We start from the raw sequence: 144,179 nt of genomic DNA, 5'->3' as shown, positions 1-144,179 counted from the left end.
ATTCAAGAATGTGATCTTTTCCTCAGTACCCTACAATGCAAAATCAGTTTTGGTCATAAACATTGCCATCCTCTTGTATGGAAGCTTTACTGATTAATGGGCTTTATTATTGTTTTTATGCCTCCACCGCGAGGCATACTGTTTTTGCACTGTCCGTCCTTTCGTGCTTCCGTCCTTCCGTCCGTCCGGATGCTGTATCTCGGGCATTGATGGGCGGATTGACTTCAGATTTTCAGGATAGGTGGGTCATGGTCAAAAACTCTGGATACTTTTTTTTGGGTGAGGTTCAAGGTCATATACTGAGGTCAAAGGTCATTTGAGGTCAAACAAGGTAAACTTGTAAATTAGGTCTCATATGAACAGTTCAAATCCTATTGCAACCAAACTTGAGTCATAGATGCACTTTGTGAACCCTCATATATTGGTGGTGATATAAGGTCATATACTTAGGTCAAAGGTCATTTGAGGTCAACTTGTAAAATAACTTTTGGTTAAAATTTGGGCTCATATGAATAGTTTAAATCCTAATGCAACTAATCTTGGGTCATAGCTACACTATGGAAACCCTCATTTATTTATCGGGGGACCTTTTTTATACTTTGTTGCATGTAGTCCTACAGGGGGGCCCATTTTCCTTATTTGCCTCTTTTCTCAGAGACTAGGTGTTGCATGTTCCTCAAACTTGGTGGGTGGGTTCATCTTGACCCCAGGCAGAACAAGTTTGTATTGGTTAGTGGGTTAAGGTCATATGAGGTCATCCAGGGGTCATCTGAGGTCAAATTAGCAAAAACTTTCATATGGGCATGAAACTTGGTAGGTACAGTCAACGTTTAGAACCAAATTTTTGGAAGGTAATTTTGGGGTCATCTGGGGTCACCCAGGGGTCATCTGAGGTCAAATTAGTAATAACTGCGGTATGGGCATGAAACTTGGTGGGTATGATCAACATTTAGAGACAAATTTTTGGAAGGTCATTTTGGGGTCACCCAGGGGTCAACTGAGGTTAAATTAGTAATAACTGTGGTATGGGCATTACACTTGGTGGATACAGTCAACATATAGAGCCAAATTTTTTGAAGGTCATTTTGGGGTCATCCAGAGGTCATCTGAGGTCAAATTAGTAACAACTGTTGAATGGGCATAAACTTTGTGGGTACAGTCACCATCAGCCAAGTCATCCAGGTGTCATTCTGATGTCAAATTCAGTCTGCCCTTGATGCTTGAAACTTTTGAGTGCCACATTGCTCCCTTTGGTGGAGGCATCACGGTCGATGCTGTGCGTCGAAAACCGCGACATCCGAGAACCGCGGTCCATCTAGTTTTTTTCATTTTGTATTCTACAGAAGAAAGTGTTTTAGACTCGAAGATGATGCTGACAATGATCCTGATTGGATTGCAGAAACCATGTCCAGTCGTTTGGCCTCAGAGGATGAAGATGACAAAAAGCAGCAATTGATAAGCATGGTGCTTCCATAAAAGGTGAACAAAAGTAAGATGAGGAAGAAGGGAAAGAAAATGACAAAGAAGCATGATTAGGAATTGAAAACTACTGTATGTTAGAAAAAGTCACAGTAATACATAAAAGACTTGTGATAAATGCATGAAGGTTGTCAGCAAGGTAATGTTTGAAAGGCATCAAAATGGAAATGCAGATGGAAGAAGTCAAACTGCAAATGTTTTTTATTCAATCATCTTTATTCAAACAATTCAAACATACAAATTCAAAGGAATAAAGAAATCATCTAAAGTTCTGTTCTAACATCTAAAGGTCTGTTCATACTACGCCGCAATTGCTTTGCGGTACGGTGCATTGCCAATATATCGATTACCTTTTGCCGCAACTTAATTTGCAGCCCTGTTTTAGGGGGCTCTTTATCATGTTTTTTTAGCCCATAACAGTGAGAAAACCAACCCTTCAAAAACGAAGTCCTGACCTAACCCAAACTCCAGCCTTCATCTTAGGGATGGGAACGTTAAACCAGTGGTGTAGCCAGCACTTTTTCAGAGGGTGGGCAAAGGGGGGGAGGAAGACAACTTAATAGGGGAAAACTATGACGAAAATGGGCTAAAAAGTACAAAATAGGGATAAAAATCTTACATATCAGGGCGGCCAGCATCCCAGGGGGGGCAAGACTTCTCACAGGGGGCAGCTTCTCCCCTTTACCCCACTTGGCTACGTCACTGCGTTAAACGCATATGTTATACTGTTAAATGCAAGACGCATGCATGATCCATTAAACGTTTTGCAATGTCGGTAGACGTGTACATGCAAGTCATTTTCAACCTTCAATTTGTCATTCTTCAATGCTAAACAAGTGATGTTACCTATGTAACAAAACATCCAAAACAATGCAACCTCTCTCAATTTGATTTATTTTTGCCAAAGGAACAATTTGAGACCAGTTGGATTAAAATTGGAGCATTTTTCAATCCTTATGGGTTTTTTTTTTTGGTATAGTTTTTAAAAAGATTTGACCAACTTTGGAATTTCACCCCTGAATAAGCAGCTATTTTGTATTTATGCAAATTAAGCACTGTTCCACTTCTTGGAATTTCAGGGACATTTGATGTGTTCTTAGATATGTTTGTCTGAATTGAATGGTTATAAAATTGGTTCTGTTGCAATTAGTGGTGAGTTAACTGCTTACTTTTCTTAATTTGACTAGCCGATTTGGCTGAATCCTGGTTTGGATCGTTTTTCTTGTTGGCAGGCGATAGGAAATTGATTAGTTTTACTAATCCTTTATTCTCGACCGTTTTTAATTGATTATTGGGACCTCATATTCAGGAATCATCAATATGATGAGCTTTGTGATTTCTTCCGCTACTGCAGGCTTGCAGTAAGATAGAAATGATGATGTTACTTTGGACTGTGCTTCTTCAACACCATATGTAGTGTTGTGCGCTGTCTGGTGTACTTTCTTGAGTTATCTCATCAGTCTTTCAGCGATGCCATTAGCTTGTGGCCATCTAGGCATTATCTTGCGGTGTTGAAATCCCAGATGTTGCGCAAACTAGGCAAAGTCATCACTGTTAAAAGGTGGGCCATTGTCAGTGCGCAAAACCTCAGGGATGCCAAACATTGCGAAAATCTTATCTACTTAAGGGATCACCGCCTTTGCTGATGTTGAGCTCTCTGGTTTCACTACGGGAAAACGACTGTAATCATCAATGACTACAAGCAGGTAGCCTTTGTTCTGTCCTATTTCTTTAAAGTCTGCACTTTGGTGTGTCCATGGAGCAGCTGATAATTCAGACATTGTACTTCTTCATGACTGTTGTATACATGTGTTGCTTGACACGGTATGCATTTTGCAATGGTTTCCACGACTTTCTTGTCTATCCCCGGAAACCATACTAACTTTCTGTCGAAGAAGCTGCTTTGTTTTGACCACTCCCAAATGGCCTTTGTGTGCTAGGTCGATGACCTTTTGGCGCAGCGATTGAGGTACTATGAGCCTATCATTGCGAAGTAAGACATCAGATGAGGTTTCTGTGATCTCATCTTTTACATGATTTAGAAGTGTTGTAGGCGATTAACCAGTCACATACCAGTAGTTAAACACAGCTTGTATGAAATCATAACCTTTGACCTAAATGAGCACTTGATATAAACACCATATATTAGAAATGTATTACCGAGTCATTTGACCATCATTATATCTGGTGTTTCATCTTATTATGAGGTCCCCAACGATCTTTCACCATATCATATTTGTATTTGATGTGCGACTTGGCTACATGCAGGAGGCAGTTAAGGCAAGTCTTATTCGATTTTGTAATAAGACCTCTTGAACCAACCTCAAAAGGAATATATTATAACTGTAGTTGTAGCCAACGTCAGTAATGTCACCTACCAGGGAAGCATATCTGTCGATCTTAAGTTTGTGGGACTTCTCAATGTTTGTTTCAAAAGGCACCTTTGAATGGTGGGGATTACATCGGGGTTTTTGAATGGTGGGAATGTCCCCCCTGCAGTAAGGTGATGAGAATGCAATGTTCGCCGTGATGAGAATGCATTTGTTGAGAACAAGTTGGTTGTGCTCCAGAGCACCTCTGGTCCACCCAGTTCGTTAATAAATTCATCTTCATTCATTATGCTATCCCCTGACCCTGTATCCAATTCCAAGACTACACTTGTATCATTTAGTGACACAGACACAACAATGGGGTCTACCCTTTTAGGACTACTACCAGTATCTTGACCTTTGTACATACCATAACTAGTGTCATATGCATAATTATCAGTATTGCTACCTGAACAAGTGCAAAGATTATGAACACTGCCCTCATTAGGATTACTACCAGTAACATTATTATTGTCTGTGACATGGTTGGTTGAGCTACCTTTTCTAGCGAATTTTCTACATGCTGCTTTTATGTGACCTTTATTCTTACAAAAATGACACTCGGCCTGCTTTGCCCAGCAAGTTGACGGTGAATGTCCATCAGATTTGTTACAACGGAAGCAGTGCTTATTTACCTCGCCTGATTGAGGTTGCGATTTGTTGCCAGTGCTGGTGCTAGGTTTGCGTGGATCGCGAGACTGACGTCGCTGACCTTGACCTAGTTTGTTGACTGACTGTGATGACTCCTGATGGCCACCTGTGCTCTGCATGAAGGTTTGTGCATTGGCCTTAGCTTGCACCCAAGTATTGGCAAGCTGTACCGCTTTCTTGAAAGTTAGTTTTTCTCCTTGGTTTAGTAACGACTGCATGAGTCGCTGTTCTTGTAATCCAGAAACGAACCTGTCCCTGAAATTGGCTTCAAGAACATCGCCATTATATTCACACTTCTCAGCCAATCCCTTTAGTTCGGCGGCAAATGTGGATACTGATTCATTTGGTTGACGAAGTCTGTTAAAGAATTTGCACCGCTCGACAATTACACTCAGAATTGCCTCAGTTATTTCTGTGAATGAACATTCTGTGGGCTTCTTAGGAAAGAGGATCTTGCAGAAAGTTGCGTACGTCGAAGCACCCACTACGCTATTTAATATAGCCCTCTTGCGATCATTGTCAGTGATTGCATTTGCCTCAAAATATTGGGACAGTCTGTCGATGTATCTTTCCCAAGTCTCTTCTTTACTATCGAACTCACCAGTCGAGCCGAAAGTAGCCATAGTCCTCGTCGTCAATGTGGTAAACCTAAATACGAAGTGGCCAATGAGGATGAAAGAAGAATGCGGTGACACTCATGTATTTAGTTCAGCAGTGTTATTATCGTCTCACTCTTCATAGAGATACCTTGATGTGATGCTACATATATAGTTGCTATCTTATGAAATGCAAGTTGTTATTATGTTATGATGTTGGGTGTTGTCCACCTGCACTCTTGAATGAAATGAAACTCCACTATTAGTGTTAGTATTAAGGTTGGCATCCCTGCACTAAATGTTATGCATGTAACGTCTATTAGCTAGAGATTCAAGTGTACATTTTGTACATTGTTTCAAATACTTCTCATCAAAAAACAGGAATATAGGGATCATAGCACTGTGTTGATGCATTTATGGTTGTGCCCCTGCCATTCACACCCTCGTAGTGTTGAACAACGTAGCTAGCACACTTCTTTGCAATTCGTATGTTGGTCTCTTCTTCATACTGCTTGAACTCATCTTGTGTCATTTGCAAAACTCCTTCCTCACATAACTCATAATTTTCTCCATTGAGTGCATCTTAGAGTCTCTAGGTGCAAAGTGCATTCTACTCTGTAAATCCAAATCATTTATGAGAAAATACTCTGCGTTTTAAAGTCTTGCGATCATTTCACTAGTCCCAACCCCCGGTCCAAGATCCGAAGACTGTACATCAACAAGTCTGTGGCACCGTAGTTTCATTTCCTCTAAGCATACTCTCAATTCCTGTACTTTTGCACTGAATGTTCCAAATGCATCAATGATTTGGTCATGTGGGCTTTCTTGAGCCAGATGTGGTAGATCTTTCAGGAACTCACTGATGGCAGCAGATCAGGTGATCATCATTTTGATTGGCTGTGCATATTCGTGCATACTCTTGATTTCATCTATAACTTTATTAAACTCGATGGAGTAATACAGTGTGCCTGAAAACGTCCCTCTCTAAGAACCCTATTCCTTCTGATAAGTCCATGAGTTTATATTGAGTAAGGCTATCCTTTAAATACACTAGACTACATAATGTCCGTCTTGCTACTGTCACCATTGAACTAACCCACTTTGTTGGTTCTGTTTGTTTTGATATTACGCCTAAGTCTTTCATACATTTTAATTCTTTCCGTACCAGAGGTCTGAGAGCAATCGGTACTCTTCTGGGAGCATGAATTACTGGGGATACATCTTCATTTATAGTGAAATGTTGTTTTTCTTCTAAACATCCTATTCCCTCCAAAACATCCTTGTACTTGCTCAACAGATCTAGATCTTTTGAATTTTGCTGTCGCTTTGGTTGGTCTTGGATTTCATCAACTATTGTTACAAGCCCTAGTTTCTTGCAGTCTGGTAGCCCTAACACTAGCGGTACATTTTTGTTCACTACTTGAAATTGTATATCATAAAATTTCCCTTTTCTCTCAGTTAACAAAGTACACTTGCCTATGGGCTTTATCTTATGACCAGAATAGGAAACAAGCTTGTTTTTGGATCTTTGCATTTTTGGCTTTCCTAATTTTTTGTACGCTGCATACATTAGAACGTTACATTGTGAGCCAGTATCTACTTTGAGCTTCGCATTTGCTTTCTGATGTGAATTTGTTAAAGGTAGTTTTATGTACCATTCATTGTGCTCTTCAATGATCTTCTCGTCTGTATCCAGAAAGAAATCATTTGCATCCACGAACAAGTCAATATCATCTTCATCAACTTGAGGTTCAGGATGTTCCTCTATCAAATCCAGAGCATCTACGAAAAACTCCTCATCATTATCAGTCGGACTGGATACATCATCACTGGATAGCTGTATGTTGTATACTTTCGGTGAGCCAATATGATGCTTTTTTTTCTTGTGTTTGCATTTTCCGTCATGTGTCGTTTTGGGTTTTGAGTCCACAGCACATCGATCTGTTTCTGTATTGGTACTACTACTGGTACACTGTCTTTCGAAGTGGTTCTTTTTGTTGCATTTTCTGCAATTTTGGCCATAGGCGAGACAACTCTGTGGTATATGTCTTGTTCCACAGCGAGTACACTTTCTGGTATTTTCTCGTTGCAAGTCATTGATATTGTAACAGGAAAACTGGGAGGGGATTATGAGAATATTTGTGAGGGCGGTAGACCATGTTTACGGACGGGCCGGACCCGTGCTGGGGTCACAATGACATGTAAATGAACGGCCTAATTATATAGTAAAGCAGACGAAACACAAGATGTAGAATGTTCACAGTTCTTCTATTAATATTTCTCTTCATCACTGGATTTCATCAACAGCAAAAGCTGTCTACACAAAGTCGTAGTCAATGCCGTAAGTTAATACAATGTTTTAGTGTGGATTTACGTGCTGTAATGAGGGATAGAAATGACAAGGCATTTATACATAAGCTTACAAAAGACAAATGCCTACCTGTTATTTAGGCCTAACGTTTAGTGCAACCTAGCAAGACACAGAAAGGGAGTCTTTACAAGAGAGGGTGTTATTTTTTAACACCAAATTACGAGCACCAGGCCAGCCGACCTCAATCATTAAATACCTATACGAAAACACGCATTAGGCCCTAATCATCACGCGACTTATACCTTAAACATGCGTGCATACAATATTGAATTAATGGTAATTTGGCAAGACTCCATTTGCGTTCATGCGGGTTGTTTATTATTTTAGATGTTCAAATGTTGACACAGGAAGATTTTGATTTATAATAATGAGGGGGGTTTTATTTAGCTTAAAAGTACATGGCTCAGTTCTATGACAGAGATATGGTTCACTACAATGGCTGAGGTTAAAGCTTAACCGATGCACGCACACTGCATAGGCCAAACAGTCTATGCTAAGCTTAAACCAAATATTAAAAACCCTGGTTAACCTTTGCTTCATCCGGCAGTATCAGTCATCTTAAATGTGCATTGACACCTTGGAGCAAAGAAGCTCTCATAAATGGGTCGCACGGCTGAAGATACCAGATATTATACAGCAAAGAATCAACCTTTTGCACAGCCATTGCAGTAACCACATCTCCATCACGAACCCCAGGGGCCCATCAGCCTCCATATCATCAGCGAGCCGGTTTACAATACATAAAAAGTTACATGTCCAGATTTGATTTAGTTGATTTAGTCATTAATTAGGCCTAAAATTTAGAACCAAATACCGGATTTGGCAGGGGCCACTGCCGGCATGGCAGTGGCTTTTCTAACACTTCTTACATGTCTCACCTGCAGATCTTCTGTCTGTTGAAATTGAAACCAAACTGTAAATCTAAATTGAGCTAAAATAAAACTATGTCTCACACGAATCAAGTCTGCAAACCGAATGGCATTTCTTGTCTTAAAAACGACGCCAAAAGTCTGTCTAATTGCTCATGCGCAATTCCTCAGAATTAGCTGATTGGTTTAGCGCTGCGCTTGGGGCAAACTGAAACGCTTGATGGGCGTGATCATGCTCCGCCCACAATAATATAGAGGGCGTATGATCGCGCCAGGGCAGTGCGGACATCATTGTAGTTGATCATGCTGAAATTTAAGGCCTACATTTATATTAAAGAATTATTATCTGATCATGCTGAATTTTAAGGTCTACATTTATATTAAAGAATTATTTAGTTAACCAGTACATTTATACCACACATTATATAGTAATATAATAAGCCTATGATATATTTAAAATAAGGGGGTAAAAGCAGCTTCATTACAATATGCTTGTTTTCACCATTTATTTGACCAAGCTGTCTTTTTGTCAACTCTGCCACTTTGCAAATGTCTGTTGCACCTTGCAGAGTAAGACCATTTGTTTGTAACAATTTGGCTCTTGTTTTCTCTGATCTGATGCCTATAACTATCTTGTCCTTTATTAGGCTGTCGTGTAGATCTCCAAATTCACATGTTTTGGCTTTATTAAGCCCGTAATATACTGTTCGGCGATTTCACCAATCTCTTGGTTTCATCATTGGAAGGTGTATCGTTCAACCGTAACATTTGCTTTTGGTGTGAAATGTTCGTCGAACTTTTTGATGAGCAATTCAACATCTTCTTTATCCTCTCCATTAGCAAATACGAATGTCTGATATACCGGGTGTCCCCAAAAAAGGTTACATGTAGATTTTTGAAAACAATCTAAGTTAATGTTAACAAATATAAATGCCCTTTTCATGACATAATGTATATACCCTCTACTAGTACCCCTGTGAATCTCAAGTTCACAACGTGCGCATTTAGCTCGCATTCCACGCATTCCTGAGCAAGCTGTTTATCATGTTTACGTGACATAATGCAACACGAGGTTCGCTGCCCGCAGTTCGGCACACAGTGCATATGGTGGGTCATTTGAGTAGGTCCAGCCATAGCATGGCAGCCGCAGTATATTATTTTGTTGAACAGATAATTAAACTTGTTCAGTTTTACTTCGAGAGTTCGGTCAGAAAATGGACAATATTCTTACAGTATCAGCAGCGATTTCAACTAAACAAAACCCAAACAAAGCCTAAATGCAAATTGTTATTAATGTTGATGGCAGGAGATGCAGCGTACAGAAATGCCTTCACCAAAAAGTTTCACCATCTTTATTTTTACTAACAAGAGTCAATCTGTATAAGATATTTGCAATATTAAATCAATGTGATTCTTTAGTGCAAAAAGTTTTTCAACCATGAAAAAAAAGAGAGAAATAAAAATAATTAGAACACAAGCACATCTTTGGGCTCTATTTTTTGAAGAAAAAAAATAGAACACAAAGATGTGCTTATGTTTAACTTTCGTTGTGCGATATTTTGATGATTAGTCACTCTTGACACCCCTGTAATCTTGCACTCATAAGTTAAGTTGCTTTAAAGATACGGAGTTGAAACTTAGCAGACAATTACAAGAAGGATGAATAAATAATACGTGAAAAAATGACATTGTTTTGGTGTACCATCGCAAAATGCGATTCATTTTCTACATGTAACCTTTTTATGGGACACCTTGTATATCACCACTTTGTTCTTTTTTTCAGTTCTATCGCTTTTTGATAGATATCGAAGTCTTGGCACCATTTTTTCTAGAGTGCCGGATTTCCAACGTCGTATGCATCTGGTATTCTTAACTGCGTTTCTTGTAGCATCTGTGGTTGTGCTTGAGCCATATTCGAATCCCTGTTCAAGACATCATGTTATAAACTTCAATACTAAATCTTAATTGAGTTTATACACCAAACCATATTGTGCAGTGGTCATAGCTAGAATGTGTCTTTATTATAGAAGTGCTTACTCCAACAAAATATAAGACATATTGGTCAGTGACACGTGGGTGTTGATCTAGTTCAAGTGTGATAGATTATGACAAGTGCTGAGTTGCAAGTTTGAGGTATTTGATACAATCACAACAATATACTTCCTCCTTAGCTGCATCCAATCGTGATTGTGTCTCGTCAAGCTCCTGGTTCAACAGCGTAATTTGCTTGTCCTTCTGAATTAGCAGGTAATCATGTTGTAACTGTTGATTATCACAGGTGTTCAGCTGCTTGGTAAGTATAGTGACAGTAGCTTGCCACTTCATATGTCGTTCTTTCATCTGCTTCTCTATGTCCATCCGGAGTTTGTGAATGTGGCTTACAGTATCCTTTGCAGGAAGCTCTTTGCGAAGTGAGTCAACCTCATTGCGTAACTTAGAGTTATCAGCTTGCTGCTGAGACAAGCGTAAATCATAGCATTTCTTTTCTGCAGTAAGCAACCTATCAACTAACGATACCTCCAGTATTGCTATATGGATGGTTTCACCTTCCTCAAGGCTCTTGGCTATGTCATCTATTGTTAGAATCAGTTGTGTCTCGGTGGAGTCCTTTGACCTAAATCCATGTTGATTGTCAACCAGAACTTCATGATGCTCTAGATGTTTCATCACATGAGAGTGGACTATGTGCTCAAGCACCTTACATATCACACTGGGCAGAGATACCGGTCGGTAGTTGCTCGCCTCAGTCTTCGGGCCTTTTTTATAAATCCCACACACATTGGCCTCTCTCCACTGCCTTGGTACGAAGCCTATGTTGATTGAGGTCTTAAATACATCAGTCAGCATCGGTGTTAACTCTACTGCTACCATCTTCAGAAACCAGGGGCATAAGCTGTCTGGGCCCAGTGCTTTGTTGGCTTTCAGCTCCTGCAGTTGCTTGAGTACTCCATTTTCAGGGATGATCAACTGTGCGATGGAGGGTGTTGGTTCGCCATCAAGTCTAGGAATGTTGGTTTTGTCTTCTTGGGTAAAGACTCCGGTGAACTGTTTATTCAGAACTCCCCCCTTTTCCCTGTGATCTGTTATGATCTTATTACCATCTTTCAGATCGCCAATTCCCACAGACTCTTTCTTGAGTTTGTTTATGAAGGACCAAAATGCTTTTGGGTCATCCGTCATGTCACTGGTGAGTTTGTCTCTGATAAAATCACGTCTAGCCTTATTTGAGGCTCTCCTTGTCACATGACAACACCTACTGTAAGCCTTCCAGTCACTGTCTTTTTTGGGTGTCTTCGCCTTATTATAAAGCCTCTGCTTTTTCCTTGTAAGTCTTCTCATGGTTCTGTTGAACCAAGGTAATTACCTCCTGTTTTTACTCCTCTTGGTAGGAATGTGATCTTGCATTATTCTTTTAAGTTCACTCTCCAGGTAATCCCACTTATCCTGAACTGAATTTGTGCCTTTTCATTATACGTTTGTTGAAGGTCTATGGGCTCTTTCTTGATTTTATCTTGGTCAGCTTTGTTCCTCTGATATACCAATCGAGATGGTGCTCCTTTTCTCTTGATTATCAGGTTAAGTTGAATGTCAACTCTATGATGGTCAGCAAACCAACTTCCACTGATACATCATTGATGATACTTGTATTGTTGTTTAGCACCAGGTCCAGAATGTTGTCTCCTCTGGTTGGTTTATCTACAAACTGTTCCAGACCATTATCTTGTATAATGCCAAGAAGCTTTTCTGCGGTTGTCTTTGAATAAGTGTGGTTTGTGAAGCTTACAATCATGTAAGCTTCTAAAAGTTTCATCAATAGGGAGTTGCAATGCATTCTGAATAGTGGATTGGGTGAATCCTCCTTTCATTAATCATTACACTACCCCCTCCTTAAAACCTTATTTTGTCCTCAAAATTTATTCTGAATTGCCTAAACCTTAGTTAATGGTCTTAGTTAAGTGCAGTGAAAATGAGGGTGAATATGGTCTTATCACCAGAACATCACGCATTCAATATCAGATATAAAATATTGATATTAATTATTATAGAGCTCATAGGCTTCTAAAATAATGCAGACCCTGTATCGACACTTCGAGAGAGAAGTAGATCGTATTCCCGGGTCAACATTATTTCAAGTTAGGTGATGATCCGTTGTAGCTTATATTCTACATAATTAATCTGCTTTGCTTGGGTTTTTTTAGGTAATTAATTATCATATACCCTTTTATTATTATTATTATTTTTTTTAAAAACATAAATCTTGTTTGGGGAATACAATTTTTTTTAGTTCGCCTTTACTCTGGCAACTTATTGGCAACTTATTTCTATTCAATCATTCTTTACTTGCCTTCACTCTGGCATCTTATTGGCAACAACTTTCTATTCAATCATTCTATTTCAATTTAACCCTCCTTTAGTTTGCCTTTTACTCCTCCCCAGTTTTACAACTTTCTTTTGAGTCTCCCTCTTCAACAATGATATATCCCTCTGTGATCTGGATACTTAATTTGATTCCTCCTTGGCCAAAATGGGTTTGGGTACCAGATACTTCCTTGGTGGGTCCTGTCTCCGCTGTTTGTGTCTCCTTGGTGTCTACTTTTACATCAGGAGCTTTGGGATTCTCAGTGAGGTTGATTACGGACTTTGGTGTTTGGGTTTGGCTGCCTTCCTCATCCGTCGAGCTAAGGTGGGCCTCACTACCGAAGAGCAATAGTGAATCTGTTTTTGCAGTCGCTGGTGTTGACTGGCTGTAGTGGGTAGCTTCTTTTCAGTTGGTTGTGGTACCCGTTCCTTTATAATGACTGGAGTACTTGGGCCTCTCCTTGGGGTTTGGTTCACGTTTATGATGTGTGGTGCTTTGGAAACTTAAACCGCGCTTGGACACGGCTATAAACGGGCAAGATTGGCACGGAAAGCTTTCCACTTCCTGGTTGGCTAGCTCATTGGTACTAATAGGCATAGCTGGTTTTATGGGTTTTTTTGGGTTTCAGTGCTCGTGGTTCCTGGTTCAGATGTCATGACAGTGGATGAGGTGTGTGGTGGTGCCACCGGTGATCCAGTGTTGGTGATTGTTGGCGGGTGTGTTACTGGATCTTCCGCAGTTTGTTTGTTCAGGTTGAGGTGTTTAACCCTGATATGTTCTTGCACTTGTATACTGCGACAATGTTGATAGGAACAATATGGGCAAAGGAACATGGCACTTGTAGCTTTACTCAATGGTGGTCTGCCCGGGCCAGGACAGGGATGTTGGTATTCCATGACTCTGTATGCAATTGTTTGACTGCTTTGTTCACTGCTGTTCCCTGCTGCTTGTGTCTTAGGGTCTAGTAACTGAGCAGAGCGAATTGTTGGAAAATGAAGCATCATCTACCTGTCTTACAGTATCTGCATGAACAGCAACTGAAGCCACATACCCTAACTGGTCATTCTCAGCAATTCAAACTCCATCTGTCAGTGCTCTGAAGGTAGTTGAATTTATTTCTTCTGTACACTGTCGCATGTATTCTTCCATGTCACAGGGCAATCTTGAGAGAGTATCAGCTACCACATTGATTTTACCAGGTAAGTATTTCAGTGTAAAGGTGTAATCACACAATTCATTCACCCAGCGCTGACCAGTAGCATTCAACCGGGCTGAGGACATGACGTATGTCAACGGATTGTTATCCATAATGAGGTTGCATAATACAGGTACTTGCGAAAATGGTCTGTCACTACCCATTTCAAGGCCAGGAATATCCAGCTTCCCGGAATGTAGGTGATAGTTCTTCTCTGCATCAGAGATCCATATCCAAAGGGCAAATTATAGACCACTTTACATTATTGTTTATCAACAAAGGCGAGGGATTGGTCTGTCGATATGCCCGAACGAACCGCTTCACTGTTCAATGGCTTTCTTATGCGTGATGAAATGTGGTGGGAGATTTAAAATACACATGCCCTGAGCAGACTACGATGCGCCGCGCACACTGCAGGGCAAAGAACAATGGAAAGTACCATAATGCGTGCGCATACTGCCGGGCAATGATGTCACATGTCAAGTGGTCTATAGTTTTAAAGTTACGAATCTTCAACTTTTCAATATTGTTTGTGCACTGTAGTAAATACTTCTTGGCTGCTCTCACTCTTGAAGCCTTTCCAGGTGGTGTTAAATTCTCAAAATCCAACAGGCCTTCCGGTGTTTTTTTCAGCTTGTTTAGTTCATTCCTCAGTCGCAGATTCTTTCGTTCTAATTGACGATTTCTTGCCACTATCGGATTGGGCCTATTATTGATGTAAGCCCCAGCCCCCAACATCTTTATTTGATGTAATCCATAATGAGGTTGCATAATACAGGTACTTGCGAAAATGGTCTGTCACTACCCATTTCAAGGCAAGGAATATCCAGCTTCCCGGAATGTAGGTGATAGTTCTTCTCTGCATCAGAGATCCATATCCAAAGGGCAAATTATAGACCACTTTGCATTATTGTTTATCAACAAAGGCGAGGGATTGGTCTGTCGATATGCCCGAACGAACCGATTCACTGTTCAATGGCTTTCTTGTACGTATGAAATGTGGTGGGAGATTTAAAATACACATGCCGTGAGCAGACTACGATGCGCACGCACACTGCAGGGCAAAGAACAATGGAAAGTACCATAATGCGTGCGCATACTGCCGGGCAATGATGTCACATGTCAAGTGGTCTATAGTTTTAAAGTTACGAATCTTCAACTTTTCAATATTGTTTGTGCACTGTAGTAAATACTTCTTGGCTGCTCTCACTCTTGAAGCCTTTCCAGGTGGTGTTAAATTCTCAAAATCCAACAGGCCTTCCGGTGTTTTTTTCAGCTTGTTTAGTTCATTCCTCAGTCGCAGATTCTTTCGTTCTAATTGACGATTTCTTGCCACTATCGGATTGGGCCTATTATTGATGTAAGCCCCAGCCCCCAACATCTTTATTTGATATGATAAATTTCGTAATATTGCAGGTAGACCTAATGCAGTTCGCTAATTTTGCCGCAAATGAATTAAATACTCCCGCTGTTTTGAGACTCAATTGTTGAAAAATATTGTTCAATTGTGGGAAATGATAGAAGATACAATAAAATGAATTATGTTTCTCCTATAGAAAAATGGCCGTCATCATTACCTTTAATTCTATAACAGAGGCCTATAAAAATAAGCCTATAATGATGTGTTGTAAACGGTCTCATTGACACGATCAGAATTATCTGATATCACTAAAGATTTTATACTTTCAGGAAAATAAAAGATTTATGTAAATAAACAAAATAAAAAAGTATAAGGGATATATAAAATAAGGTTCTTAGGCTGAGTAACAGAAGTTATTTCTTAGGGTGCCGAATATGCCCTAGGACTATTATTAACTTTTGGGTGGATAAAGCATTTATATTGTTTTTAAACTCATTTTAAGGTACAAGTTCTTTTACATAGAAATAGAATACATTAGACCTATAATAGTATTGTGAAAACCTCCTGCTCAGTTACCACTTACCAGCCTGGTTCTTGATCAATATCCAAAGTTCAAAGGGCAAATTATAGTTTTAAAGTTACGAATCTTCAACTTTTCAATATTGTTTGTGCACTGTAGTAAATACTTCTTGGCTGTTCTCACCCTTGAAGCCTTTCCAGGTGGTGTTAAATTATCAAAATCCAACAAGCCTTCCGGTGTTTTTTTCAGCATGTTTAGCTCTTTCCTCAGGTGCAGATTCTCTCGTTCTAATTGACAGTTTCTTGCCATTATAGGATGGAAGCCAAGTGGACAAAACTTGAGAGACGGTACTTTGTCCAATACCAAAGCGAAATGCTAGGTCCTCTTCATGAAGATTCAGTCAAAGCTTCATGAGTGTCATGAGAAGTTGTAGAGATTGAGATCGCTTAACCCCAGGTTTTGTATTGGTCTTTATTTGCCTGCCAGGTCTTGTCATCCCTTGATAATTTCCCCTTAAAATAATGAAGATTCTGTGCATGAGGGCATACCTCTGCCAATAACCACTTGAAGATGTCATAACTAAGCAAACCGGTATAAAATTTCACAAGTTCATCACAGTTTGCTATGTCCGGCACAGTGAGCTTCTTGTTACATGCTGCAAGAGCGGCCTCCAATTTCGCGACAGTGTCCTTGGCTTGTTTATACTGGCTCTTGAGCTGATCACAGTTCACAGTCAACTTGTTGATTTCGTCCTCTAGGTGTGCAACCCATTCCACACTAAATGTCTTGTTTCGAAATGCAGGGTGACAGTAATTATGGTCATCGGCAACGCTAGCTTCAGTCTGAGATTGATCAACTTGAACACCGATAGACCTACATATGTATGAGTTGCAGTTTTTGCCTTTGGCCTTGCTCTTGGAGTAGATGTACTAGACCGATGAGGTGGTGGTCGTCTGGGCATCTTTGGACTTCAATGTAGCCCTTCAGGTAGAGAGTCGGATGGGGTTCATCAGTAAATGGGTGGCCATGAGGAAAACGGTTGCTGCACACTTTAGTTCCTGTCGTTACTTTGAAGCCATCCTTATTCAACAGACGTGACCATGTGGCACAATACTGCTTGCACGAATGAAAACGTAGCGTATTGACATGGTCTTTGAGAATATTCCTGCAGGAAAATATAAATTGCATTAGTAATTAATAAAATGCAAAATGTCAAACATAACAAACTTCATTACAATCAACATTTTGGCACCACAACACTGAACACAGTATATTAAACAAAAGAATCTGAGGTTAGATTAATCAATATATGCTCAGAATAGCATTTTAAACATGTGACACCACAGGAAATTAAAGCAGGAAGTGGAAGCTGGTTACCAGGACACAACTCATTCAAGAAGTAAACATGTAGAGATGTAAGATATATCTCTGTTTAGAACCAATAAATGGCTCAATAAAAACACAACAACGCAATAATTATGCTTGTTTCGTTCCTGTTGACATCGGGTCAAGGGTTATTCATAAGGCTAACATGCATTCATGGATTTACTACAAGGTTGACATACTGAAGAACACAAATTTGGTGTTTCAACTTCCTTTTGTCTTTTAACCTCCATAACCCAAATCCAACCTCACATAGCTTCTCGGCACGGCATTGGCGGTTGTACCGGGCGGTTGTGTTATACGCCACCTTTCCATTCTCTTTTGATGAAGTAAAGAGTCAGAATTGCACAGCTACACTGGGAAATATTTCTGCCTTCAGCCCCTTTAAGTACCTTCAATCTCAAGTGTTTTCTTGATTTTACTGGACTCAGCTCATCAAGTAAGAATTTGTAATGGGGATCATCTGCCTCATCTTGTTGTAGGAGTGGTGTGTTGATTTTTCAACTCAGTAAGCATGAGGCAGAGCTTTTGCTTAATTAAGTAATTCATGGATTGCACAGCTGCACTGGGAGATATTTTTCCCTTCAGCCCCTTTGTACAAACTTCAGCTTTTTCTTGATTTTACTGGACTCATCAAGTAAGAATTTGTGATAGGGATCATCTCCTGAGGCATGAGGCAGAACCTTTGCTCTATTAAAGTAATTCATGATTAAGACTGCTTTTCTGCATGTGGTTTCATTGATCTCAAGATCCCAACATTTCACATCCAAGGGCAGAGGAAGCACTGCAACTCCAAATCCTTGCTCAAATGCAAACAACAGGCACGCATATGGGCAAGCTGCCCAACTGCCTTTTGAATGTCATTGGTGATGTCTTCTTTCCACTAGAGGTATTCATCATACTGTGATGTAGAAATGCCAAGGAAAGGATAACATAATTATTATATTTATTTTGGTAGATGTTTATTTAAACACACTCGGGGAAGAAATCCCTTGACAGAGAGACAACTCGTCTCCCAGCTGTAACTGTTGTCACTCCTTTTTGCAGATCTGCACAGTGGGGAATTATGGTCCATGCATCCACCGGTTTAACATTTTCTTTTAATCACAGAGCATTCACAGTCGAGATGTGGGTTTTCCCCATCACAGGATAAATGTTTCCTTATGTTGTTATGATTACATGGTTTCTGTCCTGCACAGACTCCTGCTCGGTTCCTGTCATTTTAGCCAGCTGCGATGTTGTAATTTCCTCAGCACATATTTTAGATACGGCTTTGTTTCAAGTTAAATTGTAAACATGAAGTAAACGTTGGCGTAGTCCTTAATTGCGGACACCTACAAATGTAGCACCAATTCTGTCCAGCATGAGACTATCCTGTTGGGTACGAAAGTCACAACTATCAGTTGGGTAACATAGTTGTCTATACTTTCCTCTGCCACTTGGTCGCAGCTGTTAAAAATATATCATTCATAAGTTCTTTTTCCCTACAGAATTTGAATGTGGTTATGACCATATCATATTTCTTGTCATCACCATCAGTGTCCCAAATAAAGGTGTTAGAGACTTGTACTGCTGGATCGCCGATCTCGTTGCCAATAACACTCATGGGGTTGTGTTTAATGTGCAGTCACTCTGGTCATAATTTTGACGTTGGTGTATGATGGACATTTTTCCATGCGTTAGCAAGATTTCCAGTAGTCGATCAGGTCAAGTGCAAGAGGTGACAGTGTCTGAAAAGCAGCGATGATGGTATAGTCAAGAGTGGAGAAACAAGTTAAACCAGTGGTCATTGTGCTCACTCATGGGCATGTGCATTTTTGGCTAATGGCAGACCCAGCTTTTGACAAGGTCAAATTCGGGTCATGGTCATATGACAAAAATGGGAGGGTCAATAACTATGTGTGGTCAATATCTTACGTTGAAATCCATACAAACATGTCAAAGCTGATCATTACAGTACTATTCTGCAGATACAGTTGTAAACATTCTCTTGGTTTAAGACATTCTGATTGTTTCAGGAGAACTGCAGTTTTCTGTTGTCTTTCTTGCTGGTGATGGCAATGTTAGGATTGCTTTGACAAGGGGGTACTGGTATGGACTTTTCAGTCTCTAAGTAGAGACCTGATGTTCTACTTTAATTATTCTAGTATTTTTGGCAAGTGGATGGTCTGATAAGTGTATCTACGTAGTACAATGTAGATATACATGACTACAGTTTGTCCACTCTGAAGTACAAAATGACAACGCGCGTTTACATTGCGTTAACAGTGCGCAGTGCTGCGTCTCTGCTGCAGGTATGCGTGCCTTCAAAGTGGGCACAATGTGTGCGTCCGCGTGGGTACTTTGTACTTCAGAGTAGACTGACTGTATGTGTGTGAAGATAGTAAACATTTGCTTTTTTACTCAGTGTAGCTATTGTGAGTCACAAATCATGTTTATAAAAGTTAAAACAAATTTAATATGTTGACACCTTGTCAACGAACATTAATTTTAACTCATGGAAATATTAACACAACAATTCACCAGTGTGAGTTCAACAATAAAAACCTATTTTCATACCATCCTCATAGTTTTAGTCTTTTTTCTGTGTGCATCTCAGAAGATGTGTTTCTGCGCTGTTAATACCAAAACTGAGCCGCTTGAAGCTGAATAATCCTACATGCGTAGAGAACACGATTTGATGTGATTCTTCCGCTTACTCAATTTGATGATAGCCAGCATTTAGATCCAGTTTGGAGAACACTGTTGGTCCATTGAGGCTTGCCAAGATATCATCTATTGTAGGTGTAAGGTGTCTTTCACGGGCAATGGCCTTGTTTGCCATTCTCATGTCAACACACATCCTGATCTGATCTGGGTTCTTGGGCTTGTTGACTACATGGATGGGAGAAATGCATGGTGTTGGATCACCTTTGACAGGTTCTATGATGTCTAGATCTTGAAGCTTCTTTACCTCTGCTTCCACTTGGAAATGTAAATTTGAAATGGAATTCTACGATGAGGTTGAGCAACCGGCATGACTGAATCATCGATGTGAAGTTTAGCTTGAGTACCTTTCAACTTGCCTATTCCTTCAAATCTATCCTGAAATTTTGACACAATATGATCAACATGTTCAGATGAAGAACCGACACCATAAGTAATTTGTATCAGACCTAGTTGCGTTGCCGTTTCATAACTCAAAAGTGTGTCACCAAATTCACTGACATATACCTCTTTATTTTCCAGTCGTTATATGAGACTGCAGGGGTAAACATTCCACGAAACTTTAGAGGGACTTTACTTCCATATGGGAACACAGACTTTTTTGGTTTCTGCAAATCTGGTTTATCAACCAATCTATCATAGTCAGTTAGACTCATCACATTAACACCTGCACAGGAGTCAATATAGGCTGTAAGTTGTTGACTACCAAACATGACTTCTACACTGAGAATGTCTTTGTTATCAACTTCATCAGGAATGTTTATGTTCATACCTGGGATTCTGAAACTTTCTCTCCTTGAGTATTGTTCGAGTTTATCCGCTTCGTAGTGAGCTAAAAGGGCCGACTTCTGTACAGCTTCCTTAACTCCATCCATTTTTATGTTCACCTGTTTCACTATATCCTCAAAGAACAGTTCTAATGCCTTGTTTACTGCTTTTATTAGTTCCCCCTTCATTTGCTTTAGAACTGCTTCAGCAACTTTCTTGTTTTTGTTACTCATCTCACTAGCTTCTATGTTATCTACTGCACCATTGATTGAGTCACTGACGAATTCATTCCAGATGACACTATTGACTCATCCAGAGACACATCCAGAGACACATGATAGCCACTGATAAAGTTGATGAACAAATCGAGGTCATGTCGAGGTCCAGTGAAGATACCAAGAATATCGTCTATGTATCGCTTAAAGAAAACTGAGCCTCGGCCATTTTACTCACTTAAACATGGTCTGTTCAATGTATCCCATGGTGAGACATGCGACCCCTGAACCGATGCGAGATCACATCGCAATGCCCTTGCACTGTCTGAAAAACTGGCCATTAAATTGGAAGTTTGTTGTTGGTGAGGAGTTCACAAAGGCGAAGGAGGGTTTCAGTAGAGACTGATTTGTCATGGTGTTGGATTAAAGTAGTGTTTCAAGGCAGTCATACATAAATCATGAGCAGGGACAGGCGATTTGGGCGGAACTTTTTTTCCGCGCAATTGGCTATTTTTTTTCCTATGGGCAGGGATACATGATTTGCACTGAAAAAAGAGTTCCGCGCATTCCGCGCAATTGGCTATTTTTTTTCCTATGGGCAGGGATACATGATTTGCACTGAAAAAAGAGTTCCGCGCAATTGGCTATTTTTTTTCCGCGCAAATCGCCTGTCCCTGATCATGAGGAAGAGATGTGTATAGTGAGGAAATATCCATGGTGAACAGGAAGCTGGGCCCAGGATCGCTGCACTCAAAATTGTAGAGAATACAAAGAGCATGAACGTGGGTAGTGTGGCTACAATTGAAGTTATATAAATGCTGTCAAGGTTGCTATGTAAAGAATGAGATGAGACGATAGAACGACCAGGTGTGTTGGCCTTGTGGATCTAGGGGAGCATATAAAAGTATGCTGCTTGGGGGCAAGGGTGAATCAGGTTCTTGGCTGAAAGAGGGCGGAGGTGTTGGTTCTTTATCAAGTTTTTGATGGTGTTGCTCAAATGTTCTTGAGTGGTACTGGTTGGGTCCTGGTCAAGTTTGGTGTAGGTGGTATCATTGGCCAATTGTCTTCCTTATCTTAGAGTTCCTTGTCCCAGACAACAATTGCACCACCTTTGTCAGCGCTTTTGATAACAATGTTACGGTCGGCTTTGAGTTTCTGCATGACCTTGATTTCATTTCTGGCTATGTTAGGTTTATGGATGGTACCAGATTTGTAATATGGTTCAAGTTTGTTGTGACATTTTTCAAAGAATTTGTCCAAGGCTCTGTTTTCTCCCTTAGGAGGTGTCCAGGTTGAGGTCTTTGGTTGAAGATTGTCAAACAGATCAGGGTCTTGGACCTCAGAGGTATTTTCGTTCTGGAAATGGTATTTCAGGCGGAGCTTCGAAAAAGATATTACAGCAAGTACTTCCTCTTGCGCGAATTGGAGTCTCCTTTTAACTGTATCTGCTTAAATTTTGACGAAAAAGCTGTTGTGACACTTAAGCAACATATCACAAACTGGTAACAGCAACAATGAGACTGTACAGGATTACTACAAATTCCAGCTCATTTTGCAGGTGTGACACAAAAATGTCGCACAAAGTATTGAATAGTTTTAGTGCAGCTTTTTTCCAACAGTGTACTGTCAGGATCTAAATGGCAGATTGATAGAGCTTTTGAACATCGTTCTCAACAATCCAATGGGTAATGTATCACATCCGCATATCTGGCTCTTTACAACTTTGATTGTGTAGCTTTGAAGGAGAGGTTGGATTCCGTCTTCACAGCGAACTTCCATATAGAATTTTGTCAAGATGTCGGCAAGATGTTTCTTAGGGAAATCCTCAAAATTTGTTGGCATATTCTTGGCAGTCAAATATGCTCTGAATACATTGACAGCTTTGTGTGTACTCTGAGTGTTTGCACTGTCCTTCTGATGAATTGTCTCTTTTAATTCAACTTCTTCTACGCTAGCAAAATGGTTTGTTCCATCTTGACTGTTTGGAGAAAATGCATAGTCCAACATATTAAAACAATGAATCAATGAACAATGATAAAGTCTTTTAATAATTAACCTTTTGAATCAATAACTTACGATTTGGGTAATTTTCTAAAACTTCAAAACACAGCTTGATGAATGCTTTTTCTTTTTCACCACTTAAAAATGTGCAACAAATATGCTCAGTGATATATATACTCAAAATTACCCTGTTAAGAAATACTTTGGAAGGGATTCTTTTTGTCCCTGTACAGTCAAATCACCTAAATGTGACACTATTACAAATTGAGTTTGTCAGGTGCACCGTGTTTCCTGCTTGGATAACGTCTGTCACTTGTAACTTGAGTCTCTGCTGGTTTCACTGCACTCTCTGCACTCTTGCTGGTTGTTGGTACGGTACACTGGAGCTTGCAGATAGTGCTGGTGGAACTGGTTGAGTTGTATCAGTTGTTCTGGTCTGAATACTTGGAAACAACACAGGTTCAGGTGTTTGCTGGAAAATCACTGGCTGAGAAGTGTCTGCATCAAGTAGCTGATCAACATGGCGTTGTCATATGCTACCTGGGCCAACTTTAACTTGGTATGACAATGGTCTAGTCTTTGCCACTATCACACCAGGGATCCATTTCTGAGAACCCTTGTAGTCTCTGACAGAGACTGTCTGTGCAACTTGAATGTCACGTTGTGGGCATGACTTCTTGAATGCAGCTTGATCTGCTTGTTTGTTCTTTACAGAGTCTCTCAGCTATGGTTTCATTAAGTCCAGTTGAGACCTTAAGGCGTGGCCTCAAAATAACACTGCTGGTGCAACACCAGTTGTGGAATGTGGCATATTCCGATATGCCACCAGGAAGTTCATTAGCTTTGTATGATTGCTTCCTTTCTCCCCTTTGCAGCTTTGAGTCCATTCTTAAATGTCTGATCAAACTGCTTGGCAATACCATTTGTTGCAGGATGGTACGGGGCACTGGTTATGTGGGAGGTTTTTGGGAGGGAAGAGAATTTTCACCTAAGGCAAGCCCAAGGCTCGAACCCTCGTCGATTGTATCTCCCGGCCGGCAGCGCAACGCCTTAACCACTCGGCCATCTCGCCCTCTTTCACATGTAATCTGTAAAGTCAAAGGTCAAAAGATAACACAAAAATCATTTACAAGTCCCTGGCACTGAATTTACACACTAATTTACCCACAGATTTTGTGTTAAAGTAGTTCCATCGCATTATTCAACATTTCCACTGCTTACCTGTTACTTTTGAAGTTTTTTTACGAGCTGACTGGCACTGCTGCCTCTTCCTTTTAGCAGTTACATGGGATTGTTTGATCACCATCTTCTTCAGCTTTGATGCGGTTTCTTGAGCTGAAGTCTTTTTGAAGAGGATCGGGGCGACTGATGGAATAGTTACCTGATGATCCATAATTGATTTGCTTGAAATTGCATATGGTGCACACGTCCTTGACCTTTCTTATATAATCAGAAAAATCACAGTCCACATCTTCCGACTCGATCCACGACCATTTCCACTTGTTTTTTTATATCCCCATCAACCTTCCTCGCCTCTTAACTTTATCTGGTTAAACTTTTGAAAAAAAAATCCTGACATAATGAAACTTTTAACAACATCTCACAAACTGGTCAACAATGAGACTGTATGCTGTCACCAAGGAATTACCATTTAAAAGCAGTGTTACTTCAAATCACACATAATAGTGCACAAAGGTGTCTTCTTTGATCCTCCTACTGCAATGGTAGAAATTGCCATGGTTGAGTTGGCCTTCTTTATGGTAACATCGACATGTTCATTGAAGGAGAGCTTGGAGTCGATGATCAAGCCTAAGTATTGTTGGTGATGCTTACAACTCTGCACTTAACAACTTTGCACTTTGTCCTTCCATTTCTCTAGATCCCTCCTTTTCACCTCCTCCCACTCCTCATCCTACACCTCATATCAGCCAGCCAAACCTTCTCACTGTTCCTTAATTCATCCCTTATCCTATTCAACTGTCTCCTTGCCACATACTCTCCGCCTCCTACTCCAGTCTTGCCTCTCTCTCTGCCCATCGCTCCATCTTTACATGTACCTCCTCCCTTACATCTGCTACTGCACTCACTGTTACTTGCATTTCTCTATACCATAGGCTCTAGCGGTTGGGCTAGCCCCTGGCCAAGGCTCCCGCTATCCTTCAAAAAGTGTGTGTCCGCTCGGACACACACATGTTAAGTTAGGTTGGAATTTCTGCATCCAGGATTTTTTTCCTGCGTCCGTAGTACATGCTGAAATGTCGGGAAACTGGGGACGTTTTAATCTGTGAACCCAAAACACGGACGTCGTGACCGCACTTCTCCCCATTTGGCAATGGCCAATCCAAAGTCAAAGTGAGAGATGTCAACCTTGGCTGAAGTTATTCTGATCAGGTTGTCCAGGTGACGCAGGTGCATTGACGCCCTGTACTTCGTCTTGATTTGATTCTGTGTAGAAAAGATTTGCTCACAGGTGACGCTGCTCATGGGAATGGTGACTGGAATCTCCAGCAACATAGTAGTGATGGGAAATTCATCACTGTATGTGGATGCTAAATCATAAGCAAACTCCTCCAGGGCTTCTGTTGTGGAAGCATATTTGCCATATTTGTCATCAGCGACAAGGTACTTGACTGATGCCCACTTTTGTTGCAGTGCGGTCAATGATGTTACTGGCGGTTCTGGAAAGGAAAAACAAATCGCATTCCAGCAATTTACTAAATTTATTTGAAAATCAATCAGATTCAAAATTATCTACGTTCGTTCTATGATCAAGCCTAAGTATTTTGAAGATGGAACAACCTCTAGGATCTCACCATGGAATGGAGTGTTGCCACAGGTTGGCTTGCCCTTGTTGGTGATGCTTACAACTTTGCACTTAGCAGAGTGAAATTCCATGAGCCAGGTTGTTTCCCACCTCTGCAGGGCATCATGGTCTTCTTGAAGGAGAGTGGCATCTCTGGCAGACTTCACTTGTTTGTAGAAAGCCCAGTTGTCTGCGAAGCGAAGAGGCAGGTGTGGAAATGGGATGCCATTAATATAGATTGTGGATGCAGAGTATTGTGCCACCACAAATTCCATAGTCGTTGGCCTTGTGGATAAGTAGGCGGTGTGTTACATTGTCAAAGTCCTTTGCATACATGTAGTCCAGCAGGATGAGTTCAGTTTGGGTTTTCTCCTCCAATCCCTTGGCTAGATCTTGGAAGGTGACAATTAGTTGCGAGTCACATGATTTTCACTTACGGAAGCCATACTGTGAATCAGTTAAGATGTTGTTGATAGTACCAAGATGCTTTATCACAACACAGTGAACCATGTGTTCACACAATTTGCTTAAATATAACACAGGTTTCATTTATCTGTATTTTGGATCAAACTCCCATGCAAATAGCCACAATACTCAATAGTTAATACAAAATAAATTCACTCGAAAAGCATATTGCTTGAGCATGAACTTCAACTGTCCTGGATATTGTGAAAGAGCATATGTCAGATTTATAAGTACTTTCTCTTGCGCAGATTGGAGTCTACTTTCAATCTGGTTATCTGGGGAAGTGTTTGGGGCTCCATGACAAGTACATGTACATGTAGCGGAAGGCAGGGGGAGAATCAGTGGGGCTGGTTAGTGAAGAATCTGATGCTGTGACCAGGGACACAGAAGCTACTCCATAGGTTTCTGTTGTAGCTGAAGGCAAGAGGGTACTTGATGGCGGCTAATTCTTTGGTATTGGTGGGAATCTGATACTGTACAGAACAATTTGGTCTTTCTACTTCCTGTTTGTCAACCTCCATATGCCCAAATCCTACCTGGCATGGAATTGGCGGTTGTGTTATTCACCTTTCCCTTCTTTTTGTTGGAGTAAAGAGTCTTGATTGCACAGCTGCACTGGGAGATATTTTTACTTTCAGCCCCTTTGTACCTTCAAACTTGAAGTGTTTTCTTGATTTTACTGGACTGGTAAAGCATACATTTGTATTGGGGATCATGTGCCTCTGCCTCATCATCTTGTTATAGGAGTGGTGTGTCGGCGTAAGGCATAACTTTTGCTCAATTCAAGATTCAAGATTAACACTGCCTTAGCATGTTGATTTATACACTGCCTTAGCATGTTGATTCATTGTTCTCAAAATTACAAATTTTCACATCCAATTCTTCATTGTCATCAGCAACTCCAAATGCTTGCTCCATGCAAACAACATGCCACATTTATGGGCAAGCTGTCCAACTGCTTTAGAAAGCACACCACGTCTTTGATCGTCATGGATGATGTATCCTTTCCACTAGAAGTGTTCATCGTGCTGTGATGCAAAATGTTGAGAGCTTCTGGGCTGAACTTGTATACAGGAGGTGGTAGCTTATTGGAACCTTCATTGTTGCAGTCATGTATTTCATAAACGTGATGAAATAATAATAATAATAATAATAATAATACAAGACATTTATAAAGCGCTAGTGTGCAAAAAAGAACGGTATATCATCACAAACAGGCACCTTCAGTTGATTTAAATTTTAGTTCCTGTAAATTTAACATAGAGTATAAAAAGGGATAAATATAAAAAAAAGGATAAATAAAAAAGGTTAAATATAAATATGATGCCAAATGAGTTTTAATATTTTGGCAGTTGTATTGTAATACTTTGCAAAAAGTGTTTTTCTTATATAGTGTCCTGAAGTAAATCTCTGTCTTGTCTTGAATCACTGCTAGGAAGTGTTTTACTTAAAGATGGTGCAAGAGAATCATGATCCTCTTCAATATGTGTAAGCTGCTACTTAATAACCCACCAACATGTTCTTTATCAGAGGATTCTGGTGAGAGGGATGCATTGTTTGGGCTGGAATCACTGTGTCTGCCACATTTTGCTGTTGCTTGATTTTCATATTGCTTGATTTTCATCTTGCTTGGTTATTATTTTTTGATGGTGTGCATGATCCCTGTATTATGTACTTGGGTTTTGCAGATGTGTCACCATAAACTGGTGTGAATGGACAAAACACAGCCAATCTTGTAAATTTCAGGGAGCAGCACAGCATGAGTTTTTCATTCCTATCCAAAGTAATGTAGCCTCCCTTGCAACCACATGTACCACACATTACATCCACACATTACATTGTGTATAATCCATTTATTTACCTGATATAAAAGATACATTAGCTTTTTTTCCTGAAGTCGCAATATAGATTTGTAGATTTCAGCAAATGATGATGTTTGTAAAATTGAACTGATGACAGTATGAACCATACCACTTGTTTGCACTCTTCATAGAGATACCCTGTCGTATGATGCTACATAGTTGCTATCTTGTGAAAGGCAAGTTGTTATTTTGTCAGGGTTTTGGGTGTTGTCCACCTGCGCTCTTGACTGAAATGAAACCCCACTAGTAACATCTTTTACCTATGTTATCTGAAGATATTGTTCTTCAAAATATAGAAATCACTGTTGGCTTTTTCTCCTATATGTCATTATGTGATGTTAAATTTACGCATAATGAAGTTGCCTGTCTGCTTTTCTGTCTTCAATTACTTGGCTCGAAGAAGAGTTCGCCATTTTCATTGGTATTATATTTCATTTCTTGAGCTACATTTGCTGGGTTTGGTTTTATACCACCTTCTACACCACTATTGAATGTCGATGTAAGGAATTCCTTAAATATAGGGGTCATTTTTGTGTTCTTCTTTGTATTATTTAGGCCCCATCCTTCATCCACAGATTTGGTGGAGGTGGTACCTTTCATCAATGTGTTTTGGCCTACACTTATCTCAACGCTGTTTGTAGATGCTGCAGGGGTGATGGTCAATACAGTTTACAGATTTCTACTTTTGTTACCATACCCACGGTTATGTTTCTTTTACCCCACATAATGTGCACAGGTATTGGCAGACTGACTAATTAACACGCTGCGTACCCTGCGTACTTTGCTAAGCACACTCTGCAGCAAGTGCATGTCCATGCCTTGAAAGATGAGGTCTTGCACTGTGAGTAATTTCTTCTGGGTTGCAATATCGCAAAGGCCACACACAAACCGGGCACGCAAGGCTTGCAGCAAGAAATCACTGAATTCACATGTATAACTCAATCGACACAGTTCAGTTGCGAAGTCTGCCACATTTTCTCCTGCTTTCTAAGCATGACACCAGAATATAAATCTTTCAATGATATTTGGTGGTTTAGGCGAATAATGATTTGTAAGCACTGTTTTCAGTTCTATATACGTTTTATTCTCCACTTTAGCTGGGGAAATTTGTATTTTCAGTAACTTGTAAGTAGTATGGTCTAAGTGAGTCACAAGATGAGAGCCTCCGTTATTTTGTTAGCCTTGAACATATGATATTATGTTCTAAGCATTCAGCATATATCACCAATAACACACATTTTATCAAATTATAACATGGACCAAATTTCCCCACTATTTTCTGTAACACATCAGCAGTGATGGGTTCCTTCTGCACCAATGGCTTGGCTACTAGCCTTTTTAGCCAATCTTTGAGTAACTTCAAGAACTTCATGTCACTCAGAGACTCAGAGTACTAACTACCACCAGTGTACCACCGGTGAGCAATCCGAGTGCCACTGATGGCACAATGCAATGGTTGTAAACTAAAAGTACAAAAAGTCCTATATTAATTTTAGCATGAAAGTACATGTATCTAAGCAACATATTCACAAGTGAAAAGCTGTTCTCAACAAGTTCCTTAACATTTATAATGGAGATGGAAGCTACTAGTATTTAGAATATAAGCACAGGTATGGCCCTAATCAACTTGGTTGAGAAACATATATTATAGTAATATATACATGTAGTAATTTTAATGTCAGTGTTCAAAAATGAAAATGGCCCATGTCAGTGTGTTAAGATGAATATCTGATATAAATGACTCTTCATATTAAAGACATCTTGACCAGCAAGTTCCACAAAAAATGATGTGAAAATGCATAAATGAAGCTTGATGTGAAAATGCATCTAACAGAAGCCCCCGTCAGTTTTATGGTATTCTATTATACACTGTAAAGTTTATTTTGAAGTTGCAGTGAATTTTCATAATGTCACTTCTGAAATTAAAAAATGACGAACACCATTTTTATATTTTAAATCTATTTCCAGGTGGCGTCAAGAGGGGTCATTTAGTGAGAGCATTTATTTTTGAAAATGGAGGTCATTCAGTGAGAACATTTTGTAAATGGGGGTCATTAGGTGAGAGCAAATAAGGGGTTCAGTGACAGGTTTGAAAATGGGGGTCACCTATTTTTAGCTCATTTGCTCGCAAATGTAGCTATAGGTGTAGTCCATATTTCTGTATGTTTTTTACTTTCTCTTACTACATCGTTTGACCAATGGAGCTGCTAATTTGAGGGAGCAATCGTTGCATGATCGTTCATGATTGTTACTTAATTAGCTAGGAAAATTCGGACGGAAAGTGTGATTTTTGGAGCATTTTCTTACGAAAATTCTTACCAAATTTCATAGAATAGTCTCCTTTACAGACTGTTTGTGGTGCTGATCATATTACAAACACTGTTCAAACTCCTTGATCTGGCGATTTTGTAAAAGAGATGTTGAATTTTAATTGCTTCAATGCGGCTTCAATGTTTGCTTTTCAGTGTTGCTTGCCATACATTTTGCAAGTCCATAGATATTGCACCAAGGCTAACTAATAACTCAATGGTGCTGCTATGTGCTAATAATGTGTAATTTTTCCAATTGGGAGGTTTTTGGGGACCAGTAAACAACTATAAAGGCTTAGCAGTCATAAAATACTGAGCAAATAAACTGAGAGCTAATTAAATACACTTAATTAGATCAGGCAAACATGTTGTGAAAGTAATTATATCAAGAAGGTCGTATCTGCAATAGCTACCCTATACATAATCTTAAAAATAAAGCACTTGACAGCTATTGCATAAACCCTACCTAGATGTGTTTTTACAATTTTGTATATAAGAGATAAAGTACACATTAGGGGTTTAGGGCAAGAAAACCCTATCTGCAATAGCTGCCAGGTGTAAAATGTGTACAATATAGAATGCAGAAATTACCCAAATGTCTATGGAGCAGCTATCACTGCAAGTCTAAATTCAGCAAAACTTCTAGTATTGGAGATTAGATATGAATCTAGAGTATTAGCCTTTGTTAAACTGATACTGGACAAAATTACTTATGGAAACAATTATTATAGACACATTCATGGTCTGCTAGCTCCCTCCCAATTGGTTTGATATACACTTTTTCTGAAGATCACTAACTATTATTCAATGTTGATTGTTGTACAACTATATGTAAAATTACTGCTCAAATAATACTATTAATAACATCACCATTGAAATCCATGCTTATTGTTTGCTAGCAATTCACTGAACTGGAAACTGCTCCTTTGCAATGATTTATAAGAGCCCATAATGTTACCCATGTTTGCTTCTTATTCCAGAACCACCCATGTGTAAAATGCACCCTATGCTGTTTTGGGCTTATAGTGTCTAATTTTGAGTCTATTTATCAGACTACATTTGAGGTCTGATCTTCTGGATTGTATACTCCCCAAATAGTGGTTTAAATTTGTGCCTATATTTAGTAATTAATCCCTCATTTACTGCCAAACCAATTTTAGAGGATCTGCTGAAATATAGGCACTTTGGGTTTGCAGTGTATGGTCCTAAACCCTCAATATAATTGTTTCTTGTTTTTCTTCTCACCCAGTTGTTTGTCTCCAAGATAAGTACTTAGTGGTCCAATTAACATTATTGTTATCTTATTGACTATGCAGCTCGTAAAAATTTGGCCCTGCTTTATATTAAGGTGAGACAGGTGTAATCGGTTTTTGTGTGAAGATCATAGAAATTTAAAAGTTGGTACAAAGTAATTGATATAAACAAAAAATACTCAAATGTTAAGCATATTAATTAACTAATTTGCATATTTAATTAGGGAAAATGAGCTACAGCGCCATTGGTGCTCTTGTTAGGGAGTGCCACCAGGTTTCCCAATGCTTTTCTCTTCCACTTCAACGCTGCCCTTGCCTGCGCACTTCATATTCTTTTTTCATTGTCAATTTGTCACTGTCTGATGCTAACCTTTCTTCAACATACTCTTCAATTACCCTACAACCTTTGTTGGACTTGAGCCGAACGGATGAGTTTGTTCCTTTCCTTGACTTCTCCCATGGCCTTCTTTACCAACTCCTGCACCTCCTGTCCTTCAGAAATATACCCCTGCAGTTTGAGAAGATTGTCTAATAAATCAAGAGTTAAAATTCAAATTGGATATGGTTCCCTTTGAACTTGAACTGAACCTGGGCAGTCTTCTTAAGCTGCTGTACCTGCTCAGTATAGCACTCTTGTTGGCCTTTTCGCTTTCTTTCTTCTGTTCCTTGAGTTTCTTGTCAATGTAGCTCAATACGCTACCCACCACCTCATTTATTATTGCCAAGATATCCCTAGCAGTTGTAGCTTGTTTGTTGTTTGGCATTCTTGAATCTTCTTGAGGTTGGTAAAACCATTGTAATCCATTACATCTTCAATGTTAAAAGATGCTGGTCTGCTTATACACTGGGATGCAAAGCACTTAACCCAGGTCCATCATGATGCAAACTCCAAGCTGCCCTGCAAACCTGCAATGCTCCCTTTCTATCAGTGAAATATCATGACTGAAGTACATACTTCCTGGTTGCCCTTCAAAGACTCCCATTTGGGGGAGCTGGTTCACAGGAAGTCTAAAGAAAGCTCTTTTTGGACCCCCTAGGTCTACTGCCTCTTTGCTAGAGAATATGATGTTAGGATCTGTGTAAAAAGAAAAGGCATCCCTCTTCATGGCCCATGTTGTCGTATCTAGAAGTCTCTTTCTTCGAATAGTGATAGTACAACAACCTGGTACTTTACTTTCCTTGTATGCTCCCAAATGTTGTTGGAGAAGTCCAATGTTGATAGTGTGCAGTTTGTTCCTTCAGGCCATAATCTATGGCCATCTTTATGTCATCTGCATCAAAATACACCCCCCCCCCTTGTCGTCATCATCACTAAATATATCAGCAAAATAACTTTCACAAAGGGGTTACATGAAATGACCTTTCACAAGTTGTTTGTGTTGAAGCTGCTGGAGCAAATATTGAATGAGCTGACCTAAAGAGGGGGAGATTTGTGTCAATTCCATTCAGTCATCTAGATATGATATTAAGAGGTTACACCATAGATGTTGGAACACATGGATAGAGACCTCAATTCTACTAAGAGGTCCTGCCTATGACGTATCATACTGTCCTACTAAAGTTCTTTAAAATAAAAAAAAAATTGGGTGTGTTTATAAGTCTTACAATTATCTGAATTGCTATGATGATGAATACCTGATAGCTTGTCATATAAGATGTGTAGCTCTGTCCGCTCAATATGGAAGCTATTATAGATAAAGAATATTAAAAATAAACGGTCTACTGAAGATAGATTAATTTATTTTGATCTAAACTTGAGTGTGAAAAGGTTTATAAAGCATTTTGTTGTATGGAATGTATGTATGTGTAAATGTGACACGATTGGTCCATGGGGGTCAAAGGCGGCAAATTTGAAACTGAGATAAAGGTAAAAACATAGAGTAAAAGACAATAAAATGCATAAGAAAATAGACATCAAAAAACTTCATAACTTTAGAACCAAGTATGCTAGACCTTTGGTGTTTTCAGTAAATGATAGCCTATTGTATGTGTAATGTAATAATCAGTGTTCTAAATTTTGGTTGTCCGTTCGCCCGGTACAACCGAAAATAATGCTCTAGTTGTCCGGCGGACAACCAAAGATCTACAGCCAAAAGTCACTTTTTCAGCATGTTAGTTTGCTCAAACCTGACACAACTGATGAATTGTTAAATATTTAAGAGTAATTGTTCATAAATTGACTACGCTCACTCCACTTTATTGGTCACATGTAGTTGTTTCAGGTTGTGGCAGCTTACAGACTACCACAAAATTTGGTGGACAACCAGAAATTACAACCTGCTTGTCCATGGGACAACCCCTTTTATTTTCTTAATTCGGACACTGGTAATAATTGCAGTAACTCAATTATCAAAAATGCCTCCTTTGGCCCCATGGACCAGATTGTGTCACAAATGTTTGATGGGTCTGTGGATTAATAGTGGGGCAAGATCAAGCCTTTAAATAAGTGGACTGGAACCAGGAGCAATTAGGTCTTGAACTTTGCTCCTGTTTCACCTGGATTTTACAAGAACAAGAGAGCAATTTCTAAAGAAACAGGAGCAATTTTCAAATAGCAAATCCTTTTCTGAATAATACAATACAGCACTGCATTAATTGCAAGACTGAAACCAGGAGTAATTTGTTTTAGAACATTGCTCCTGGTTCATGTGAATTTGTCAAGCACCAGGATTGGTGGCCTTACAAGGGTAAATTTGCTCCCCGTGCCCACTTATTTCAAGGCTTGGGCAAGATCCTTGTAAAGCTAAAACAGTTAAGTGGGTAAGTGCAATATCTGCCATGTGTAGCTGCCATGTGTAGATGAGTGCAATATACTGTGTGTAAATTCCCAAATGTTCACAAGGCAGCTATTGCACTTACCCACTTCTGACAACGAGCAGTCAAATTGTACACAATTAATGTATATTAGTTTGTTGCCACTTTCAATCTTGGATTCAGATTAGAATTGTTAACACAATCCATTTTCACAAATTTTCATATCTGAATAGCATATAATTTCCAAGAATCAAATTATTCTGTGCAAAATTCCATGGCAAGATATTGATTTTTGCAGTGTGACAAAATCTAGCTCTGATGAATGATTTAATTTATCTAAGAGAGAGTTGTTTGTGGAATTCTCGATGAATACAAAGGCAATAAAATGTGTTATTTTGTTATTATTTGAATATTATTGTTCTTTATGCTTTATGCAAATTACCTACTCTCTAAATGTGAAAGAGTGAAAAATCCCTCAATAAGAGTGAAATCTCACTCTTTCAAAGAGCCATCTGAGTGACAACTCTTTTAGAGTGAAGCTCACTCTCAAGAAAGAGTGAAAAAATTCACTCCGGAAAAGAGTGAATCAGAAAAGAGCATTTATTTATTGATTTATTTATTCATTTAGGCCTATTTTATATACAAGAATATCACAGCAGTTCATAACAGCTACTATGTGCTTTAAATTGTTGTGAGGCTATGCCCCAGGTTAGGGTAGGGCCCGGTCTAGGAATATTGAACTGGTCTAAAGCTTAAGCACATACACAATGTGTCTAACTTCAGTGTGGGATGAATGATGAAAAACTATGGATTTAGTGAAGCTAATAGTCAAACTGTTCAATGGCGAGTACACTTAGGTGTAGGACATAACACTTGGCAAATACCATGTTTACGGTCACAGTCTGGAGAAGCGTGATGCGGCGTAACCTACATAAGCTTACATATGCGTACATGTAAACCGGCACTGGGCCGGTAACAAACTGCTCACATATGACTTAAGCTTACTGCCGCCGTTGTCTCCAGAACAAGTGTATACTTGCTACGAGTTATGACCTACACATAAATGTAATCACTATTGAGTATGCTGTCTATTTCTTCATCAAATCCGCTTTCTTTTCCCCATTCATTCACACACTGTTCGCCATTTTGTTACACAAGTTCAACAAACATCGGCCGATTTTCGGTGCTTCTGATTGGCTGACAGTTCACTCCAAGAAAGAGTGAGATTTTGCGCCACTTTTGAGCGAGTGAGGCTCACTCGAAATCGCGAGTGAAATTATGTGTACTGTTTTCACTCTTTTAGAGCTAAAACCCACTCTTTGAGAGCTAACTTAAATTCACTCTGAAATTCAGAGTGGTATTTCACTCTTTTACAATTAGAGAGTAGCTGTCTAGTAAGCAGTGGCATGTCTGACGGGCAGGGGGGGCTTTGCAAGAAATGAACCCAAATTTTATAAACTTTTACTTCAAATATATAAAACTGAAAATTTTTACATGCTGTGTACAGATATCCCAGTCAAAATGTGACCCAAATAATGCTCACTGGGCAACATTTTTGCCCCCCTCTCAACAAAAAGTCTAGACATGCCACTGCTGCTTGGTAAAATTACAATACAATTATTATAATTTTAGATCATTTAGAAGTCTGAATGTCAGCCTTAATTGTGATAATTCTCTGAATATGTTAGTCATGAACACATTGTATATTAGTCTATATTGTGTTATAAGGCAATATTGTGTTTATTAAAGGGACATTTTGTGATCCACAGCTTCGTTCCCCACTTTTCTCAAAAAATAAAATTGAGATTTTTATACCACTGGAAATCTCTGGCTACTGAAGTTTATGTACAAGAAAAGATTATTTCGTTTTAGCAAAGATATTTCCAAATTTGAATTATGTTATGGATGTATACCAGACTGTAATTCAACACAACACAAAATCGGAATCAACTGAAATTTTGGAATAAGTTTTATCTGCTGAAAAAATGACATAAAAAGAGGATGCTAGGATCACAAAATACTCCTTTAAGCTGATTTATGAATGTTCATTTGTATTTTGTTACAAACGTTGCTACCTGATTTATAAATAAATTATTTTGTCATCAATTCATGCAACAGTCCTGACAAAACTATCATTGTTTTTGTTACATTGAGTTTTAATGAAATTTGTATATGCACTATAATTTCACACTATTCATTTTTCTTAATAGAATTCCTACTCATTTATTTTTGATCCCGAACTATTCGTTTTCATGAGATATATAAATCATATATTGTTCATTTTGAACTGACAATCTTATCAAAATGAATATTTTCCATTTTCCAAGTAGCTTTATTAATTGAATGGATCTCAAACTCATTATTTGACAAGATTATCCATTTTAATTTGAAAATGTCCTGTTATATCTCCCTCGAAGAAGACAAACTCATTTTTTTAAATGACAAGGCAATCTTATCAAATTTGATGAGTTTCTTGTCATTTTGATAAGAAAATCTGATTCATTTTTAAGGGAAATCTGTTAATTTTGAATAGAAATATGTTATATCTGGTCCCCCTCCCAATAGTCATATTTGTCAAATTTGAATAGATTATATTCCTTTGTGAGGAGTTAATTTTTAGAGTCTAGCTAAGGGGCAGTGCAATAATTAGGAGCCCTGAGGAAGGGTAAGATTGTTTTGGCACAGGCACAGCAGCGTAGCTAGTTGTTGTAATGCCCAGGGCTAAGGAGCCATGTGCCCCCCCTTCATGAAACAATTGCGCGCGGAGCACACGAAAACTTGCTTAAATATGGACTACCAATGCCACTAATTGTGGTTATAACGAAGTTGAAGTTGAATGTCGGCCTTAAATCCCCCTCCCCGCACAGCTTCTAGATGTAAGAAGTGTAAAATAGGCTTTGTATACCAAAACTTCTTACCTGCTTTTGATTTTCGTATACCGATAATTTCAGTAGCGGTATCGTCAGAATTTGTTGGGTCAAACCTTTGCATTATGACCCCCCCGTGAAAGTTTCTCAGATTTTGGGTATTTGAAAAAGAAGCTGCTACTGGACATTTTGTTTAGAGGAGTGTAATGTTGTCCAAGATAGAGTGGGAATGGGTGTTGTCCGGAGCGGAGGAACTCAACTGTATGAGCCTATCACTATGCCCCTTTTTTGAAGTCCAATATAAGGACTACCCTTTTTGTTAGGTTCGGATTCCCATGACCCCCTCTTTTCTTGATCATCAAAATGCCATATATAACATAGCTTTTATATCGGTAATGCGGAAGCTTTCAAATTCCTTTATTTCGGCAAATGTGTATTGTTAATGCACTCATTTTTATACCCAATGATTACACCCGATGACTCCTTTTTTTTTGGTCCAAAATGTTTACCCAATGACCACTTTTTTCATTTTGTTACGGAAAGCGAGAGCGGACCCCCGACCCGCCAAAAAATTAACGTGTAATTTCAATGCAAATTGCGGCTTTCGGTTTCCAATATCGGTAACTTAGCGACATGCAGAAAATAAGCCGATATGTCACTTATTGCGGCCGCCTCCGCTGATTTTATACCCGAGAAAAGTAAACAGTGTCTCAAAAAAGCGGGTTTTCTTTCCACCCGACAAACTCTTAACCGCTCCCGCATCTGAAATGCCGACCCCGCTAAAAAACACCGCTTTGCGGTCGCTGCGCTGCACTGCATGCGCCAACCGCCTAAAATGCGCCCGCCTAAATCGCGCCACCGCCTAACTTTATCCACCCGCCTAAAATGCACCACCTGCTTAAACTGATAAATTGCGCCAATGGCAATGTCGCTATCCTATCCCGCTATCCCGAAATCCCGCCAACGCGGCCGACATCCAGCAATCCCGCAAAAGCGACCGACGTCCAGCAATCTCGCAAAAGCGGCCGACATCCAGCAATCTCGCAAAAGCGGCCGACATCCAGCAATCTCGCAAAAGCGGCCAACATCCACTGCAATCTCGCAAAAGCGGCCGACATCCAGCAATCTCGCAAAAGCGGCCGACATCCAGCAATCTCGCAAAAGCGGCCGACATCCAGCAATCGCGACATCCAGCAATGAAACATGAGACGATACTGTGCATGTGCTGGATGCAACCTGAACCTTGGAAAGTTAGGCAGAAATAATATGGTGCCGTGTTAATATAATAGTAATCGCGATCATATAGTTAGTCAGATTAAATGTTATGCCATAAATGTAGTGATGACCTTGTGACAACTTTTGGTAATGTTTATACATGTCCCAACTTACACCTAAAGGAATCGGCCAAATTGGTTGTGCTAGTAGCTCAATACACAGAGCGATTTTGACATATAATTATGACTTTATGTCCGCCATAGATAGAACTCAATGTTAAATGACCAAAATAGCCAGTGGGGTTTCTTTCACTTTTCCTGGTTGGACAGAATGTCTTCCCAGCAGTTATTACTAACATCATTTCAGCATTTTGGGTAAGGAATAACAAAATTAAAATTTGACGGAATTAATAAATGGTCTCAAAAACCCAGCAACTATAGCAAGAACCTTGCATGAGAAAAACTCGAACTTTCCAGTGCGTCCCTGGCCTTAATTAGAAGGGCAGTCCTTGCTTAGGCCGTATACAATTATTTCCTGGCTCTCGTACTTCCTCAACTTCTCCGCTCCTAAAACTTATAGGATTCGGTAATTGGATTCGGTATTCAAAAAATAAAAAAGAAAGAAAAAAGAAAGAAAAACAGATTAAAATCAATTCAATACCTTCGAATGTTTTGGTAAAATTTAATACAGAATAGGCTTAATAATAATAAACGGTATAGAGCACACTGGGGGCTCGGATTACATTAGCACAGGGGTGTGCCGCTGGAACTCCGATATCTATACCCATGTTTGGGGATTTTTTTACCTAAAACGGCTGATTTGACAGTTTTTGACATTTTTTTTCCATATCGAAAGGTTTGGCTACAAAACCATTCGCCTATAAACGAATATATCGTTTCAATCTCGATACACCTGAATACACAAATGTGTCCAAGCGGCGGCAAGTTAGCCTTGTCTATACACACCCCGTGTTTACACTACGGGATTGAGTACATGGCATCATAAGAGCTGTGTGAGCTTCTAGCTGGTGGAAAATACGGCATCTATGATTGTGTTTTTTGTCAAAACAACGAATGTTCCCTTCATCCAAGCAGAAAAGTTTTTATATCGAACGAAAGCTAACACTTCCCGTTAAAAAAACACTTTTTTATTACGTCAACAGATGACACAATTCAATGCGAATGTGGTAAATCTGTTGAAAACGAACTATTCACGCATATATATTTTTTTTATTCCCTGTGCCTGGAACTGGTGGAGGGAGAAAAAAAGTTCAAAAAACATACACAAAGAACCACCAGTTCCCAACGATCATTTAAATTTTATATATATTTACAATCACATTAATTTTTATACTTTTAATATTATAATCAATACTTTTTATAAAGCAACAGGTACAAAGAGAGACAACATAGACAAAGACCGAGGACAAAGACAACATTCATGGTGGTATTCTTGAATACATGTACTACTATCTGTATAAATGGGCATAAATGGGCACATAAACATGGAACATGGCGAAGAGTACAGTCAACATTATGCAAGCTGATTACATGAATATGTGTAGCATGAAAAATAAATGGGAGTAGTAAATCCAGGAAAAACAAAAGTAAAAAAGCAAAATGAATAAAACTAAATTGATATTCACTCTCCTGAGATATCAAATGAAAATTTTTTAAAGTGTTTTCCCAATTTACCATTTTTTTCTGCAATCTTATATTCAGTTTTAAACTTAGTTTTGACCAAATACGAGGGGCAGTCAGTATGTTTTAAGAGTTGACTCGTGACGTCATATGTGGATTGTTTTAATGGCATTTCTCAATGATTACATAACACTGTACCTTTGTCTTTCAAACAACACATGTAAAAATTATATCATACACATGATTACGTAACAGCATTAGCATAAAATCAATATACTAGGGACACTGCCAAATCAACACTAGGTCCTCCGTTTGCATTTGGTAAAATATGAGACTTGCCATTAAACTTTGGTGGAAATGGGACGTCTAGAAACTTCAACAACTTTATGGCTTGAATGGAAGCAAAATTATTCTGCAAAAATGGCGAAAATGAAAAAGCAGTTATTACAAATGACATTAATTATCTCCCAAATGAAACAGACTAAAATATAATGACTGGTCACGTGTGAGAGCTGGTACTCAGTGCGATGATAACTGGTGCAAATGAAACAACAATCTGCGCATGCGCAGGTGGGATGACCGATACAACATGGTGGAAATGCACGAAAATTGCTAAATTCCATGTAAATAGGGCCTAAAATATTACAAAATGCTATGAAAATTGTAATTTAAATATTCATATGAATTTTTATGGATGATCTCAACCTGAAATGAACAGAAAAGTTTTAAAAATAAATTTCTCATTCAAACGATGGTCTCTCTCTTTGTACCACTACTTTTTGCATAAATGTAACAATGGTACAATAACAGTTATATTTTAATCACGGATTCAAATATTTTCTATGGAGACTCCCGTTTAAATGTTTGGAGATTAGTCAACAGAACTGGTAAAAAAATTTAAATTTCCACGTTTGTTATTTTTGGCAATATCAAGATTTTTAAAGAAAGAAAAGCCTTGTTTTTGTCAAAAATAAGACATATTTGACCACGCATTTTAAATAAATTAAAACCTTTACAGCCCAACAAACATGATTTAATGAACTGGTAGTTTGTGTTCTATTACTGTTCCAAAAGGCAGCATTCTCCATTCTTTAATTCCCGAGAAAATATAGAAAATACAACAATACCTCATTTCAGCCTCTTATTTCCCTTAACAAAAACGCCTCAATTTCACCAGGTGACTCTAGACCATTGATTTTATGCTAATGCTGTTACGTAATCATGTGTGTGATAGAATTTTTACATGTGGAAAGACAAAGGTACAGTGTTTATGTAATCATTGAGAAATGCCATGAAAACGATCCACAAATGACGTCACGAGTCAACTCTTAAAACATACTGACTGCCCCTCGTATAAAAAGGCTTGAAAATTTGGAATAATTTGTTGAAACTTACACCTGTAAACATAAAACTTGAGACAGAGAATACAAAAGTTCAAGCATGTGTAATGCTTTGTACAAGTGGTATCGGTCCCAAACATTTTTCAAAATTAGAAAAATAAAATTTTCACCAGTTTTATTATAAAATAGAGTTTTAAGTTTGTTCCACAAAGGAGACACACAATCGCACTCACAGAAAATGTGAGCTAAAGATTCATTTGATTTCTTACAAAAGAAACACAAAGGCGAATCAGTTCTACCAATTTTATAAAGGAAATTATTTGTGCAGATAGTTCTATGAAAAACTTTAAAGTAAAAAGCCCTGAGGTGTGTTTCGATGGTACATTTAAAATTATTTTCATGAATGGATGTCCAATCAATTTCCTCTTCAACTCCCAAAGTGTTAATCCAATAAACCTCTGCATTTTCTGGTCTATCCTGAGTCTTTAAAATGTTGTATGCAACTTTTGTCATTTTATTTGTTTCAAACAAAGTTTCCACAATTTTATCAAAAATGTTCAACTCAACATTCATGGGATTTTCAAACCATTCAATCATAGTTCCATTCATGAGGGAATTGTATTTCCGTCTATCTCTAATTGGAATTTCATACTCAATGACAAGATCCTCAAAAGTCTTAACTAAATTGTAACCTCTATTAAGATCAGAAAGAGTAGAAATACCAAGATTACTCCACTCGGGATAAAAGAAAAACTATTTTTGACCAAGGTAGGTGTAGGTTTTAAAAGTCAAAACCCCGAGTAATCTTTACAATATTTTTCAAATTTTATGTCATTAAGGGTTGGGGTATGAACGTTTGGACAGTATTTATTTCGGGACATTAGATCACCTCAGACATATCGAATTGCATTCTGAATACGAAGAATGTCCTTCTGATAGCAAATAATTTAGATTTTTGAAATTCGCAATGTAGGCCCTAATACACATTTTATGACAAATGATTAAAAATTGATATTTTTGATATTTAACAGTACTCGAAGTAAACTTTATAAATCTGATGATTTATACTTAAAGTGTATGTAGGTGGGATGAAAAGCCAACGATCAATTGAAAATTTTGACCTTTCGTATTGAAGATATGAATTTTTTTCCCAAAACACACAAAAAAATTAGGTCTTTTTGGGAAAAAAATCCATATCTTCAATATGAAAGGTCAAAATTTTCAATTAATCGTCGGCTTTTCCTCCCAGCTACATACGCTTTAAGAATATATCATTAGATTTATAAAATTTACTTCGAGGACTGTTATACGGTATATCAAAATTTGAAAAATATCAAATTTTAATAATTTGTCATAAAATTTGTATTATATCGTGAATTTCAAAAATGAAAATTATATGATATCAGAAAGACATTCTTCGTATTCAGAATGCAATTCGACATGTCTGATGTGCTCTCTTGTCCCACAAAAAATACTGTCGAAACGTTCAAAACACTCATTTCAGATCCCTTAAATGAAAGAGCACACTTATATTGTCCATATACGAGATTCATTTCAAGGAGCAATGGCCAAATCTCTTTGAATCGCAAATCTCGTGCGAATTCGCCTAGTCAGTTGTCAATTCAATGAACAATGAGTTTGCTAAAGAGCGCTTAGAAATTGATATCAAATCGGGACCAATGTTAAGGCATTTTTAGATTTTTAAAATCATTTCTTGCATAAAAGCGAACGTCGAACCTCTAGAGCGACCGACACATCCCGGCCCCGTATAGGTCTACCGTATATATGTTTTTATCTCGATGCGTAGGCCTTAATTATGGGTGCCTCTCCTCCCCACGGGGGGGTCGGCCTCCACGTTTCTTCGAGCACTGTTATATCTATTTAGATGTAAACTGTTGGAAAACACCGAAAACTATAATGTACCGATACTGCCTTTACATTGAAAAAAAAATCCCTCCCATTAATTCAAAATCCTCCGGACGAGAACAAAAATTAATTTTATGTGGCCTTTAATCACAGCAGGTACATAGATGTTTCGGATCATCGTGATCCAATCTAAGCTTGGAACAGGAGAGTCTGAGTTTCAGGGGAGTGCTCAATATTCAAGGCCAAAAAATCTACAAGTACAAAATGTGGTCAGGTCTACCATGATATGACATATGAACATGATGAAGGTGCTATGCAGGGAAGTGAGTGCAGTAGCGGATATTTAGGGAGTGTTCATTAATACTTTGGTAGGGGGCTGGTTTTCCTCAAATTGTTCCCAAGAAAACTTTTTGACCCCCATTGCATGGACGGCTAATAAACTTTTTGACCCCCTCTTTTGACAGACAAAACTTTGTTGACCCCCACCCCTTTATTAATATCGTATAACAAACATTATTTTTTCATTTTATAAATGAATAAATGAAAGGATTTATTAAGGGCATTTCGTGATCCACAGCCTCATCATGAGATTTTTATACCACTAGAAACCTCTGGCTACATAATGTTATGTACCCAAAATGTCTTGCAGATTAATTCGTTTAGCAAAAATATCGTCAGATTTGAATTTCATTCTGGTATACCAGGACGAAATTAAATCAGTAACTAAATCATGCATAACTCGCAAACGCAAAATCGGAATAAACTCAAATTTTTGGAATAAGCTTTTTTCGTGGAGATCTACTGAAAAATGTCATAATAAAATTCCCTTTAAAAGGAAAAGCCAGCCTCAATGTAGAAGAGGTCTTGTAATTAGTTTTGGTCAATGTGAAAGGCATTTTAGGATCACGCTTACATCTACATGACAGTCCACCAAACCATCAACGATGAGAACATGCACACTGAAACAGCAGAAAACATTAATTCCTAATCTCAGGTTCATAAGCACAGTAGCATAATTTGCATCCGTGGCTATTATGATCCAGGGATTATGATAGTACAAATGCACGCGAACCGCGCAAAAAAATTGGTCAAAATCACACACACATACACAGGCATGGGTATCCAGTTTTGGCCCCTTAAGCATGTTAAGACCGTGTCACCTGGGCCTGGGGCCACTCTGCTCTATAGTAAATCTGCCCATGGGCCTAAGTAGGCCCCATGTCACATGGGGGAAAATGGGAAATCACATTAAAACAGCAAACTATTTTAACATGTCGGAACATTTTGACAAAATTAGTAAAATTTTGTAAAGTATTGGTAAGAAGTCGTACAAATTATAAAATTCAGTAAAATCACTCAAAATCGCATAAAATATTGGCAAAAAAACTAAAATCACAAGAAAAAATATAAAATCACATGAAAAAATATAAAATCACATGAAAAATATAAAATTACATAAAAAAATATAAAACCACATGAAAAAATATAAAATCACATGAAAAAATATAAAATCACATGAAAAAATATAAAATCACATGAAAAAATATAAAATCACATGAAAAAATATAAAATCACATGAAAAAATATAAAATCACAAGAAAAAATATGTAGTTGCAGGAAATGTGAAATAACAGTAAAAATCATTTATACATTATGAAATTTTTTTGGAAAATTATTGTAAAAATTAGCCAAAATTTCAAAATCACTGAAAAATATATAAAATCGCATGACATAATGTAAAATCGCATTGAATAATGTAAAATCGCAAGAAATAATCCCTAGGGATACTCAACATTGATTGATGGAAAGGGGAGGGCTGCAGTAGTAGGAAATGATTCAGACTTAATACACCAAAGAAAGCTAAAATTCAGTTGGCCTATGTCAAGTATAATCATATGGGCAATTCCAGAAATTAATGGCACCCCCTTAAAGAAGACATGTGATTTTTTCGGGAATTCTCAGACCAAAATTTTATCCAAAAAAATTGTGAATTCCCATTTTGAAAAAAAAATATGCTTAAAAAATTGGGAATTCCCAGTGACCCTTAAAAGAAGACAGTCAAATTTTCACCAAAGTTTTTGGGAATTCCCAGACCAAGTTTGTATCCACAAAAATTGTGAATTCCCATTTAAAAAAAAATGCTTTAAAAGATTGGTAATTCCCATTGTCCCTAAAGAAGACCGGCAAATTTTCTCCCAAATGTTTGGGAATTCCCAATAAAAAAGGGACGTTTTCTTGGAAATGTCTTCTTCATCTTTCTTCTGCTTTGAGTTACGGCTCAACACTCCATGGAGAAAGGCGAGTTGGAAATTGTGCGTGCGCTAGTGCTTTGATGCATTCTACATAATTATTTAAAAGTTGCTCAATGCTGCGCAAAGTTGCCCAAAGTTTTGTAAACTGTTCATAAAATTACGGCAAGTTGCATAAACGTTTTTCAAACTTGCGCAAAGTTGCTTAAACTTATTACAAAGTTGCATAAAATTGTGTTAAGTTGTTCAAATCTTTCACAAAGTTAATAGGTATGCATGTGACTGACCCGGGGTGCGGCCGGGACTTCAATATGAAATGGATATAGGTGTATTGGCACTTTCGCAGGAAGTGGCATTCAGTGAGAGCAAAATGTAAAAAATATGCATGGGGTCATTGGGTATGAGTGAGAGCTTGATTTTTGGCATTCAGTGAGAGCAAAATGTAAAAAAATATGGGGTCATTGGGTGAGAACATGACTTTTGTTTTTAAATGGAACCTTTGGGTGAGAGCCGAAACAGCACCACAGAAACCTCGAACATCAAATTTAGTTCTAAGTGGCTTCAAATTTCTTGTTTTTTCAAAATAAATAACAAAATCAGTGATAATGAACGTTGCTGTTCAAATTGAAAAATAAGGGTCTTTGGGTGACAGATCAAATGGAAAAATGGAGTCTTCGGGTGACAGAGCATGTGTTCATAAAAAATATGAAATGGATATAGGTGTAGGGCTGGCACTTAAGGGGCATTCGGTGAGAGCAAAATATGAAAAACATGGGGTCATTGGGTGAGAGCATGTTTTTTGGCATTCGGTGAGAGCAAAATATACAAAATATGGGGTCAATGGACCACTGGGATCTAAATTAGGGAGGCATGGGTGAGAATATGACCTGTTTTGGGTGGGAGCCAAAAGAAACTTCGAAAATTGAATTTTTAGTTCTAAAATGGCTTCAAATGGCTTGTTATTTCCAAAGAAGTAACAAAATCAGTGATGACTCGTTGCTGTTCAAATGGAAATAAAAGGGTCTTTGGGTGACAGATCGAAAGGAAAAATATGGGGTCTTTGGGTGAGAGAGCATATGCCCAAAAAAGTATGGGGGCACTCAACTTTAGAAGTATATTGGGTATGTGCCTACCGGCGTCGCGAAGTAGGGGCATATCGGGTGCAAAACGTTGTTTTAAAAAAAGGGGGGCCATTGGGTACAAACAAAATGAAAAAGGGGGTCATTGGGTATACTATTTTGAAAATGGGGGTCATTGGGTATAAGATTTCAAAAAAGGTGGTCATCGGGTAGAAAATTTTGAAAAATTGGAGCACATTTTTATTTCTTGTTCCAAATTTGTCAAATTCCCAAAGCTGAAATAATTAAGAGAATTTGAAAGTTTCTGTATTTGCATTTTGATGATACCATTCTGGAAAAAAAGGGTCATTGGGTAGCCGCATCTAAAAAGGGGGGTCATCGGGTATGAATTTTTTTTTTTTTAAGGGGGGGGGGGGGTCAGCGGGTATAGTCGACTTCAAAGGAGGGTGCCTATTGACAGGCACATTGCCACATACCGTCATTTTGAGTGCCCCCGGGGTCTTTGGGTGACAGCGATGGGGTCGACGCTGAAAAAGGGGTTCTGTTAAGAGCCATAAATATCCAAAGTTGAGTGTCCCCCCCCCCCGGGCCTTTCATTTTGAGTTATAGAAAACACATCCTGGATTTCTTGCCGGAATTTGGGTGTTTCAATTATCAATATAGACATATCCAAAATTATATGGGTGACATGTATTCAGCCCAGAGGATGATTTAAGGAAGCCCCATCATGTACTGCAAACGTGTTATCACTAGAGTTTCAACTGCCACTTTACTTTTCAAATCCCATTGAATTCTGTGCAAAAGATGTTGTTTAAGAATTGTGCGTGTGTCATTATTACTTGGTCAATTTCAGAACAAAAGTGATGTATATGCATAAAGGATAATTCACACCTTCTGTAGGTAACATAAAATGTGAAATCGACTAGCATTTTGAATGCGTTTTTATTGTAAATATATCAGTCACACTGCTGTGCTAGCCGCAAGTCAACACAGTGGCGTGGTGGGAAGTGCTTAAGGGATGGGTTTATATGTGTGTAAATGGAGGAGAAATGGGAGGATTTTGGCATGTTTGCTGTGATTGTTTGCCTAGCAATATTGATCACAAGTACACAATTGATGGTGCATATCAAGGACCAAACTCTATAGTTTTATATTTGAGCACGATCACTTCTGTAAGGTCATGGGAAATTATGTAAATCGGCTTTTATATTTGATGTTGCATATCGGCTCACGCACTTTTTTTTTGTACCCAGTATTTCACAAAGTCCCTGTACTCTGATGACTCTATGACTTTTTGCTGGTATGTTGAGCACTTTAAACAATTAATTATAGTACTTACCTCCTACTTTAGGAACATGCGTATGCCTTAATGTATGTCGACCATGTCAACAACCCAGTGTAGTTTTACATGGTTGGAAAAGTCTATTTCCTTTCGCTATTTTGCCAATCATAATTCATAAATTGTCCAACTTTTTTGACAAAAAAGAGTTTTGCAACTATTCCGCCAGCAAGGAAACACAAATTTATGTGTATCCAGTGCGTCCTTTATGTTTAAATAGTTCAGTTTATTGTCAAGTTGTGCCTCTATACGCCATATTTACGGAATTGATGATACGAGCTGATACGGAATTTTTGAACCCAAATTTCTTGAAATATACATTACCTTTTTAACTTCTCGCCACGAAATTGGATTCATAAGAAGGTCAAATACAAGCCTTCCATTATGGCTGGTATCATCATCTCGATTGGTGTCTTGTGTTAGTATTATTCCATATTTTGCTGGTAGAAGTTCAATGAAACCCTCCATAATTCACGACTACTGTCACTTGTGTTATAAACTCGATGTGTTTACTATATTGTCGCTCGGGTCCGCGACTAATCGCAGTGACCGGTCTATCATTAGCTATTCTATACACTTTTCAATAGCCTTATTGTGATGTGTGGGAGTTTTAAAAGCCGAGCCATGAACAAAATATAATGCGAGCACCCGGGGGCATCAACTTTAGAGGTGACGGTATGTGCCTGTCAATATATGCCCCTCTTTTGAAGCCGACTATACCCGATGACCAGGCACCTTCAGTTTTCAAAATATTATACCCAATGACCCCTTTTTCATTTTGATTGTACATAATGACCCTTTTTTTTTAAATAAAAAAAACCCCAACGTTTTGTACTGATATGCGCCTACTTCGCGACGCTTGTAGGCACATATACCCATCAATTCTAAAGTTGAGTGCCCAGGGGCGAGCGCATACTGCGGGCCAATGAACAATGAGATAGTGGCTTTTCTGATATCGCTTTGAGGAACTGTTGAAGTATAAATCAGCCAACGAGTAGGTGTGTCCAAATTGCACATCTTGAATTGAGACCAAGACATGCTGTTATTTCAATTGTTATACCGTTCTGGTTGGTTTATTACCTACCATTGCCTACGAGATGCAGTTCTAAGGTGACAGAGGGACAGGTCTGCAATTCGATTCCACAACCATTCATACCTTTCATCTGTTTTATTGTATTATCGTGCGAATTGCTCCGTGGTACCTTACGGGTACCTGAATTTTATTTGAATGAAGATGACTCTGTCATGCTCGACGTCATATTGCATAATTTCTATACAGTATATGCAATAAACCAACCAGAACAGTATAACAATTGAAATAATAGGCAGTTCTAAGATAGGTTAAGAAGAATATAACGTCACAATTCTGTATTATTATTCAAGGTTGTAACGTGTGTCTATGCTGTCATGTAGGCCTACCTGGCAACAGACACGCCCCCGGTACAAACAGATGAAATTTGTAGAAAAGCGTGATTATGACAAAAACATTAAAAAATGATACTTTGAGGTATTGTTTTTTTAATTTTTGTATAGCAGATCATACATACACATGTGCTGAGGTCAAAAAGGTAAACATTTTGTTTTTGACCCCTGACTCACCTGTCATTCCAAACAACCCCTTAAATCATCCTCTGTATTCAGCCCTCGGCCAAAGTATTAAAAAACCTCTTTTTGGAAGCCACCCGGGGAAGACACAGCCGGAATTTATACAATGATTTTATTATTTATCTTTTTGGTGCTTCTAGACGCATCAAATGGACACCCGGAATTCATACACACAAAACCCCCTTTGGAAGACAATAGGCCTAGCCAGAAATTGATAGAATTTAGGCCTACTCGCTGGAATTTCTCACTCAGGGTTGAACATGGTTGAAATGGGCGAATTACTATATGGCCTTTATGGCAGCTGACAAAATGAGATACTATAAGTACCCAGTCATAATTAATAAATAATTAGTTAATTAATATTAATTAATTAATTAATTAATTAATTAATTAAAATAAACACAAAACATAATTTTTTCCCCGTTTTCACCAAACTTTTAATTAGTTTTAATTAAATTATGATGTATAAGTGTTAATAGTTGTTGAGATGATTTATTAAAATATCAAATATGATTGTGACTTCAATCACATTTAATATTTGATAAAAATTCCTTTAAAAAGGAATGGGCGCCCAATGTGAGCTTGGACGTGATGGTGAATTCCATGGTGTGTAGATTTGGTATTATAATGATTTTTCTAGGGAAGAGTAGAAGATGATCACATGCAAGAGAAATGTGTTTGATTGGGGAAGGTGTATGACAGGACCGTTTTGGATGAAATAAATGGAAATGAAGCTTTCGTGTCAATTTGCGATTATGTGGGGTGGGGATTTCTGTTTTGGGACCTATTGTAGTGAGGATATTGCTTTGGATATTGAATATTGTTGAATTTCGTTATGCAGGGGTATATGATGAATAGTGCTTGGACGTGATATGGTGAATTCCATGGTGTGTAGATTTGGTATTATAACGATTTTTCTAGGGAAGAGTAGGAAATGATCTAATGCAAGAGAAATGTGTTTGATTGGGGAAGATGTATGACAGGACCGTTTTGGATGAAATAAATGGGAATGAAGCTTTCGTGTCAATTTGCGATTATGTGGGGTGGGGAAAAATTCTGTTTTGGGACCTATTATAGTGAGGATATTGCTTTGGATATTGAATATTGTTGAATTTCGTTATGCAGGGGTATATGATGAATAGTATAGAAGACACAAATAAGTAAGCTCCCCTGGTAAAATATAGGGGGGGGGGGGGGGGGGTTATCCCCACCCGGGATCTACGCCTATGTTGACCAATAGAAAACGTTAAGTTTTTATAAATGTATAACGTCTGTGATACATATACATCATCTACTTGCTAATACACTGAAAATCAAATAGAGATGAAGGATAAACAGGAAGAGTCTTTCAAAAAGACACAGTTCACGAATCAGGTGTATAGGGGTTGGTACAATTTGTGACCCTACTTCTCATACCCGACTTTTCATACCCCACTTGGGCCGACTTTTTTTCGTTACAATAAATCTGTTAAAATATTTCAATGGATACTCAATAAAGTGTAAATGAAATCTACCGAATTGACAAGGCTAAATCAGTGTGATTAGCGAAAAATCATATTTTCGAAAATATAATTTATAAAACTCGCTCTTCCTCGTTCGCTGCCATAATCTCCAAACCAGTCGTTTATCTGTCTGTCGCATTAAGGTGGTATTTGAGGCATTGTGGACGTGCTCTATGCATGTTTAAAATATAGACTAATTGAGTAGGGCAAAGAACCGTGCTGATCAATACGTCTTATGTTTTGAGCTAATCGGGCATACGGTTTTTATAATTCACACATTTTAAATTTCTTTGTATTGTATTATTTTTATCAATAATCAATGAACCAATATGACTCGAAAGTGCTCATTTATGTAATAACATTGTTATTTAATAGAATACTGGTTTTAAACTTGTTCCTAACATTGACTTCTAGATAATTAATTAGTTAGCTGCCCTACTTTGCATAATTAATTAGCTAATTCTGCAAATTAGCTCATTAATTATGCAAATCAGAGGGCGGCTAGACGATATAATACATATAGACACACTTTGAAGGCAAAAGTCTGCAAAATAAAAGTACCATAAATTACATATTCATGAGGCTTTTCACTATTATATTAAATTTTAGCTCATTAACTATTTTGACTGACCCGCGCTGAGTGAAGGGGCGATAAACGGGTGTAATGAACGGGTGTTCAGCCTCAGCATGCATGAGCTGGCAAATAGAAAATTGCATAAATGTCTTCAGGTGTTGAAGAGTTTTTTTCTATTTAAAAGCTGTCAGGGTATAACATTTGCACTTAAACATGTTAAATTGAGAACATTTCATTAGTTTCCGCTGAATGCCAATAATGCGCATTATTTTTATGCCCCCATAATCATGATAATGTCTACATGATAGGCCTACATCTGTTTTACATCTGTTTTACATCTCAATGTTACTCCGGTTATTCGTTAAAACAAAACCATTTGCACCTAGGCCTAGATAAAAACATTCCTTCTTTATCGGTTAATGAAGAAATGGAAAAAAATGTCGAAGAAAAGAAGAAAAACAAACAAACAAACAATCTTACTAGATATGTGAGGGCCATATTATGAGTTCAAAAGTTTTTAAAAAAAATGACAGAATAAAATGTTCCGAAAGTCATAACAGAAGAAGATCAAAAGAAGGTTGATTAATGCGGTTGTGGTTATGCCAATTAGTTCATTCTGTTGAATGTCAATAATGAGTCTCCCCCTTAAATGTTTCTACTTTTCATGTTACTCCGGTTATTCGTTAACGAAAATATTTACACCTAAATGATAAAACTCCTTTATTTTGAATGCCAATATAAATGTACCTCACCATGCATTGTGTTTCTACTTTTAATGTCGCTCTGGTTATTTAAGACCTTTATTTTCCGTATTAGAGATGTGGCGACCATACTATTAACTCAAAATCAAAATGAAAGAAAAAAATTCGAAAGTAACAAAATATTATTCTATACTATAAAAAGTATATTAAAAAGTTAGGCCTAAAACGAATTAGGTCTAGTCAAACAAATCAAACTCAAATGATTTATTTTCAAATTACACACCTTAAAATCTTCTGAAAGTCACAAACGGTTTTGTCTCAGCTATTTATTAATTTCTAGAGTATGCCTCAAATAGCACCTTAAGATCTACGCATGACAAACTTTTTTTATAGTCATTGCATGTACATGTAGTCCATACAGGACCAACGCAATATTTAGCACCATAATCAACGCCGTCAGGCGTTGGTCCTTACAAATCCGTTCGCTACCCCCAGCAGTGCACCCTCATTATAATAAACAGTGACCAAAACCAAACCAGTCGATAAGTTACGTCATGAATCCAAATATGGGAAATAGTCCCGCCCATCATTCGGGCCATCATTTAACCGCATCTATTACATAACTGGGACTCTCAAGTCATCTCAAGTACTTGGTATCCCAATCGATTGATTTTGATAATGCAATCAAAGCAATACACACTTTTGAGGTCGCTTACCAGTGCATGGAAATAGTAGATATCTACTATTTTCCATGACCAGTGTAAATCGGGCTGGTATGAATTAAATGAAAGTTTTTTGTTGCTATATCAGTGCAGAGATAATGTAGGCCTAATCAGTGTTAACAAAAAGTCATTTGTATGATTCTAGGTTTGTTTTCTTTTTTTTTTAATTTAATATTGTCACATTTGTCGATAGGCCTAACCGTGATACCATTAAAAAAAGCTAAAAGAACATCAATTCTACACACCGTTTATTTGGAACTGAACTTTGATTTATTAAAGTCATAATGTACGATCTTATAATATGAATTTGGTTAATTTTTTTCAAACCTGATTTTATGGCATATTTGTAATGTATACACATGTCACAACTTGCATTTAAATGGAATCAGCCAAATTTGTTGTGTTTGTAGGTAAACAGAGCAAAGTTCGATATAAAGTCATAATTCAAGAATTATGACTTTATAGAACTGCGTGTTAAACGGCCAAAATAACAAACAGTGTTTACCTCGTTATTTCAGTTCAAAATGGACAGAAGCCATTCCCGATAATTAGGGCCTATTACTGGTATTATTTCAACATTTTGAATATATAATGACAAATTAAAAATGTGAAGAAATCGTACATTAACCCTTTAACACCAAACTGGAAATAACAGAGTGAGTAAAATAAAATAAAAGGCGATACCACTCGCAAGTAGGCCTACTGTTGAATGTGTTGATATTTCAAATGCATGTGAAAAAAAGGAACGAAAAAAAATCACAGTATATTTCTTTAATCCCGAAGGCATGAAAGGGCCTGTGATTACTATTTAGGGTTTTGATTTAAACTATTTTAATATCAAATCTTTAAAAAAAACCATGGTCTTCTCGTTTTAACCGAGGGGCATGGGATTCATCACTTTTAACTACTATACGTCATTCACGGACGGAGCTGAGGCAACGGCTCTCCGCTCCGTTGATAGTAATACTTTCCTGGTCTTTGTTTCATTTCAAAGTTACAAACAACTAAAGACAAGACAAGACAAAATTTTAAAAAGTGCACTGCTTTCATCGTTTTTCAATTTTTGGCAGCCGTCTGTTTGTATGAGGCGAGGTCCAAAAAGGAACACTGCAAAATCTAAATGTTTATAGGCCTAATTTGCCATATTTGGAAGAGATACAGTACTTAAAAAGCTAAGGAACGTTCATAAATACTTGGGGGCTGGAAAATTTTGATATCGGTATGTCAAAACTTTTTGACCCCTACACATGTTAAACTTTTAGAACCACTTTTTTGGATCCTTTTTTGTATACACCAAAATATTTTGTACCCCCACACCAAAATCACTAAAAACACCCGTTTTAGGCCTACTTATGAATTCCAAGGGGTCATAGGTCAAAAACCATAGGTCGCAGAAAAATGTTATGATTGACGTTTTTGATCCAAACATCCATCTTAGTAAACTGATACACTTTGCAAGATGTATATGTCAATTTTCAAAAAAATTCCCATATAAAAACTTGTTCTTTTGGTCAAAACTGAACAAAAATCACCAAAAATGCCATTTTACCCATAAATTAAATGTATTGAATAAAGCGATGGTCTTTTTTTGCCTTATTCCAGGGTCCTAAAATAATGGAGAAAATTTGAACATCATTAAATGAAGAGTTTGGTTCCAAAGGGCATTAAGTCCAAAGACTGTTTTGTGGGATTTTTTATTTGAAAATATTGAGTAGCAGTAACCTTGCCACTCTAATAACATTGGCGTAGTAGAATATATAGTTATAACAATAATATGTTGGCAAATAATTGCAAATCCCTTTAACTTCCCACGTGCGAAGAAGAAAAGGGCATCAAGTGCAATGGCAGCCATTTTAAAACCTTGGATTTGACAATTTTAGGGGACAAATCTATTATTGAAAGAGAATAAGCCAGATGTGCAAACATATCCATTCCAATCATTAAATGTCATTTAAACTTTAGAATGTAAAAATATTCCAGCAAAATGTTACACAAGGCAGCTATTGAACTAATGCCTTTTGGAAACAAACTCTTGAAATATTGTGTTAGTAAAGAAAGTGAATAGACCTACCTCACTTTAATAGGAATTGGACTAAACTACAAATCAAGTAAATGACTACATTTTATGGCGATGTCGACATTTTAAAGAAAATTAACACAAATTGGCGCTGACTGGAAAATAAAAGCTCTTCCCATATCCTGTCGGAAAACCATGTCCATGTAAAATTTAGTTTATTCGAAGCATGCAAAATAGGGGCGTCATCCATTTTTATAGTATTGTAAAACAAATAATAATAACTGAGGCCTAATGATAAAATGAAACGATGGTCACCCCCCCCCCCAGCCCCCCAAAAACCTGTATAATGTGCGCAACCTACAAAGTGAAGAACTTGAAAAAGAACATTTCAGCCCGAGTCACGGGTCAAATAATCGCCAAGTATCTTCTTAACCATTGATTTATATGGGACAGGAATAGAGGTTATCCATGTTCTATAAGCCGCATGTCCTATCAACGACTGCTATACCTTGTTTAGGACATTCTAAAGAAGTACCTGCTGCATGTGCAACCATGACTGTTTCAAAATAGCCCGCCAAAGTCATGCAGGTAACTCCGAGGTCGTGCATTGAATTAGTTTGAATGACGAATACTACGGGAACCAGTGCCTTTTGTTAGAAGTCACACATGAGTGAAGTGGATAACCTCTATTATCAAAAGTCCCGGGGAAAATCTTCAATAGTTTCCCAATTGAAGAGGACATAGATAAATTGAATGAATGAATGAATGGACATGATTATCGATATTGTTACGCAATAGTGGTGTTAGATCCAAAGCTGGAAGCTAGTAGTTGGCAGGTGGAAGGCAAGTCTAATCTGATTGGCTAAATATCGTCAGTAGCTGTCAGTAGGCGTGGTTAGTCAGTTTGACATTTCCCTTGACTTTCCAAGGGAGGATATGTCGGATCTATAAGGACCAACGCCTGACGGCGTTGATTATAGTACTAAAATTGCGTTGGTCCTGTATGGACTATGTACATGTAGTAGGCCTGTTTAGCTCTTTTAGTGCTAGCAACATTTGGCATTTATTTGAACATTGACTTCAACGTACCACCCACCAGGTTCAACCAAATTAGCAGATAAAGGTATAACCAGTTATTGACTTTTCTCCTGCTAATTGGTCAATAAGCAAACACTTTTTGCTTGGCTTGAGCAAATTAATCCGGGCGATGTGTATTGCACAGGGCTCAAAACTCATCAATGGTAATTGTATCTGAATATCATTGAACGAGGCTTTGAAATTTGCGATAAAAAATGCTTGAAAATGCTGTTATTTTAATCGATAATAAAGGAAAATTGTGTATGGCATTTATTCAATATTTAATTACCTACTGAATACGCTGCGAATATCTCACAAAACTTAAAAAATAAGTCGGGTCAAGTGGGGTATGAAAAGTCGGGTATGAGAAGTAGGGTCACAAATTGTACCAACCCGGTGTATAGTCATTTGTTGTAACTTTCCATTTTCATATCTAACCTACTCTGCACTAATCTTACAATAATTCGTGATTTGAGGCATAATGATACCTACATCCTGACTCTGACATCTCCCCAGCAAACAAACGTTCCAAGTCAATTTTACCATGCAAATAATAACCTTTGGCCTACTAGAGCTCTAATTAAGATAACATCTAATTAAGCAAACATTACTGGGTACTATGGACCACAAGAGTCTCATCCCAATGGCATAGTCCAATAACCTCAATTACATAATCATAGTGCAAAATTTGACCTCAAGTTGCAGAGTAGAGTTTGTGTACCCAAATCTTCCAAGGATGAATGTACAAATGTATTAGGGTTTAAGAACGGTTCCCATGATAGATGAGCATGTTGTGGATCCTAGTGTATGGTCAAATGTCACCGTCTATCGGGTTCTAAGACACACGGTAAACTGGTTGAAGGCATACAAAGGTCAAAGGTCTGGATTTATTAGGTGTTTTTATAAGTCCATTAATTTTGTATTTTAAACAAAGAATATACGCTCAACATTTTATCCCGTGCATATCAGAAAACAATAATAAAATAAAATCCAAACAAATTGTGGTTTTATTTCTGAGTTGGGCATATGGGCATAATTTTAGCAAAACAATTGCGAAGTAAATCTAGCAAGAGTGAAATTAGAAACTTTTCACCGTCAAAGTCATGCCTTAAGGCGGGCGCCCCAAAAAAGATAAATCTGTGCTTTAGTACATAGGCACTGATAAAGCAATATCACATAATAACGGCCTTGACCCAGCTATGCAAGACATTGCAAGTGGTCTGATGCCTACCCTGCAGCACATTCACAGTTTCATTCAAAGTGTTCTTGTGCATTGGAGTTTTTCTGACAGTCCACAGTTCTGACTTGAAGTTTTATATCTACTATTAAAATTTGGGTAGTTGTAAATTTAGTAACGCATATCGAAACGTATGGAAATGGATGGAAAAGGATGGAAATGGCCCGGGGAAATGGATGGGAAAAGGATAGGAATGGATCGAAAAGGATGAAAATGGGTCAGAATGAATCAAAATATGACTCAAATATCTCAAAATGAGTACAATAAGAGCTAAAATTCGTCAAAATGTGTTTCACCCGTCGGTCAAAATGCTCAAATCACATGAAACCACAGATACTATAAACATTCCAATATCTGTGATGACACATTGGCAGATCTCAATAGGTCAAGGCCATAATGTAATATTACCACATAATATACATTTTCAACATAATTTGTGTAATTAAATGTTCATGGCATCATACATACACCAGTTGCAAACTTTTCAAGATAATTATTGAAATATAAATCTTTTAAAATCCTTTTTGAAGTAGTTCATCAGCTATTATAAAGTACTATAAATAGAAAGTAACAATCCTGGAGAAGAACTGCATCATAAAAAAGTTTGGTGAAAAATGTCTTGATAAAAATTGTTTATTTTTCCACAATTCATTCACCAAATTGGTCTATAGATATGATTCTAAATCATATTAAATCAAATTCTAGAATTTTATGCTCAGATTAAGTTTAAACACATTTTAAGGTCTATTTGACAGGGGAATTGAAAACTCATACTAGCGATATCCTCCTACAATATGCAGAATTGGCCTATAAAAATGTATATAAATCAAAAGTTAAAGCCATAAATGTACGATCTTTTAATTTGGTCATTTTTTTTTCAAACCTGATTTTTTGGCATTTTAATTTTTGTAATGCTTGTCAAGTCATATGTCCCAACTTACACCTAATTGAAATCATGGAGTTTTTATTTAATGCTAATAAATAATGTCATTGAGAAAAATAAAGTACAACTATTTATTTAATTAATTAATATCTTTTAATATTAATCTAAAATTAAAGAAGAATTGTGCTTTCTCTCTTTCTTTCTTGCGTTAATTGATTAATTAAAAGAAAATCGAGGCCTAATTGTTCTTTCTTCCTTCCATTACCATGATTAGGCCTACTAGTATTTGAATTTTATTTGCTTGAAAAGAAAAAGCAAGAAAGAAAGAAATGCAAAAATAGGGAAGACAGGAAAACAAATGAAGACACAGGATAAGAAAACACATTTTGATGAATTTTAGCTCTTATTGTACTCATTTCGAGATGTTCGAGTCATATTTTGATTCATTCCAACCCATTTTCATCCTTTTCGATCCGTTCCTATCCTTTTCCCATCCATTTCCACCCATTTCCATCCTTTTCCATCCATTTCCATACGTTTCGATACATTACTAAATTTACAACTACCCATTAAAATTTAACTTTTGTTCAAATCATTATACATTTTTATGGAGATGGAAAATTCAAGCATGTCAACTCCCCGGTCGAATCCCTGGATGGACAAACCAGGTGGACAAATTGAAGATTTGGGCTGGATATGTAGGCCTAATACTAATAGCTCCTAATTTTAAATTGTAGTAAAACTAAAAGTTCAATCCAAGACTCAAATGTAAACCAATTGTTGAAATAATATATGGTGAAATATTTTTGTACTTTTTTTTTATCAAAGTGATAAAAAAAAGTCATCATTTATTTCCAGTCAAATTTAATTCAATAAAATTAGAGATAGACGGGTAGACTACCCGGGGGGTTCTTCCTGGTTGAAGGTATACGGGGATGTGCCACGGTTTTGGGGTACCTTTTTAGCGCATTTGGGCAAAAATGCCATTAAAGCGCCCAATAATGGCAAATTTGGGTGCTTTTTGGGTGCTTTTTCTTGAAAATTAGTATACTGATGGGTAGAAAAACAGCAAAAAGTAGGTATAGAGAAAGTCAGCATCCGAAAGTCTGCGTGGCACACCCCCGTACAAAATTTTTCGAAGAACCCCCCTCCCCCGGGGTAGACTATGCCATAGTCGATTTTTGATAAATAAAAGCATGTTATTAATCATGATGGAAAGCATTCAGTTTAACTCGAAATTGTACTGATATTTATTACATCAAAATACTAGTATAAAATTGTGAAGACTAAAAATTCCCTTTAAAAGGGAAGGCCAGCGTCAATGCAGAAGAGGTCTTGTAAATAGTTTGGGTCACCGTGAAAGGCATTTTTTAGGATCACGCTTACATCCATGTTACATGACAGTTCACCAAACCATCAATGGTGAGAACATGCACACTGAAACAGCAAAACACATTAACTCCTATAACTCCTGTCAACTCTTTAATTCATTACTCCAAATTGTTCTGTATTTTTGTCTTTACTGCTTTTTACCCATGCTTATTATAAAAATCAAGAAATACACTGCAGTTGTTAGTTAATTCGCTATGTTAACTCAACTTACATGCACATTTTATTTTAAAATAATTTTATATTATTTCGCAATGTATAGTTTACTATAAAGTAGATAGTGGCAAGCACATGATAAAGGACTGATCATTCACTACAATCTTCACTTTTAAACTGTATTTTTTGAATGTGTTGATTGTTAGTCCGAAACTCCTGCAAAGCTATGGACATGGCATCTTACCTACTCCATTCTGTAGTCTGCATTGTGTGTTTTCTCAGTCTTCAATCATTTTGTTGAATGTAATTTTATGAATCAAATAAAAAGATAGAAATTGGCCTCACTTTAGTTATGTGTCATTTTACAGTATTTATCATTTATAAAGTAAGACAATAATTTATTTATTTTCTATAAGTGCATGTCAAAATATGGGATATATTGTTCAATATTATAGCTAGCCCTAAAAACTTTATTTTCAATCGGATTTTTCCCGTTGAAAAGACAAAACTGATGTTAAAGATAGCAATAATATCATCAATAACATTTTGAGTCAATTTTATCCATAAAACGATACAGGATAGGATAGATAATTACTTTGACTTCAATGTGGTCCATATAATGAAGATTTTGATTCCACAACATTATTAGATCTGTTATCAACATATCAATTATGCACTCACAGGCAACCAAACATCATGCTATGCTCCACTGATATGACCTCGTGATCATTCCCCCTTTGACCATGTCATTTTTTTGATATGCTGATTGCTGAACAAGTTTATGTTTATATGTGTAGGCCTAACCTATGATAACTTTTTAAGTCATAATTAATTCAAACATAACTTTGGCAATACTCAATCGTTTTCGTTCGTTGAAACGGCAAAACATACTTTCTTTTCCTTGCAAATCGAATTAGCAGACATCAAAAACATTTCCACCACGAGAAGTAAAAAAAATAATTCATACCAATAGAAGAAGGCTATAATCTTAGCTAATCTTTAGTGTACACAAACCCCATCTCAGAATTAGGTACCAGCGCCCTATGCGCTGGCGAAAAGTTTATATAATTATATTAGGCCAAGTAAAAAATAAAACATGTTTCACGTCCGGGTTTTCGAAAAAAAGGAGGAAGAGGGGGCTTTTTATTTCCTATTTTTTATCGCAAAATTGGTGTAAATACCCATACTTAGAGATGTTTTCGCGTATACAATAATGCCTGGAAAAAGGATGAGGCCCTTTTTTATTTGTTGTTGTGAGAGTTACACATAGTATAGGCCTAAGGTGTAGTTATGCTGTTTGTTTATTCATCATTATTGTTGATATGATTCATGTTAGAAAGTAGCAAGTAAATAAAATGCAAAATATAAATAAAATAATTAAATATTTTGCAATTTTCAATTTTGGATGCGGGCGGTTAACAGTAAACTAAGAATTATTTGTGAGGAGCCTTACTTAGGCATACATAAAAAAATAATGCACTTGAAATGAAATAACTGCATAATTATGATAAAACAGATTAAATTAAGTCCGAGTCTGGGAAAATTTCTTGAAATCATTCAGTGTTTTGATAATTATGTGAAAGCTACATAACTATAGGATGTAAAAAACGGTTGCAGGATAAATTTTGCGATTTTGCAACCAATTTTATCAAAATGAGCTCCAGTCTTTTGCAAACGACAGCTCAAAGATGTGGTATTTAACATGTTTAAATTAATATGCAAACATTGAATGACTGTTTCAAACACATTTTTAATAAGATACCATTGCATTTGTCTGGCTTACTTTTTGGCCTACTCTAAACCATTATAGGCCTAGATGTTTCAGGTGATAACAGATGTCAATACACATTACAAAAAGAAAAACAACGCCTATCTCTTTTCCAACGGTTTAAAAAAAATTATTTCAAAGGTTAATTTCTCGAAGTTGAAAAGTTCGCTTCAGTGTTTTTGCAAATTCTGAAAGAACATCTTGATTTTGGTCCCGGGTTTTGGTGACACTGTGAAACAGAATTTAAATAAAAATGTGGGGCCAGTTTTAAATTTTAAAGTCAAAGATAATAAGAGTCAAAATTAGGTTCGTCCACTACACGTAAGCCTGTGGGATGTCATCGGGTGCTTTTTCATCAAATTTTGTATGATTCAAAATTGGTTCTCATAAACCAGGGTTGCTGATTGTTTTACTCTTTAAAAAAAAAAAATTGCTGATTGTTTTACTCTTATAAAAAAAAAATAAAAAAATCAGATTTATTTCAAAACCTTAAAATGATAAACACATACAACTACTAAAGGCAACCAAACTAGCTCACACAATGCCTACGAGTTGGCCGCAATTCCATTTATGAAATAAAAGTGTCACTCAAATACAAAGTATTGTTGAAATAAAATCTTGAATAAATCAGGTGAAAATTAGAGGCAAATCAAGGCGATTTTCATTTAATAAATTCTCACTGGTAAAAGACCTACAAAGGGTTTTTAAAGTTATATAAAATCGTAAAGAACATGAAAAATTGGCCAATACAGATGAATATTTAACCAAAACAACATTGAATTGTCCATTATTAATCAAATTTTAAAAAATGATTTCAATCACTGATATATCATTTTGCCAGAATCAAGTTAACATGAGTATGAATATTGTGCACAAATTTAGGATAATCAATTGAATTTATCACAAACTACTAAAGTTAGAAGAATCGTTACAAGAATCAGTTCCCCCGCAGGTTCTCGCTGAAACGGTATAGCGCTTTTTCATTTAGGGGTGTGTTAATTGGTACTAAATAGAAGCAAATTTGATTTTGATGCACATTTTAATCCATATCATTTTAGATGTTGATTACAACGATGATTTTTGTGGCAGTTTGTAAATGGGTTATTTATTTCAAATACCATGTTGGACTGACATTACACATGTTACAAACGACTAACAAAAAATTACTTGCCTTTTTGTACTGGCTACTGCTGTAAATCATATGTGAGAGTTTATGTTTATTAACACACTACAATTGAGAGAGATTGTGCTGAGGGAACACTCTGTGAAAAGATTGAAAATTTCACTCTAAAAGATTGAAATTTAACTCTTTGCAGAGTGAAAATTTTACTTGTATGGAGGAAAATATGTGGTGATTTTCACTCTTGGTAGATTTAAATGTCAATCTTTTTGATTGACCCGAAGAGTCACTCCGAGGAGGATTGACTTTTTCACTCTTTGGAATTTAGAGAGTTCCTTCACCTGCACCAGAACCTTTTAAGGTTAGCAACTATTTTAAACTGTTGCGATTTGGTAGTTCACAGCATTTTGCGAATGGTAGCAAGCTTTGGCAAAAATTGCATTGATCATTAAATTTTCATAGCGAGTGTGTAGAAGAATTCAAATATCACAGATATAATTTTGTAGGTCCTGTGGTTCTTGAGTTATGTTGTAAAGAGGGCTGAAACAACAACACTTTTGTATAACGTACATAACTCATTAACAACAATAAATCAAGTTTTCAAAGTTTATGATTTGTAGAATCAACTATTGCAAAACATCTAACTTAGGTGTTATTTTTCAATAATATATTGATTAAGATAATGAAAATAATAATAATAATAATAAAACACCATCCCAGAGCCCTCGGACCGAGGCTAATGACGATGTTGGAGCATTTAATAGTACCTACCAAAGATACTTGATCTATCTTTCTTATTTTAATTAGAAGGGTCGATTGCATTAATTGATAATTTCGAAAGTTTCACTTAACATGATTAAGAAAAAAATGTTTAAACTAATAAACGAGACAGGACGGAATTTGGCACCTTATATTTTGAATCATGAATGGTTTTTGTTAAAACATCTAGCCAAAATGATTTAAAATCAAGTTCGCCTTTGGCTAAATTTGGACCAGGGAGGTAAATAACATGTTAACTGGGTGGGCAAATGCCCACCCAGTAAATTATTTTGCCCACCCAGTAAATTCAACTTGCCCATTGCCCAAAAGTGCTCACCAAGTAAATTATTTTGCCCACAACAAATTGGGCACCATAATAATTATCATAAAACTAGTACCAACGTGCATATCTTGAAATCAACTTGCATTTTGAAAGTGATGTTGAATAATGAAAGTGATGTATCTTTTCTTAACATTAGCCAATTTATTCATTTACTATGTTTACAACTTCGGAGTAAGAATAATTATCACACAGTACAAAATGGTATATAAGAAGCCAAAAAGTAATATAATTTTGAGCAATTTCAACACAAAACCTCAAAAGATTCTTATCAAATCATGCTTATGAGCCCATAAATTTGAATATTCTTGAATAAGGTGTGTTTTTAATAGACTTGGAACATTATAATTTTGAAATTTTAGATCCAGATATACCGTACATTGTTCATTTCAAGTCTTTGAGCATGCACAAATAGGTAATAGCATTATGAAAATTTACTGAAATCAATCTAAATTTTAAATGTTAAAAGAATGCATGTTATTTTACATTATCATCTTTTTACACCTTTTGACTGTGATTCTACATCCGTCTTTATTATTATTTTGTGCAACATTGGGGCCTATGTTATAAGAATTAAGAATTATAAAAATTGAAGCCTGTCAATATATTGCCAAATTCCACGGTAGATTCATTTACCGCAGTGGGTGGAAAATACCGGGTAATAATTATCCGCAAAGATGCAACTTTGGGCACTCCAAAAACCCTAGACTTTGTGAAAATTTGGATAAAAAGTCGCAAAAATAGGCTGAAGATAATTAAAAGTGTGGACATTTTGACTTAATAAAAGAAGAAATTCAGGCGTGGCATCTCTGATACCAGACATTACTGAGAAATACTTAAAAGCATTGAACATGTATAGTATTAAAAGCAAGTGCACTTAGATTATAATTGAGCATCCGGTATCAGGAAAACGTGCATTATAATCGAGTATTTGGTATAATCTTTTGCAACTTTTGAATTAGTGAACTCTTTCATTTAATGTGTGCTCATTCAAGCATGAAATCAACTACAGGTAAATGAAATCGATGTATATATTTGATGCTTTGATCTGCTGATGATGCATGCCAAAAGTTTTTCAATTGAAGAAATACTTCTTGAAATATAGAAACAAATCCGAGTGGGTATAGTTATGTTTGTTTCACTCTTTAGCACGGACGTCAATAGGTGAGGGGGGGTTTATCCAGATTTTTGGATGCGGGCGGGACTAGTAGCGTAGATTTTTTTGACATTGGGGATGGTGCAGGTGTTGCAGAAAATTCTGAAAAAGAGCTTGTACATTAATAATACGGGGCGCGATGAACGAACGAACGTTTATGAATTGAACGATTGGACCTTCATTTTGTAAAAATTTCCAAGGGGAATATATAATGATAATAATAATAATAATATTTGTTTACTCAGAAGGTGAAGAGCCGAGTAAATAACATTGCAATATGCGACATAGAGTTGCCGAGTATCCCCGCGAGTATCTGACGATTTTTTACATTGACTCACAATAATGTGCTTATCTCAGGTTTTCACAATTCTCAATTCTTCAACGTTCATTTGCTGTAACACGTCACATAGTGAATGCATTTTGCATAACATTTGTATCTTCAATAGATAACAAAATTATAGTAGGCCTAGGCCTACCTCAATTAAACATTTCACTATTGACTCAAAGTAGGCCTACTACTAATGTGCTTATTTCACGTCTTACAGATTTTATATGACAATAATGTGTTCTTTGATACTGCGCCAATTAATAATTAATAATAATATTTATATTTATTATTTCCTTTATGTTCCTTTATTAATTTTAGATACTCTATTCACGATAACTTCCGTAGAAGAAAAAGACACTTTTTACGTGTCACTAATGGTCAGTAACTATCGACAACATTGTAAAATTTGTTCGATCATGCTGTAATAATAATATGCATGGTCAGTTCCCAGCAAGCTCGCCCAAAGTGCTAAAATTTAAAAATCATGTCAAGTATGTGATTATTATTATTATTATTATTATTATTATTATTATTATTATTATTATTATTATTATTATTATTATTATTATTATTATTATTACGCAATACTTATAGGGCACTCTACGGAGCACACAGCGCCTTACACAGAAAATCTAAATATCTCTTCCACCGCTAAAATGAACAAATCTGATTTATAATGATATCTTTTGATTTTGGTCTCATATTGTATCTAAAATGCTATATTTTCTGATATACTTTTTTCTGAGGAAATGGTGTTCATTATTAGAAAAAACATCTAATTTGCATATTCTTAATGGTAAAAGCAGCAAAACTTAAAAAAACACAGCAACTGCTCTGTACTGTAAAATTTTGGAAACAAATTATGCATGTGAATATAAAGTATATCAGTAATTCAAAATATAAACACCAGAAATTTTCATATTTTATAATAAATAAAATAAATAAAATATGAATGAACATGCATCTTCGTCAGCATTGTTTGGATACTTATTTTATAATTAGAAGCATCATTCCGCAACGCAAAAGTATCATTCATTATAACACTGCAATTTTAAAACAAGGTTGATTTTCATTAAAACTAGAATGCAAAGCAAATTTATTCATTCCTATCCAATGAAACAGAAATAATTTTTAAAAAGTCTAATTTGCGGTGGTAACAACCAATTAAAGTTGCTTCATTCTGCAACGTTGCGGAATGATGCATAATTCATAATGTACCAGTTTGAAAAAACACAATTTTGTGTTAAAACATTCTAAAATACATTGCACAGAACTATCTTTACATTATCTGATGTTTCAGCACTGCATGGACCATTGTAAGTGACATTTCCCCACAAAACCCTTGCATCATTCCGCAAACCGATAAGGATTCATGGATTGCAAGGATTTATTTTATTTATGATAAAATGAAAACGGTGATGATTATTTCTTGATAGATGGTGATAATTAATATGTTACATCCTATATGGCTAACATTCAATGGTCAAAGGGTTTTGTATGAATCTATTAAACACGTAACAATAAATATATTGGTGTTTGTTTAAGGGGGTACTACACCCATTGATTTTTTTTGTGCATTTTTTTGCATTTTGTGAAGAAATTACAAAAAAGAATTGGACAATGTGGTATGCAAAATGAAGGGGCAAATCTTCTCGTTTTATTGGTGGCATCGGTATCAACGTAGCATACATGCTTTTAAAAGTAGAAGCCAAAAGGTGGTACATCACTGATGATTTAAATTCACTTCATGCTTTTAAAAATAGAAGCCAAAAGGTGGTACATCACTGATGATTTAAATTCACTTCATTTTGGAAAGCTTACTATCAACGGATTTCGTTAAAAATTAAAAAAAAACAAAAAACAAAAAACATTTCATTTCAAAAGCAATACAAACGTAATGTTCGATGGAAGTATTCTTCAAAGAGTAAATAGAACGAAATTCTTGGGCATTATAATGGATGAAAATCTTTCTTTTAAATATCACATTGAAGCAATATCTAACAATATCTCTAAAAATGTAGGTATTATGCATAAGTTAAAATATTTTATTCCTAAAAGAATAATGTATTGTATATATTCTTCATTGATAATGCCGTATTTGAGCTATGGTATTCTGATATGGGGAAATACACATATGATTTATTTAGACAAATTACTCAAATTACAGAAAAGAGTCGTAAGAAGCATTTCTAAGAGTGATTTTAGGGCTCATTCAGCCCCACTATTCAAGAGTCTTAAGATTCTCACTGTCTCTGACATGTATAAATATTATCTTGGAATCTTTATGTATAAGCATTCTGTTAATTTATTACCAAAATTATTTGAATGTTATTTTATCAAAAAGAAAAAATGTCCATACCATAAACACAAGACGAAAGAACGATTACCAGTTGGTTAGAAATAAAACGGCTTTCTCATCCAGAGGAATAAGATCATCGGGTCCCATTTTATGGAATAAAATATCTCATGAGACACAAAATTCTAATTCTACTAATATATTTAAATCCAAACTTAAATCAGATTTAATAAGTCTCTATGAGTAAGGTACAAATTTTCAAATCATTTAAAACTACTTCATATACTTCATATATTTATTCAAAAAACTTATCAATACACTATTATTATGGCATGTTTTAAGTTACGTGATGGTATTTTCATTTGTTTGTCGGCATAATTTTATGTGTTATGTCCTTGTGTTCTCTCGTACTTTGGTTTAACATAGGTGTAATGTAATGTAATGTAAGATGGAAGGTGTTGTCCACCTCTGGCCTCCTTTGGCCTTTTGGACAGCTCCGCCATGCCTAATTAGTGACATGTTAATCAATGAAATGTGTGTAATATTATGTATGTATTGGCATGGAAAATAAAATATCTATCTATCTATAGAGAGTTCCCGTGTTTTCAAGCGGAACGGACTACAATAGTGTTTATAACGTGATTCGCACCGCCGTATTCCTCATTCCTTTGATTTGGTCAATGACCCTATTGGTGCTACATTCTACAAAATAACATTTGCTAATTATTGCGCGAGTGTTGGTATTCTGAAAATTGTAAACGGAGTTTAGGTTTCCCTCCAAGATGGCGGGTAACCCAAAACACGGGAACTCTCTATATGTCTTGCTAACACAAATTAGGGAAATAAAGTTGATATGTAAAATGGGAATAAGTGGTTCCTGATTTCTTTTATGACTTCATGAACTTGGTGCTCCACAACTATCAAAAAAGTAACTGGTTAAAATGCTTCTATTTTCAATGTTGAGCTATATTTTGTATTTTTAACTTGCGACATTATTTCACTGAAACTTAATTAAGCCACAGGTAATAGGTTACCACAACCATACTACAGCAATGTTGATTTTTGTGATTTTGGTAACTATTTTATATTTATTTGTGAAATCCATCTCAACTAGGCATTCTAAATTGTACTCACCATTTACATCCCAAGGTATATTAGTATATCCACCTTGCACTTCTCGATATATATCCAGTTAAAGACAGAATATCAAAATTATGCCTCATTATGATATCACAGACTCTCACATGTGTATTCAAAATTGATGCTTAAATTTGACCTGAACCAATTGACCTATAACCTGACATACGGTGACCTAATAGCCTTTTCTTCTCCTACATTGTAAAACCCCACATAGTATTAAATTGACTAATGACTATGCATCCATTGTGTAAGTGTTTATTTAATTTATTCAGTGTTATATATTTTACATACACCACTAGATTTTCTATAGAGAGTATAACAAAGGATTTAATGTATTCTATTCATGTACCCTACTTGAACATGTTGAATAGAATAAATTATGGTTTGTTATGAAACACGCATCTGAGTTACTAGGATACAGTAAACAAAAAAAAATATATAGGGCTAAAATGACTTACTAAAATGATTTAAAAGCACTTTGTATGTAGATTTATTTTATAAGTTCAGGACATGAGGTGATGAACATATTTATGTACTTCATAACTTTGCAAGAAAAAAAAGAAGAGGGGTACTGATGAAAATCAGGGTATTATTCCCCCTTCATATTATAGGCCTACACATACTGAAACCCAAAGCTATTGTATTAATTTTGTTAGCATGGTTAAAGACTAGTGATATACGTATAGGAACATAATTTGTTACATCTGCATTAAAGCTCCATTTTTGGGTGGGTGCGGCGTGCCGCACCCACCCTGTATTCTCTGACTATTGACCTACTTTTTCACATGCCGCAGTGTTGAGAAAATATTCGTGCCGGTTATATCCCAAACACCCACAGAGGTGATAGTTTACGGCGAGTTTTGTAATTATTACTTGATTTTGATATGTAAGTAATACGATAAAGTCGTCATAGGCAGTAATGTGTTTGTATTAAAAGAAATAACAAAAATAATTATTTAAGTAATAGAAATACTATTTGGAAATTGCAGCAAGATTTGCAGATGTTTTTATTTGAACAGTACCAGTTCACCAGTTTTGCTAGTTTTCCTAATCTTTGGGCAAATTAATAGCATCGTGAAGGTCATATATATCATTTTATACTGACAGCTTCGGCATGTACTTAAATACAGCTTGTATGTGCATTGTGTTCAGTGTGTACATAGGCTATTTACTTTTCAAATCTTTGATGCTTGTATAAGGTATTATAGACAAATTATTAGAATGCATGTGCACCAGTAGAAATGGCCCAGGTTGAATAAAATAAATAAACATATGAATGAATATTTTATTCCCTGGATTATTTTTGTTGGGACAAAATAATGATATAGTTTGACGCTTTGAAATACAGTTATGTTAATCATAATAAAGTTACAAAGTTAAAAAATAAGATCGAAATATTGTAAAATCACACATTTCCCCTCATAAGTTGCAATACAACATATTGAGGAAATTGATATGACAGATTTTTAAACTTTGATATGGAAAGATACCCCAGCCCTGTTGTCTCACCAGAGAAGATGAGCAGAAGTCTTTCTATCGGATGATAAAGACAAAAAAAAAACTCTAGGTATGATTACGAAAATGTTTTAAATAACTATTATCTACAAAAGTTTTATAACCATGTTTTATATAAAATGTTAACATAAAACGTCTTGTGTTATGATGTGAATGGTTAATATAAAAACAGGGAAAATCTGTTCCAACTGACCAGCAGAGAACAAAGGATAAGCAATAGATCAGATTAAAATCAGGGGAAATATGGCACAACCTCCAATGGGGGAATAACAAACGTATAAACGTATAAAGTTAAAAACTCTTTTAACTTTGTTTATACGTTTTGTGTTATTCCCCTATTGGAAATCGATGTTGTGTCATATTTTCCCTGTTTTTAATTGTAAACTTGACTTACTCATTCTTTCATTTCTCTTGACAATTTTTCATTTGCCCACCCTATTCCTTTTAAAGGAATTTTTTTCTGATTTATATCATCATTTATATTATAGACCAAAATATATGAAGTTAATCAACTTATCCAAAAGAAGTAGGTAATTGTTTATCATGTGTGATTTTACCTTAGTAATGCAAAATCAAAACAAAACTTCTGTTGTCTTCACACACCAATTTTGGTATTTCTATTTGCCTTGACAACTTGATAATATTTTGACAATATTTTCTGTTTTGTTCATACACTATCTAATAGAAAGTTAGAAACAACAAACTTGAGCCAATTAATAAGTACCGGCCAGCTGTGGCTGGCCGGTACAATGTGGCTGGCCGGTACAAAAACAAAAAAACAAAACAAAAAACAAACAAAAAACAATTGAGATATCGGCCTTTAAAAATATTATTGACAGTGTTGAGAGTAGGAATTACTTTGAAAAATGTCTCAAAAATAGAATATGCCAGTTGTATTCCAAAATTAAAACCACAAAGGGGTAAATATTACAAGAAAATATCCAAAATCAGATTTTGCTGTTGTTAGTGCCAATGTTTTCCTTTTAGTCTGCTTCAAGGGCGTAAATCGGTGGAAGACAGGGGACACGTCCCCTCACTTTTTAAAAGTGTGTGTATTGTGGGGGGGGCACAATATCAAATGCCCCCCCCTTTGTGGTCCCCACCCCTATAAAAAGGAAAAGAGAGAAGAGAAAGGGAGAAAAAGAGAAGAGAAAAGGGAGAAAAAAAGAAGAGAAAGAAGATAAATTGCATGTAATTGAGTATGCCCATCACTGCCCATGCCTACAAAAAACGCACAGTCGGTTATATATAGGCCTGTGGTTTATATTTTAGGCGTTGCGTGAAGGCGGGTCCACGGCCCATAAGCGTGTGAAAATTCCTGCGGACCCGCCTATATGCAGGGCCTGTCACATTTTATCACCAAAAAAAAGTCAGTATTAAGATGGACTCAATGCTGATTTCAACATCAATCCATGCATGCTTCTCAAATCTCAAGTAAAATTTTGACAAAATGACTTCAATTGGACCTTCATTTTGTAAAAAATTTCCAACGTCTGAAGGCGAACATCCCCTCAGACACCCCCCTTGTGTGTATTGGCCTATAAACAAGTGGTCGATTCAGGGGGTAAGGTCTTATAGGCCTAACATATCAGTGGACATGTGTAACATTTAAAATTTTGCTAATTGAGTTCGGACCCTTCTGTTTAAGCAATGATTTAAATTAAATGAAAGAGCACACTTATATTGTCCATATACGAGATTCATTTCAAGGAGCAATGGCCAAATCTCTTTGAATCGCAAATCTCGTGCAAATTCGCCTAGTCAGTTGTCAATTCAATGAACAATGAGTTTGCTAAAGAGCGCTTAGAAATTGATATCAAATCGGGACCAATGTTAAGGGATGGGGTATGAACGTTTGGACAGTATTTATTGTGGGACATTAGAGCACATCAGACATATCGAATTGCATTCTGAATACGAAGAATGTCCTTCTGATATCAAATAATTTCGATTTTTTGAAGCTGGAACATTTTTTTCATTTTTTAAATTTCAGGCTATTTTATATTTTTTGCTTCAGGACTAATGTTGCTAAAGTTTTACACCCCCCCCCATCTACGTGTCCAAAAACTTTTTAACCCCCCCTGTTCATACACCCACAACTTTTTAACCCCCCCCCCTATTCAGAACTCCAAACATTTTATGACCCCCCTACATATTTTCCAGCCCCCACCAAAGTATTTATGAACACTCCCTTACCATAAAAAGGTTACATGTAGAAATTGAACCGCATTTTGTGATGGTACAACATAACAATGTCATTTTTTCAGATATTATTTATCCATCCTTTTTTAATTCACTGCCAAGTTTCAACTCATTGTCTTAAACGAAATTTAACTTATGAGCGAAAGATCACAGGGGTGTCAAGAGTGGCTAACCATTAAAATATTGCACAACGAAACTTGAACACAAACACACCTATGTTCTTATCATTGTTCTTTTTCTCTCAAATTTTAATGGTTGAACTTATTGCACAAAATAAACAAAATATTGAACACTGAAAATAAATCAGTTTCATAGCTTTTAGATTCTTGGTGGTAACAAGTAAAGGAAGATAGAGAAGAGAATGCGTTTCTGCACGCTGTATATGTACTTCCTGTCATCAACGTAGTGAAATTAATAATCAATCTTTTGCATTTAGGCTTGTGGGTTTTATTGCGTTGAAATCGCTGCTGTCTTATATAGGCCTACTGTAAGAATATTGTACATTTCTGACTGACATCTTGAAATAAAACTGAATGAGTTTTATTATCTGTTCATCAGACTGAAATTCTGCATCAGCCATGCTATGGCTGGGCCTACTCAAATTTCCCACCAAAAGCACAGTGGCTGTGACCGTGGTAATGAACCTCCTTTTGCATTATGTCACGTAAAAACTAAACAGGTTGCTCAGGAATGTGTGGAATGCGGGCTTAGTACGCAAGTTGTGAACTTGACATTCACAGGGGTGCTAGTAGAGGGTACGTAGATTAGGTCATGAAAACGACATTTAGGCCTATATTTGTTAACATTAACTTATATGTTTTTCAAATATCTACATGTAACCTTTTTTGGGACACCCGGTATATCCAGAGAGGTTGCATCAGAATGGATCGAGATGAAATACACAGTTGCAAATATTAGTCCAAGTTCATTCTCTGTCTAGGGGTTATCCCTAATTTTGTATCAAATGATATAGCTGAAGGGATACTGTAAGGCAAATTTAGCTTAAGCCTTTAGGTCAGTTTTCAACATTTGTTGAGGGTCAATTGCATCAATGATGATAGCTTGGAAAGTTTCACTTGATTAGAATTTTTTCCTTCAGGGGGAAAACTTTGTTTTTGTTTTTTTGACTTTTTTATATGGCAATTTTATTTCGGTTGATTTTGTAAAACCAAAATAAGAACAATCAAGTTAAAAAAAAAACATTGGACTTTTTGCCACTAAACAGGACCCCCTTTATATAACCCTCCCCTTTTTGACTGTTTATATAAATCTTAATTTAGGTGTTACGTCTTAAGAGCTTAATTTAGGTGAATAAGAGCTTGCCAACTGATTTTCATATGAAACAGAATTAATCGATAATCTCATTTCCTTTATCCAATGTACACACAAATTTAATTTTTCTTACAGAAAACGCGGACACGGCATATTCTGCCGCTTCACACCGAAAGGTGAATCCCGTGGTTCCTCTGGCTGGCGCAAATTGCCCGACAACTAGAAAAATGTTCCCGCAATTTACATTAGAAATGCGTGATAATAATTCTAGCGCATCGGCACCTCTTGACTTGTTGACCAAGCCGGAAATCGACCCGTATAGATGTTTAAAACGCGGATTTTCCACAGAACTTTGTCATTGTACTCTAATAATATGCAATTTTCAGGGTGCAACTTTTAAACAAACCTTGACCTTGAACGGTGACGATCTTTGGGCAAACAAGCACACAAGTGTATTATCTCAACAAAAATTCCTTCAAAAAAGGAATGGGGCGCCCAATGGGAGTTTGATGTGATGTGCTGAAACGTAACCGTTTGGATACAATATAAAATAATAATGTAACACCAGCATAGTAAGCAAAGAAAGATTTATTTTAGATTAGGAAATGTTAAGCATATTCATTGCAGTGAGAGATGTGTAAAATCGTACTGCATGGGATGTAAGAGGATTGGTTTCAAATAAAAAGGAATAAAGATCAGGTTACCATTTCGGTTCCGATTGTTAGGAAATCATGTTATGGGGCGGGGGGGGGGGAGGGTCGGAGCAGAATTATTTTTATTCAGAATATAGGTTTGCATATTAATTATTGAGGATTGTTTTCCAAGTGGACATATGATATGACAATATGCATGTCTGGTTATTAATCATGTTGATTTAACGGAAAGTCGCCGCTGATATCAGGTCTTAAGGGGGTACTACACCCCTGGCCAATTTTATACCGATTTTTGCATTTTTCTCAAAAATTATAGCACATTGGTGACAAGTAAGTATATTATAGGGGCAAGGACTACAACTACTGTACTGAAAATTCAGCAACTCAAAGCAAGTAGTTATTGATTTATTGATCAAATATTGGTTTTCCCTCATTTTTGACTGTAACCCCACAACTGTTGTCTGTGCTGAAATAAAATTTATAGTGCAGTAGTTGTAGTCCTTGCCCCTATAATATACATATCTTACTTGTCCCCAATGCGCTATAATTTTAAAGAAAAATGCAGAAATAGGCAGACATTTTGGCAGGGGTGTAGTACCCCCTTAAGAGCATTTGAACTTGTTTAACATGTTTAAGCGATACAAAGGTCACGGTGTATTGGGTGTTTTTATTAACCCATTAAAATAACACTTAAACAAATGTCAATTGCAACTACCAGGCTAGATTTTCCAGGGATATGAGACCATCCCTGTTTTGTTTTTGTTTTTTTAATAAGAAACCATGTTTATCGATGAATGCAAGGCAAGTTCAATGAGGCAAAGGCAAAATTAGACGAAAATTGCAGTGGCGTAGATTTCTATTTGACATTGGGGAGGGGAATGAGGTTTGGAAAAAAATTCTTGAAGCATATGAATGCAATACAATAAACGGAATTTATATCATAGGCCTATAGCGCGGTAGTGCCTTAGCATTATGAACAAAGCGCTTTATGCAGCATCTTTTGGTGACGGAATGATTTTATGGTACAAATGCGCGTGAAACGTTTGGGCATTGGAGCTAAACTGGTCAAATATGGTGCAAATTGACACTTTTTGAAATGGACCAGCCTATATTAGTGTATGTTACTAGCTTACTTACTAACTGACTAACCATTTGGTCTGAAATGGACATATCTCAAAATGCCACGAAGGTATGACCCCCCGAGACACAGGGGTTCTACTCTTAATAGTTTTAAAGTTATGGTCCATTTTTACAGTATACCCATAAATCTTACACAACCAATGACAACTGTGGTGGAATCAGCTGCTGATACTTAATTACATGGCCTTGTACCAGAAAATTAGTATTTCTGATATTGTATACAACAAGTTTGTAATCATGATCTTAACTTACGAACGAACGAACGAACGATTAATTAAAATGCTCGCCCCTAATAAATCATGTCCGCAAATCTGTGTAAAAATGGGCCTTCCCTTAAATGAATAGGCCTGTATTAAAAATTATTTCCTTACCGGGAGTGATACTCCTCATAAGACCCTGGGTTAGCATTCATATTTAGGTCCTTTTCATACCTCGAAATGCCAAGAAGGTATGACCCCCTAAGGTGACTTGACTGATCATTAATATAAGGGGCTCCCTATATCCTTGAAGCCCGGCCCTGAAGGGGCTGTGCAATAATCCTGAACCCCCGAGAGATGAAGTTTCCAAATGGCGTACCAACAAATGCAGAGTTCTTCTAGCCCCTCTCGATGGTGTTTACAAGGTCTAGATTCACTTCTCCGTATAGTCCAATTGCCCATTGTGCATAGGCCTAGGCTAGGGGTAAATTAGGACACGGGGTAATTTGGGACAGAGATTTCGGAAATACCTTTGTACCTTAAAATAGTCACATTTTGCCAATTTTGACAACAAAAGAAATTTCATATAGGCCTAATGTCTATTTATATTTCCAACCAATTAAAAGTACCATTCTTAATTAAAACAGGAACCTCTGAGGGCCGAAAGCTTAACACATCAAAATAAAGGTCACGACTTGAGGCTAAATATCTGAATCAATGGCCCGGATTAGTATTTCTCAAATTAAAAAATAACTTCTAATGCACCTTATCAATTAATTAACACAAAAATTGTTACTTTTTTCTTCGAAAAATATTAGAAAAGTTTTCTTTTAGACACATGCCAAATTGGGGTAAAATGGGACGCCATTGATTTACTGTGTGCTAACTTGCACTGTCCCATCTTGCTCCAACAAAAAAATCCCATAGTAAATCAAAGGCGTTCCATTTTACCCAGCTGTCCCATTTTACCCCAGCTTCTTTATAGCAACAATTTCACAGTGGGGTATAATGGGACGCCTTAAAGACTCCTAAATAAAATAACGAACCCGGTTTTGTGAAACGTAAGTCTACTAGGGCGAATTTCTCGACGGGTGGCTTAGCAGTTGGCTAGTCTAGCCTCAAGGCTTAAGAGGTCGTAAGACCAGGCTTAATTGAAAACACGTTCCCCGAAACACGGCTACCATAGCCTCGAGGCTTCGTTAGCCTGTGGGCCAGGCTTGTAGGATTACCCCAGGCTTCGGTAAAATTTGCATTTCTCGAAATCAGTCTTCTGTAGCCGTAGTCTACGCAAGCCTGTTAGGCCAGGCTTACAGCGGCTTTTCTTGGCCCTGCCTCAGAGCAGGTCTTAGGTCGTAAGCCTTGGTCTAAATTGTAATGCAAGGTTTTCATGGTTTTCTTTCATATTTTTGAACCAAAACAGATGCTGTCTTTCAATCAACATAGAGTAGGCCCCTACCCCTAAGTAATAATCATTGTTCGATTTAGTTGAACATTTCACATTTATTTATTTATTTATTTATTTATTTATTTATTTATTTATTTAAACTTCTTTTGCCTGGGTAACAAAACTCAGTGTAAACACTGTTTTTCAATTTGGCCCAGGGGTCAAACTTAACATCAAAAAATAACCAATATATATTAAAATACATTACATTATTATATATATATCACCTTTTATTTATTTTATTTATTAAAACACTTTTTATTTACTAAAACATTTTATTTTAGTGTTCATTCGAGTCAGTTAAACCTGACTGTTAGTTGAACATTTCACCATTTTATTTTAGTGTTCATTCGAGTCAGTTAAACCTGCTGTTGCTATAAAGGCCTACTCATTTTGAATGATGGACTTTCTTTTGGAGCAACGGTGCTAAAGGGGTGCAATTAAAGCAAGACGCAATCTTCGACGTCAACTTGCTATCGTGAGCGTCTTCAGGAGAGGAAGGATCCTTTTCTGAAGTATTCGTATACCAAATTTAAATCGCGCTGCCGATTTAGTAAAGGCAATGTTTTAAAGCTTACTTGAACCTAACTTGTAACGGTCAACAAATAGAAATGCCCCCACATTATTTGACATGTCCAAAAACCTTGACCTTCCACATGAACTTGCTCCCATGCTTTCCTCTTTTTTGCCGTTTCGTTTACATACCGGAAGGAACAGTTCTTGAAACGTTTGAATGATCAAGAAACAAAACTTTTTTTATCATCATCATCATCATCATCATCATCATAAACTATGCACTCATGCTAAATTCGCAAATAGAACATGAAAATATCAGCAGTAGATAGCACACGCGATGGTTGTCAAAATGCTGTTATGTTTTTGTTTTTGCACCAAAATTTTCCTTAAATAATGTTTTACTTTTGACAAACATGCGTACGAATTGTTTGAAGTGTGAAACAATTTTTGCTTTAGGCCTACTTTTAGGGGAATCGACGTTTCCTTTTCTGTAGGCTTGCAGTTTGACCCTTTTAAAAAAAAAAAAAAAAAATTAATGAGTCGAGTAAAAAGTATAGAAGTATCAAAGTATCATTCATGCAAGCAGGACTCATAATAAGTGGAAATAAAATAATACATAAAAGACACAAAAACAGAAAAAAAACTACTCTTGCATCAAGTTGTGTACAATGGTGTAAGCCCAAGCACAAGACCGCCGGTCTAGGCTAGTCTTTGCGCTGGTAACCATGTTAGTACGGTAAACCGTGAAGGACAACAGCTTATGCACATCTACCTCCAACTGCCTATACAATTAAGTCGCTGGTAGAAAGGGACGAGGTTGTCAAGCGTTAAGCCGGCAAGGCCACTAAGACCAGGTTGAATTTGCGTTCAAGAAATCCGGCTACTGTTAAGACTCGTGCTTCGAGAGCGGACTAGGCTTAGTAGCCTTAAGGCCACCTTAAGCCAAAGGCTTACTAAGACTCCTATCGAGAAATTCGCCCCTAGAGTCTTGGTGATATACATTTTGTTTTGTAGTGGTCACTTGTCGCAAGTTGTCGGGTATTATTAGTATTATAGCCTTACTCTGTGCTTGCTATTAAAACTCTGATTTGTATTAGGCCTAATTTGTGTCAGTAGGCCTACACTCTCAGAAAAAAAGGTTCAACTTAGAACCTTTTTTTTTGTCCTGTATGCAGAACCTTAAGCAGTAATAAGGTTCTAAAAAGAACCTTTAAAGATTTAAATAGGCCTGGGGACATTCTAATTCATTCATTCAGGGACTCATCACAAAGTTAAGAAAACGTAGTGTTAACCCTTTTACTAAAAAATCATTTGCTTGGATAAAAAACCTTTTTTTTCTGTTCTACTAAGAACCTTTTGAGGGTTTTAAGTTTCCTTAAAGGTTCTTCAAGCTTAAGGTTCTACAAAGAACCTGTTTCTTGGCTACATAACTTTTTTTGGTTCTACAAAGAACCCTATTGAAACCCAAAATTTTTCCAGTCTCACTGAATGACCCTCTTTTTATTTTTTGGGCCCTCTCACTGAAAGACCCCCTTTTTCGGTGTCTAGGCTTACTGAGACCCCTAGTTTCGAACTACTGTCCACACATCCCCGTCACCTCCAAAGTTGAGTGCCCCCCCCCCGGAGTAGGGCATATCGGTACAAAACGTGTGTTTTAAAAAAGGGGGTCATTGGGTAGGGCTTATAATGAAAATGAGGGTCATTGGTATAACATTTTCAAAAAATGGAGTCATTGGGTATGAAATTTTACAAAGGGGTCATCGGGTAGAAAATTTTGAAAATAAATGGGGCAAAATCCTATTTTTTTTGTTCCAAATTTCCCACATTTGCAGTACAAATTTGTTAAAATAAGATCATTTGATTGTTAACGCATGATTTTGTGGTATTTTGATGATACATTTCTAGAGAAAAAGGTCATTGGGTAGCCGCGCCTAAAAAAAGGGTCATCAGGGTGATCATCATCGTCATCATCATCATCATCATCAAATCATCCGAAGCATCATCATTATATCCAAGTCATGAATCTGATGCATCGGCATCTTGTCATCCTCATTGTCACCATGATCATCCAAGTCCTCATTATCCTATAGGCATCATCATCATTCTTATCTACATTATCACCATCATTATCATCATCATCATCATCAGAGTCATCATCAGAGTCATCATCAGAGTCATGAGTAATCATCATCATCATAATCTGAGTCATCATCATTATCTGAATTATTATCATTATCATCATCATCATCATTTTGAGTAATCCTCCTCATCCGAAACATCGGCAACATCAGGGTCATCATCCTCAGGGACATCATCATTTTGGGTGTTACACACTGATTTTACAATTTGTTTAAATTATGATTCTAAATTTTTATTTGCATAGGCCTACTGATACATGGCTAGACGGACGTGGTATATTGTGTCTCTTCGCATCGAATAAATGAAACCCGTGGTTCCCCTGGTTGGCGCAAATTCCCCGACAACGAGAAAATTGCTACCGCAATTTACATTAGAAATACGGTATAATTGTTCTGGCGCATCGGCACCTCTTGACTGGTTGGCCAAGCCGGAAATCGACCCGTATCATTCATTGAATGGCGGAATTTCCACAGAAATTTGTCCATTGGCTTTTACGCAAACAAAAGACCTTGACCGGTCTTTGGGCAAAAACAATTATTTCAAAAACGCATAGGTTAAGGTGATACAGATATGCAAGAGAATAAAAAATTAGATCAGTGGGATAAAATCATCGTGCTGCACGGATAAACATAAACCAGTAAGCCGGGGGGGGGAACTCCCATATATTGGTACGCATCATGTGCCTGTCAATAGATCCCCATTTTTGAGGCAAATCTGCCACCCGATGACCCCTTTTTTCAGCAGAATACACCCAATGACCCCCTTTTTGTTTCAGAAATAGGACATTTTTTACATTTTTGTAGCAATTTTTGTTTAAAATGACCCAGTGTCCGTACTCCGGATCCGGTAGGCACAGATATGTCATTTTCATATTCGAATGCCCCCGGCCCCCGGGACCAGGAATCTTTAGAGGATATTTAGGCTGAGAAAAGAGCCTGTCCAATTATTATAAGCCCTAATAAAATTGGAGGAGTCAATAAATATGGTTGCCCTCCACCTTTTGGGGCCAGTTGAAAAGGGGGAGGGGGAAGGGTTTGATGGCAGGCAGGGAGGAGGAAAAGCAATTGAATATATGAATACAAAACCCACCCAAGTCCACAGTTTGGCCAAATTGAGTTAAGCTTGGGAAATTGTTGCTATACATAGGCCTGTTATATGTATGAAAGAACAACTCCAGTTCTCAAATCCTGGACTTGGGTGGTTCTTTCATACATGCTATTTTTCACATGCTCAATAGACACAGAGGATGAATTTTTACGGAGATGTGCCACGCAGACTTTTTGATGCTGACTTTCTCTGTAGGCCTACTTACTTTTTGCTGGGTTTTTTTAAACCCAAAACCGTGGCACATCCCCGTATACCTTCAACCAGGGAGAACCCCCTCGGGGGAGGGGGCAGGGGAGGGGGAAATTCAACCGGTCAGAACAATTGTCTCTCTTCAAGCTAGCTTTCGCAGATAGTTTATTTTTCATAAGAACTACAATAAACATTGACAGAGAAAATCATCGCAGGGCACACGGATGATCACCTTAAACCATGGACTGTAGAAAATGTTCCGTTATATGCAAATGTATTAACCCATGCAATCACGACAGCCATACGGTAGCAGGACGCTAAGAACAGTAATAAACAAATAAATAAATATAATTAATAACAATATATTATAAGTATAAAATGCATGATAATGACCATGACGAACACACGACAAGAACATGAATACCAAACCATTAACGAAGAACTGGAATTAGTAATAAAGAAAATAAATATTTATAGATGTTCGAGACCCGGGGTTCGAGAGCTTCGATCCCTGGCTTCGATATTCAGAATCCGGTTCAGAATATGGTGGGTTAATATCCAATCTATTACGATAATTCTGTGAGTAAACACCATCACTAGCATGGTAGGATCCACGACATGCTCATCTATCTGGGGCACAGTTCTTTAATCCCATACATCTGTACACTCATTGAATGACCTTTAAAATTGGGGTACAAAAACTCATACGCTGCAACTTGAGGTTAAATTTTGCACTATGGATGTTTAATCGAGCTTATTGAACTATGTTATTTGGGATGAGGCTATTGTGGTCTATAGTGCATGCAGTTTTATATCAAGAAGGTTCAGGTTGCATACAGTATCTTCTCATGTTTATCTCGGCGCAGTCGGCATTGCTGGATAGCGGCCGCTTTTGAGCAGTTGCTGGATGTCGGCCGCCTTATCTTCTCTATTTCGGCGCAGTCGGCATTGCTGGATAGCGGCCGCTTTTGAGCAATTGCTGGATGTCGGCCGCTTTTGAGCAATTGCTGGATGTCGGCCGCTTTTCACGGATTGCTTGCTGGATATCGGCCGCTTTTGCGCAATTGCTGGATGTCGGCCGCTTTTCAGGCATTGCCAGATAGCGGCCGCTTTTGCGGGATTTCGGGATAGCGGGATTTCAGCATTGCGGGATTTATATTTAGGCGGGGCGGGTATTTAGGCGGGCGGATATCTAGGCGGGGCGGATATTTAGGCGGGCGGGTATTTAAACTTGCAGACGGCTGCATACACTAGGCGGGCGGGTGTTTTAGTTGTCGGGGTCGGCATATTTATTAAATAATTTTGTCGGGGTCGGCATAATTTGGGCGCAGGCGGCACAAATTTAAGCGGGTCGGTGCTAGAAACAAAAAGTAAAAGCACTCTTCAAATGGTCGGCTTTTTTTTTTTGTCGGGTCGGCATATTATTTGGCGCAGTCGGGTGAAACTTCGTCGGGTCGGGGGTCCGCTCTCGCTTTCCGTATTTTGTTTATATACCCAATGAAGTAATTTTGGCCCCAAGATCTTCGACTCATTGGCCCTGTGGTAAATCCGACCACAGAAACATGATGCAAAATAACAATCGTTTTCGTTTCTCATCAACATCAGTATCACCAATTTTATTCCGCACCGTTCCAGTTTACAGTATGACCCCACCCACGATATCAGCTGTTCGGAGAGCGAAAGGAAACCTTATCCATCGTCTTAGCATGCTTAGTGCAAGAATCAAAATAGACCCATAGCTGGCAGCAAAAAATGCCGACCCGCTGAGGGGTTAAGATTACGCCTTAACTTGTTAAAACTGCTGCATGCTGCCTACTAAACTGTCTACTGACTGACCGAAACAAAAAGTTGAATCACGGCGAACTGTTTTGATCATACTAAATACAAACTAGGAATATTCAACATAAGAACTTTTGTGAGGACAAAATGAAGTCTACTTTATTTCTATGTTCAGTTTATCTGGTTCTGGGCTTATGTATAGCCCAGAGACCATGGGTTCCAGAGAACTGTCCAGAATTTTATTGCGATGAAGTTATTTGCACTGAAGTTTCCACTTTAAATTGTATCGCGGAAGTTGTTCAAGATGGCTGTGGATGTTGTTCAGAGTGTGCAAAAGTTAATGGTGAACCATGCGGCGGAGAATATTGGCAGCTCGGAAAATGTGGTTCCGAATATATTTGTGTCGGTAGTACACCGATGACAGAAGTTAATGTCTTTGAAAATGAAGCAGGGGTTTGTCAGTGTCGAGACTTTGGCCAAAGAGTTTGTGGAAATGACAATGTGTTGTATGCGAGTAAGTGCGCCTTGAATGAAGCAAGTAGACAGAGAGAGATGGTAGGAAGAACGCCTATCAAGATGGCATCTGACAGTGGAAGGTGTAAATATGGTAAGAAATGTACTAAATCTCATTCTGTAAATAAGTTTGTTAACCTCAATACAGGAAAAGATTATCGCAAGCTATTGAAGTTCATACAAAGGGTTTGAACCCATGATCATCGGTTTGTGAGTAAAATAGTCATAATTATGCCGATGGTGATTCAGTTGATTAATCGCACTGCTGTTTCTAATCCATTTATTATCAAGATTAAAAAAAAATAGCAAGAAGTATCCGATGTTGTCAACTCGGGTCTGGCACCAACAATATAGAAGACCCAGGTTCAAGTCTGTCGATGTCATTGTCAGTGCGACGTTGAGCATATTTTGGTGATTTCATTATCGACACTTCTCAACATTTCGTAAATAGGGCACCACAGGGCACCATGCCGTTTTGGGCTCACACTAATTACCCTAATTAATTAAAAGCATTATGGTTTATGAATCTACAGATAGCTAGCTGGACTTGTATTTAAGAATCTTAATTAATAAATGAATAAAAATAATGATAAATAATAAAAATTACTAAGAGTCCCATATGGCCCATGATGTAATAGGTCTATTTTAGTCGATCATTATTTTCCGTCAGACTGTACGTCCATTATAGTAAAACACTTCACATAAATATGATAAAGGTGGAAATAAAACACATTTCGTATAGGCCTACGTTATTTATAACATAAGTGTAAAATTTTGCAAAATTTTGTTCCCAACTAGGTACAATAGGGTCTATGTTCGGAACATCCGTTGGCAATTGCAGCATTTTTTTCAGCCATTTAAAGTGCGCAAACACCATTAAACCCAAGATTTTGTTTTTCTAAAATTGGACCATTGATGATTGAGTCGGTCATTGTAAGAGTCACGACCTTTATTACAATCACCAGGAAGACAAGTTCACCATCTACATTACGCTCCATAAAGTAATGATCACCTCGTAATTGTTGGTTGGCCTATTCTGGTAATGAGGTTATTTAAAGGTACTGCGGTATCAATTTAGTGTAATTTAAGGGTTACTTTCTTCATGGGTTTTCCACATGAAAGAGGTATTTCTCATTAATACCTAAGTTTGTTTGTCACTCGGGGCATTTGCCATCAAATAGACCAAAGACTGATACCCTAAAAATGCTTACCTCCCCTCTCGGCATGCCAAAAAAACATTGCCCCCTCTCGGGCATGCCAAAAATTGCTTGTCCCCTCTTCGATGCCAAACAATGGGCTATTCCAGAAAAAAGGTGCACACCCCCTATAGAGGAGTAAATTTTTAATCAAAGAAATGTCCGGATTTCCAAGTCTGCTTTCTGAAAACGACTGGAATTCCAGTTGCCAATGACAGTTGAAAAAGCTTGGAAATCCAATTAAATGAAGGAAAAATCACGGAAATGTCCAAAATGAGCTCTCAAATTGAGGATTTTTAATCTTGTGCTATTTTCCTGCGGGATTTTTTTGTCTTTTGACACTTTAAAAGTCTGGATTTCCAACAGTCACGACTTTACAAAAAGTCCGGAAATCCGAACTCCTCTTGGGGGTGTGCATCTATTTTCTGGAATAGCCCAATCCTCGCCCCACCCTTACACATGGTAAATTTCTGTGACCTCAATTAAAGCAACGGTCAAGATAATTATATAATGCGAGCGTAGGGCGCAGGAAATTTTTTGCATAGGCCTGGCGTTTCCGTACTGTTTTTCTCAGCCTTTTTAGAGCGTTTTATTGAAGGTGCCCCATGAATATGTGCAAAAACAAAAAATCTCTTGCTCCCCTTTTGACTTGCGAAATATCTCTCCCCCTTTTGAACTGAAAATGTCTTGCCCCTCCTCTCAAGTTCTTCTCTGCCAAAAATTGTTTGTCTCCCGCCCCAACAGATAATTATTGCACACAATGCGCACATTTCAAGAGGATTTTGCACTGCACACGTGGTCTATCACGATATTTATTAAAAATCACATTTTTTTTAATGCAAAATCATTATCTATATGATAGAAATATAACGTGTAGGCCTATATATATTTACTTTTTCTGGACTTCTAATTAAGGCCTATTATTAAATTTGATAAAATAGAAAAAAACAAATCAGTCTCGAGATAACCAGCGCGCCAAAAAGGTTAGCTCCAGGCCCGGGAATTTGACAATTTCCGTAAGATGGAATTATGATGGATAACATCATTTGAAATCAAAATAATAAACCACTTATACAGTTATACGGTAATGACAATATTTAATTTCCTTTCATTGTCGTTTCATTGGTTGTCTGGTCACCATCCAGGAAGAAGATACCATGATTAGACACCTGCTCCTATGCAATTTGTTTTAATAGACTGCGTATATTATTGGTATATCCCCATTGCGTTACACTAATGTAAATATGTGACCGTCCACCACAAACCAGCCGTATACCGTAAAGTCGGTCCCCGGTCAATTTTGTTTTATTTCGTGTTTAGAAAATATATATCATAAGCCATCATAAGATTTCAAATGGTATTTCATTTGACTTCAAACGATATCCAGAAGCGGGGTTTAATATATGGTTTGTTGAACTTCGCTCCTTCTCCAAAATGGTACCTTATTTCGGTTCTACATGTGTCTCTTTTTCCACATTGCTGGTAATAAATATCAAACGGTCATAATTGGCGGTCATTTCAAATCATCCCCAAGTCAACGAGGTTCAGGAATGTCCTCTTATTGTTAATTATTGGTTATAGGCTACATACCTAGACAAAATACAATGCTTTGTAACCCACCACTTGAACAGGGTTTAGCCAAAGCAAACAAAGACTAGAGCTATTTAAGAATTCGATAGACATAGGTAGAAGCTTGTTATCCTCTTCAACAATAGGATTATTGATTGGTTTGAAAGGTGTTTGACTGGCACGAGCAAACGAGATACATGTAGCACCAACTTAAGGTACCTATGAATATGCCCTTCATGCATATTTTACACTGTAACTCGGAATACAAGTTGCCGACTTTTACAGCTGGTTTGTGGTGGACGGTCACATAAAATAGGGTAAAATTGCCAACTTGTTTTGCATGCTTCGGCTGCACTGGCCAATCAAATACCAAAATCCACTTTCAATACGGTGTCTGAAATTGAAAATTTGTTCGCTTCGTGCGCGCAAAAACCGGCCGACCCAAAAGTGCCACCCCTTCTCTTCCCTTCCGACAATGGCCCATTGATGCTAGGCTTTAATATTTTGTGTTAAACAGGATCCCAAAAGGGCCAATGCAATTTGTGATCATCATTTGAAAGTTTAATATGATTCGTGCATACCTTAAGATATTTTGCTTTTATTTAATAATCACGGCAGTCTATTTCCTACGTGCATGGGACCCACACATCGCAATAGGTCATATTCAGTGTCATGGAGAAGGCCAAGTTTGCTTGTTTGTCGTGTCAAAATCCATACAAATATGTCATAGCAAATGCTACTACCGATTTATATTGTACATGATTGATATACGGCCATTATCAGATTTGATGCGAGATGATATTTTTGCTGAACCATGAAATGGTATCAGCCTATGTCAGTGTATGTTACTAGCTTTACTTGCTTACTAGCTTATCGTACTAGCATACTAACTAACCATTTTTCTGAGTGAAATTGATATCGCAATGAGACAACCAACTTGCATAATTTTAGTTTCTGAAACTAAAAATGAATCCTGGGCATGCATAATAATAAACTTTCAATTCGGTCACATTCATTCGAGAGTAAAAACATATAACGAAAATCACTTGATTCCCATTAGCTTTCAGTACAGGCCCTAATTGAAGAAGTGTGATTGTTACGAAATTCAAAATAACATTAGCAACAGCAAAGAGAGAATTTATCTTATGAAAGTTGAAAATAGGTTTGCATGTGAGGAAATTGTAATCTTTAAAAAATGAAAGTATGGAATTGACGAGCAGTATTCCAAAGAGTATAGGAACTTCGTTGCGCTTAAAAGTGTACAATCGGGGTATTTTTCCTCCAATGATAAGATTAATCTTTTTATAAATAACAGGCAGCGACCAGCGAGAATCGAACCCAGAGAGCGCTATATCTGTAAAATTTCAATTTACGCTCGTACGCACACTTAGAATATTATGACCTACATGGTATTCCGTAGCTCCAATGATTGGGCAAGGATGAGAGATGTTTTCACTCTTACAGATTTACAAGCTCTAATTAAACTCTCTACTTCCCTTATGTAATCTTATTTACTTCAACTTTCATGTCAAAACCAAATTCAATCAGTGAAAGCGGTATGAGATAAGCGCATCTGTCAGGGCTAGAATGATAGCAATGTAATTGGTCTACTATCTTTTGTCTCTTTTGTCAATACAAACTAATCAGAACCAAAAATAAATATGTGACAATCTCGACTTAAAGGCGTAGTTCAGTAAAATACAGATACCGGCAGATTGGTTTCAGGGTATTGTGCATTAATAAATTGTATTAATTTGATGGGATTATATGAAAATAGCTTTATCTTCATATGACCAAATCACTGCAGCTCACTGCACATTTTCATTTACAACGGCGTGGAGACGTGGAATATAGCGCTTTAAATCAATTGTTTTTACAATATATAATTTTTTCTTTATCTGATAACGGAAGTCTACGTTATTGATGCTCGCGGAATCAATGTTTGTCAGTACTATCAATAATATTTCTGTGAAATTCCGTCGTTTTACGGCGCAGCCTTATTGTGGGGCTTCAAATGGTCTTCCAGCATCACCAAGTGAAGTTCATCATTAAATTAGTCATGTTAGTCGTGAATGCACATTTGGACAATGTTGGGGTTGTGCTGCATGAAGATCATTTTATATTTTACAGTGAAATGTGGAATTATTCATCTCTATGAATTAGGTTTAGACGATATTCGTCGCAGCTGATAGTAATTTGTTGCGATTGACTTTCTTCGAACGGTAACATTGTTGAACATTGGTAGAAATGATGATAGTGCAGAAGAGCTACCACTACCCAGAGCGCTGACCACTACCAGTGTATAAAAGTTGGACAGAGCTATGCAAGCTGATGCTGCGCTGACATTCTCTTGGTGAGAAACAGAGCCGAAAACGGACCTCGACATATTTGATTCTATAATATTTACTTTATTCTCTCATTTCTGTTTACTTTGACTAGCTCCTATAATAAACACTCCGCCTAAAGATACCAAGGTGAGAGCCGGGCAGCAAGTTTACCTGAGTTGTGAGGTTGAGGGTAACCCAATCCCTGATGTCATCTGGTACCGAGATGGAAAGAAGATGCCTGCTTATCATAATAATGTTGTGGTGCAAGTGAGAGGTGGACCAGGAAAACACAGAGAGACGTCTTGGGTCATGGTAAGTAGGCCTATTATACTATATATTACTGACATGATTGCATTAAAAATTACTACGTAAGCATGCAGTTTGAAACATTACGTTGCTTTTCATTCACAAGACTATTTTAAGACTCTTTTAAACATTACTACGTAAGCGTACAGTTCAAGTTGAAACATTACGTTGCTTTTCTTTCACAAGTATGTTATGTTTATCATGTTTATGTAACGTTTTAAAAACATTACATAAACATGATAAACATAACATACTTATTTGAACATATTTATGAATGAAGCCTTTGTTTTTCTGTATGAAGCAAAATTGATCACGACAAAAATAAGTTCACTTCTACGACTTGAAGCCTTCCAAAGTATATGAAAAATTAAGAAAGTGACTAATTTATATTGATTTTAGCCAGATAGGGCATGCTTATCATGGTCGTTGAGATTGACTTCCATCGAAGGCTCCTTTATTTCACTAAGTGAACATCATTGAACATTGGTCAGAGGGGCAATAAAATGGTCAAAATATCAGTGTAGAGGCAATCATCGTACATCAAATGTCTTCATTTTCGCAGATTGACACAAGCGAAGAGGACTCGGGTGTCTACCAGTGTCATGCCAGCAATAAATTAGGCGAAACTAGTGAAGACGCAACTCTGCGTATAACACCATTACCAGATTTACCTGAGGACCAAAGAGAAACCCTTCCAGACGAACAACCAGCTAATCAGTTGTAAGAACAGCGAGTTCATAGGAGCTAGGTAAGGTCAGGGAACAATATGAAACAATCAGACAACACACACAACAAACAGAACAAAATAGATTGCTATTGTTTTACAATGGCAGCAGGTATTATAATAGCTTATATTAAATTACGGATATCGTGGCAATTCCCCGGCAATTCTTGTCACTGTTAATGATATTGCCACGTTTCTTGCCTCTGCGTAAATTAAGTACCTCAATTCTTGTCTCGAGATCATTGTATACTATTCTACTTATTGACAATGAGGTCAGAATTGGGGAAGTTCACTAACAATGAGATAGGAATGTTTGAAGTACCCGAGACTAATGGTAAGAATTTTTTGGGTGTTACTGAGCAGAGGAAGAAGGAACAAATGTTGTAATGTATGGAGATATGAAGACACACTAGTAATGCATCATAGAAATATTGAAAATGTTCATATTTTGAAGGAAAATACCTAAATAGCTAGGATCACGAATGTTTGTGGTGTCATTACACCTCTGTTCTCTTCAAGATTAATCCTCCTTCGTATACGGTTTCTTTCACGTCACTGCATGTCGTCAATTTTACATCAGTGTATATTTATTCAAAGTAGTTTTAAAATCTTTTGACCGACTGTTCAATCCACATGATCCATTTCTTAAAAATCTTAAATATTTCTTTTTTCTTAACAGGTCAATCATATCTGCTGTATTTTCAACTTACAAGACAACTTGGTTGTTAACATGATCCTCAACAAGTGATAAGTTTGGATTTCGTGTGTATTTCATTTTTATGTAAAATGCTGATTTTTTTTTTTTTTTTATAATGGGCAATGTATTAAGGTCAAGATAATTATAATATCAAATATAATATAAATGGTAAGGAAGGCAAATAATCCATATTGATGAGTTTACGATCATGTGAAACTCGTGAAAGTTTCAAAACTTGTCAGAGTTTGCATCACACAGTTGATTCCTTCTTTCGTACTTCTCTTTACCACTCTGGTACTATAATTGCTAGTGGTGTCAAGCGAGTCAGGCGGAGAAGAGATGAGAACGGAAACTGAACTTTCTTTTGATTATCTCTCTTACCACGATTTACGTCAATAATAATGTAATATGAGTATTATATTGAGCAATTTAAATATTGAAACCTGTCCATTTTAATATTGTGATTATTTCTATCTTGTCTGGTAAGTTTGGGGGAGTATAAATCTAAATGATTCTATGGAAACAGAAAGTGTGATTAAATCAAACTCAAGCCCAGAACGAAACCTAGTAAGAATGCGTCATGATGTGTCATGGAATTAAAAGCGTTATTTCTATGGCTGAATTTTGAATTTTAAAGCTTTTTAACAGACGTGGGGTTGTAACATTTAAAGACATTTTGTTTTGATGAAACATGCATGTTACTTTGTCATTGGTTATTTTTTGATTAGGTCAATGTTTAAAAAACACAACTGCCTTTCGTTATTTCTTACTTTATTTTGAAATGTATGCAAACTACTTTATGTAAATGCAGTGCCTTTAAAATGTACTTTTAACATGTTTAAATTGTATGCTAAAGTTATTGATAGCAAGCTGGTCTAATTAAAACGACCAGTTTATATCAATAACTATGATCACTTTTGATAAGACTATGCAAATTTGTACTTATCGTAGAATAGTTTATGATTTGTAATGCAATAATCGAAATCAACCGCTGTTCTTTACAAACTCATGGTGCTATTTTTGTCACGTATTTTAACCTAATTATAACATTGTAATAGTTACGAATATCAATAATGGTGTCATTTATCTTACTATTTATAATAGGCTAATGATTAAAAAAAATCCCTCTTTAAAAATGCAATCAATATTTTATTTGATTTTCTGGTTTTTGCTCAGGATAAACTTGGTCGGATGAACTTCCATGTCGACGATTACGACAATAATCATTGTTGTCCCGATTTTCAGGTTCAGTGTAGGAAGGGGAAATTTATATTAGTTACGTTTATAGGCTTGTTGTATGTAATATCTATAGCTAGTTCGTTGAACCTTTGTGTAGCGTCATAGAATGAGACGTTTTGTAGTACTTATTGAATTACTAGTCGATTATTTGTCGTTCTTGTCGTACGCTGTGGTACAAAATTGTATGAACCATTTTGATATAAAATAGGTAGGCCTATGCCTATATAGGCCATGAGCTACCCCCGTGGTGACTGCCAAAGAAAAATTACGACGAAAGTTTCGGCCATTTCCGAAGTTTGCTTAAATTGGTTGATAACATCACGGCATAGGCCTATCATGTACTAAAATTATAATGTAACATCTACCGTCTGATATTGTATGGAAATGCAACACGTACACCACCATGTACATATCTGATGCACTACTGTATATTTCTACACGTACGCGGCCACGTAATTCGTAAATCAATTGAGAGCTTGCGATTGCCTAACGTACGTATCATACGCCCGTGCATCTATTCAAAATCACTCTCTGTGACGGGATTATGAATAGATGCATGGGCGTATGATGTAAATTTGAAAATCGTAACTCTATATTGAAAATGAGTAAAGTGATTTCAAGTGATTTGAATTATAACCTTGTGTACGCGGTACGCGTATCAGTGTTGGCGTAAGCCAATTTCTCAGTTGTTTAGCCAATAAATGGATGATCCCATTTGCGCCGTGTCAACGGTCGAAATAATAAAGTGAACCAATAACAACAAACGTGCAAATTTACACATTGGTCACTCATCAAATTGAATCCACCGACCGAGTAGTATTACCAATGTATATATATTGTTTTTTTACTTTTTCATTACTTAAGTTTACCAGCGAGTGTAAAAAATGTAATAAAACGTGTACTTTTTGTAACAAATATTCTACATTTTGTCTTTCCTTGTTGTCGTATCAGTATGTGCAACAATTACACCTTCAATGTGCCTTGAGCCCGGGACAATAGCAAACCATCAGCAAATTACAAAGTCACGACAGCGACGACGACAATATACCGTCACTGTGCTATGTTTTTCTTGGTTGATAACATTTTTTGAAGGTATTTGGATTTATACCGGAAGTGACCCGTTAATGGCCTATACGCTGGCGAAGTTGCGTAATAATCGGATTAACTACCATAGCAATAGGTGAAAACAATTCAGCATCGAAGTGGTTACGTAATTCTCTCGGTTACCGGATCACGCTACTTTGGTATGCCTTCGAGTGCCATATACTTTATGTGGTGATCATTTCGATCGTGGTTCATTACTCTAGCGCGTGATCCCGTTGACATAGTAACATTACGTAACTTCGATACTGAATTTTTGAATATACCGCGCTGCACTGATACGTTCACGCGGTACCTCTGCATTGAACCATATCATGCTGATCACTTGCACCTGTAAGATTAGTATCTTTGAAAAGACCAGTATTGTATTTAATCTATGATTGTAGACATACACAGGTGATGAGTGTAACCTGCTTGTAGTGCAGCGCGATATGTTCAAAATTGTTTTCACCTATTGCTATGGTAATTAATCCGATTAATTACATAACTTCGCCAGCGTATATCGACATAAAAAAGGGGATAACAACAGTTTTTAGTAGTAACCATTATAACAATATATAATACACAAAACAAGATCAATCAGCTCGGTGCCGGGCAAAAACAACAAGCAGCTGCAGAAACAACTTCAACCACGCACATGAATCAGCATAGGTCGTCCTATTTTTTTTCGCAACATGCAGTAAAATCTGTAAGGTTTCTACGAAATCAGTTTGGGGTAATCTCTTTCATATCAACATAATAATATTATCATTGTGTATTGTATGCTATGCCTATAGGCCCTACCAACTTTCAATCAACTTTCTTGGTGCCTTCATATCGGTGAATTCAAAACTTAGTTTCGAATCAACTAATTGAGAGCTTAATACTTGTTTGGCGTTGGAAAACATATGGCAAAAGCATGTCGCATTTTGAGGGACGAAATAGACACCTTTACAGGCGACTTAAAGGTAGGGGTCCTAGCAACTTCAAAATGTGGTTTGCAGTCGGAAACTCATTAGCACAGTGGGTTGAGCGATTGGTTACACTATTGTATATATTAGTTGACAGTGAGCGGTTAAGCTAATTGTTTAAGTATTTCTTAAGTTTCAAATAAAGTTGTATCCGAAGTAACACAAGAACTGTGATATACACTATTTAAACACTGGGTAAAAAAGTCAGTTGGGTACAACACATTGTCCAAAATGTACCCAGGTTGTGTAAAAGTGCCATTATACCGGGGGAAGCCGACTTTAAATGTGGCTTGACGTGCCCGACTCGGGTAGGCCCCTAGGGTATATAGGTATATAGTTTTGAAGCAAGGGGTCATTGGAAATAAACGTTTGATAAAATGTGTCATCGGGTAGAAAATTGCGAAAAAATTGAGCAAAATTCGATTTTTCTTGTTCCAAAATTTGCTACATTTATGCAAATTTGCTGAAAGAGAATTTGAAAGTTTGCGCATTATTTTATGGCATGATGATAATTTTAGAAAAAGGTGGTCATTAGGTAGCCAAATTTTTTTTAAAAAAAGGGTCATCGGGTATGACTTAAAGGGGGTCATCGGGTATATTCGACTTCATAGCCTACCGTCACTTCTAAAGTTGAGTGCCCCCATGCATTTGTACCCAACCGCTCAGTACCACATGACTAACAACCCTCATTGGTTTGATAAAATCGTTGCCAACATTTTTTCCCAATGGAATGTTTACCCAGTGCTCAAAAAGTAATAGTGAACGTGGAAAGAACTGGTTTCAGCAAGCTGCAACCCCTGATGTCATGCATGCTGGACATAATAATTCGGCACAGTCTAATTAATTGTCGACTTTGAGCTAATGTAAATTGTTCACACTAGTTTTACTTTATTTCATATAAAAAAGTGGAATTTATGATCATTCGATAATAAGAAGGAAGGCTATCAGTGTTTCATACAAGACACGTGGGGTATTTATTTTGACCTTTCTTTGGTTAAGGGGGTACTACACCCCTGTCAAATTGTGTGCCTATTTTTGCATTTTTCTAAAAATTATAGCGCATTGATGACAAGATAGATATGTATATTATACTAGGGGCAAATAATGAGTTTGAAAAGCATTTTAGGCCAAAAATTGAAAATGTTACGACACATTTCGGCAATTTTTGAGCAGATGAGTTTGGCTATAATCTATGGATGGCGGATACCTTCTAAATACGCCTAACCTTACATGTCAAGATGTAATCTTTAGACGTATAAATGCGTATTATGTTAGGCGTGTTTAGAAGTTATCCGCCATCCATAATAACCAGAATAAAATGGCGAATTTGATCTTTTGTAATTTCAACTTCTTTGTATCATCCCTAACTTTCTATATCAGCCCTTCCATCATCTAAAAATAAAAAAGGTATAGTAATAATATCCACAAAACCGTTTGTGCAGAGTTCAGAAGCAAAACACGATACAATAGAAAGCTGCCTTGTGTATTTGGGTTGTGTGCTTTAATGGGTATTAGGGAGGGCTTTTAAGGGAACGGATAGCAACGTTTGCACAGTATTTTTGTGGGATATGAGAGCTCATCAGACATATAGAATGCGAGGAATGTCCTGATGATATCAAATAATTTTGATTTTTTTTTTCAAATTCACACACAAAAAAAAATACTGTGCAAACGTTCAAGTCAAATCTCAGTATCAACAATCATTAAAAAAACAAAACAAGGCATAGCGTTTTGCACATGTTGAACTCGGATAACATTCATGCCATTGTTGACATTCGTTTAATCTTGCGAGTTGTAAACATTTAAAACACAAACATCATCGAGATCATTATCGATCTCATCGTGTAAAATGAAGAAAAAAAGTCAAAGTAGCGAAAAAATCCTGAACACGATACGAATAATTATACGTATTTAGCGTTTTCGAAATATTCGCTGTAGAAGTGATACAATAGATTAATACAATTTTTGACTATATCGCCCTGCACTACATCGTTCACGCGGTACCTATGCATTGAACTATAGATGTCAAAGAACAGAGATAAAGACCTGAATCGCAATGCTATAGAAAATTCCTATGCTGATCACTCGCACCTACAAGATTAGTATTATTTTGAAAAGAGCGGTATTGTATTCAATCTATGATTGCAACATGCAGGTGAATAGTGCAACCTGCTTGTAGTGCGGGCGATATAATCAAAACTTATATTCATCTACTGCTATGGTAGTTAATCTGATTATGACGTCACTGCTACAGTGAATTGATTAATATGCAATCAACATGATCATGATGATCAATGATGGAGAAGGCACTCTCTCAAAAGAGTGAATTTCCACTCTGTCTAGGAGTTGAATGAAAGACAATCTGTTTTTGAGTGCTCTCTAAATGCCTGTATACCTAGTGGAAAGAGTGTAGATCAGAGTGAAATCCGTGACAACCCATAATTGAGTGGAAAAATTTCACTCTAAAAGGATCTTAAAAAGTAGTCTGTATATTCTCAAAAGAGTGAATATTGCCTAAAGAAAATGTCATTTCTCTCATTTTAGAGTGTTTTCCACTCAAAAACGTGTTGTCCTTCGTTCAATTCAACTCCTTGAAAGAGTCGAAATTCACTCTTTTACATTTAGCGAGTGGGACACTCTAAAGTGAAAGAAAGTACATTTTAGGCAATACATGTATACACTCTTTTGAAAGGATATAGACTACTTTTTTCAATCCTTTTAGAGTGACATTTCCACTCAAAAGGGGTTGTCCTCCATTTCACTCTTTCCACTAGGTATACATTTAGAAAGTATACATTTAGAGAGCACTCAAAAACAGATTGTCTTTTTCCACTCTTTCCACTCGGTGTACATTTAGAAAGTAGTCCTTCTAGGCGGGCTATACAATGTATAATTTGTATATCCTCTGCCGTCACGCCTGACGGCGTGAATATACTCCTTCTAGACGGACTAAAGGTCGTACCGTATATCAGGAACATTTACTATTTTGCCTTTTAAAGCAGCACACATCAATAAATTATACAGAATACATTATACTTTTGCCACAGCACAAGTAAATATAACAGGTCTGGAAGATCTCCTATAAAAGCGAATGCTTTCAAAACGTCATCTTGAGCATGGTAGCCTAAACCTAAACATCCAGCATCATACACCCATAACCTTAAAAGTTCATTAAATTTTGAATAAAATTGATTACAAAATATACGCGGTGACATAATATGCGTGCATAAGGCGATACCTTCCTAGTATAATTAAAGGGCGTCGCTAGTCACATGTGCATTTCCTATATAGGACTGTTCAGGAAGACTTGTTTGCCTGAACAGCCTTCACTTTTACGGGTTGTGCGGAGGATACATGACTACACGCTGAAGAGGAATCTGAAAAAGATTTTGATGTAGAAGAATTATGAGCCTGAAGATCCCGAGGTAGATGATTCTGAATCCGAAGATTACGATTACAAGGTAGCTGCAGATTACAAGTTAGACGAGCCCAAATCCCCTCAATTTTTTAGGGTCGTCTGCGCATAAAAAAAATGACTTAACAACCCTCCCATAGGTTAAGCACACTTGACCAGCGGCACCCTACAGTCTTACTACTAAAGTTATATGCAAGGGGAGTTCTTTACATTAGGTTCTTCCGATGAATAATCAATACATATTCATAATTAAGAGAAAAGGTTTGGTAACACAGGCGTTGAAGCACACTAGAAATAAATGACTTCATAATAGACCCAGGTGTACGATCAAGTTTCGATTAACATTTGGTCATAAAAATATGAAATCAATATTCAACGATTGTTCCTTGGGCTGGCATGAATCTGACAATATTTATTTTGCACGATGTCTGACGCTTCAACATCACACAATGACGTCAAAACGTTGTTGGTTTCTAGTCTTTACTCAAAGAGGCCAAAACTTTTAAAGTCGTCATCCTCATCTTCCTCCTCCTCATCATCATCATCACTAAGGCTAAGATCAGACAGCCCACTTATCATGCTTATTCGCCGCGTGTCCTTCTTGTTGTCAGCACGAAATGATACATCTGCAATCAAAGAACAGCCATAAACAAATCAATAAAAATGATAACGATGTGTACAGTGTCTTATCAGTTGTCATAAAATAATCATGGTCCAGCATTTTAGCCCGGGATCTTTGAATTATTAGAATGATGATATAATTTAACTCACCCAAGTCATCATCATTGGCTGACAAAAGTCGCTTGGCTGATCCGATCACCGCTCGTACTTTAACAGGTTTCTTCTTCTTAGCACTATTGTGATCTGCAATGAATAAAGTAAACGTGGACATATCGAGTGAAAAGCTTCTAACAATGTATCCAACTGTTCATACATATTCTTGTTCTTAACAGAAGTCTAAATTATAATATAGGTTAAACAACATCACGAAAGAAATAAACTAGTGATACCAACCCCCATTTGTAAGTTCCACCGTATCAATTCCTTCTACAATAGCAGCCATTTGAGTCTTCATAACTTCGGGATTCCCCAAGATACTTGGATTCAGCATACTCTCAAAGCGTTTGATGTTCTTGACCCATGAGGCATACTGCTTAAACTTCTTCTTTCCTTTTGATGGTTTAGTTGTGACTTCTTTTAATGTTCTGTCATAGCGATCATCATAGATGTTGTCTGGTAAGCCGTATGTCTCTCGTGTACCATTTAATCGCCCTGTTTCAACACTCTTCCAGGATACATACTGTCTCTTGAAACGTTTCACTTGTTCAGCATCAAAATTATCTCTGACCTACAAACATGATAAAGAGAATACATTAAACAATTTAAGATCAACGATATATATTGATATTAAAAACAAGCGCAGTGATCCACAAGCCTCAGCACACTTTATAGGTTGTCGCTGACCACTACGGCCTCACATCATTCCACAAACCATTTAACAACAAATTAGGGACTTAGCGCACACCCTAGACATTCCATAAATAACCTTCGCAACCAGGATCAGCTCCCCGAGTTTCGTGCGGATTAAAACGAGACAATTACGTTACTTGTCCAGGGGAATTTCAAGCTAACTCAATTTTTCCGAGAGCGTACTAGGTACCACCAGGGTTCGAACCCGCAAACTCTCGCACCAGAGCCGAACGCCTTATCGATTGAGCTAACTTGACTGCTTGAGTATAACAACTGCGAATCCTGGGACGAATAAGACAATGCCAAGAACAACACAGCAACAATTTTAATTTTTAATTATGTCACCATTCTTTTTGATGTGGACTTTTAATGCTATACTTTTAGATGTTGCCATATCATGAAAAACACGATAACTGCATAATTGATAATCTTACCAAGATTTAGCTATATCTATATAGAGATCTACAGGAAATGTTCGAACCACTTCAGCACTTCAAACCCCTGAACTTCTGAGCAAAACTATTTGTAAACATTAAGCTTACCTGTTTTAACTTTTGTCTCTGAAGAACTACGCTTTCACGAAATTTCTTGTCTGTTTCCTCTAAATGCTGATTATATTCATCAATCTTTAGTTTTCACTGGTTTCCATCTTTTTCAAAATCCAGGCTTTCCGTTGCACCTTATACGTCTTATTGTCGTACACAGAATTCACCTTCCGTTCTTTTTTCCGAGTTTTCTTTGTAATCATAATTGGTTTCTTATTTTTCGGAGTTGGTCTGTACGCAACACCTTTGCGAAGTGTGCTTGCAATGCTAGCCTGACTACCGCTACGATCGCTTCCTTTCACAGGGTTCTCGGGTTTTCTTGAGTGCATAGTCTCTCCAACGTCTTCGTAGTCAACAAAAGTACCAGTTCTAAGTGAGTTCACATGAACAACACTTGTTGAGTAAGCGTTCGTTATTGGACTGTCAATGAATTGATCTTTAGCACCATAGTTTCTTCGTTTAATAACATTATCCTTCTTGTTTGGAATTTCCGTAGTTTTGTCTTGGCTTGAATGTTGCGAAACAGACATTCGAGGTAGTTTAGAGCCACCTTTTTGGTGGGAAGGAGATGTGGATTTGGTTCGTTCACTATTTGCAGTGTTTCTTGGGTTAGATTTTGACGATAGCTGCATGGAATGCTGCTGTTGATTTGATCTTGGTGTTGATCGTTGGCTGCTTAATCTGGGCGATGTCCTTATCCCGTCTGTTTCACTGTTGTCGTGGAGCAATAATAAAGAAAATAGTATTTGTTACATTCCAGATCATTTTTTTGACATTTTCTTTGCTTTTTTTACAAGTACAATATAATTATATTATAATGTTCACAGTATCTCACTGCACAAACATTTCTTAGGCAATAGAAACAAATTAGATCGATCTTTCGATCGACCATCGATGCTTGGTCGATTCTTATTATTTATGAAATCAATTATCTGACCATTATCAATTGTGATAACATGTAAATCTTTGCCTGTATTGATATCAAAAAGGATAAATTTAACATTAATTGTGATTAATTAGTCGTTATTTCATTAATAACAAGCATCGCAGCAGCATCGACGGTCGATCCAAAGATCGAACAAATTTGTTTCTGGTGCCTTAGGTGTTGTGGACAACTCGTCACTTATTTATAGCATGTTTATAGCTTACACTATACCCGATTCATATTGCTGCCGCCGCTAGAGGTATACCGATGCCCCCGGTACCGATCCCCGCTACTTCATTGGTACTCTAGAGTACCACTGTGAGTACTCTACTCTATAGAGTACATCGGAATCACGCATACAGTACACAGACTGGTACTGGATTGGTACTGCACTGGTACTCTATCACCGGCGTGTCCAGGATCTTTTCCTGCGGGGGCTCAGAGGGGCTTTCAGAGTTATTGTGGGGGCACAACGGTTGCACTTGTACTCTAGAATATTCACAAAGTTGCTGGGCAGCAGTGTAAATCTGGAGTCGGTAGCAATTATAGGTAGTGTAGGACACACCATCATAATAATGTAATGAACCATTCTCACCTTGGATCTGTCGATCTTGGTGACGGTTCATGATGAGCGCGTGCATCCGCCGGGATGAAGCCCATCTCTTAGTATTCCCGTCTAATTTATGCTGATGTTGGGCAGAACCATCACCTGAGAAGCGATAAAGAGATATTGATATAAATGTTCATATTTATTTATAAATATATAAAACAAACGTGTAATGTATACTGAGAAGCTTGTGATGTACCAGTATTACCATACTTCATTCTAAACATAGAAAACAAACAGGCAAGCATTTACAGTGAGGCTGATCAGAATCCCTGATGGTATCGAACATATAGCAGGTTGGTACTAAAACAATCAACGATATTGACATGCCATATTAGCTCATATTGTATAATTCACTTCTAAATGTTTTCCTTTGTCACAAAATAACGATGATTTATCAGTTAATACATGCCCAGTGTAGTAGATAATTATGCAATAACAATGACAAATTTACCTGCAACCAAATTGTTGATCTTTGGAAGAGCTGGACGAGCTCCGCCATTTTTTCTGTCGTGGTTGGTTGGTCGTATGATATTTTTCCTTCCTGCAACTGGGCTTGGCGCAGAGTTGGATTTACGGTGTGGTACTGTTTTATGGAAAAGAAAAGTTTGCAATAATCTTTAGCCCATCTTTATGATCTTATACCAATTCAACAACAGCCATGAACAGTTGATTAAGAAAATGACAAAATTAAAAGTTAGTATTCACAAACGGCAACGTTATAATTTATATTCACTTCGGCCTTCGTTGAAATGTTAGAAATGCACACGAACCCAATGGATCTTTACCATTTTAATATACTTTGAAGTGATCAAAAATTATAACTTTGATATCTGCGGATACAAACTTGAAATATTTGGGTGATTTTTTGCATTTATTTAAAGATCAAAGACAGAAGATACCAGCATTTGGATCTTGACTGAACGACCTTCGAATCCGCGGAAAAAAAAAAACTTCCTTGTTAAAAAACAAAAATATTGAAGTGCTAAATTATGTTCTTCTTTTTTTTTTTTTTTTTTTTTTTTTAGTTTTATTGTTTTATTTTTGTTTTTGATCTAGCCGTTGTATTTTTAGACATTTTATATAAGAATTAGGTCTATGACGTAACAATTTCCTTGCAAGTTATAACATCCAGCCTATTTTCAAGATTTACGTACCTCTTAGATGGTTATTATTGTGCCTATCATCAGGCATTGGATTACTCCTCACATTCCGTCTAGTAGCTTCATCATAAGTTTGACTTCTTACTCGTGCTACGGCAGGTAATTTGCTGGGTGGAAATGTAGACTTGCCAGCCGCGGCATTCCTTGTCGTAGGTGCTTGGATTGGACCCCCTCCTTTCAACCTGCAGTGAGACAAAACAACATAATCATTTATAGATTGTCACTATACATTATACTTATGCACCAAACAATTCATGTGTGCCATGGACATGATGGATAAACACACTTTGTTGTATGAGAAAAAAGGACATCTTCTTTAGCCTTCTTGCGGTTATATTTTTTATGTCACTCTTAACACAACCGAATGTATTATTAAACGAAGTAGAAATAATATCTGAGAAGGAACTTGTTCTTGGGAATGGTCTATGTTTTAAGAAAAGAAGTTATCATCATCAAATAAATTAAATTAAACATTGATAGATAAAAAACGAAAGGTTTCTGTATCCACTTATTTCAGGGAGAACGTGGGTCAGCATGGCGGGGTCAGTGGTTAGACAGTTCTGGTGCATCCGGTCCCGGGTTCGATTCCCGGCAGTGGAAAACATGCTGTAGACCTGGAAAAATGATGTCTGAATTTAATTGGCAACATCTGTAGATTAAACTCTTTCGTTCTGGCACATTCAGAGTTGAGTATAAATGTACCATGAGAGAACGCTATCCTTCGGAGGGAACGTATAAGCCATGTTAAGCCGTCGGTCAAAATAGCCATGTACGTGCATCTCCCAATTAGTTTCCGAGAAGGGTATTAACCATTGACTCTTCCCAACCCGTACCGATGGACCACAACGGTAAGAGGCTTTCTTTGGTTATCCAGGGTTGTCAAACCCGAACAAATCAAATCAAATTTCGCTTCTATATTAACAAGAATGCAACCTTAATTGGTATGTTATTAAATCCTGCTGTCATGCATGAGTATGTTAACATTGTTAGCGTTCTCCCTGTTAACCTGTCATTCTTTGACATTTCTTAATGTTTAATGTTTGGATCATCGTTATCCTACTGCTATGATAATGTTGCAATCAACTATGATAATGTTGCAATCAATTATCAATCAATTACCAATTAAGTCCTATTATCTTGCTCATGATAAGCAATGTCACCGTTATGGAGCAAAGTTCAAACCGTAACTTCTTCTCTTTGCGGCTCCATCTACCACTATTTAATTTAAAGAGGAAGCCCCGCCAGAGCAGTTCTGGGGTGAACCAGACCTACCTGGTTATCATATTAATCAGTGACAAGGTTACTTCTGAATTTTATGTTATTGCATCAATTAGCACTTGTCAAATTCAGAGATAACCTTGCCACTGATTAATTTGATAACCAGGCAGGTTTGGTTCACCCCAGAAGAACTGCTCTGGCGGGGCTTCCTCTTTAAACTACATTTATGTTTGGTAATCTTGTAACGAATAGTAAAATGAAATGCATTTTCATAAATCACATTATGCTTTATTAGCAAATCATATGTAATATCATTATCATCATATCATTACAAAATGTTCATGAATCAAAAACATTGTAAATGAAAGCAAATAACCGCGCAGATGATGGAGATGACTGATCCAGATCTAAGGTACTATCGAAAAAGAAGCGATGGAAACGGATCTGACAGAGCAACAATGAGCAGAAACATTAATTTAAAGGCCCATTCAGTGATTTGCTCATCTGGAAGATCGTAAAAATCATCAAAATTCAGATTTTGGTATCTTTGTCATGTTTGTCATTGTCATAGATGTGCTATTATAGTTGTTCTGCTGAAAGCCGTGTATTTACGACAAAATAAGGAATTTTACATGAATCTGTAATTTATATATATCACTGAATGGGACTTTAACGCGCCCATATCTATGTTTTGGCAGTTTCTCCGTTTTTAAGCGTTTAACTTCAGATGGGGGATGTGTTAACGATATTTGTTTATGTGGCGTAGTTTTGTAAATTAAGGAATAATAGCCCTTCAGCATAAATGAAAGGCTATTAATAGAACCCGGGAATAGAACACGAAACACTTGTACAGCACTTTAATAAGAGTAAGCAAATAACGCATTTCAGTTCATCTATGTTTGCAAGCATCTTTAATAATATAAGCGTCAATATTTTAACAACAGAGAATGTAAATGTACACACAAATATATGCTCTTTTAGTTTCCAGGGCCAAAAAAATCATCATCATCATTATCGGAATGAGTTCCCGGGAATGAGCTGCAAATGCTAGGTAAACATATCCTATTCGTTAATCACAAATACGTCGGTTTCACTGAAAATATTGCTACGTTTCCAGGAGAAACCAATAAATTGAAGCACTTCGACAAAACACCCAGTGGTAATTTGAAAAAGCTCACGAAGCGGGTATGAAAAATACCATCTTAGAAATATCACCTACAGTGGTGCAGTGATTATACTTGAGACTTTAGCAACAAAGTCACTTTTTAAATTGAAAAATGTTGGAGATCACTTGAGAGACATTTTGTGTGACCCATAAAAGGCGGGTTCTAACGAATGTGGTGATATTTAAAAAATGTGTTTTCAACTATCATTTGGTATTTTTCATTATGTGAAAGTCACATCATTAGCTATAATTTGCAAAAAAACAGAGCTCATTTTATAAAATTGTAATTGAAGACATGATTCGAATGTAAAAATGGTTGCCGGATAAATTTTGCGATTTTCTGTTCACTTCAAGGCACATGTTTGGGAGACTTACGCTCGTCCGTTTGTGGCTCAATTTGCCTAAAAATTTTTAAAAAAATTGATCCAAATATGGACGCACGCGTGCTCCCGTACAAAAATGACCAAATTGGTACTGAAACCATTTTTACATTGATTTCGAGGTCATATCTTTAAAACTGTATTATCAAATGAACTCTGGTTTCCTGCAAATTAGGCCTATAGCTAAAATGGAGCTTTCACAAATGTGAACACTGAATGATGAATGAAAACAAATTGTGAAATATCACTACATTCGTGGGATTTGTGGGAATGCACTTTTTACGGGACACCCTGTATATTTCACCAACATTAAAGTACTACGTATACCCGAACGGGAATTAATAGCGTTATGTCATGTGAATGTTATATTAGTGGCCCTACAGACTTTTCGCCAGCCCATTCAGGGGCTGGTACCTGTTTCAGGTTTGGGGTCAGTTTACTCAAGAGATTATATTTTAGTGGTATTGGAATGATTTTTTTAAAAACTTTTTGTGGTTAAATTTTTTTTTAAAATATTTTAATTCGATTTGTTAGGAAAAGTAAGTATGTTTTGCCGTTTCAACGAACGAAAACGAGTGAGTATTACCAAAGTTATGTTTGAACTAATTAATTATGACTTTAAAAGTTTAAAGGCCTAAATGTAACAATAATAGTTAATATAATAGCATCATATGGTCAGCAGAAGAAAATCTGACATCACCTATGATGTCATATCAGTGTCCTTGACCGGGGTCCTTACTCCTTGACCACTGAACAGCGTGATATCATGTTGATAACAGATCTATAGAATCAAAATCTTCATCATATCCCCGGATCATATCACAGATTCTAAACAATCTGTGATCATATGGACCATATTGATGTGAAAGTAGTTATCTATCATATCCTGTGTCGTTTTATGGATAAAAATGACTCAAAATGTTATTGATGAAATGGTTGCTATCATAAACATCAGTTTTGTCTTTTCAACGGAAAAATCCGATGCAAAATAAAGTTTTTAGGGCCTAGCTATAATATGGGCATAATTTATGCATATAGTATTGAACAATGTACCCCATTTGACATGCACTTATAGATAAATAAATTGTCTTACTTTATTAATTTAATATCTTCTTTATTATAAATAAAATGACACATAACTATTTGATTCATAAAATTACATTCAACAAAATGATTGAAGAGAAAACACACAAGGCACTAGGCAGACTGTTATAGAATGGAGTATGTAAGATGCCATGTCCATAGCTTCGCAGGAGTTTCCGACTAGCAATCAACATGATCAGCACATTCAGAAAAACACAGTTTAAGAGTGAAGATTGTAGTGAGTAACCAGTCCTTTATAAATGTGCTGGCCACTATCTATTATAATATAGTAGGCTTAAACTATACATTGCGAATTAATTAAGTTATTTTAAAATAAAATGTACATGTAAGTTAACTCAAACCGGCAGTGTATATATCGAAAGCAGTGAAATCGGACATTCCTAAGCGAAGATATTGAGTTCGTAAGTTCTGGTATTACAAAATTGGAAATTGAGATATCGTGGGTAAAAAGCTGAAAAGACAAAAAACCCAACGACAACAACAACAACAACAACAACAAAACAAACAGACCAGAACAATTTGGAGTACATGTAATGAATTAAAAGAGTTGACATGAGATTAGGAATTAATGTTTTCTGCTGTTTCAGTGTGCATGTTCTCATCGTTGATGGTTTGGTGGACTGTCATGTAGATGTAAGCGTGATCCTAAAAATGCCTTTCACATTGACCAAAACTAATTACAAGACCTCTTCTACATTGAGGCTGGCTTTCCCTTTTAAAGGAATTTTTATTATTCGATGTAGAATATTCGATGTAACATTATTACGTTATTTAAGGGGTTACACCTGTCCAATTTGTGCCTATTTTGCATTTTCCTCAAAATTATAGCGCATTGGGGACAAGTAAGATATGTATATTATAGGGGCAAGAGACTACAACTACTGCACTGGAAATTTTATTTCAGCACAGACATCAGTTGTGGAGTTACAGTCAAAAATGAGGGAAAACCAATATTTGATCAATAAATCAATAACTAAGTTGCTTTGAGTTGCTGAATTTTCAGTACAGTAGTTGTAGTCCTTGCCCCTATAATATACATATCTTACTTGTCACCAATGTGCTATAATTTATGAGAAAAATGCAAAAATAGACAAAAAATTGGCCAAGGGATGTAGTACCCCCTTAATCTATTTCCATTCTGTTTCCAGTGACGTAAAATCGATAATATATTTCTACCAGATATTCTATGCCGATTTTACGTCATCAAACATTCGTTAGAACTTAAACATTACTTAAAACAGAATGGGAACAGATTAAATAACGTATAGATATGTTACATCAAAATATTCTACATCTGAATAATTATTCGGAGTCTGTATACGGCCTTAATGTTATGATGGGAACATACCCTAGTCTTAAAAGTTAAAACGTGCCATTATTTACATTGATTTCAGAATTGAGAACACTCAGGTTTACAGCGTTCGATTATGTTCCAATGTTTGAAGAAGAAGAGTAGTGGTATTTACTGGTACAAATTGTCAATATCAATATTATTGATTTGATAAAATCAATCAAATTTTGTACATATGAAATGGGCAGAATTAATTCTTTTGATTCGAGAGTTTAGCCCAGTTACCGAATTCAAATAAAATGGGACAAAAAAAGGTCTGTCAAAAACAAACAAAATGCTTTAGTGAGTTTCATAATCTAAAATGCCGACAGAGATGGATTTGTCATAAAAGTATAGAGAATGTTTGTCCTTATTGTCGTAGCATGTATGTCCACAGTATATTGGCAAACCTACAGCTACGTAACCACAAAACGGAGAAGAATAAAATTGACTGCGAAGGATATATCCTTGCGGAAGTTATATTCTCTGTAATAATGACATTTTTTGGGTAGAAATTGTGGTAAAAATCACATAAAAGTACGTTTTTTAACCTAAATATCTGAAGTCATATTGAAATGTTTCACTTTAATTCCATATCAAGAATTATTCAGCGTTGTAAGCTTCTGTTCCAAATTTTGTATATTTTCTATATAAAAGAATGTAGAATTTCTCTAATATATTGCACAGTACGGCAGGACGATGGTGATAAAGCATCCATATGCTTTGTGCTGTAAATTACACAAATGCAGTCCATTTTCAGTAATATGTCACGCCAAAACGAATCAAGCTATTTCCATATAAGTCACAGAATATGTAGAAGACATGTATGCCATTGTACTACAATTATCAAAATTAGATACACTGTTGACTGTATATTTTTCAAACACGGTATAGATCATTCTGGAACACCCTGTAGGGCCAATTTAAAATAAAAAAGGCTGTTATTTCGGCAAATTCTATTATTTTCTACAGAAATTTGGCATGATCTTAATTATTCGTATATTTGAAACTGAACGTCCAGTGATTTTGGAATCTAAATAAATCGTTTTTGTGAAAAGCATGAATTCTCCACAAATTCGATATATATAAAACATGACACAGCTGGGTCAATAACCATGGACTTGAAAGGAACAGCTGCGGTTTCTTTTGACGGAATTAAACTTCGATAGAATTACGTGGGGTATTATTGATGACGTATAGATCAGTTTTGATCGTCATTGTTGGTATAAATGATATCAAGATAAAAATAGATCTCGATGGTAAGGAGTATTCGATATGTTAAACTTCTGGTTTAATATTATTTAGCGTTAAAACATGCATGAAATTATTCAAATGCTATCAAATACATGTTCAAGACAGGTCCAGTTGAAACACTTCCTTTCTTGGGACGTTTCAAGAGCTAATTAGGTTTGCTTTTCCCCACAGCCAGATGATGAATGCTAATCCACTTGTGTTGCAGATAATAAATCAGTACACATCATTTGGCTGAGGAAAATAGCAGAGCCACTAGCTCTTCAAACGTCCCCAGGTAGGAAGTGTTTCAACTGGACTTGTCTTGAAGATGCATGTTGAATTTGATGCTACAGTGATGTCATGATATTGAAAGAAAATATGAAGTAATCAAAATAATGTTCATCACGAACCGTTCATGCTTACTGCTGCAACCGATTTTTTGTTGTTGAATATTATAATATTATTATACTGATATGACAGATGGTATTATTAATATAAATGTGATCATATAAAATGTGTATAGAGTCAGCATATTTATCTTTATCACCAATCTCGTTCAAAGTTTTACACCCTGAGACGAAAATACATATTTCATTTGGGGTTGGCTATATATAGGAATCCCTTAATTGAATTTGTTTGTGTTGATGCATGTTTAACACATTGTCGAATCATTTTACTCACCTACAATGTATTATATTATAATGTTGCACGTAATTTATTTTTCCCTCGAAGAGGCGAAATCGTTTTTAATTGTTCATATAGGCCTAATTCACAAGTTGACACATGTATGATTTGTACATCGAAACCGTCAGATCGACCATCGAGCTGACTATCAGACATTATCTGATAAGTTATCATCCCGGTTATCATGAACGTGTACGTTATTATCAGAGAAGATTTATTACATCTTCTCTGGTAATATTATGACACAGCATACTCCTAGTTCTACTCCTCAATCCTCATGGAAATAGATGTTCTGTAGATGTTCCTTTCCTCATGTATCCAGCAATATATTATAAGTGTGGAGAAAACAATAAGGTCTACAATGTATTATTATATAAAATTTACGCAAAATGCATTGCCTCATTGAATACCTAATTTCAACCATCACCACATGACATTTCAACCATGACAATTATGATAACAGCCGAAGTTGAACATCATAATGTTGAAAACCCATTCACACATTTTCAATAAGCGTGTTTCTTAGGAAAATTAAATGAAAAACATAGAAGAGATAAAGGTAACCATGGAAAAAGAAAAGAATGAGAAGACGACGGTCTAAAGAAGTGGAGGAGGAAGAAGGGAGATGAGATGAGAATGGGAACTTAGAAGATGATGATGAAGAATATGAAGGCAAAAAAGAGGAAGAGGAAGCTTCGAAGGTGGATGAGAAGAAGCAGACGCAGATTTAGAATGGGTAAAATCAGAGAAGATGAGAGGAGAGAAAAACGAAATTGGGACGAACAAGAGGTCTTAAAAGCTTACCAAGCATGTGTAGAATTCGACACTTGTTGTCTGTTTGTCGCTTTATTATTGGCTGGTCGCGAAGGTCCTGCAGTGCGTGTCTTAGATTCAGGTAACGTAGGAAAACTTGTTGAAGGAACTTTGGATGCTTTATGCACTACCATGGCCATCTTTAAGCTTCGGCCATTTCAGTATAAATAATAATTATTTCAGTCATAGTTTATGATATCCGTTGTTGCAGAAGCAGCATCTTCTTCTTTGAATTGTTGAATTTGAAAGAAAGATGTTTCCCCGTATGCCCACTTCAGAAGATGTTAGTACCATCTATTTTGTTTATGCACGATGCCATGTTTCAATGGTTTCAATAGTCGATTGATTGATTTATTGATAGAAGTGAGCCACTTTATATTATCATACAGCATTCCAATAAACTCTTCAGAAACATCAATACCATGTTCGCTTGTGAGCAAAAATCAAAGTTGATGTTGAATGCGCGTAACTATGGTGTAACATACCATGTATACAGAAATATGAGTCTCGTGGATGAATTGGAAATTATTTTAGAAAATTAATGTATCGTGTCCAAAGATCACAGAACCACCAATAAGATTTGACTTGTGTTGGCCAACATTGGACCCATGGGTAAACCTGGTCGTGGTAGTCATGGTTGCATGTATACAATCCAGGGTCCGTGCAGGACTCTGGGACCAAAATATGTGGTGTAAATAAAATACTGCTTATTAATCAAAAGAAATCACTTCCCTGATCAAATACCAGTAGTATAATAAATGTACGATAATAAGGTAAATATTTGTATAATTATCAATTATGTTTTATATTATAGTTAAGCTGAAAATATAGTCATGATATAAACGGAATAAATATTATAAAGATGACAAGGGATGTGGAGTTATTTCAGTTAAAAACTGAACTATGCCAGGGGCAAGATGCTTACGGAAAACACCTAAAAGTGACTGTAGGCCTACCTTTAAAATAATCCAATACAGGGGACGTTTTCCCATAACACAAAATGTTTTACATAATAAAAACGTTTAAATGTCGGGTTTAACCAGGGTATATAAAAACGGTATAAAACGTTTTAATATCATACAAAAACATTTTTGAAAACTTGCTGCAAAACATAACACTAGCCTAATGTTATTTAAAAATATTAATATTTTGACAACATCAGTAGCGTTTTTGCATATAAAACGTTTTGAAAATGTTTTCATGACCTTTATTTCTATTATATCGCGAATTTCAAAAGAAGGCTAAATGATTTGATATCAACAGGACACTCCTCATATTCAGAATGCAATTTGGTGTGTCTGATCACAGATTATGTGTTCCAATATCTGTGGTCTGATGTGCTCTCATGTCCCACAAAAATACTGTGCAAACGTCGCTATCCGATTCCTTAAGGAATGTGAAATATTTCTACAAAACATTTTTTACGGAATATCCGGCAACTTTGTTGTCATTCTTTTTACAACCATATATAATGGGCCATTGCAACCATAATGGGCCGCAATACCCCTATGGTTAGTTAGAGTCAGGTTATGGTTAGGGTTTAGGGTTAGCGTATTGCGGCCATGGTTGCAAAAATGAACATGTCGCACATGACCATGCATTTGTCACAACTTGTACCACATGTTATTTTCGGTTTTTTTTTGTGTGTGCGAATGACGAGAGAACCCATTTTTACCCAATCTTAAGGTGGTACTACACCCCTTGATAGATTTGTGACTATTTTTGCATTTTTCTCAAAAAATAATAACACACTGGTAACAAAAGTTATATATATTATAGGGGCAAGAAATCCAGTTACTACAATGGAATTTCAGTGACTTAAGACAATCGGTACATTATTTATGATAAGAAAAGAGGTACCGTTGAATGAACCTCATTTCTTAACATATAGGCCTAATAATGAACCACTAATGGTCTTGAATCACTGAAATTTCAGTGAAGTAATTCGATAATATCATTGCTCCTATAATATACATAACTTTTGTTACCAGTGTGTAGTTATTTTTTGAGAAAAATGCTAAATTAGTCACTAAATTTATCAGAGGGTGTAGTACCACCTTAAGGTTGGTCTTAACCCTGGAATTATGGAAACTTTCGGGCCCCATAATTGCTAAATTGTTGGTCTAAAGTATAAAAGTATACATAATGACTTGATAAATCCATCTGCGAGATTAAATTTGGGCCAAAATGCTCATTTTTGGCCCAAAACCCCCCGAAACGGGGTTTTTGGTCCAATTCTTTTTCATTAAACGTAACAAAAAAGTTCTTGGGCCAAACATTTTTTAAATTAATTTTTAAAAACTAGATAAAAATATCAAGGAGCCGTTTTTAATTGTCAAAAAATGCTTAATTTTCGCCCAAATGTCAAATATTTTTGGTGAAGTTGGTCAAAATAAAAAAAAAATAAAAAAAACATATAGTTTTTAAAAATTAATAAAAAATATGGCCCAAACATTTTTTTGTTACGTTTAACGAAAAGAAGTGGGCCAAAAACCCAAATTTTACCTCAAAGGGATGAATTTATCAAGTCTTTGTCAATCTAAATAGGCCTAGGGGGCCTATGTATACTTTTATATACTTTAGACTAACAATTTAGCAGTTATGATGCCCGAAAGTTTCCATATATAATTGCAGGGTTAAAACCAACCTTAAGCAGTGTCACCTATTAGTTATAAATAGACTATAGGGCCTAAATCCAATAAATAAGTTTAACTTGAATTGAAAAATAGGCCTCGACAGTATTGTTTTTACACACCCTACATAAATGACAGTTAAAATCACACTAGAAAGAGGTAAACTGTCACAACACACAGTTACTAAAGTGAAAATGTTTATTCAGTTGCATTGTACAAGTTACACAGCACCATTGAAATAGTGAAAGTACAAACAGTTTACATAGATAAAGTAAACTTCATTGCTCTTTTGCTAGCTTTTAGTTTATTTGTATAGCTTTTACTTCACCATTGCATTAAAATAAATAAATATAGAATTGGGCCTTTCTACGAGATCATGCATGGCGCAGCGTGACGAATAATTATTCATGTAGAAGGCCCAATTCTCTGAGGCTAAGTACCAGTCCGACTTCGTCTTTTACGTTGTGTTGTCGGTTCTCTGCAGACATTTTCAAATGAATGCCGAGCTTTCTTCTGATTGACTTGAGATCGTCTGTCGCAGCGTAAAAATGTCTGACTATTCGCTGTCGTAGTGCACGTTAGAATATGGCCGTTGCTAGGTCAACCGGATCACGCTTTCTTTGTTACGAACCACTGATCGAAATGATCACAACGCAAAGCCTATGGCACACACCGACATCGCCTGGCTAATAATTATTTGATGCAGCAGAGATATTAAAATAAATACACGGGATCGATACACGTGAATTGCTATGCACGATTTTGATATCAGACGAAAATCTTCGGATACCGGGTTGGAAAATGATGAATATCTCCCGTAAATGATTTTTTTCTCAAGAAACCAGATGTGGTCTCATACACTTGAAAATACATGTTGAACAGATATGATAGTCGTTAGTTTGCGCTTTGAGAGAGTAGCTTGCGTCTTGAGCTGAAAAAGTGACCAAAATTCAAGATTTTAAATAGCGCAGCGTAGAACCTCGTGGAGGTAGTCTCAGGCCAGACTATATGTGGCTATCACGAACATACAGGATCGATGAGTGTCAGACCGACTGACACAAACTGGCTGTGTAGGAGACTATCGTAGAAGCACGGTGAAGTTGGCTCGAGATAAGAGATTAGAGATTAGACATTCGTTATTACAATGAATATTACACTTTCAATCGTTGTTATGCATCAATCAAGTGTGCGGGAGTAATATCAGACATATTTTAGACATTCAAAATTTTGGCCCAATTTTGGCCCAAAATTTGAATTTTTTGAACTTCGTTATTTTGGCCGAAATTGACCTAAATACAACTTTTATGTACCAATCGAGTTTTCTAGAGCATTTTGACAACATTTTTGGCCCTTCCAAAATTTTGGCCCAGAAATTTCAAAATGTTTCAACTTTCTTATCTAGGTGAATTTAGACCTAAAAACAACTTCAATGTACCGATCGAGTTTTCTGGAGCATTTTGACACCATTTTTGGTCCTTCAAAAAATTTGGCCCAGAAATTTCAAAATGTTTAAACTTTCTTATCTAGGTGAATTTAGACCTAAAAACAACTTTAATGTACCAATCGAGTTTTCTAGAGCATTTGACACCATTTTTGGGCCTTCAAAAATGTTGGCCCAGAAATTTCAAAATGTTTCAACTTTCTTATCTAGGTGAATTTAGACCTAAAACAACTTCAATGTACCGATCGAGTATTCTAGAGCATTTTGACACCATTTTTGGTCCTCCAAAATTTGTAGAGACAGTCTATAAGCATATGACAATGGCGAATGTATGCTCGCTGACCGTACAGAGGTCAGTCACAGGCTAATGTCATTAGCCTCAGTCGGATGTCCTTCAGCCCACTATGCATTTAAAAACTATTAAACAGGTGGGAATACAATGGCCATCCGTGGCTGTGGATTCAACCTACTATGGCATTTTCTGCCATGAAGATATCGGGCCGATGACACTGTGTGGCATATCAAAATTCGGAACAGGTGTATGAGCCCAGGCTTGGAGCAGTAACCAATGGTTAATTACTAACGTGCACTACGACAGCGAATACTGTCATAGACGTATATATTCGAGGACAACTGGAAGTAGGCAAAAATTTTAATTTGCATAAAACAAAAATGGCCGCTAAATGTAGGGCTGAAATTACCATGATTACAAGTTGAGTGAGCCTGGGTAAAAACCATACCATCTTCTCATTATTAGCATTTAAAAAAAGTATCTAATTTGAACTACCGATGTACAGTTCTTGAGTTATAAGTATATAGAGGTCGTCAAATGTTACACAGGGGCAAATAATAAAAAAAAATGCTCCGATTATGATCAAATTGTTCTGCTTGGAAAAACATTTTAACCAAAGAATAGTTTGCCATATCTCAGGAAGAACAATTTGAGACCACTTTGATCAAAATTGGAGCATTTTTCATATTGATGGAGGCCAACAGTTAACATATGCCTAACTCAAGAACTGTACATCGAAGATAGGTCAAACTAGACCTTTTCTGAATCTTAATACATTGATATGGGTATATCCAGAATCGACCAATTTTGGAATTTGAGCCCTGCATAAGCAGCCATTTTTGTTTTATGCAAATTAGCATTTCTCCTATTCCCCCCCTTTTTTTTGGGCATTTTTTGGATATGTTGTTAGGGATGTCTTTTAGAGATATATTTACAACAAAACATTGATCTAGTTCAAACGTAAAGTAGTAGTTATAAAAAGAAAAAACACGACGGAAAAAGAAAGTACACAGCAAAAAAATGTCGGGTTATGTAGAGGGTAGTCCCCCCCCCTATTAAACGTTTTAATAACATCATGAGAAACTTGAACTACGCCAAATAATGATATAAAGGGCATTGGCTCTAAAAAAAGTTATGCCTTGTTATGTAAATCAGGTAATTTCACGCTCCGTGGCCTTTATGCTGGATCTCGGAGCTTGTTCCTTTGTTATGTTAAATCCTTTCCCTATTTTCTGTGCACAAGGTCCCCTTATACATGTGAATGAACATTAAAAGAGTGTATCGCAAGAGTATATCGTGCGGAGTAAATATCACATACTCAGGGAATGCAAGTTCAGAAAATATTTTTGAAAGTTTGATGCAAAACTTTCTGACATAATGTTATGAAATTGACAAATATTCTGTAAATCTGTTTGCCAAAATATCTTTTACAATAACATTTTGACAGCATTTTAAAAATGTTATTGCGGTGGGTTTTTATTATATCTAAAACGTATTTAATGGTTTCATGACCTTTATTCGCTGTCGTAGTGCACGTTAGAATATGGCCGCTGCTAGGTTAACTAGATCACGCTTTTTTTTTACGAACCACTGATCGAAATGATCACATCACAAAGCCTATGGCATATCAAAATTCGGAACAGGTGTATGAGCCCAGGCTTGGAGCAGTAACCAATGGTTACTAACGTGCACTACGACAGCGAATATAGACCGACATTTAAATGTTGTTAAAACGCTTTGACCAAAACCATAACGCATTTATAACTCGTTCACCAAAGTTTTACAGAAAGTTTATGTTTGCTGGATATAATACTTTTAATACATACAACACGATCAGAAAAGAAGGCTTTCCGTTCAATTTAAATAACGGGCGTTTTCCAAAATCAAATTGTTATATTTTTGTTTGCTTATTATGGTAAAGAAATATACTACAACTTTTTAACACGATGTTTAAGCTTAAGTTCTAGCGCTCTATAGTAATGCCTCTATATTATATTCTACGACATAATACTATACATGTATTTTCTATAATAATGTTCTGATTTGTGATATAGACATTGCATTATACATAATTATAAATTGTAATTATTGCTAAAATAAAAAAAAATGTCATCGCAACAGAATTTAAGTATATCATATATTCTACATTATATAGTGCACGATAAAATATATCATATAGGTTTATATTGTCCCAATGTTAAGGGGGTACTACACCCTAGCCAATTTTTTGCTTATTTTTGCGTTTTTCTCAAAAATTATAGCGCATTGGTGACAAGTAAGATATGTATATTATAGGGCAAGGACTACAACTGCTGCACTGAAAATTCAGCAACTCAATGCAAGTAGTTATTGATTTATTGATCAAATATTGGTTTCCCTCATTTGTGACTGTAACTCCACAACTGTTGTCTGTGCTGAAATAAAATTTCCAGTGTAGCAGTTGTAGTCCTTGCCCCTATAATATACATATCTTACTTGTCACCAATGCTCTATAATGTTTGAGAAAAATGCAAAAATAGGCACAAAAATTGGGCAGGGGTGTAGTACCCCTTAAATATAACGTTCTTCTTAATATGGTGTGACGTTTTAGGGAAGACTCAAAGAACTCATTCTTCAAAGCTCGGCTAGACAGTTCGTTGTTGATTTGATACACATTAAAATACACTCCCCACGACTAACAAAAAGTGCACCCCTTTCCGAAAAGCAAACATGATGGAAGTATTATGCATCTCTCTTAAATGGAAAGATTGGGGTGAGGGAAAAGTCCAAATTAAGATTGAGAAATCAGACTTAAAGATGGAAAATTCAAACTGAATTCCATTACATTTTCAATCTAATTTTAGACTTTTCCTTCAACACAATCTTTAAGATTGATTTTTCAATCTTTGGTTTTAAGAGAGTGCCTTCTCCTGTTTAATGCATCTTTGTTTGATGAAGTATTAATATACATTTCCATCCACAAAAAAGCAGCAATACATATGTTTTTCTTTGTAATTTAGCCTACATGAAGTTATGTTCGTTTTTGCCTAACATTGACCCGTGCTCCTGCCATATCATCCCCGAATTTATTAGTCGCTACACAATGATAAAATCCTTCATCTTCCTCTTCAAGTTCAATGATTTGCAGAAACGTTGTGTGCTCAAACTTGTCCGGTCCCCCACTGGTGTGTACGGTAAATCGCATATTGTCGCCTGGCAAGCATGAATCAACGCCCTCTTTTCTCCATTCAATTGTCGGATCTGGGAAGGAGACTATTTCACAATGCAACACAATTCTTTCTCCGGTGGAGTTAGTTCTAGATTTTGGAGGTGTCACTACTTTTGGAGCTGTGGGTAAAGAAAATAAATTGAAAATATGTGGTTAAAAAGAGATTTTTGATAATAGTTTTCTTCATATATTATGTGTATAAAATAATGAAACATAAAACTGAGCTCAAAAAGAAACTTTTTCACAACTTGTGAATCACAATGTCATATCTTAAAATCCTCGTAACCAAAATTACATCCAGGATTACTTCAATACTCAACTCAAAACACATCTCACAGCAGTTGTCCAACTGACACAACAGCAAAAGCACTGACACGGAACAGCTTCCCGGACCATTTTCACAGCCCAAATGATTTGGCACCCAGCACAAGAAATCTGTGAGAATGCATACAAGATCCTGGCACAGATGATGAAACGGTGCTGCTTTTTTCTTTTCACGCACTTTCTTCAAGAAACAGGTCTTGTTTCACACTATTCCACTTACTCTTTGGAAATTATCACCTGTGCGGATCCTGTACTCATTATCACAGATTTCTTTTGCTGGGTGCCAAATATTGGGCTGTGAATGTGGTCCAGGAGGCTGTTCCATGTTAGTACATTTTGCTGTTGTGTCAGTTGGATAACTGCTTGGTTACTAACATGTGTTTAGAGTATTGAAGTAAACGTGTGTAATTTTGGTTCATTTTGATGGACAGGATTTTAAGATATGACCTTGTGAAAAATTTTAAGTTTCTTTTTGAGCTCAGTTTAGTTCTAAAAAAATACGAGTTACTTCGAGTCAGTTCACTGTATAAGCATGGAAATCTATGCTTTAAGTCACCGTCACAAAACTATAATTTTATTACCTAGCTGGGGGGTTTACACCCCCCCCCAGCTAGGTACTGTAATGCTATCCGTTCTTTCTTCTGGCAACAAATTGCACATTTTTTGCTCTAGCTCAGACATGCTTTGACCGATTTTGACCTAACTTGAGCACAACCATCATTGACCACGACCATACACGTCACCTGACTTTTAGTAGGTTAAAGGTTACAGAAGGGTCAAATAGGCTAAAAATGTGATTTCAGCTAAAAATTCTTCTTCTCCTACATGTAACATTCTACAATGACGTCACTTGACCATAAGCATCGGCTATACCCAGTGCCCATAGTGAGTAAACAGAATTGGGTTCAAAGGTCATTAAGGGGCATTACAGGTATATAACCAAATACCTTCAAAATGCTTCTTCTACCACAAATTACATAGCACAATGACGTCACTTGCACATATGCATCAACTATACCCAGTGCCTATAACTTGTACACATAATTGGGGTCAAAGGTCATTAAAGGGGTAAAATCTTACAATTGCATTATCTGGACATATGTAAGGGATATGTGGCTCAAACTCATTGACAACAAATCTCATGACCAGGGGAAATTTTACAGGGGTCAGGTCATAGGTCACGCAGAGGTCAAATCTTAGAAATGCATTTTCTGGAAATCTGTAAGGGGTATGGGGCTTTAACTTGGTGACAACCAACTTCATGACCTGAGGAAAATTTTGATGCATTTGCAGGGGTCAGGTCAAAGGTCATCTTAGGTCAAATCTTAGAATTTCATTATCTGGACATCTGTAAGGGGTTCAAAGCTCAAACTCGGTGGAACAATTTGAAGGGGTCAGGTCAAAGGTCATCCGGGGCTAAATCTTAGAGTTGCGTTATCTGGACATCTGTAAGAGGTATAGGACTCACTCTCGGTGACAACAAACCTGGTGACCAGGGGAACATTATTGAACATCTTGCAAGGGGTCAAAGGTCATCTGGGGTCAAATCTTAGAATTGCGTGACAACAAACTTGATGACCAGGGAAAATTTTTGGAACATTTTGCAGGGGTCAGGTCAAAGGTCATCTGGGGTCAAATCTTAGAATTGCATTTTCTGGACATCTGTAAGGAGCACGGGACTCAAACTCGGTGACAACAAACCTCATGACCAGGGAAATATTTTTGGAACATTTTGCAGGGGTCAGATACCTCCACAACACCAACAAGCCCCAGCTAGGTTTGTGGTCTATGACCACCATTTGCCACTAGTTCCTCTTCTATTATCACTGATTATGTTCTATCTGTTAAAACAGATGCAACATAACGTTTATGATCTGATAGTGACAATGAATAAGTAAATTAGACTTGCGACTGAAAATAAACTATGCTAATTTTACTTTTCCCCATATATTGCTTCTTGTTATAAAATGATGTTCTGGTATATGAGAGGATGCGAAATTCTTACGCCTTTACGTGTTTATGCTTGTCTAACTATTCAAAATTAATCTCCTGTGAAGTGATTTTAAATCCTAAATACAGTTACATGGGCGTAAGCGCTAAGGCGTAAGAAATCGCAACCTCTCTATCATTAAATATGTTAACTTTAAGTAACTTTATCCTGCATGTACTCGTAACTTTAGAAAGTACTAACACAGAGAAAGTTTTTAAAACGACAGCTGTCGCCTGTAGGAAAACAGATAAACCAGAAGTCTAAATCTTTATTTATATTTACATGACCAATTCTTAAACACTACCAAATTTTTGTGCGAGATCTCATTCTCTTTATACCAAAATTTCAACTTGGGTCACGGTTTTGGTCAAATCGACACGGGTGATCTAAACTGCCAATGGATATTGGTCAATTTTCAAGCCATTTGCGGATATTTTCGTTCAAGCATGGTATTAGTGGTGGACCTTTGACGTATTTTAAGGGACATTTTGCTTAAGGGTAAAGGCAAATTGGTCGAGGTCGAAAGGGTAATCTATATAAATGGAAATTATCTACTTATCGAAAAATGTGAAACTTTTACACATAAATATTGCACAGCCAGCTCCAAAGGATTCGGCATTTGGGCGGTAAGGCAGTTTCAGCATAGCAATAGTCTGATAATTATTTTCTGCCAAAACAACCTTTAATCATTATTGTCAATGAATATTGTCAGTTTAAGGGACCGTTCATAAACACTTGTTAAGGGGGGGGGGCTGATGAAAAACGGGGGGGCTTAAAAGTTTTGACCCTCCTAAAGGGGGGCACTGGAAGATTGACAAAAATATTCCGGGGAAAATTGAGTTTATATGCTTTTCTATGGGGGTTAACCCATAATTTTGATGTCAAAAAGGGGGGCCCTGAAATTTTTGAGATCTGAAAAGGGGGCCCCCCGAAAAAATTTTGCGATGAAATTTTGTTTGCATCAGGCCCCCAAACAAGTGTTTGTGAACGGTCCCTAAGTTTGCTACATGTTAAAATGTTCCCGATACAATGTGATGAAAGTTTATGTGACTCGGGATGTGACTCTAAGATAAAAAAAAAAGTTTATGTGACTCGGCACACATTGCGTGGGTTATCGTGACGTTATGTGTTTTCAAAACTGAACATTTGAAATATAAATATTTCCATACAAATATTTATACATTGGAGATAAATGTTTCAACAAGTAACACACAATGTGCTAAATCAAAATGGTAATGCACGTCCTGCATGTAACAGTGATTCTTTGTAAATGTTGAAAGTATCAATCTTATTCCATATCATATTAAAAACATAATTTAGCGTCTTTAGTCTTTAACCTATTAAACTTTGATATTTTGAAAAATAGCTACGTCGACATGTAAGTTCAGTGAACAACATTAGTGAACATTATAATTTTATATTTTACAACTTAGCATCTCTGAATTACATGTTACAGTTTGAATAGTTTTGTTACAAATGCCTTTGCGATAAAAAACAACAACAACAACAACAACAACAAAAAAAAACTGGCACATTTGGTATTAAAGGAAGGTGACCTGATATATTTGGAAAATCAAATTCTTTAAAACTTATGTATAACATAAACTGTTGTCCCTTTCAAGCATTCATGCAAAAAGATCATGTAAATGTTCATTGTAAATGCGACTTCTTCATGGAATTACTGACATTTAATACAGCGTAAAACTGGTAGTCTACGGTGTTTTAATGATAATCATCATGATCATGTAATAAATTGACATCAAATAAAAGATCCTATTTTTCTCATTAACATATTGAAATTAGGAGTTCCAAATCGGTGTATTTCCGAAGATATCATCAAAAAACTGCTGAATTAGTCAAAAAATGTGGTACCACATTTGAGACTAATTCGGCAGTTTTTTGCCGATTTCTTTGTTAATATACCGATTTGGAACGCCCAATTTCAATATGTTAATGAGAAAAATATGAGCTTTCACCTGATACCAAAATCTGCATTTTGATAGGGTAAAGTTGGAGATCCCCGGATGAGGCTGTCAATCAGGTCACCCACCTAAGTACAATACGATTGGGATCTCTGATCTCTCCCCCTCTCTCGATTAATTCTGGCCATAAATGTTCTATTCACATGCACATTGAGACTGCCAAGAAGATTGCATCTCGCATCTACATAATACTCCCAATGATTCACTTCTATTCCCAGTTTTGCCTATTTTTACCGTGATCAAACCAGTTTGATTTGAATTGATTTGATTATACTCTCGTTTCATATTAGATTTGTAAGTACGATTCTTGTGGGTAGTATAAAAGGTCACGGCAAATAAAAAGTTCAAGAAATATAAAGCCAAATCAGAAGGGGGCATTACTGAGTAGGCCTATGACGAATGCTTAAATTGGTAGAAAATATTATGATATAACCTCAAAATTGTACTTTGGGGGTTGAAATCAGTTTGAAGATGGATGATAGAAACCGAGCGGTTTCAATCCCCTTCTGATGTGAAAGTTTCATTTAACAAGTGAATAAAATAACATTTTCACGAACTTGCCACAATTTTCACTGATTGTTGCGAGATGTAACATTGCGATCGATGAGGGCGGTAGACGAGACAAAAAAGGAGAAAATGTGTTATAATTACTAGTATAATGTAATGAATGGTTGAACGCAAAATGTCAAGTTTAATGAGCGATTTCTGTTCGACTTCGAATTAACAAATGGGAAGGAATCTAAAAGGACATTTACTACCATCATTATACAATAATCAATATGACATACCCTGGCTGCTAGCCAGAGAATTCATGTAAAGTTGTAAACATTTAACTCAAACGTGTTTTTACATCAGAAATTAACTTTCTTTAATATAAACCATCTGTAGCAGTTTCTGATCAGCAACTGGAACACTAAAGATGATGAACAAAATGTCAAATTATACGAGGGGCAAGCTCCATGTTTGTGTATGAATTTCGCACTTCCATCGTACGTGACACAATTTTCTTAATATTCAACTTTCAAACAGGGTGTCTCTGAAGGAACTGTATTGTAGGAAACTTAATTGTTTGGGTATTTTAACGCAACAACTATACATAACTAAATACTTGGTGTGGTTAAGGAATAAATCAGCAATCACATACTTTTTGAATTTTGACAATTGACCATACTGTTCTTGAAATAAGATATCTCAATTCACAGATGTATAGTCATCTGTAAGTTGCTGTTCAGTGCTCGCTTTAAACTTTGCAAAATTAATACTTTAAAAGCATGGATCAAAAAATAGGTAAGTCACGACCTCCATTTCTATTCCAGAACCACATCAAATTTAGTCAACATACCTGATGATATTATGGCACAAGGGGGAATAAAAACAAAATAGTGGTAAGTGACGTTTTGTATGTTTCTATTAAAAGTGTTCCCTTCCCCAGTTTTGTGATTCTCCCAATCGATTCAATGCGTGGGAGTAAACCTAGGGGTGAATTCCGTCCTTTATAAAGCCATTAAGTTGTTACTGCATCTTGCTGGGATATTACTGTAATACGTGCTTTTATTTGAGTTTCTTGCCTCAGACAACAACTTTCCACAGAGTTTTTACATCTCAAAAGTGCTGTACATGCATAAAGTATTGTTCGAACAATTATAAGATAAGTGGCGGTCGGAAGTTTATGTCATCAAAATATTTGCACGAATTTCATATGGAATTCAAGGTCATCTTGAATATTATTGTTATCTTTGTTCTTCCTTGTTGTTCTAGATTGGGTTCTGCTTTGCATAGCAAACATGTCAGATAGTTCATTCTAATCAGTATCTTTCCAAATGTGCTTAACAATTAACGGCCATTTGGCAATCGTAACAATTATTACCAAAATGTTGTTGATATGTTAGATTTGTTAGATAACGCCTTTGTTGTTCAACTGTGCAGTTAGTAATCATTTTGATAACTGTTGTTTTATTTTTGTTTTCAAATATACTTCTTTACCAATGCACCCCTATTGGTCGACAATGTTACTGTAATTCTTGATACAATAGTTTAATTCAAGTTTCTGATTTACAATTTGTAACTCGCACACAAAGACAAATCATGCGTAACGGTTTTTGCAATCGGCCGTTGTAATTTCATTCACGGTACACTGATCAAAAGTACATGTACTTTTGTTTCCTCACCAGTGCTCACTAAGTTCACTGATCATGCTGATACAAATAGTAGCAGACCATGGCTCAAATAGCTGTCAATCATTTATCACTACCTATTGTTTTGGAAGAAGTCTCAGGGTACATCGCTTCTGCTTAGAATAATTATGTGTATCACAAGCATTGCCCTACATTTCTTTTGTTATACATATCAAAACATTCAATGGGTGTAAGCCTATATTTTCAACACATTTGCCAAAAATAATAATCCCTGGATTTGTTTTGTTCAGTGCAGTAGCACAAGGTTTTGAGGTTATGTGAAAGTTTTCATCCGCGGATAAAACTTCGGGCTATTGTTTGGAGTGGGCCTCTTACAAATTTTTGACTAAATTAGTCAATTGACAACAAGAAGGAAACGAGTTACGAATTGTTGTCCAAATATTTGATAATTCTGAATAGGAAACACAGAATGAGTTGATCAGGTCTTACGCAGATGAAACGCACATTCAATGGATTTACCAATTACAAAAAAACAACCAAATACCAAATAAAACACTTTCACTTTAATCAAACTATTGTATCTTTCGGGTCTGTAACAAGGCGCCACCACAATAATGCCACACTATTAAAAAGCACAATTTTCAAATTTGAAAACCACACCTCAGTTTGATGCGTACATTTTTGTGCGAACAAAGACGTGACTTTTTCACAGATTTTGGTAAAGATATGAATATTGCCAATGTCCAGCTTGTATAGCCCAATGCAAAATCGAAACCATATGAGCGACACCCAATAGGGGCGTATGCCGTCATTATGTTATTTCGATGTGGTATTATATGATACAAAATAACCAGTTTTTTTTAAAATATTACCAAGAATGCCTCATTCATGTTTGTACTACTTTGATAAATTTTAATATCGGTTTTTAATACATGTATTTTGATATAACTTTTCAAAAGTGTGGCTATGTTTTCACCTGTTCAACGTATTCGCAGACCCTTTCCCACAAGGTGTAAACGGAAAATGCTACTGAGCGGTGGACTAATTGAACAGCTGATGCATGTCCCATCTAATACAACCTGCTGAACTTGACTTTGAAGGCGTTACTGTTGCACCAATTATGAACTAATCATGAAGTAATTGTTTCATTTAAACTTAAGCTCTTTGTTCTGTTGTAAAAAAGGTTAAGAATACGCTATAAGGGGTTGTTACCTTAGGAAAACGTATGCAAACTATGCAGGTTAATATGGACAATATGCAGGGAATAATTCGATTTTTAGGCACTTCTAATGTTATTCTGAGGCTCATTTTACTTGGGGAGCAAGCCAAAATACGCTATATCCGTGGGTATCTTTCATACATTCCACTTTACTTACTATGGACCAGCTCTTTTTACTGGTATTTGACACCCAAATCTTTTCAGAATTATTTACAGGTACATGTTGTGATTATTATGATAGTTAGGTAAATTATGCGCATTAATGTCAACTGTCATTAAATGATGAGTACTTGTGATACAAAACTTGCAAACAACATTAGTCATACATTACAACTTTTGTTAGGAAGTCCAAATGCTTTTGCCTACAAATACAATACAATGATACAATGATATTTGACACCCAAATCGTTTATTTATATGTACATGTTGTAGTTATTGTGATAGTTCGGTGTTAATGTCAACTGTCATTAAAAGATGAGTACCTGTGATACAAACATTGTAGCTACTTGTACACATGAAGTATGATTAAGACCTGTGAAACTGGACATTGTAAATAAAGCGCATCAATAAATGCAACCAAAAGATAATCTTCACTATGCTCGCTATTGTTTTCTTATTTCATATTTTATTTTTGTGTGGCAATTTGAATCCAACCCGTAGGACGATTATGTGTTAATTTGGATTACAACTTAGGGTAATAACATACAACAGATCTTAAGCATAACATTATTATTGTTAAGGTGCATGGGCCAATCAATCTAATTAATAAATAGCCCAATTAGTGTAATTAACCTTTGACGAGAAACAGCCATAAAACTGCGTACATTGCGCAAAGTTAGCTATTCTTATTATTATTCAGTCATGGCGGTGGACCAAACAGAAAACATAATGTATCATTTGTTGCCGAAAGCACTTGGACTTCCTAACTGAGTCATACTGTATATGCACAAGTTTTGTATCACAGGTACTCATCATTTAATGACAGTTGACATTAATGCACATCATTTACCTAACTATCATAATAATCACAACATGTACCTGTAAATAATTCTGAAACGATTCGGGTGTCAAGTACCAGTAAAAAGAGCTGGTCCATAATAAGGAAAGTAGAATGTATGAAAAGATACCCACTGGTATAGCGTATTTTTATTTGCCTTCCCAAGACGGATAAGATTTCAACAGCTGTCTTGTGTCTATGTTATCCATCAGGGAATATATTACCTATTATATATTTTGCAGGTAAGGGGGTGAATTCCTATCCATGTAGGATAAGGTATAAGTTGTACACACATCAGCCGCCAGTGTGTCACAAAAAACTTGGAGTCTAATATCAAAGCTATCGCACAAGTCAGCAACCAAAACTAATATTAATTTGTACTAATTAAAAACGCATTTTCAATGCACTTCAATGTGGCTGTGTTTTTTTCCTTTAAATTGTAAATTCTGTTAACCAATGCTACCTTACTGCTTGTTATCTAGATAGAAAAGGTATGTAGAGGGTTAATGCTTCCTGGGATTCAACTTCAAGGGACATACCCCCAAAGTTGTATTCGCGTTTATTAAGCTACTGTTTCTAGATACAGCTGTTTTGTTATTTGGTAGATTTCACTTAAGATGCTTAAGAGTCAAGTTGACTTGAGAGGAAACAAACATCGATCTTGACCAATATTTTTCAACAGATATTAGCATTTTAACCGAGATATCATAGCCGGTGCTTCTCAATTTAGTACCTTACTATAAGAATCCTTGGGGTCTTAGGATTGTTTATGTCATAACTTGCGTAACAAAATACAGGATGTGCAAAACTGTCTCTTAAAATTGATATAATGAAGAAAAATAATCAAAGGACCCGGGCAAATGACCAACCTCACAGAGCATTCATTCTAACTCTGTACAATGGTACACCCTGTAAAGTTAAAGCGTGTACCTGAAGCTCTTTGGTGTATTTCTTTCACTCTTATCAAAATAAAGGATTTGATTGGAATCCTAGCTAATCCTGAGAGATGCGAAATATGGTATTCAAAACAAGATGCTCTTTCAAACATCGCATACCTCATATGGTTGTACCTTGTGCATCACAGTGTGCACATTTTGTATTTTAACTTAATAACTTTCAATAATTGTTCCCATGCATATATAGCAGCATGTCATAATAGATTACGGGGATTTCTGGAAGTCTTTTACTTATACATCAAGAATGAACTTGGGGTCTTAGGTATTTAAAACCAAATTAACTATAGCCTCAGACTTCGCCAAGTTTGTGGGGGCCTAGCCCGACACATCATGGCCCTATTGGTTCCTTCTTCGCATGACGGAGAAGGCCAGTGGAAATCGTAGTGACGGAGGTGTGAGTACCTCGGGCTAGTGGGGGCCGCGAGCCAGTCTGCGGCTACCTCAATCGTAGAATTGATTTTGTGTTAAAAACATGGGTTAAATGGACCCTTGCCTACAGAGTATCATAGTGGGCTGCCCCCTTTTATACCCACACATTTACACCTTATCTATCCTACATGTGATTGCTTATAAAATGGTGGCTTTGAAAAGAGCCGTTTGGGCAGGTGCCCCTTTCCTAATGAAGATTCGGTAAGTCTTCAAGCGGACCGCCCCGTGTCAACTGAGTAGGGCCTAGTCAACATTAAGAAATACATTATAACGAGTACGTTTAGGTCCCCGCTTGAATTAATAGTTAATGTCGCACCACCACCTTTCAATGTTAACATCTATTTCTGGCAATACACATGACATTACATGATATAGATTGCAGCTTTTAATTTTTTGTTAGTATTTGATGACTTATTCTTCCAACAGACTCGGCAAAGCATTATTTAGATTGACTCTGGCGCACCCTGTTTATCTGTGTCTCATTCTAACTATAGGTTTCCAAATACAAATTGGATTACAACCGTAAACTACTGAAAAATATTTAACGTAATATGCATCGCTTACCTCCTGGACACCGGCCTCTTGAAGCCTCTGTTATCACCTTACTCTTCGTGGCTATATTCTTCTCTCTTAGATGGCAAATATTATCATAGGTTTTCCCATTGGTTCCGCAGACCATCTCATCATCGTCACAGAAACATACACTTTCTGGTTGAGATCCCGGGTTCACATCAAAGTTAGTCTTACAAGTTAAGCCTTCACCACATACTCCATACGTGTGTTGATATGGAAAGTAACGTCCGGGTATGATTTGTGATTTAATGGTTTGTAAATCGCAGTATGACATTTCTCCATTTCCACAAACTTTACAACACGCGCATGGATCGTTGGTATCGGGCACTAATCCATGCGCGCACTCATCTGCTAACGGTTGCGGACAAGTCCAGATGCGCGTTTCACAGTTACATTGTACAGCTTCTGTTGAAACTGGTGATTCGTTATCTGTCCGCTGCTGGGTGGACACGCGCGCAACAGCTGTAAAGCTAACGAAAGCAATAAAAAGTGATATTAATCCCATGATTGTTTAAAAGTTGTTCAAATCTGAAGCAAATTCACACAAATCCGTATAAGTAGGAACAGAATGTTCCAAATACTACTGTCATTCCATTGCCGTATGGTTTGACCAACATTAACAAACCAATTGTTCTATTTTAGCATATAGCTTTGTAATACATCCGGTATGTGTGCTAGCTACACCCACAGCTCCCGGCTGAAACAGCGCTTTGACGCATCGAAAAACTTTTTTCTCGAGACGTAGTGTTTGGGTTTCATCTGTTTACGGCTGCAATAAGCAACTTAACTCTGCAGCCATTCTAAACTCGTTACTAAACCCGTAGGACATCGACCTTTAAGGTCGTGATGAATCCCTAGTTCCCGGATGATGATAAGGATGATTGAAAATAATACTGACACAAGAGGCGAACCATAACAGAAGGTGGTATTGGACACCAGTTCGTTAATGAGATGTAAAAACGAGAACAAAATGGTTTTGATTATTGAAAGATATATTATGTTAAACAATCTGCGGGACAAAAGGACGAAATGTCTGTTGCCATTTCGTTATTACGTGTCATTCTCTCAACATTAATTTTTCACAGACAAAATGCGGGTGACCCGATTGACGCCCATTCCCCAATCAAATTTGAGTTCTAGGTATCTGAAGAAAGTTCGTTATTTTTTACATTAACACTGTACAGGCTTTAGAAGCTTTTAGATATTTTTTTTTTAGTCCTGAGGAGATATGTGACCGTTCACGGCGAATGAGCCGTAAATTCCTCCCCCGGTCAATTTTGTTTTATTTCATGTTTAACAAATATACATCATAAGCTTTAAAATGGTATATCATTTGACTTCAAACGATACCCAGAAGCGGGGTTATAGTTTGTTAAACTTTGCTCCTTCAACGACATTGAATACGACATTCGTACACATTTTACGCTGTAACTCAGAATACAATTTAGGGAATTTACGGCTCATTCGTGCTGTACGGTCACATATGGTATGTCTCCTTTAGTCTGATATGCACAAAAACAATAGCGTCTTTATGTTGCCAACTTGTGTTGTTGTTGCAAGTCCCCGCAAGTATGTGGACATACCTTTCACATTTATTCTTGATTCATAATTTTCTGTTTCAGTCTTCATGTTTTAATGATAGTAAGTTTACTGATTACCAACACTTGGTATTTAAGTATGAAACACACACCAAATTGCGTGCGTGTGGCGTTGCAATGTATATTAATAATGTTGATGTTGTTCTTAAATTTCAGCGATCAAATAAACAAATTCTTAACACACTCCGGTACTATGGCTCTTGTTGTATTGACAATGGAAGATCCAACCAATAAACCTCTCCTGTAACAAATCTGGAAGGTACATGTGTATTATTAAAAGGTCTACATAGTAAGCTAAAGTAATTCACTTTGGTTTCGCTTAATCGCTTATAACAAGTCATTGTATCAAATTCAAATATGGTTCCAGTTATCTGCAGAAGCGTTTATTGTCAAGTAGTAAAATTGAATTAGAGTAATTGGGCCATAGATTTCTGAGTTCATGCTGCTTAAAGAAATTCTATATATCGGAATTGTGTCACCTCTAATGCAATGGTCACTTGGATAGAATATCCATTTGAGATGGCATAAACCGAAACACTTTTATTGGTTGGACTCAAGGCCGATGTACAGGTAACAGAAAAATGCGAGTACAAAATACAGATATGAATATGATTAATATGAATGTACATGCAATTACAAGAATAAAGCTGTTTCATTTCTACGATCTGATCTTTGGTGTTGAATACTATTTATAGAAACCACAAACTCTCAGAAGTCGAACGCATTATTTACATTAATAATATTTTTGTTCAAATGCCCGTCGTCTAAACCAACGTGATGCCTGTGAATCACATAAGTAGTTCAATGTTTTCATATCATACTGTGATTTCGTCCAATCACATTTGATTGAGTCAAACCTTTTCACAGTTATTAGTTTCAGGGTCTGTGGTTTCAGGTGCTTTCAACAGTTACGACTGTTACGTGTTTCTCGTCAAATGTAAGCTAATGTATTACATTTTTTTTGTTCCAAAGCAAAACATATAAAATGTGTTCCTTCTCATTTAATTAAAAATACATTTTCACAGCTGGTCGTTTAAAATGATATTGGACATCCATTGCTTTGTGTCAATTTTATTATTGTTTCTTAATTTTATACTACAGTAACTTAGTAAGACAGTACGCTTCCCGTTATCACAACTGCCCTTTTCCCATCTCATTTCAAATGCCTTTCCCTTTGATGAGAGGTGTACGTATTCTTCACTAAGGGATTATAATTATGAAAATGTGACGACTAATCTTTGGTACTGGTAGACATAATTATCCAACATTTCAGGGTTGCATTTGTATACTTCCGAAGGTCATTGTGTGGGTTCGATTCCCGGACTGAAACACAATAAGAATGGTATGGGTTCTATAAAAAAGATTTCAATGCTTGATATAAAAATGTCATTTTTCTTTGATTTTTCTCGCGAAGGGAAAAACTTCTTTGGGTTTTGATTTACATGTATTATTGCCCTTACTCAAGAATTGTCTAGACTAAGAGATATGGAAATATGTACTGCGATTATCGACTACGTTGATTATAAGATCAATGTATTAATATTAAGTAATAAGCACATTGCAGTTTTAATTGGCCATAACTGGGAAAATGTGGCTCCTGCTATCCCACCGTCAATACAATATATTGGGCTGCAACATGTTTGTATATCTGCACGTATTGGTAAGTTATTTACTAAACGAGCACAGACCTTTTCTGAGAGCGCAAATCATTCTAACGTGTTGTCTAAGGGATTCGTATGTGCTTGTAGATGAAGTTTTACGGTGTATGTGGCTAAGCCAAGAAATTTCAAGGCCATCCTGGTGAATCAGTGTTTTCAGCATGATATGTAAAATTCTTCGTCTTAAAAAAATTAACATTCTGCAATCCAGGAAAAAAAGGTTGGCACACTTTGCCTGTCTTTTGGTATATCTCTCCCAATTCAATGTTGGATCAAGCCAGGTTGTCAATAGGTCCGTGAGACCATCCAACATTGAAAGATGAGGAGTGGGGAAGGGTCCGGGGGAAGGGTGAGATATAGGGGGGAGTCTGTACTTCACATATGTGATGCGATCAAGCAAATTCAGTCGGAACTCGGAAATATTGATTTTTAGATATAGCCAAACAAAGGAAATATTTCCTTTTGTTTTGGAAACTCTTTAATTACTCATATCTTTTGAACTGGTTGTTCAATTGCAGTGGCGTTTTCTGCAAAATCCAGCTTTGTAAATACTTTTTACTATCCTGTAAGAAACTGAAAATTTATTATTGCCGAGTTCCGACTGATTTTGCTTGATCGCATCACATATATTGCATGCAATGTTTCACTCGCCTCTCCAATTTTGATAGGGCACGCATTTCCATTGTTTAGTGCAAGTGTGCCAACTATTTTTTTCCTGGATTGTGGTAGTACCAGCTATACAATTTCATATTCATATAGCAAAATAGGTATACATAGTCTAAATAATTTGGAATGAGTTTGATCATGTACTTTTTTTAGCCTAAAAACTAAAGATTACAGATACTTTGTTTTTATCCTACTCGTGACTACAGAAATAATTTGGAAATGTTTTGTCACTATTAAATTGGAATATTCTCTATTTCCCCAACTGTAAACTTTGTCCTCCGGTTTATTTTGAGTGTGTTCAACTCTCCATGTAAGGGTAGCCTATATTATTTGCGATATTTTCAAAGCAAAACAACCCCAAAATGGGTTCTGTTGCAATTAGTCCTACTTGTATAAGTTGCGAAAAAAAAAGATTAGTTTTCAGGTATACCGCTTGTTAAAAATGATAACATTTTCTTGGTTACTGTCTACTGAGATACGAATTCTTCTGCCTTTATTCTGCCACAAGGACGAGCACTCACGCACCGAGCATCCCTGGCGGACATTTTCATGGTAAAATAGTAATTCAATTCCCCAAAATGCACAAAAATCAGTGTTGTAGTCGAGGACCTCATGTCCGAGGCCAAGGCCAAGGCCAAGGACTTGGTGTCCGAGGCCAAGGCCAAGGCCAAGGACATGGTGTCCGAGGCCAAGGACAACCCTCCGAGGCCAAGGACTTTTGTCTCCGAGGCCAAGGCCAAGGACCAAGGACTTTCATAATAATGAACCATACTAAACCACGCCCAATCGGGGGGGGGGGTCATATTGTCGTCAACATAAGGCAATTTTATAGACCACTTGACATGAATGTTTATCAACAAAGGCGAGGGATTGGTCTTTCGATATGCTCGAACGAACCGCTTCACTGTTCAATGGCTTTTTGTGCTATCTGAAATGTGGTGGGAGATTTAAAATACACATGCCCTGAGCAAACTACGATGCGCATGCACACTGCAGGGCAAAGAACAATGGAAAGTGCCATAATGCATGCGAATACTGCCGGGCAATGACGTCACATGTTAAGTGGTCTATATGCACTTTAATAACGCTGCACTGAACTCTTTATCCTAGTTTCAACCAACAAAACCCAACTTGTTCATTATATCGATTTGTTTCTTAGTCTTAGAGAACAACCCAAAAGTTTGATGAAGTCCTATAAACGGAAGTCCTTTCGCTAGAACGCTAACCCCCTCCACCCTCCCCTCTAACGCAAGTGTCAATTATCAAAAACTCAACCTGTATGCATAGGATACAGTGCCATCGCTATGGTGGATGGGGTGCGACAATGCTAGGATATTTTCTTCGTACCTTTTTGGCACGAAAAAAATAATAATTAGGACTTGCTTGATTTTCAAATAAAAAAGAATCAGCTGCTTACAAACAATGACAAAATTAACTTACAAATTACAGGTTGCGAGTACTCTACACTATATTGATTTTAAATCATTTTGAAGCAACCACTGTAAAATTTCAATATTGTAGGCCTACTTCAGAAAATACTGAAATTTTATATTAAATCCTTAAAGATCAACTTTGACCGATGTTTTAACGACTTTTTATATATTGTTATGACGCTATTTGCTTTCCATAGCTAATTTAAATATATATCGCTCCGCGGCTCCGTCTCCTCAATTACCCCGGCCTATTATTCGGGGCAGTTGTCAGCCAGCCATAGCCGGAGAATGAACTAAGAATGTTTCGCTCATCTATTATATTATTGTGATCACTTTGTTGATGAGAAATTAAAGTTTATTTGTGAAGTTATATTTTGCTCTCCGTTTGTTTCTGTTGAGTCTTTCCCCGTCTCAGATGGAAGATCTACTGGCCATGTATTTGGTTTATTTTCTAGTAATCAGATAACTGGTTAGTGGATCTTCACATCAATTCTGAGTCATAATAAATGGTGCAGAATCCAATCTTTTCCGGTACCAAGCAAGCTGTGACTGGCTGTCAGCTGCCCCTGGTGGGAAAAACCAACCCCCAGGTAAGTTAATTTGGTATTATTATTTATAGCAATATTGAATTGATTCATATGTATATATATTATGTGATATTTTTGATAGATTAAGTGAAATACGCTTCTCGTGATTTCCCGCCAAAGTTGTTTTATGGCGCGAAGAATTTTGTTGCGTGTTTTCTGTTTTCGGCCATTTTGTGAATAATATTGCAGCGTGATATTCTTGTATTGATACAATGTATATTAATGGCGAAAAGTAAATGTGATTATGGCTCCTATAGGCATACAAGTTGCCCTAGGCATGCACCGAGGCATACCAATTGCTGACTCAGAGCAGCCAGAGAAGGTAATCCATAGTACAGAATATAATGATCTTCTCCGACTCAGTCATGAAATAGTGAAATTAGTGGATACAAGTAGTAGGGCAATAGTGAATACAGTGAGAGTAGTACACGAAAACGTAGGACGTACAAACAATTGTTTTGGCGAGGTCAATGAAAGGATATTGTCCAATGAGAGGTACATTGAATCTATTGAACAAAATGTAAATGATCGATGTCATGCACCTGTAAACAGTAATAGCTGTATTGATCAGAGTCCGTATACGTGTAGAGAGGTTAATGACCGTAATATGAAATGTTACATATGTAATACACTAGGTCATAGCTACAGACAGTGTCCTGAAAAGGAAGATGTGTATAATCGGGGTCGTAGTAACTGTTGTTATCCAACTGATGAACAGGTAAAACATGCACAAACTGTACAGAAATTTGTTTCAAATAGTTGTAATGTAAACAGTGTGACTGACCAAACGCGTCAAAAGAGCAGTAATTCTCCGTGTAATTCAGCCCAAGTTCCGCGCAATGGAAAATTTGATTCAAATTTTGCCGCGTCTGAATGCGATAGTGATAACGTTGAAACAGATTTTGATGAAGAAGTTTATATTTCTGTCACTATTGGTAGCCAAAACATTGACTGTTTAATTGACACTGGCTGTACAATGAATCTAATCGATCATGAGTACTGGCATTCTTTGGAATTGTCACACCAAATTGCAGTGTCAAGACCGCGATTAAAAGCCCGTACCGCAAACAAATCTGTGTTGCAAATCAGTGGTTTTGTTGTTGTTCCGTTGTTTATCGAAGGTTCAAAATTTCTCGTGCCAATGTATATTGCTCGAAATCTTAGTCAGGAAATCATGTTGGGAAAAAGATTCCTAAAACAGCATAAGGCCAGATTAGATTTTAACACACAGAAATTGCGATTGTTTAAGAAAAGTAATTTGCGTGTAATTGAAAGGCAAGAAATTCCGCCTCATTCACAATCAGTGGTGCGTGCGAGGTTATCGAATAATCTTCCAAAAGGCACAATAGGATTATGTCAGGGAGGACGGAGAGTCACTGCTTTAGGAGTATTGATTGCCAATACAGTATCAAGTGTTCAACCTATTGCTAACAAATCTAGTTGTAGTACTCAATTACTTGTGTTAAACACTAGCAATGAACCAATTGTGTTGTATCCTAGAACAAAACTTGGTACATTTACACTTGTAAATAACAGTGAAATCATTCATTTTACCGATATAGATGACTCTGTAGTAGATGAAGTACCTGTATCGTCAGTCCATGTAAAGGCACAGAATTCGCCAGATCCTAAGGTACGTGAAGTTCTTTCTCAGGTCAATTTCAATGATTCTCATTTAACTGATACCGATTCTGATATGTTATCTGATCTTATATCTGAGTATGTAGACGTTTTTCAAACCAAAGATAGTCCTAGAGGAAGATATACGAAAATTGAGCATGTCATAAGAACTGGTAATCATCCGCCAATCAAATGTCGTCCTTATAGACAACCTCCTCATGTGCAAGCTGAAATACGTAAACAAGTCAATCAGATGTTAGAAGATGGTTTAATCAGAGAATCCACCAGTAGTTGGAGTTTTCCTGTTGTAATGATTCCTAAACCTGATGGTACACTAAGATTCTGTTGTGATATGAGATTATGTAACCAAATTGTGGAAAAGAATAATTTTCCTCTACCTCACATAGATGATGCATTAGATAGCTTAGGCGCAGGAACACCAAATTATTTTTCCACACTAGATTTAGCGTCAGGTTATTACCAAATTGGACTTGAAGAAAGCTCAAAACAAAAGAGTGCTTTCATTACACAAGATGGTTTGTATGAGTTTAATGTAATGCCAATGGGGTGTACAAATTCTCCAGCCACGTTTCAAAGAGTTATGCAAGAAGTGTTCAGAGGTTTAAATTGGAAATTTGTATTAATATATCTTGATGATGTAATAGTGTTTTCCAATTCTTTTAATGAACATGTAGATCATTTGAGACAAGTGTTTCAGAGGTTGAGAGAAGCCAATTTGAAGCTCAAGCCTAAAAAGTGTACTTTTGCTCAAGAACAGGTACGTTATTTAGGACACATTGTAAGTAAAGATGGGATAGCTACTGATCCAGAGAAACCAAAGTAGTCCAAGAGTATCCAGTTCCAACGAAGGTATCGGAAGTAAGATCATTTCTAGGTTTTGTAGGCTATTACAGGAAGTACATTAGAGATTACAGTAAAATAGCCGCACCTTTAACATATCTCACTCGTAAAGATGTTCAATTTATTTGGTCAAAAGAGTGTGCAGAAGCGTTTGAAATCCTGAAACAAAAGCTAGTAGAACCTCCAATTCTTGCCTACCCTCGTTTTGATGGTACTCAATTTATGTTGCAAACAGACGCCAGTATAAGAGGTCTTGGTTTCATTTTAGCACAGGTACAAGATGGTGAAGAGAAGGTAATTTGTTATGGAGGTAGAGCTTTGCATGATTCCGAAAAGACGTATACAACTACTGAACTTGAAGCTTTGGCTGTGGTTGAAGGAATTAAGAAATATTCCCCATACCTTCAACATACTATAAAGTTCATAATTCAGACTGATCACTGTGCATTGAAATGGTTGTTTGGTCAAAAGCGTACAACAGGTCGCCTCGCAAGATGGGTACTGAAGTTACAATCATATACTTATGAAGTAGTCCATAAAAGAGGATGTAAGAATGGTAATGCAGATGCACTAAGTAGAATACCAACTCAAGTGTCAGAATCTTGTAATTCATGTAACTCATATCATGTTGACTCCCCTACTTCCTCAGCAACAGATTCAAACTGGACAGAATGTGGCTTGGAGACAATGACTGATGATGTCATCAATGACTCTCCTGCTTCAGAGACAAAGCCAGATCCAGAAGTGAATACTGTTCGAAATCTGAGATTTCAGAGGAATAGACGACTGGATGGAGCCACAAAGTATGTAGATATACAAAAAGTTCCTTCTTTACCAACTGATGTTAATGTGGACCATTTCAAAGATGCTCAATTAGCTGATCCTTTTGCTGGTCCCATGATAAGATTTTTGGATGAAGACATATTGCCTGATAATCAAAGACAAGCACGTGATATTTTATTGCAGTCAGATCAATACTATGTCCATGAAGGTATTTTGTATCATATATGGCACACACCCGCCAAACGTCACATGCCAGAAAGAAATACTGTGCAATTTTATATACCTGTAACCATGATTGATATCATACTTAACAACTGTCATGATAATGTTTTAGCAGCTCATTTTGGTTTTCAGAGAACATATCACAAAATCCGCCAAAGATATTTCTGGAAACGTATGTATAGAGATGTTGACAATTGGGTAAGATCGTGTATATCTTGTGCTCAGAGAAAACACATAGACACAAAGTTAGAGCTCCCATGATGACCATGAAGGTCCCCAGTGCATTTGAACGTGTAAGTGTGGATATCTTGGGTCCTCTACCTATTACAACCAATGGTAATCGGTATGTATTGTGTTTTACAGATCACTGTACCAGATGGCCTATCTTAGTTCCAATTAAGACTATTGATGCAGCCACAGTAGCTAGAGCATTCTTTGATCATATTATATGTCAACATGGTTGTCCGCAATATTTGCTTAGTGATCGAGGTACAAATTTCCTCAGTAAACTGGTGCTTGAAGTGTGTAGGATTATGCGTACATCAAAGTTGAATACAAGTAGTTATCATCCACAGTGTAATGCTATTCAGGAACGTTTTAACTCTGTTATCTTAGATACCTTGTCACACTATGCTAATGAGTATCAGACAAACTGGGATGAGTATATTCCAGCCATTCAATTTGCATATAGGTCTACACCAGCAGACAATTCTGTAGGATTTAGCCCTTTCTTTTTATTATATGGCAGGGAAGCAAGACTACCCCTGGATGTGACATTGATGGCTAAGAGTGAATACCCAGAGAAGACAGTGAGAGAACATATCCATCATTTGGTATCTCAATTAGAAGTGTTCCGTGCAATATCTAAGCAACATCTTGAACTTAATCAAGCTAGCATGAAAGACCGTTATGATGAACATGCAAGTGATGTACAGTTTCAGGTGGGTGATACAATTTGGTTATATATTCCAGCCACTCAACCAGGCTTGTCAAAGAAGCTCATGAAATTTTGGTCAGGACCATACTTACTCGTAGAGCAAACGGGGCCCGTGAATTTCCGTGTTCGAAATCTGACAAACAATAAGTTGATGTCAGCCCCAGTGCATGTTAATCGAATGAAGTTTGCCTATGATCGATATGCCAGACCAGAAAATCATGTCATGCCCAAAGATTTTGTGCAAAGGGATCCTCTAGAAGATGTTGTAGATGCTGATTGTCCAGATGACTCGTTTGCCCCACTTATGGCATCCCAGGAATTGGATAAGCGCATATCTTTTATACTGGGTCTACCTTTGACTCCTGTTACCACAAGTAGTGAGTATGAAGTAGAGAAGATTTTACGTGGTAGGTACAGGGACAACAAGCTTCAGTATCTTATCAAGTGGCGTGATTTCCCAAGTTCCAGAAATACTTGGGAGCCTGCTGATAATTTAAACCCAGCTGCTTTGGACTTTTTGAAAAGTAATCCTGTGAAGATATCTGGCAAAAGCAGATGAATGCAATTAAATTTTGTAATACTAATGTTGTGCATAGAGCAGATTGTAATTTATGAATTTTTGAAAATTGTGTGTTTATGGAATTTTGGATGTATTCATTTTCCAAATTATGTGGAGAATAAAGCAGATTGTAATTTCAATTATGAGTTTTGAATTGAAAATTGCGTGTTTGTGAAATTTTGGCTGTTAATTTTTCAAAATTTGAAGAATTTAAGAAAGGCAGCGTGTGTTATGTTATGATGAAATACTGTATTTCATGTTATATTGTATATGGTATACGGTATTCTTATGATTATGGAATTAAGAAATATGCTAAATTAGATAGTATGTATGTGTTATACTTATACTGTGTATTTTGCTTGAGTTTATATTTCAGAGAATTCGAGTCGTGCTGAATGGATTATGGAGTTCTTCGGTCATTTTCGTGGTCAATCATCTGAACAATAGGTGCATTTGGATTTGAACTTGACACAGAAGAATTTTGTTCCAGTTGGTATGCAATATGTGTGATTCTGAAATGATTGTGAATTTTCGTCAGTACAATATTTGTGTGATTCCAGAATAAGATTTGATTCAGAAATAAAGAAATATTATACGGGTTAATTAACTGTGACCTGATACATGACGTCATTCTATGCAAAGTATGGTGCGCAACTTTAAAACCCTTTTCCATATGGAACTTTGCATACGATTTTCATGTAAGCCCGTTATATTCTGAATCAAATATTATCCAGCTATTTGTCTTCAGATCTGAATGTCTAAGTGCAATTTCGTCGTGTGGAATTGTTTCGTCGTGTTCGTCAAGTACTGTATCTACGGGAGGAACTGCGTCTTATTTTACAATGTTGGTGCATTGAAAACTGCAATTATATGAAGAAATTAATTCGTCTGTTATTTATATTGACATCCGTCATCAGTTATCGTCTAATTGCAAAAAGCAATTCTTGTTACGTCATGTTTAAAATTTTATGGAAAACATGATCTGAATCACACCGACAAATTGAGTGTCGAGTTCATCACGCAAGTGTCAAGTTCAACGTCAAGATCAGCGTTAAGTACAGTGCAGCGAATGGGTTCAAGTCGACAGCGGTGGATCTACTGGCCAGGGATTCAGCGATTCAAGATTATGAACTCTAGGGTTAATTTTAAGGTGTAGTTTAAGGTGTAGTTTAAGGTGTAGAGTAAGATCTTCGCACTTTCTGAAACACATGGAACTTGACATTGTAAATGCCCAGTTTGGGGATTGTGCAAGGTCTTGGTCGATGTCTTTCAGAATTGTGTTAGTTTGTCATTCCCTTTTCCCCTTTTCCTTGTCTGCTGTACGAGCTTCAGAGTTTTAAAAGATGTTGTTTTTAAAAATAATTTTCTCCCCATCCAATTGTGTTTTGGAGTTAAATGTTTCAGATTAAAAGATGCAGTTAATTATTAGTCATGCAGTTACTTGATGAAATGTTGTCTGATGTTAAAGTTATGTTAAAAAGATAAATATATTTTTAAATCATAGGTTGATCAATTCAAATTGCTATTTTAAAAAGTTATATTATTAAAATTAGAATTGTCAGGCGCCAATTCCAGAAAGGCAGGGCGTGTGTTATGACGCTATTTGCTTTCCATAGCTAATTTAAATATATATCGCTCCGCGGCTCCGTCTCCTCAATTACCCCGGCCTATTATTCGGGGCAGTTGTCAGCCAGCCATAGCCGGAGAATGAACTAAGAATGTTTCGCTCATCTATTATATTATTGTGATCACTTTGTTGATGAGAAATTAAAGTTTATTTGTGAAGTTATATTTTGCTCTCCGTTTGTTTCTGTTGAGTCTTTCCCCGTCTCAGATGGAAGATCTACTGGCCATGTATTTGGTTTATTTTCTAGTAATCAGATAACTGGTTAGTGGATCTTCACATCAATTCTGAGTCATAATAAAATACAAACATAATCTGACTTTTCGACCCCCCCCCCTAATGGAAGGACTTTCGTTAATAGGACTTTTGGGTTGTTCCCTTATCTAGACAAGTATTGAAGATTATAATATAACACACTTATGTGTTTGATCCGCATTTAATTCTGTGAGCTGAAGAGATTAACCCAAAATAGATGAAATTCATTTGATCACAGTTAGGCCTACCCGGTAATCGAAACATGCCCTACAGTAGCATCCAATGAGTTTCTTAAAATATCTAAAGAACCTCTTGTGTCTATTCGATATTCCTATTTTAGGAATCATATTAGCTGAGTGGAATTTTTATATAAAACCACATATTTGGCCTCCATGTGCATGTTTTGCAAAGAGCAAAGATGATAGTTAAGAGTGTACCAAAATATTGACAAACTGTTTTGTATTTCAATCAGGTACAATAAAAAGCTATCCTTGTCATGTTTCTCTAAATAGTTTTAATTTATAACTAAACAGCAGATCATGAGATTGTACTCTTCCACTCTTTAAACATTTGCCTGCATTTTTGATGATTTTGCCTGTCCTTGTCCGGTCCTTGTTGTCGAGGACCAAGGACTTTGAGGTTCGAGGCCAAGGCCAAGGCCAAGGACTACACGTCCGAGGCCAAGGACTACATGTCCGAGGACCAAGGACTTCAAAACCTGTCCTCGAGGAGTCCTCGAGGCCAAGGACAGTACTCGAGGACTACAACACTGACAAAAATGTTTTAAAAAAAATCATGTTCCCATTTGTCAACAACTTATAAAGTTCAATATGTCACGAAATTTAAAACTATTATCATGTAAACTGGGACGAGGTGGGATGAGGACTGTTGATAACATTAATAAAGTACAATGGTCCCCAATCATTTATCAAGTATCAATGTACACACATAGCTGCCAAAAACGTGACATTGTCTGAACAAAACGGAAGGCTTTGTTAACATTAAAAAAAAATATATAGATTCTAAAAAGGATTCCTATTTCAGAAGATATCCAAATGTCGATTTGTCATATCAGTTCCCATATAAAATTGCAATACGAAACCCCGCCTATGTATTTCCTGAGCAGTTCCGAAACGTAGGTTACACGTTGATTATAGTCCGAAGGCCGGGGATCATTAGTCATGTTAGTCCGAAAAACCAATACTATTATAAGAGTTGATATAAACCCAAATCCTTACCCTAACCCTAAACTTTACCCTATACCCTAACCTTTCCCTAACCCGAATCATAACCCTAAACATAATGGCTCATAACCCTAACCCGTGATACAACCTTGACTCTAATCCTGACTGTTAAACATAGCCCAACTATATCCCTAATGCTAACCCTATAACCTTACCCTATTCCTAACCTATATATCCTTAACCTAACCCTTTTCGGACTAATGACCTCGGACAAACGGGAAATTTTAGAAAGTTCAGCAGCATCAGATTATTGGACTCTTAAAACTTCCTAAATTGATGCACGGGAAGGAAGATACAAAGACTCTGAAAACAAGCAGGTTTAGACAGTCGTGGGTTCCGGTAATCGTGGATTCCTGTAAATCCTAGCCTTGTTGTCAATCGTGGTTTATTCAATATAACCACGAAACAATCATAACATATTGTTTTCATTTGTCTTTCTTTTTGGGAAGTAGTAGAACATTTCGAGGGTTGACAAACAGAAGGCCTTAAAGTCATAATGTACGATCTTTTTCAGAATTTACCTTTATTTTTTCAAAACCGATTTTTGGCATATTTGTAATACTTACACATGTTCTAACTTAAATCTATGAGCAAACTGTCAAATTCGTCCTATTTGTAGAAAAACGGGACGATTTTCTGTTGGTCCGACATAAAGTCATGAATTTTTTAGATTATGACTTTATGTCGGCCACGATCGCAAACCGTAGTCTCGTACAAAACTAGCTTGGTTACGCTCCCTCCACATGTGGAGGGAGCGTAACCAAACTGGCCGCGTAGGAGACTAACTCTGAGGCCGCACTCGTTGTCCTAATCCAAATAGTATACAAATATATACTGCCATGAGAGGTTCTGGTTAAAACTATGGGCCCGAGTTGAGATCAATAGTACTATTTTCCTGAGGGGCGCAGCCCCGAAGGAAAATAGTATTAATTGATCTCAACGAGGGACCATAGTTTTAACCAGAACTTCGAATAAAGGCAGTATATATTTGTTTATATACTTCATTAATATGTTCTTTGTTCATTGATTGGTTAAAAGAAAATTATTTGACGTTTGACTCTCCAGCTTCTATCCTGAGTGAACAGCACGACCAATTTAAGTACAACCTATATTTTGCCCTTCAAAAAAATCGAATAGGCTAATCGGGCTAACCAATTACAGCAGCGAGAAATCACGCTATGGCAGTTTCGCGTGCGTGAACTGTTCCGTCGCATCGAATGCGCGCACGCGGAAGGCATGGTCAAAAGTACTATTTACGGCTTGGAGGTACTATTTACGGCTCATCCGGGACATTGAAAATACTATTTACGGCTTAGCGGTACTATTTACGGATAGGAATACTGATGGTAGAACTATTTTTGGTCATGTGATCCACTTTTAACCAATCAATGAACAAGAATATATTAATGAAGTATATAATGCGAGATGTTTCGAGTGATAGAGGTGAAGTTTATGATGTTGTTTCTTTGCAAATTCCCAATGTTTTTCGCGTCCAAATGTATTGGGAACTTTCATAATGATTGCATATTATCATTTTAGAAGAAAAAAAGAAAAATCTAAAAATTTAAAAAGATCGTACATTAAGGCTTTAACTCAAAAAGTGCCTGTTTGAGAAAAATGAGTAAAATCATATTTTGCATTGAGATGTGACCAAAGTATTATTGTGCTATAGATGCAATAGGAAGTTGAATTGAGTTAAGGCTTTAGTATTTTAAGAATCTGTGGGTATTACATTGATTATGGTACCAAAAGTGAGTTAAGGCCTTCTGTTTGTCAACCCTCGATTTGTGAGTGACGAGATTCGAACACAAATGCTACCTATCGAGAATGACGAAGCTTATATATTTTAGGGTTTAATGCACTATTTGAAACGTCTACATTGAATAGATCTTCTTTTGAGGCGCATAATGTCTTTTTCAAATTAGTAACAATTGCCCGGGAACAATTGACCTTTTAAGTGAAGCAAATTTAGAGGGCAAATCACCTGTTCTGAAGCTGAGTGTGGCAAAACGTGATAATGACGAACTATCAACGACATATACAAAAACAGGGAAAATCTGTTCCAACTGACCAGTAGGGAACCAAAGGCTGGATCCAAAAGGATGGATCCAAAAGGATGGATCCAAAAGGATGGATCCAAAAGGATATCAACGACATGCCACATTTATAGAGGACCATGCAGAGAAAAATGCCCGGGTTTGTCTCTATACGCCTGCGCGTAACGTGTATTAAATGGTGCTCCGTAGTTGTTCAAATGAATCTAAGAAAAGTCTTGCCCCTTTATGTCAGGATATTGATAAAACAATGAGGAAGGGGTAACACCAAGACTGGTATCTCGAGTTTTGCAGAATAATCTTTCGGGTTCTGCCAGGACCTTTGCCGTCATGACCATGTCTACGGTTCTTCTACAGATAAAAAACAGGAGTTGGCTCAAAAAACCTTTTTTGTATAGGTGTGCAGGGACTTTTATTC

At 36.8% G+C, this 144,179-nt stretch overlaps 3 protein-coding genes across 3 annotated transcripts; 1 reads left to right on the top strand and 2 right to left on the bottom strand.

Moving 5' to 3' along the window:
• The first annotated feature begins 82,729 nt into the window (after nt 1-82,729).
• LOC140149812 (insulin-like growth factor-binding protein 7) lies at nt 82,730-92,293 on the top strand. The gene is made up of 4 exons (XM_072171858.1): nt 82,730-83,414; nt 88,525-88,724; nt 89,281-89,466; nt 90,122-92,293. Exons 1-3 carry the CDS (start codon nt 82,955-82,957, stop codon nt 89,440-89,442), a joined length of 822 nt encoding a protein of 273 aa, XP_072027959.1. The 5' UTR covers nt 82,730-82,954; the 3' UTR covers nt 89,443-89,466; nt 90,122-92,293.
• A 3,572-nt stretch (nt 92,294-95,865) lies between these two features.
• LOC140162002 (uncharacterized) lies at nt 95,866-109,890 on the bottom strand. Its single transcript, XM_072185296.1, is given in 9 exon segments — nt 95,866-97,470; nt 97,616-97,708; nt 97,859-98,192; nt 98,857-98,945; nt 98,948-99,570; nt 100,259-100,493; nt 100,846-100,977; nt 101,549-101,736; nt 109,473-109,890. Coding segments are annotated over 9 exon segments (1,989 nt in total). The 5' UTR covers nt 109,622-109,890; the 3' UTR covers nt 95,866-97,324.
• Nucleotides 109,891-116,841: 6,951 nt separating this feature from the next.
• LOC140149800 (insulin-like growth factor-binding protein-related protein 1) lies at nt 116,842-128,512 on the bottom strand. Its single transcript, XM_072171845.1, has 2 exons — nt 127,652-128,512; nt 116,842-117,174 (listed from the first exon to the last, which is right to left on the bottom strand). The coding sequence occupies exons 1-2, from the start codon at nt 128,163-128,165 to the stop codon at nt 116,858-116,860; spliced, it is 831 nt and encodes a 276-aa protein (XP_072027946.1). The 5' UTR covers nt 128,166-128,512; the 3' UTR covers nt 116,842-116,857.
• Between the last annotated feature and the right edge of the window lie 15,667 nt (nt 128,513-144,179).

Source organism: Amphiura filiformis, chromosome 1, assembly GCF_039555335.1.
Source record: "Amphiura filiformis chromosome 1, Afil_fr2py, whole genome shotgun sequence".
NCBI lineage: Eukaryota > Metazoa > Echinodermata > Ophiuroidea > Amphilepidida > Amphiuridae > Amphiura > Amphiura filiformis.
This window is presented reverse-complemented; position numbering and strand designations above follow the sequence as displayed.

What these genes read in the sequence shown, in the direction of transcription:
- LOC140149812 (XM_072171858.1), top strand. Translation starts at nt 82,955, where the DNA reads ATGAAGTCTACTTTATTTCTATGTTCAGTTTATCTGGTTCTGGGCTTA. An exon ending in CAGTGGAAGGTGTAAATATG is followed by an intron (nt 83,415 to 88,524) that starts GTAAGAAATGTA and finishes TACTTTGACTAG; the next exon opens with CTCCTATAATAAACACTCCG. An exon ending in GAGAGACGTCTTGGGTCATG is followed by an intron (nt 88,725 to 89,280) that starts GTAAGTAGGCCT and finishes TCATTTTCGCAG; the next exon opens with ATTGACACAAGCGAAGAGGA.
- LOC140149800 (XM_072171845.1), bottom strand. Translation starts at nt 128,165, where the DNA reads ATGGGATTAATATCACTTTTTATTGCTTTCGTTAGCTTTACAGCTGTT. An exon ending in AAGAGGCCGGTGTCCAGGAG is followed by an intron (nt 117,175 to 127,651) that starts GTAAGCGATGCA and finishes CTTTACCCACAG; the next exon opens with CTCCAAAAGTAGTGACACCT.